This window comes from Calonectris borealis, chromosome 1 (assembly GCF_964195595.1).
Source record: "Calonectris borealis chromosome 1, bCalBor7.hap1.2, whole genome shotgun sequence".
In the NCBI taxonomy this organism is placed as follows: Eukaryota; Metazoa; Chordata; class Aves; order Procellariiformes; family Procellariidae; genus Calonectris; species Calonectris borealis.
Window position 1 is genome coordinate 27576085 of NC_134312.1, and position 144179 is coordinate 27720263.

The following is a 144179-nucleotide window of genomic DNA, read 5'->3' on the forward strand; positions in this document are numbered from 1 at the left end:
AGCGTCCCTGGGAACCCCCACAAGCCCTGCTCCGCACCTCTGGACGCCCTGCGGGGCCGCCCTCACACCCGCCCCCGCACCGCCCGCGCGGCCGCGTCGCCCCGCCCTTTGTGTCGCCCCCTTGTGACGCCCCCGAGCGCGCGCGCAGCCACCGTTGCGCAGGCACGGGGCTGGCGCGCCCTCTGCCGGCGCACGGAGCAGGCGCTCAGGGCTGTCGCTGCCGCTGTGGGAGCGGCAGCACGTCCCGGCCTGGGAGCGTCGGTGCGTCCCTGCCCCCGCCTCGGGGGCTGCAGGCCGCGGCCAGTGCTCGGAGCGAGCTCGTCTCCCTTGTGCCTCTCCTCCACCTCGTCCTCGCCCTCGTCCCTGTCCTTGTCCTTGCCCGGGGCCCGGCAGAGTCCGCCGGGTGTCTCCTGCTGCTGGTCGCTCCCAGCAGGGCCGTGGCCACGCCGCAGCATGCAGAGGGTCATGGGGCTCTTCAGCAAGAAGCAGCACCAGTCACCCTCCAGCAGCGCTTCTGGGCAGCCCTGCGCTGCTGCCACCGCCACCGGTGCCTACGAGCGCCTGGGCAGGCTGCACTGTGCGGCTGCCCACGGCAACCTGGCCTGGCTGAGGCAGTGGCGCTGGTGGCTGAAGAGAGTTGGCATCAACAGGTGAGACAAGGAGAAGCGGTGAGGGGCTGTGGGCCACTGATGGACACCTTGGCTGCTTCTGGCGCCTTGCTGCGGGAGATTCTGAGCCAAGCTCCGCTAGTCCTCGGCAGCCCTTTCTCAAGCACAAGGAGTGTGTTACAAAGCGTTGTCGGTGGTGCCCCCTCCCCACACAGACCCAGACCCAGACCCTGACCTGGCAGGAACCTTGTCATTAGCTCAGCAGCAGCACTGCTGCTCTGCAGGAGAGGGTTTTTTAAGTGGAGACCTAGTTGGTGCATAAGCGTTGTCAATGGAAGCGTTGGGAGAAAGAGAGGGAGCGTTGTCTGAGGGACAAGGGACATAAAGTGAAACACGAGGGGTTCCAACCGCACGTAAGGGGAAATCTTCTCAGCGTGAGGATGGTCAAGCAGTCAAACAGCTTGCCCCGGGAGCTTGTGCAGCCTCCACCCATGGGGGCTTTGAAGAGCAGAGTGGAAGGAGCTCTGAGCAGCGTGGTCTGACCTCATAGCTGAGTCTGTCGCTTTGGGGAGGCAGTTGGCCTGGAGACCTCCTGAGGTCCTTTCCAACCTGAATTCTCCAACGCTTCCGTGTATTTGGCTGTGCTTTCACTGTGTTTGTAGGAAAGGGGGAAAGAATTGTTTTGGGAGCAAGCAGGGATTAAAATGATGACAATGCAGTGCCTACAGAAGCAGATATGTTTCATGTCACCCTTTGGATGCTTTAGGACTGCTCTTACGGTTGCCACATTTGCAGGGAATATGAATGCAATCCAACTTCTTTGTCATGATGCTGATGTTCTTATAAAGATAACTCTGGCTTCATGGCCATGGATTATGCTCGCATGTCTAGACATGTTGGGTAAATGGTTTAAGTTGTAGTTAACACACGCAGTGCTCAGAATACAACCCCAGTCTTTTTTGGCCTCTTGATCACAGTTAGGAGGTGCCTAAACTCTCAAGTCAAAGATTCTGAAGTCCTTCCAAGTCAGGACTGCGTTTGAGGAGACCAAAAGCTGGCTTGACGTGAATAGTTGTAGCATTAATGTAGCATCCTGCGGACATAGCACCCTTGCAGTTAGATGTGAATCTGCCAGAGGGCTTGTTAATTTTTGTAGTGCTCCCTATGGAGAAGTTGTTTATCAGTTTAGATTGTAGCCATCAGGGCTGAAGTGCACAGGTACCAATATGCATCCAGAGAATGAACATGCCTGCAGCGAATATTTCATGATGTAATAGTAGCGCAAGAGTAAGGTGTGGGGGGTGTGTGTGTGGGGGGCTGTGTGTTACCGTTTCTCAGTTGGCAACAAAAATGGGGAGGCTGGGTAAGGAATGCCTGTTGCTCTCCTAGTCAAGTGTGCATGCAAAGATACGGTTGTTTTTACTGACTCCATTTCCTCTCTTTCTGTACATATCTTTAGTAAGCTACTGGTGGAAAATGTGGATGGTGAAAACACGGAAGAATCTCCTGCAGGTGGTGCAGCACACAAAGCCGTTCTCAGCAGCTCCTGCCCTGTGAGGACTGCTGACTTTACATGGGCTGCACTTGCTCAGGACAGAGGAGGTAAGATCCTGTGGAAGAGCTGATGAGGAAAATTGCTGTGGCCTGTAGTAGAACCGTTCCTCGTCTTTTGGATGCTAGGCTTGGATGATGGGTGTCCTGGTTCCGGCTGGGACAGAGTTAACTTTCTTCCCAGTAGCTTGGGGGGGGTGCTGTGTTTTGGGTTTGGTGTGAAAGGAGCGTTGATGGCCCATTGATGCTTTGGTTGTTGCTGGGCGGTGCTTGCACGGGGGGGGGGGGGGGGGGGGGGGCGGGGGCGGGGGGGGGAGGGGAGAGGGGAAGGGGGGCGCGGCGGGAAGCACAGCCGGGGCGGCTGACCCAGCTGGCCAATTCTATACCATGTGACATCATGCTCAGTATAAAAACTATAAAAACCAGGTGAGGGGGGAGGGGGGGCTCCCGCCCGTTATGTGACACGCAGTCGGCAGTCAGTGAGCAGTTGCATTGTGCATCGCCTGCTTTGTATATTCTGTTATTGTTGTTGTTCTCATTGTTATTATTACTGTTCTACTTCATTTTATTTCAATTATTAAACTGGTTTTATCTCAACCCGGGAGTTTTCCTACTTGTGGCCTCCTGATTCTCTCCCCCATCCCACCGGGGGGGGGGGGAGGGGTGAGCGAGCAGCTGCGTGGGATTTATTTGCTGGCTGGGGTTAAACCATAACAGTCCTTTTTCGCGCCCAACATGGGGCAGCGAAGGGTTGAAATAACAGCAGATTAATTAGAGCATATTAAGGAATTTATATGTTAACATATTAATTTATTCTGCACCATGCAGGTTATTTGGTATTTGGGATTTGTAATGAAGCCGTTACTGTATTTCGGGTACCACCTCATGGAGACCATTAGCAATTATACCTTTTCGTCTGAGAGATTTTTTTATGGAGGAAATAGAGAATGGCACCCTCGCTACCTTCCTCTATGATGTCGTCTCCTTTGTTAAAATAACTTGTCAATACCTTGAACATCCCTGGATAGTTAAGATACATCTATTGGCTCCTTGGGAATATTGTTGTGGTTTTATCCAAGGCTAGTAAGCAATTTAAGAATGTCATCCAGAGATCTGCGCCAAGGCTGGATAGTTATGAGTGGCAGGGCGAGTGGGATAGCATGGGCAAATGCCTAGGATGGTGGGCACCCCCAGTGTTGTGGAACTTCACCCCTGAACAAGTGCAGAATCCTGAAAAATTAGTAGAGTATTTGGAAAAAGTATGCTGTCACCCTGGCCATTCTAGGGAGACACAAATCACTACAATGTGCTGGGGCCTGGCCCACGCCTACCGAGCCCTGTTTAACACCACTCAGAACCCCCAAGGGGAAGGAAAGGTCTCTGCAGCTGATGACAAAGCAACAGGCCCTGCGGCTACCCTACCCCCCAGGGCAGGCACGGCAGCTGCTCCGCCCCCTGCAACAGGGAACCAACCCATGCCCGTGTCAGTCGCCCCTGTACAAAAAAGAAAATGCACCCGACCCACGTGTGGAAGTTTGTACGGAGCGCACCAGCGTCACATGCAAACTCATTGGCAATAATGACCTGGAAAGACGGAGAGGAATAAACAGTGGATGAACTGGCTGGCCAACTCCAGCAATATGAAAAATTCTTCCTCCCTACGGGCCTGTGTCTCTGCTGTGGAGAAACTGTCTTGGGAGGTCCAGCAACAAAAAGAGGATATGTCCTGCTCCCCACCTGCACGGGCCAGTGTCTCAGCCATTAGGAGCAAGCGTCCCTCTGCTCAAGAGAGGAGACATCGTGGGTACACACCCCGGGGCACCCTGTGGTTTTACCTGCGTGACCACGGGGAGGACATGAGGAAGTGGGATGGAAAATCTACCTCAGCCCTACAGGCACGGGTACATGAGTTGCAAGGAAAAACAACCACAAAAGGGGGTTCTTCCAGGAAAGCTGCTGCTCCAGTCTCCAGTGAGCAGTTCCCCAGACAGAGTAGAAGGGCTGATTCCACTTCCGACCTTAATAAAGGGACTTCTGGTTCATACTTACAAGAAGTGGATAGCGAATATGATGACCAGGACTAGAGGGGCCCTGCCTCCAGCCAGGTGGAGGAAAGGGACAGCCGGGTTTACTGGACTGTGTGGATTCGATGGCCTGGCACATCAGATCCACAGGAGTATAAGGCTCTAGTAGACACTGGTGCACAATGTACCCTGATGCCATCAAGTTATAAAGGGGCAGAACCCATCTGTATTTCTGGAGTGGCAGGGGGATCCCAAGAGTTAACTGTATTGGAGGCCGACGGGAATGAGTGGCAGAAGCACCCCATTGTGACTGGCCCGGAGGCTCCATGCATCCTTGGCATAGACTACCTCAGGAGAGGGTATTTCAAGGACCCAAAAGGGTACCGGCGGGCTTTTGGTATAGCTGCCCTGGAGGAAATTAAACAGCTGTCCACCTTGCCCGGTCTCTCAGAGGATCCTTCTGTTGTGGGGTTGTTGAAGGTCAAAAAACAACAGGTACCAATCGCTACCACAACAGTGCACCGGCGGCAATACCGCACCAATCGAGACTCCTTGATCCCCATCCATGAGCTGATTCGTCGACTGGAGAGCCAAGGAGTGATCAGCAAGACTCGCTCACCCTTTAACAGTCCCATATGGCCAGTGCGAAAGTCCAATGGAGAGTGGAGAGTAACAGTAGACTACCATGGCCTGAATGAAGTCACGCCGCCACTGAGTGCTGCTGTGCCGGACATGCTGGAACTCCAGTACGAACTGGAATCAAAGGCAGCCAAGTGGTATGCCACAACTGATATCGCCAATGCGTTCTTCTCAATCCCATTGGCGGCAGAGTGCAGGCCACAGTTTGCTTTCACTTGGAGGGGTGTCCAGTACACCTGGAATCGACTGTCTCAAAGGTGGAAACACAGCCCTACCATTTGCCATGGACTGATCCACACCGCACTGGAACAGGGTGAGGCTCCAAAACACCTGCAATACATTGATGACATCATTGTATGGGGCAACACAGCAGAAGAAGTTTTTGAGAAAGGGGAGAGAATAGTCCAAATCCTTCTGAAGGCCGACTTTGCAATAAAACGCAGTAAGGTCAAGGGACCTGCACAGGAGATGCAGTTTTTAGGAATAAAATGGCAAGATGGACGTCGTCAGATCCCAACAGATGTGATCAATAAAATAACAGCCATGTCCCCACCAACTAGCAAAAAGGAAACACAAGCTTTCTTAGGTGTTGTGGGTTTTTGGAGAATGCATATTCCAAATTACAGTCAAATCGTAAGCCCTCTCTATCACGTGACCAGGAAGAAGAACAAGTTCAAATGGAGCCCTGAGCAACGACAAGCCTTTGAACAACTTAAACAGGAGATAGTTCATGCAGTAGCCCTTGGGCCAGTCCGGGCAGGACAAGATGTGAAGAATGTGCTCTACACCGCAGCCGGGGAGAATGGCCCTACCTGGAGCCTCTGGCAGAAAGCACCAGGGGAGACTCGAGGTCGACCCTTAGGGTTCTGGAGTCGGGGATACAGAGGATCCGAGGCCCGCTACACTCCAACTGAGAAGGAGATACTGGCAGCATATGAAGGGGTTCAAGCTGCTTCGGAAGTGGTTGGCACTGAAGCACAGCTCCTCCTGGCACCCCGACTGCCGGTGCTGGGCTGGATGTTCAAAGGAAGGGTCCCCTCTACACATCATGCAACCAATGCTACATGGAGTAAGTGGTGTCACACTGATCACACAACGAGCCTGAATAGGAAACCCCAGTCGCCCAGGAATCTTGGAAGTGATCACGAACTGGCCAGAAGGCAAAGATTTGGAAAAATATCCCCAGAGGAGGAGGTGACACGTGCTGAAGAGGCCCCACTGTATAATAAACTACCAGAAAATGAGAAGCAGTATGCCCTGTTCACTGATGGGTCCTGTCACCTTGTGGGAAAGCATCAGAGGTGGAAAGCTGCGGTATGGAGTCCTATACGCCAAGTTGCAGAAACTGCTGAAGGAGAAGGTGAATCGAGTCAGTTTGCAGAGGTGAAAGCCATCCAGCTGGCCTTGGACGTTGCTGAATGAGAAAAATGGCCAGTACTTTATCGCTATACTGACTCATGGATGGTGGCAAATGCCCTGTGGGGGTGGTTGCAGCAGTGGAAGCAGAACAACTGGCAGCGCAGAGGTAAACCCATCTGGGCTGCCGCATTATGGCAAGATATTGCTGCCCGAGTAGAGAACCTGACTGTAAAAGTACGTCACGTAGATGCTCACGTACCCAAGAGTCGGGCCACTGAAGAACATCAGAACAACCAGCAGGTGGACCAGGCTGCTAAGATTGAAGTGGCTCAGGCAGATCTGGACTCGCAACGTAAGGGTGAATTATTTATAGCTCGGTGGGCCCATGACACTTCAGGCCATCAAGGAAGAGATGCAACATACAGATGGGCTCGTGATCGAGGGGTGGACTTGACCATGGACACTATTGCACAGGTTATCCATGAATGTGAAACATGCGCTGCAATCAAGCAAGCCAAGCGAGTAAAGCCTCTTGGTATGGAGGACGATGGTTGAAGTATAAATATGGGGAAGCTTGGCAGTTTGATTATATCACGCTCCCACAAACCCGACAAGGCAAGCGCTATGTGCTCACTATGGTGGAAACAACCACCGGATGGCTAGAAACATATCCTGTGCCCCATGCCACCACCCGGAACACCATCCTGGGCCTTGAAAAGCAAGTCCTGTGGTGACACGGCACCCCAGAAAGAATTGAGTCAGACAACGGGACTCACTTCCGAAACACCCTCATAGACACCTGGGCCAAAGAGCATGGCATTGAGTGCGTCTATCACATCCCCTACCATGCACCAGCCTCTGGGAAAATTGAACGATACAACGGGCTGTTAAAGACAACACTGAGGGCAATGGGTGGTGGGACATTCAAGCATTGGGACACACATTTAGCAAAGGCCACCTGCTTAGTCAACATTAGGGGATCTGTCACTCGAGCTGGCCCTGCCCAATCCAAACCCTTACATACTGTAGAGGGGGATAAAGTCCCTGTCGTGCATATAAGTAATATGCTGGGGAAGACGGTCTGGGTTACTCCTGCCTCTGGCAAGGGAAAACCCATCCGTGGGATTGCTTTTGCTCAAGGACCTGGGTGCACTTGGTGGGTAATGCGAAAGGATGGGTAAGTCCGGTGTGTACCTCAAGGGGATTTGATTTTGGGTGAAAATAGCCAATGAACTGGATTGTATGATGTTAATTACTATATAATACTGTATGTCATCACTTCTATGGTTACTATATGCCATATTAACAGTATTACAGTAAGAATCACCCAGATTAATGTAGAATGAACTCCAATGAAACCGAGCAAAGTGCAACGATGATAGAACCAGACGAGCGCCCAGAACTGGCCTCCGCATGCAATAGCCCAACACCACCCACCATCTCTCCTGCCCTGAAAGACTGTTACAACAGATGGAACCCGAAGTCATGGACTAAATGAACTCAACGGACATTTTAGAGGGATGGCCCATGGACTAAGGGAATGATATCTTTGTGTGTGTATATATCAAAAGGCAGGAAAAGTGGTGATGACTAATTGGAATGTATGGGAAAATGTGAGACCTGGGCATGATGTAGATGGTATAGAATAAGGGGTGGATATTGTCCTGGTTCCAGCTGGGACAGAGTTAACTTTCTTCCCAGTAGCTTGGGGGGTGTTTTGGGTTTGGTATGAAAGGAGCGTTGATGGCCCATTGATGCTTTGGTTGTTGCTGGGTGGTGCTTGCACCGGGGAGGGCGGAACACAGCCGCGGTGGCTGACCCAGCTGGCCAATTCTCAGTGACATCATGCTCAGTATAAAAACCAGGTGTGGGGGGGAGACTTGCCCCCTCGTTCTTGACACGTGGTCGGTGAGCAGTTGCATTGTGCATCGCCTGCTTTGTATATTCTGTTATTGTTGTTGTTCTCATTGTTATTATTACTGTTCTACTTCGTTTTATTTCAATTATTAAACTGTTTTTATCTCAACCCGGGAGTTTTCCTACTTGTGCCCTCCCGATTCTCTCCCCCATTCCACTGGAGGGGGGCAGGGGGTGAGCGAGCGGCTGCGTGGGGTTTATTTGCTGGCTGGGGTTAAACCACAACAATGGGAAAAAGCAGAGTGAGATAAACACTCACAGTGTGTTGCTTCCTACCTCCTTTGTAGGTGCCCTGCCAGCGGGAGGAGCAGAGCAAGAGGAAGATGCTGAATCTCCCGGGGATTTCAAGGTACTTTCTGTGAGGGATGCAGTGGGATCCCCCTTGGTTTGCTTGCTTTTGGGCTTATTTACCTCTGGGCTCATTGACCTCTCCTGCTGCTCCCGCCACACATTTGTAACTGGGAGCCCTTGAAATACTTGAAATGCACTCTGGGCTAGCTGTTCATTTAGGACTGGAACGAAGGCAGGTCAAGCTAATTACCTGGGTCTCATAGCAACTGGCCTTTGAGTTTCATTTCTGGTATAGTATAGAAGGAGTGACGTTTCCTCCTGCTTCCCCTGGTAGTGCGGAGGTGCTCAGCTGCGAAAGATGGAGAGAGGTCATCAGTTTTGCAGGTACCTGCTGGTGGCGAGCAAAATTTCTTGAATTCACTCTGAAGACTGACCTAATTATGTAACCTAAGAAGTAAAACCACACCTCATATTCTCATGTTCTTATCGAGTTCTTCGTGCTCATGTAACAACATTTCTTTAGGACTGGGTCACACAGCTGCAGCAGAAGCTTGCCAATGCTCTTAAAAAGCAATCTATGTCAGAAGCTTTACTGGAAGTTACTATGCGCTACCACAGTGACCTTGAGGAAGACAAGCTGCGCTTGCAAAAGGAATTGGACAGAATTGAAGCTGAGGTATGGAAAGCCTGTCACTATAGCAATAAACCTGTGGGTGGCTGTCCTCCCTCTACATCGTGAAAAAGGATAAAACAGTATTCTGGGAGCCAGTAGGAGAGACATCTAAGGAAGTTAACAATGATCCCTGGGCATAATTCATGAAGCCAGTGAAACCTTCAGCCAGGTGGCCCCCTCTTCCTCTTCCAAAGTGCAAGATAGTGTTACTTGAATCATCAAAAAGCCAACTGGTTTCTGTTGCAAGAGACAATCTTGCTTCTCAACCCCACAGCAGAAGCTCTTGTTCAGGCTCTGGGGTAGTATTGCAGTAATGTCCTTTCTCTTCCCTTTTTCCTCCCCTCTCCTGGTGATAAATGCAGCTGGCCCTTTGGAGAGCTCCTCACAAGCTGGAGGGGCTAGGCAGCGTGTCAGGAGCAGCCCTCAGGTGGCCAGGTAGAAACAGAGCAGTTTGTTCTCTCTCGAAACGCACCTCTGCTCTGAGGCACTATTTCCCTGTTCAGGATATCGCACTCTTTCTTTGTATTCTTCTGTTTGTATACAACTGAAGTTCCTTATTTGTAGCTTGCTAAATACGTGTGAAGGTTGTTGTCTTTGTTTTGGGTGCACCGTGTGTAAAACAATGTGAACCTTCTTCATGGTTGAAGGAACTTTTAAAGAGTTGTTAGGGTTTGGGCTTTTTATAATAGTGCAGGTGTCAGAACCATGTGGATTGAACTAAGCAAGAAGCAGAGCTTGTTTGTAGGTGGGGTGTTTGTACTCTATGTGCAAAGCAGCATCTCGGCATCTTTTTCCCCCACCTTCTTTGTCCCTGCTGTAATTTGCCATCCTTAAGTGGCCTTCTTGCAAGTGAATTGTAAGCTACTTTCTGAGGCGGGGACCACCCTTTGCAGCATTCTTTCTTACAAAAACTGAAGCATAGAAGCCTCGGAGTTCTGAAATAGAAATCATCTTAAATCTCCTTATGAGGGAGTTGTGAAGTCACTTTAGGAGAAGGATGAACTTTTTAATTTATATTTTCAATGGAGGAGCAAACAAGCGGATACGAAGAGTGTCACGAGTCACTGAAAGGGTGGAAGGAGCAGTGTCGGTGCTTAGAACCGTGCTATAGGAAATCAGCGTAGGGATGGGAGAGGCCAGTATAAAAGATGATGAAGTAACACAGTGTGTGTTCATTTGCTAGTAGAAGTGAAGGTTTGGATGTACTTGAAGCGATTACAGTTCTTTGAGTAGAGGGTACATGCAGATATATGCAGTACTTGAATTCTTCAGCAGCAGTTGACTCCTCTCTACAAAAGCTCACCTGATTACTGTGGATTCTTACTGTGATTTTACAGTTGCGGGAGTTGGAAAAACAGCATCTTCAGTCTGAGCATTGTGTTCATGACTTGAAGACTGCCTTGGATAATAAGGAAAGAGAAGTAACAGCTTCTTCACAGAAACTGCAGGACCTCCTGTTGGGATCTCCTGGGACTAATACTACTATAAAACAACTGGAAGAACACGTGCAACGGTAAGGGAATAACACAGTCAAGCAAGGTGCCTGTCGCTTTCTGGGATTGTGTGAAGACAACAGGATAGCCTTGTTGCATCACAGCAAGTTAATACACGATTTTGAAGGATGCTTTTGTTTTAGATTATGTTATTTCACGCTGTTCTTTCAGAATTGGTGCTCTGGTGGATTTCCATAATACGACCTGTATTTCTTTTTAAGCCTTGAAATTGAAAATGCCAGATTGGAAGCCACAGTCCAGCAACAAAGCAATAGGATTGAAGCGCTTCAGAGAGACCTGCAAGCCTCTGCCTCAGTAAGCTGATCATAAACTTCCCTTTTTGTGAGCTCCTGAGCCTAGTTACCTATTTCTGTGGGGAAATTTTAAGATGAGGTTTTCCTGGAGAGCCTAGGGGAACTCAGTTCCTGCGTTCTACTGAATACAGGCTGCTTGGAAAGCAGCCTGGTCCATTCTGCCGCTTTCTGGTTTCGAGAGTTTTCCCATGCTACTATAGCAAGTTCTAACTTAATGCTCTAAAAGGTAAGGATTTGACACTAGTTCATTTTCTTCATAGTAGCTTGACTGGTGCTATGTTTTGAATTTGTGATGAAAACAGTGTTAACAACACAGGGGTGATTTAGTTATTGCTGAACAGTGCTTGCACAGTGTCAAGGCCTTTTCTGTTTCTCATACTGCCCCGCCAGGCTGGGGGTGCACAAGAAGCTGAGGCGGCGGGGCACAGCCAGGACAGCTGACTCCAAATGACCAAAGGGATATTCCATCCCATATGATATCACGCTCAGCAATAAAAGCTGCGGGGAAGAAGGAGGAAGGGAGGGACGTTTAGAGATACAGCATTTGTCTTTCCAAGTAACCATTACGCGTGATGAAGCCCTGCTTTCTCGGAAATGGCTGAAAAACTGCTTGCGGATGGGAAGTAGTGAATGAATTCCTTATTTTGCTTTGCTTGTGCACGCAGCTTTAGCTTTACCTATGAAACTATCTTTATCTCAACCCACAAGTTTTCTCACTCTTACCCACCGATGCTCTCCCCCATCCCACCGGGGGGAGTGAAGTGGCTGTGTGGTGCTTAGCTGCCTACTAGGGTTAAACTACAACAGATGATGGATAGGATGGATGTTGTGGGCAGGGGGGAGATCTGTAGCTGAAAGCTGAGAGAGAAGGCTGGACTTGGGAGATCCGTGTTATCTTTGCAGCTTTGTCACAGCTTGCCCTTGAGACCATGTTAGCTTCCTTTCCACCTGTGAATAGGTGCTGGTTCTGTCCTGCCACGCAGGGTGCTGAGGTAAAGAATCATTAGGTTAGGTGATGCTGTACAGTAGCAGGCAGAGCATTTTCTTGCTCTCGGGAGATGTACAGTTGTTACAGAAGCAGTGAGGGTAGGGTATTTTCTGTGGTGGGCACTAGAGGAATTACTATATTATAAAGTTTGTATCATTATGACCTCTGGAGGACCTTCGGAAGAAAGTTGTAGGGTGATTTTGTGCGTGCCTCTGTGTGTGTCTTCTTATCCTCCAAAGTTGCAGCCTCATCTTGTCACTTCTAGAGTGTTCATGCTTTCCACCAGCTTCAATTGCTGTTCTTGGTTATGTCTCCTGAGGTGTGTTTTACACTCCGTATTAACCTTAAGCGAGATCTTGGGTGGGGAGAGGAGACCTTAGGCCTGATTCCATTTAAGTTACTGCTTTCTATTGCAGTGTTGTCTTTCCGGTCACCTTGTTTTTTTCTTTTGCCACTGTTGCTTTCACAAATGCAAAAGCAGAATGTGCTGGCTCTGACATCAAAGGATGCGCACAGCATGTGGGAGGAGGAACTGAAGTCAACATCCCACCTTGAAGAGCATGTTGGTCAGAGTGACAGAGAAAAGGCTGAACTCTTGGAACAGGTGAGCCCAGAAAATTCTCCAGACACCTACCCAGGAGAACCGTGTTCACCTTTTTATCGAGTTCTTACATACTTGACTTTTTCTGTTATCCCTGCCGTTCAGGCGCCAAGTATCTTGTCATTTGGGGGTCATGCAGGAAGCAACAGATAGAGATGTACTGCAACTTCTCTGTGGAGAACGCTAAATGCACATACTGCACATAGATATTGTTCCTATGTTGTGTGTTTCATGTATCTCTTCTATTTTGAAAGCATGACAGTAAAGGACAGCAAGTGAAGAAGCTGATAGAGGGGATACGCATAGACGAAGTGCATCTGTTCAAAGAACTGAGAATAAACTTCGAACTGCAGGAAGACTGTGAGAGGTATGGTTTTTTAGTATGGTGAAGGGTATCCCCAAGTAGAAGTCAGGCTTTATTGAACTTTAACGTAAAAATAGGTGTACGTAAGGGTTTGTGAGCAAATTCAAGCCTCAAGTTAGTTCTTGCAATGTGCTTCTGTGCAGGAGCCTATAGTTTTCAATAGCTTCCAAAAGAACTGCAGATGTAGGTTGCCCTGCAGTTCTCCTGGGAGGGAAGGAAGTCCTTTATTCCTCTTTGCAGGTGAAATTTGGACCCTCCAAGTGATTTGTGGCACAGGAATACTGTTTTTTCTCAGTAATTCCTGGTGTGTCAACCACGTTAAAGATGAAGCAAGCCATGTCTGCGCTCTTTAAGTGAGAGTATGTGAAAAAAGTCGGTTGTTCCTTTGCTTCATTGTTTTCTTGACTAATTTGCTGTGTAGGTTGAATGGGCTTCTGAGCAGAGCTATGAAGAAACTAAGCATGTATGAGGAGAGGGAGATGGACTCCCAGCTTAGTTTACAGGGAGAAATGAAGAACAACTGCTCGGAAATGATCAATGAAGGTGGTAGATACAGAACAAAGGTGAGCTCTAGTTTGTTTGGGGTTTTCTTGGTGATTTTCTTTTGGGTTTGGGTGGTTTGTTTTTTTTATTTTGAGACCTGTATTACCCTTTTCCTGTACTTTTTTGGTATAGTCAATTATCTGTTCTCTTCTTGATGCTCCTTCTGTTGTAGTAGCAGTAGATGATGATAAACACTGCTGTAGTTGTCATCATGGGTAAAAATGAATGTGCAGAGCAGTATCTGCAAAGGCACATCAAGGGCGAGCTGAGAGTCGCAGCAAGGCTGCCAGGGTCCGTGATCTCACGGGCCAGGGAACAGTCCCACAGGCTTTTACCAAGAAAAGCAGAACGGGTCTGGTGACAGTAAGCAGCATCAGCCAAGAGACCAAGCAGATCGCCAGGCCAGTCCATAGGGACGGGCAGGTCTGCAGTCCAACCAGGATGTCACGTCCATGAGTGAGGGTCAGGCCTGGCCGCAGCTTGAGGCTGTGGCAGCATCTTCTAGGTCTGACAGATTAATTCTTTCCCAGGAAGGGAGGGAAGTAACACCACCATAACTCGGAACAACTGTATGAAGTTGGCTTTGCCCAAGATCACCCTTGAACCCTGTCTTAATCATGTGTTAGCAGGAGGCAGTTCAGGTTTTGCTTTTCTAAACGGTGTTGTTGCTTCCCAGGGCACATTGTAACATTGCTCACTAGTAGCTGTCTCAGCCCATCTTTCCCTTGTCATGGGGACCCAGAAGTAGAGTTCCCAGAAGTGCTTTTGAGGTTGCTCTGGCTGTTCCCTTTTCCTCCAGGGAGGCTTGAATCACAGTTGTGTTAAGACCATGGACTCGAGTTGAGGTATGGCTAATAATCAGTTCCCAGACTCTTCCTGTATTTTTGAGCAATCCTCCTTGTGGTCTGGGCAGAAGGTAGTGGGTGAGCTTCTGGTAGCCCACACACAGCACCTCGTAACAGCAGAGCTGAGTCTAATGTACCACACTAAGACTGGCCAGACAAATTTGGATAAAATCTATTGTTAGCAGCTTTTTGCTCTTACAGCCAAAATAAAACAGGGGAAATGTCTCCAGTGATCCTAAACTTTCAAGTTGCAGGCCTGATTTTATTCAGGTACACCTCCTGCCCAATGTAATGAGCCTTTTGTGTGAGTCAGGCCTAATCTTAGCTTTAATTGTAGTCTTCATTTGACTACATGCAACAAACAAAAGAACTGCAGAATGTATTCGACATCTGCAAGCACAAAGGCACAAAGATGAGAGCAACCTTCTTAGACACAAAGTCATGTTGTGAGGAGTGATGCCGCCACTGAAGAATGGCCATAGATTTAGTAAAGGAAATCTTGATTTCTAACTCCAGGTCATGAGGAAAAAGCCTTTTGGAATTTCTCCACTTCCCCAATCATTTCTTCTTCATTTCATTTGTGCACCTTCTGAGCTGCTGAGATAGCACCCCAGAAGCACTGGTCAGTGAGAAACCTCTGGGTGGCAGTGCCAAAGTATCTGTCCTCATGCTAATACCCTTGCCACTATCACTTTATGACTTCTCTGCTGTGGACCAGTACAGGTGCCTGTGCTGCTACACACTGAACCAGGATTGTGGAAATGCTCCAGCAGAAAGAAATTATCTCTCAGCTGAATCAGTTTCCCACCATGCTTTTGTCAGGCCAATGTAACAGGCAGCATGAGGGATGCAGCTAGGAGCAGCAATTTCTCAAACTACTGCCAAAAATCATGCCACAGCCTCAGACAGAGTGAGTGGACCCCAGTGGACACTGGTTGCTCACCAGGTGACTTCAAATGTGTTATAACCCTTGAGTGTCAATTAGATGGAGTTGTTCTATTCTATCACAGTGTTTTCTGTTAAGAGCTGCATTGATCTGCTTTCAGATTCATTCAGCTTGCCACAATCTGACACACAGCCACATCTTTATATTTTTTGGACTTCTGTTTCCTACAGTGCTGTTCAAGACCTGGAAGTAGAGAAGAACCACCATGTTCCAGGGCTGGCTGGGAAGCAGCCAGCTATGGAAGTCCACCTAACCAGTCCTCATCTCCTCAAATGCATCAAGATAGGCATTACAACTTTGATAAATCACTCTTCACAAGTACACCAAAGCACACTTGGCAAAAACACATTGAAATAATATGTTCCACCTCCTCTCCATGCGATCACCCTTCACAGTCATGTGTATTAGTGAATGTCTGGGCTGTAAAACCAAAATGGTCTTTGGAAGATATCAAATTTATTCAAACAATAAATTGCACCTGTTCTTCACAAAATTGAGAATGAAAGCTCTGCTAAGGAGCAGCAGTACTATAAACTCCCAATAAAGGCAAATGACGTAAGAAGCAGCAGTAAGCTCTGTGAGTATGTGTAAGCTGATGATCAGGCTGCTTAACAGTCTGATCAAAGACTGTGATACCTGAACAAATCACTTGCATTTGTATTTTAATTTGGCATTGGTTTCTTTTTGTCTGATGCTGGTTTGATTTTAAACATCAAGTGTGCAAATTTATTTCAGAAAGTCTCAGCCTTTCAAGAAATCTAAGCTAGCTTGAACTTTAAAAAGAAAGCTAGCGATCAGTATGTGAGGCTCACAGAAAAACTATTTACCAGCTGAAGCTTTCAGAGCACTTTACTGGGAACAATCACAGTTCTCTCCCTCAATATCAATTGAAAACAATGCCTAAGCCTGTTCCAAATCCAAGTTTATCAACATCTGAAATACAGCTGGCACAAACTCTAAGCACAAACATTTCAGCCAACAAAGCAAATAATAAATACATCATTAACCTTCTGCCTACTCTGTTATTTGCTATAGTGGTCCACTGCTGGAATGAATAAAGTCACCATACCTCTCCAGCAGAACGTTTCTTGCAAATTCTCCATATTCATGAACGCTTCTGGGCAGGGCTATGAGCACGATAGACTCAGAATAACCAATGTGTTACATCAACTGTGTGGATGAACCAAACCCAACCATGTCCAACCATAGCTCTGACCCAACAAAACATTGTAGCTCAAATAATTTCACTAACATCACTGGAATCAGTGATACACTTGATATTGAACTGGTATGTAAAGTCTTCATGTGGTTGGATTCTGAACATCCAGAATTTTTCAGGATGATCAATAGACTGGAAAGAAAAATGAGTGAGACAGAGGCAATGAAACCATTCTTCTATTGCTTCTTGGTATGAGAACAGGAGAGGCCTCAAGGTAGTAAAGAGCTTTTTGTAATGAATTTCATTTGGGAAGGCTCAGGGGGAATCTTATCAACTGGGGAGGAAGGGGGCAGTAAAGCAGAGCAGCAGCCTTTTGGCATCCAGTGACAGGTTGAGAGGCAATGACCACAGACTGAAATCTGAAATACAGGAAATTCCATTTAAACATAAGAAAAAACATTTTTAGTAGCAGGTATGCACTCATAGGGCATGATTTTTAAATAATGTTGAGAATAACCACATTAGTAGGAATGCTACTATCTATTCCTTTTGGAATTGAAATCAATTCTCAATGCATTACAGTCCTACTTTTAGCAGACGTTTCTCGCTTTCTTATGGTTTATATTCTGTAAGTAGTTTAGTTAAAAGACAAATGTTTTATTTTGCTTTACCAACTAAAATGGAACTAAACCTAATAAATCCAATTACGACCTACCTGGCTCCACAATAACACACTCCAGAGTCCATTTCAATGATAACTGTATATAGTTACAACATGCATGTGCTTGCCCAAAAAGTGTGAGGCAGTGAACCTCTGCGGTTCTGAATATGCTAGTAAGTCTCTTCTGTTACACAGTAACTCTTTTACTGTATTGAAAAGAAACAACATTTCTCGTTCATCACTTAGAGGAAGCCAAAAGAAATCCATTCCACATTCTCAATGGAAAACTAGCTGTTAATCCTACTATGTGCACGTGTGCATGGGATATGGTGTGAGTCTCAGACTGGACTGGGAACAAGTAAAACTGCCACTCAGTCGAGTAAAACTCGACTCAGCATACCCACTGACTGTGCAAGGCTCCAGAGGTGGCACACCAGAAGCACCACCACAGCTCCAGCTCTCCACCTAGACACAGCAAAAGCTGTCACAGTCACTTCCTGCAGGATGCATGTAACAACCCAGTTCTCTTCAAAGCTTCAGAGCAGGTAATGCCAAGCAATGCAATCTTCCTAGACAGCTTTTCTGGGTTGTACCACCTATAAATACAGCAATTGCAAAGCAGGTGTACTAAACCAGATGATTAGCAGCATATGGTTATCAGCCTGACAAGCCTTTACTGAAATTTTTCCTTCTTGGTAAACAAAATACACAGAGTGATTTAATAGGGGGAAAATACAGATTGGAAAAAGGGAATTTTAGACTACCATTTTGTACCTCAGCGGTACAAAGATTGTGAGCTAAATTATCCAGCTACAGTGAATCACGTTGAAGGAAAGGTGTACCTTTAGCAGACTAACTCAAATACCAAGGCTTATGCAACACTTAAGCCACACTTAAGCCCTATTTGGAAATCTTCCTGTGGTACACAGGGTGCAGGGTATGAGAACAGGAATGAAACATTTCATGCAGACAGTAATAGAAATAACAGTTACTAGATGGTACTGAGAGAAAGCTACAGATAAGCTACATAGAACACATTGAAAGGACAAAGCAACACATTAGGAAATACCAACATCTTTAAAAAAACAAACAAAAAAAAAATAAAAAAGGAACTATTAAAAAAAATTAAAAATAGGAATGGATTAAAACTAAAACAAAAAATTTGGATATGTTCAACATCACCCATGAGCCAAACAGATTGAAGAAATAGTATGAACAAAGATCAAAAAGCTGGCAAAAATTAATATGAACAGCTGATAATTGGTTTAGTGATAGATTCTAGCTATTCATTTTGCATCTTTTTTGGCTAATAATGAATGAACAGTTCCTGTTGTGCCCATATGACTATAACCACAGGCCCCATCAGCACCCCCGTATCTTCAAAGCATGAAACTAAATTTCAGCCCCATCAGCTACCAAAGTCCCTACCAACTAAAGCTGACTCTCTAATCACAGGGCTTTTATTGATACCATTCTGAAATGTTTAACGTTTGACAGGGACTCTTGGTCTTGGTTGGGGAGTGACCTGTAAAAACCAGAAGTTTTTGTGGCTGAGTATGTATCCGCTTGAAAAAGGACTTGAGAAGAAATACTTCCTCCGGGAAAGAGCGTAGATATGGATTGTGTTTACTCTATATTGCCATCTTGTAAATAAAATCATGCCTTTCTTCTAAGATGTCTGGAAGAAAACAAATATACCCAATTAAAAAATGCATTTTGCTCTCCATTTCTCCATTAAATGGTCAGACTGATTACAGAGATACTCTCAAAATGGCTACTCATAGCCATTTCCCAATACTCATAGAATTTAAGTTTTGCAAACTGAATTTACTTAGCTGTGGTTTCAGCAAAAGAGTTTTTTCTGTCTTTTTTAAAATTATTATTATTATTTTAGCTCTTCTTTCTAGAAAGCAGGTCTGAAACAAGAGAACACTTCTAATACACTGAGAATCAACTAATGAAAGTGACTGTGCATCAGCCACTTTGGTACAAGAGAACACTGTCAGAAGCAAACAGGCTTGTTAAAGCTGTGAAGACTCATTCTGGAAACGAAAATGAAGGTTTTAATACGTATACCATTATTAGTGATGAAGGAGAAGAAAGTATTTCAAAGGGCTGAATCTCCTCCCCAAAAAGTGGCACTATATTCCTGTTCTATTGCAATAAATATTTTCACTCCTAATCATAGTGAAATGTGTCCCTCTGTTTTAATTAGGTTTTGTTTGCCATCTCTCCATTTTTTCACAAACTCATATGCAAGAAGCAGTTCCCAAAGATAGGAAGAAGTGTTCTGGCAAGGTGTTCATTAGCCAAATAATCTAGGGTATACTGTACGATGACATTACCCCAAAATCATATGGTATTTTATAGTATGGTTTCACCACTCTGAACTACCTAGCGGCATTACTGTCGCAGGACAATATTGAGAATGATTCCCGACTTATCTATACCAAAGGCGTGACCCATCTTTTGATTTCTGTACCACGTTTTCCTATAATCAGTGTGTGTGCATGTTTGTATTTTTTTGTGGCAGTGCCAACTCAGCCACATTTACTAGAAAGTAACTTTCCGATTCTGTCGTGGGTAAGGCATGTAACTAGACGATGTCTGATGTCCCCTCCATCACATTTCCTACTATATTAATCCTTGCTGTTTGTTCCTTTGCATCCATTCACCCAAGCCTGATAACAGCATTCAAGCAGTACTGCTAAATAAACGGGGACATGAGTTGTCAGAGAATTCTTTTGACTGTAACTCTTTTGAGATTTTCTTGTTCTGCACTAAATGTGCTTTCTCAGTTCATGCAATTTGCTTTTAAAGCAAACTAGGCCGAGCCGCCCCGTGCGCTCCCTGCAGCAGACCCCGCCAGGGGCCGGAGGGGAATTGCTGCTGCCAGGTACATCAACACCCCCACGAGCTTCACAGCGATCTCCGAGTACTCCGTGGGGTGCACAAGCCCCCCAGTTGCCCGCCGGGGCACGCCAGGCCTCTCACTGCCCCCACCGCCCTCGGCAGAGCCGCATCCAGCCGCCTCCTTCTCCGGACCCGTCGTCGCAGCCTGGCGCCTGAGGGGGAGAAAGCGACATCACTCACCGTTTGACACACCTGATAAACAACTCACACGGGCAGACCAGGAATGACCTTAAGGACATGTATGCCGCCATCCCCTTTGGCATTTAAGCGCCCCGCTAGCACTCCCGACCCTCCCGAGGCTGCGCATGCGCGGACCCGCCCGCGCTCCCCGCGCGACGGGCAGAGCGGGCCTTTACCCTCCCGTCGCCGTCCGACCGCGCCTGCGCGGGGCTCGCGGTCGTGTGGGAGGCGGTGGCCCGGGGGGCCGGCGCTATCACCGGGGGAGTGCGCCCCTGTCCTCGGGCTGCCGGCCCGCCAGCGGTTCGCTCCGCAGCAGCCGTACCGGGCCGAGGCCGCTGCTAGAGGCTCCGCTCCCCTGCCCAGGGCCCGACACAGCCCGCCGTGTGCCTCCCGCCGTCGCTCCCCTGAGGCGGGACCGTGCCCGCGTCCCCGCCGCGGGATGAAGAGGATCTTCGGGTTCGGGAGGAAGAGGAAGGGGCAGCCGGCGTCCGGCAGCGCCTCCCTGCCCTGCCCCGCCGGTGCCTACGAGCTCCGGCAGAAGGACCTGGGCAAGCTGCACCGCGCGGCCGCCAGCGGCGACCTGGCCCAGGTGCGGCAGGGGCTGAAGAAGTACGGCATCGACGGGCGGGACAAGGCGGAGCGGTAAGGGGGGGAGCAGCGCCGGGCCGGCGCGGAGGCGCGGTGGGGGGTCCCGGCAGCGCCAGGCAGCTCAGCGGCGCTGGGGGCACACGGCCGCGTGGCTGCAGGGAGCGGGAGGGCTGGCCCCGCAGCCGAGCTCAGCCCTCGGCCGGGTGTCAGGCCGGGGAGTCAGGCTTGTGCTGCCAGAAACCCTTGAATTCGGCCTAGCATCCAACTGTCGCCTTCCCCTTTTTGCCCCGGCCTCCTCAGGGCCCTCACTCCCGGAGTCATCTTTCCTTGCCTGGGGGCGCAGGAGTGGAGGGGAGCTGGCAGCAGCCTGGCGAAGGTGGCTTGCAGAAGGAGCCTCACGGCCATTCTCCAGCCAGGCTTTGAAGTCAAAATGCAATCGCATGCATCTCTGTGCATCTTTGAGGGCTCAGCGTGCAGGTTTAGTAGTTGACCCGAGAAAGCTGCACTGCCTTAACAGGGAGTAACTCAAGGAGAGGTAGGCACTGCAGTTAGGAAAGAGTTATAGCGCAGAATAAACGTGTTGTATATTGATGCTGCATGCACATCTAACTGGTGTGCCTTTTGTGACTGTGATTTGGCAGCGAAAGCAATAGTCTGATTTTAGGTGGCAGTTACTTAGTTCTTTGCTCTGAGGCTTTGGTATAGCTAATCAGTACCTTGGATTGGAAGATCCGGGCAGTGACTTGCAGGAGAAGCTGCTTCTTCTGGCAGGTGTTATTGTGTGCAGTTTTGAGTCAAGCACAGCAAGTACTTGGCAATTATATCTGAACGAGAAGCCCTGGGCTGCAGCGTAGCTCCTGGTGGTCGTAGTAAGCATAAGGAAATCAGCTGACATTTTTGGGTCTTGCAAGTGTCAACACTTTAATGCCTTTTCTGAAAAGACTCGGAGTCAAAATCTTCATGGTATTCTGAAGACATGCTGGTTTTATCAGAGTAGCTCAGCTTTGTAGGCTGTCTGTCCTGAAGACTGGACTTTTGCTAGCCAACTAGCTTATTGCCCTGAAAACACCTAAAAACACCTAGATTTGTAGGAGAAGCAAGGACGAGCACGGTAAGCATGCACTTCAGTAATGTGGGTTGTGTGCCTGAGTGTTGCCAGTCAGTGTTTATGTAGCTGGACATGGGGGATGCAGTTTAAGGTGGATTGAATGCGTTTTGTGCATACTCCAGGTCACGGTGCCTAATGACATTTATGGAAATAGCTTCTGAATGTTTCTCTTTTTTTTTTCTTCTAACTACCTGCTCTTTCACTGTGGCTGATTCAGTCACTCATCAAGTGTTAGCAGACCCTGGTAGGAAAATTGGCTAGTTTTTGCATTTTAAGTTCATCTTGACCAGAAAGCTTTGTTTCCTCTGGAAAGGTTTTCTTCTGTGTCTCATGCTATTATCAGTGTTATAACTGGGCAAATAAAGTAACACACTAAAAAAAAATTAGACAAGGCAGTGTACGTACAATAGAGCACTGCAATGGTTTTGGCATGATAATGCCCAGTGCTGAAAAGCTGCTGAAAAGCTTACCTGAGAGGAATTCGGTGGACAGAGTCTGCCTGGTTGCTGCAGCCCCTGTGCACTATACCAGCCATGAGGGTTGCAGGCCCACCTATGCCCTCTTAGTGTTTGTGGCTGTGATATGTGGTGCGTGACCACCACATGCAATTGTGTTTCAGAGCTTCATTGTGTCCTACAGGGACTGGAAGAGTTGACATCATTGGAAATAGATGTAAAGAATAGGAAATGTGGGTAGTAATGGCTAAAATGTGTGCATTATTCATATGAATATCTCAGTTCTGCTCCTCAGGATTTCCAGAAGCAAAATCCTGCACCAAGGACATGGCAAGTATCACACTTTCCATAAAGTGGGTCCTGTAGCCCACAGGACCTCCCAAAAAATGCGCTTGGAACAGCATCAGTTAGGAGCAGGCAGCTTTTCAGAGGTGGTCTAGCAAAGGCTTCAGCCTTGCTGAAAGAGATGGGCAAAACTCAGCACAGAGTTGGAAGCACTGTAGGCACGATGCCTGCTAGTTGTGAATCCTGGGTCAAAGCTAATTGCTAAGAGAGATTTACCCTGTCAGCTGCCTGTCAGAGTGAACTCTAGAGCTTTTCATTGCTTAGCTTGTAGCTGCTGGGTCATCGGCTCAAGTGCTGTTTCCCTGTGGTCTCCCAGTGGGGTTGTTTTGCAGCGTCTCAGGCATCAGCAGTTCTCTTCTACCCCATGGGTGATCAGCGTAGTATTGCAGCAGCAGGAGAAGCAGAATCTGGGCAGGGTCCCTAGGGCTGGGTGGCAGAACAGCTTTGGTGTTACTGGAGGCCTCTTGCGGGCAGGCAGCTGTGAATACTCTGATGTTCTCTGCCAGCCTGTTCCCTGATGTGGATCTTCTCTGGAGCTCAGCAGGCTTTGCTCCAAGCAGAGCCATCTCCTTTCCTATTGACAGACTTAGAGGCTTGGTTGAGGAGGGCAGCAATGAGTCTGCAGGTTTTCTGAAGGCATTTCTGTTTGCAAAGTTGATAGTGACTTTTTCAGGTTTGTCGTGTTTCCTAGTGCTTGGTAGTAGCAGCTTTGAGGTGATCGTGGACTCCTTCATAATCAGTTCTGGTTAGCTTTCAGATAATCTCAGTCAGTCATTTCTTCAGAGATGAAGGATCCTGCATACTTACATGGGAATCTCTCAAAAAGTGGTGGTAGTTGCTCTACTCTTTTGTTGATGCTTTAGTCTCTTGTTCCCTGTCTGTAGCAAGACATTACAAGTTCTTTGAAGTTTTATGTGTTTTTCTTGTCCTCATCCTTGTGCCATGGAAGAGGCTCATCAGCTGCCCTGTAACAAGAAGTATCTGCATTACAAATTGCTGTGTTTCTGCATCACATGCCACTGCATTGTGTACCCACCATTCCCACCTAGCCAGTGAACTGTTGTGCTCCAATCTCTCAGCGAGGTACCAAAACAATTGCAAGGTTAGTTGAGCTTTCCTAAATACAGAGAAGGACCTACCCAGAGTGATGCAGTTCAAAACTAGTGCTGGTATCCCCCTCAGTTCTTGAGGAACTGCAGGATTTTTATTGCATCACCTTCCTGGCTGTTTTCTAGCTCGTCTCCTGCTGTGTTGGGACAGGTGTCCTGCAGAGCAGCAGGCACTTTGCCTTCTGCACAGAGCAAATCTTGTGCTGCTTTGTGCGTGTGATTTAGGGGGAAACACATGCAAGGACTTTCTGGGTAATTGTGTCTTTGGGTACAAGTAGGCTGGTTAATTGACATCCGACCTAGGATGTTCTGTGGTTTGAAGGAGCCCTTTTCTTTCTGGCAAGGCTTTAACTTGAAGAAAAAAGTTTCATTTTCTTATGCTGGTCATGTATTGTGGAAACACAGTATTCCCTCCTTGGAGAGGACTTCCTCTATAGTAGGCTTTTTATGACTATGATACTTACACATGTCAGGAAGGTCAAATATTACTTTCCTGTAGTCAGGATTACAGTGTTCTGCTGTTTGGTTTGCTACAAGTTATCAGAGGCGCTTTGGTGCAAGTGTGGTGTTGTGCTTTCTGCCATAGTAAACAAGCTAGAGAAAAAGCAGAAATACTCAAAGTGCAGAGAAACACTAATATTCTTGCTATACAACCCATCTCCTACATCTCCGATACACTTCTGGCACGTGAATGATCATAGAAGAACTTAGAGGTTTACTTGCCATAGTCCTCAGATTCCCAAGCTTTGGTCTCTCTTGCTGTGGCATGTGTGTAGTCCTGCTGGAGGCAGTGACCAATGCCTGGGCACAGGAATCTGTGCAGATTCAGTTCTACAGTGAAGGAAATGTCACCTTACTAAGCGGACACGGCGGGGGGTTTTTGCTAGCGAGCCTCAGGCATTTGGTGTTCAACTGCTGTTACTGGTAATGGAATAAGAAATCTTTTCTTAAGCTTGCTTTTTGCAAAGTGAAACTTGTGGCCATATCCATTTATCTCAGCCTGAAATGATTTCTTTAGTTTCTGTTTGTGCTAATTTAATGTATTTAATTTTTAGGACACCTCTGCATCTCGCTTGCGCAAACGGCCATGTGGATGTCGTTACATATCTAGTAGAAAACAAGTGTAAGCTAAATCTTTTTGACAATGATAACAGATCGCCACTGATGAAGGTATGTGGAATATGTTATGTTCTTGCAAGTGGGGCTTATAGATTATGCACTAAATTATATGTATCTTGCAGGATTCTTTACATAGACTTGTGTAGAAACATGCATATTGTAATTAGCGTGGAATAGGCATATGTTAGCTAATCTTTGAAGGTGCTCTTATTTTCCAGCATTGGGAAGCTGGGGGAATTGTAACAGAGTGAAATGTAAATGCTGGAAGTTTTTCCTTTTTTGTGTGTTGTTCCCAGGCAGTACAGTGCCAGCAAGAAAAATGTGTGGCTATTTTGCTAGAGCATGGTGCTGACCCGAATCTGGCAGATGCTGACGGCAACACTGCCCTTCACCTTGCTGTTACATCTCCTAATACATCTGTAGCAGGGCTGTTACTTGAGCATAATGCCAATATTGATGTCCAGAATAAGGTAAATTTTTATATGTGTTGAGGAAGTTCTTTCAAAAAGTTGCATTAATATTTCTCTTGAAGGGTTTTTTGACTTTGATTTTTAACTTGACTTATTTATCTGTCCTTTCAGGAGGGATATACCCCACTTATTCTTGCTGTCACCGAACATCATGAAGAGATGGTAGAGTTTCTCCTTAAAAAAGGAGCTGACGTGCATGCTCGAGATCAGTGTGAAAGGTGAGGGGTTTGTCAAAACTCTGTGTGGGTGTCTCTAGTATTCTTTAGGTTGGATTGATGAGAGGCATGGGAATGAACTCTGAAAAAAAAAACAGGGAGCCACACAGAAGGAGCTATTTCTGTGTGACTTGTGAAAGCAGATCTGCACTTGGCTGCTGTCATACCTCAGTGGATGCTTTTCACATTGAGGATTACAAAAAGGCGTTGTCTGTGGTGGCCCTTCTGGCAGGAAACGTGCCATTAGCTCAGCAGCATTGCCTCAATTCAGAAAACCCCTCCTGCATGGCAGCATAGTTTGTATGTAAATGTTGTCTATGTGGAAGTTTTGTCTGAAGATTGAACACTTAATTGTTTTAACTCCCTGTCCCATTTTATTTTTTCTCCTAATACTTAACGAAAACTGCTTTTTCTTTTGTTCATTTTAAAGTAATGGGGAAAATACTTTTTTGGAGACCAAATAGGAATAAATATAATTACAGTGTCTGTGAAAGATGATCTATTTCATATCATATTTTGGATGTTTCAGAACCCCACTTATGACTGCTGCTTCTGGTGGGGAGCTTAATTTGATAAAAGTTCTTCTTCGATATGGTGCTGATGTTTCCCATAAAGACACTAATGGATGGACAGCTGAGGATTATGCTGTTATTCATGGATATTCTAGGTAAATTTTTAAGTTTATAATTAGAATAAGTTGTCAGTTATCAGTGTGGATTTTGAACATCTTTGGTAACAGCACCAAGGTTTAATGGTGTGTTGAGACCTGTTTTGGAGCTATGCTCAATGACATCTTCTGGTATGTATCATTCCTGTGTCTAGTGTTAATTTGGAAGTTGAGGAAAATTTCCACCCAGAATTCTGTTAGATTTCAAGTTTTGTTGCTAAGCTCACATCTGCCCAGTATAAACTCTAAAAAAGTGTCTGTAGCCTACAGTTACCCAGAGGTGGAAACTGCCAAACTGAAATGTGTGTAAACCCTCTCCCCAGACCAGCACGCTTGTCCTTACTGACTTCCACTACAATGACCAGGAACTACCAGCCTTTTGTTTCAGAGGAGATCTAACTGATACCCCTTTGGTTAAAATCTTAAGCAGTTCTACTCCTCTTATGCATAGCTTTGTATTTGTGGGTGTTCCTTCTCTAAGGTGGTTATGTGTACTTACAAGCTGGGCTGAAAAAAATGTACCAAGCAGGAGTTAATAACTTCGTAGGTATGAATATGAATCTATAGAAGCAATTTGACTGTAGTGAATATTAAAGTACGTAGTAGTCATGCAGTAAGTGCTGTGTGTGAATACATACAAGTATATGAATTCATATGGCTATGAATATATGTAGGACGGATAATAAGTGGCTGTTAGCTATTCTATTAAATGGTACATGCAAGTATGTAGTTATTTTTACAAAATATATTTCCTCCTTTTCTCTATATAGTCTTAGTAAACAACTGGCAGAATACGCAGACTGGGAGAACACAGGAGAAGCTTCTGCAAGTGGTGTACAGGGCATCATGGTACTTAGCACTCCTCACCAGGTGGGAGCTGCTGGCTTTACATTGGGCGCACCTGCTGTGGACAGAGGAGGTAGGATCCTTAACCATGGAGGAGCTCATGAAGAAAATCACTGTGGCCTTTTCTTTAGGTGGTTTGTATTGTTAAAGCTTATTGTTTTCAACATTGACTTTAGCAGTGGCATCAGATGGAGTAGCACAAGAAGTTTTGTGAATGTGCTGATTTGTTGCTAGTTGGAGTTGCTTCTTGTCAGGCTGTGACGGCAGTTGTGATTTGTGTGCTATGTGTCCACTTACAGGTTTGTTGCCTTCTGCCCATCAGATTGCCCATCTATGTAGGTTTTCCTATAGGGAGAGAGAAGGGGGGACAGGGAAGGAACTAGACCAGAGTGTTTTTGTTTTTCAGATGTGTACTTTTACCTATAGATGGCCATTCAGATTGTGAAAATCCAATTGCAAAAGCAGGTTCATCCTGAGTAGGTGTTCGTCTTTCTGTAGTTGGGAAGCAACAGATTAGTTAGCAGGAAGATATATGTCTTGTTGATTTCCAGTGAGTTCGTGTGCCTTTGTTTTAATATTAATACTTTCACCTGCACTAAGCTCGTTTTAGTGGGTCATCTTATTTCTCAACATCAGTTACAATTGTTTCCATTTAGAGACACATTTAGGAAAATTTGTTTTGGAAGAACAACAACAATACAATGTCTGTGTATACTGTATCTTCTTGGACATAGTTTGATTTACAATAAAAATAATGCTTTTCTTCCACTTTCAGTAATTTTATGAAATAAACTTTAAAAAATCTGTATTACCTTGTGATCCAGAAAAACAATTAAATTGCCTTGTGATCAAAAAATTAACTCCTTCAGTGAGTTTGTAAAATCCAATCTATGCTTATGAGCTCACATAGCCCTAGAGGAATCTTAGAAAATTAATATTTCAATAGAAATGAATTTGTTTTTCCTGTGCTTTACATCTCAGGCCCTACAGTGGGAGGTTTTATTCTTTCTGTTTTTTTAAGAGTGTTATATCAGAACCATGTGGCAAATAGGCAGCAGACAGTGTTCAAACACAGTTCATTACTCCTTCTTTAAATATGTCATGCAGTATGAGCAAAACATGTTTAATTTAGAGCCAAACTTTGTTCCTTTGACTTGGGAACAGTTGCTTTGATCTAGTCAGAGATTTGTAAAGTTTCTTGATAGATTGAAGGAAGATTTCTGTGGGTTTTTTTTGAAAGGGCTTGGTACAGGTGGTTTAATCAGTAAAATGTTGCTTGCACCCAAACAGCACTCTCTGTTACTGCCTCCTGTGCATGTAGATAATGTCTGTGGTACCACATAGTAATGGCTGACAGGCCTGAGTTATTTTAAAATATTTGGCTTGAATAATACTGTTGTGTGATTCCAAAACTGACATACCCTCAGGAAAATACGGGTTCTTGAAACAAATAATTTGCCCCATTCCTTGAAAATTATACTACTAATAATATAAGTTCCCAATATTATGGGAAATCTTTACTTCTTATCTTCATTTGAAGAGGCATAGTAAGTGTGAAGAGAATGTTAGGTGGGTTAAGGACTTGGGAGGAGAAAGAGTATGCTCTGTTCTCAGTCTGTTTCTAGTAGGACTTGCTTTTCTTCTGAGTAGTGTGAATCCTTTTCTCCTTGTGCTCAGTTTCTTAAAAGATGACCCCAGCGTGTTGAGCGAGAGAGATTAATAGCATATAGGGAACATTTATTGGCATTAATTCTGCAGTCCCTGGCTTGCACCAACAAAGCTCAGGTCCTGCATCGTGAGAGCCCCTTTGATATGCTGCAGTAACAGGCTTTGAAGCCTCTGTTACAGGAGAAGCTGGGGTGATCTTGAGAGACCAGAGAAGCACCCACTTTGGAATTCTTTTCTTTTCTTTTGCTCTTCTGTACTATTTTTCTGGGATCTTTAATGTTGTCCTTACTTCTTTTGCTGCTTTTGCACTTGTTGAACATTCTTCAAAATATTCTCCTCTAATGAATAAGTCAGCATATTTAAGAAGTTGGCTCATGCTTATTTGAATGTTTACTTTTTGTCAGAACATGAACTTTTTTATTAATCACAGACAGGTTTGCAAAAACCTCCAGATGAATGGCTTCCAGCCCTAGCATATTAAAAGACTTTTAGATTTAAAGTCCTTTTAGATTTGAGGATGGAATTTCTTTGGCAAAAAGTAATAATTATGCAATTTTTCTAAAGGCAAGGCCTCAGCTTTCTAGTATGTCTACAGTAGCAGCTTTTTTTTAGCTACTGCACTACATATTAATGTATTGTTCCTTCAGTGTTTCCCTGAGTCCCTACAGAAATGGTTGGCTTTTCATTGTAGAGCTCTTTGAAAAGAAATGAGTGCTTCAGTGTGATTTACATCTCCTGAGGTCAGGAAAAGTTGTTCTGTATCACCTTTTAAGAAAACTGAGAAATGGAGAAGAGATGAGAAACCATCTTGAGGTCCTTTCTTAACTCTTTATGTGTGTGCTTTTGATAGGAGTCCTTTTGCCACATCCATTCCATGTATTTGTGGTAAAATCAATATAAGCAGGACTCCCTTCTGTTCTGAGACAAATGTTGTGGCCTTGCCATGAAGAAATTCGGTGTCGGGTAGCTGCAATAACAGAACCACACCATTCGTTGACTTAAAATACAAAATTTTACTGAGTAGGATGGGTAGAGCAGGTGGATGGTGATTTATATTCTAAAACTTCTGTTCCACAACACACAGACATGCATACGCACATAAACACACATGCATGACACTCACCAGTCAACGTACCCGTTCTGGTCCAGTTGTGGCTCGTCCTATAGCGCTGGAGGAACAGAGTATTCATTCTGACTGTTTGTCATGTCTGTGTTCTGGCTGGTGGCATAGCTTCTGTATGTGAATAGTTTAGCATGGTCAAATCAATATAAGCAGGACTCTCTTCTCTTCAAATTGAGGTAGGAGAGGCCTATGTTTGCATCAGGCACCAACTGGCACAACTTTTAAGGTGAGCTGGTTTAAGGCAACAAGTTTCTGGGTTGCTTTTTTAGTGAGGGGTAACAAACATGCTAAAGCTGTAACTTGAGGTGAGTGAGTGTAAATAACATAATGGCTATAAGTTGCGTGGTCGTGGAGCCAAGATTTCCTTCAAACTTTCTGGATAGTGTATCTCCAAAGTTTAGTTGTTGGCACCTAAGGATTTTTGGGATGCTTAGAGGGAGGGATTTTAAGTGTGCTGTATGTATAAAGCACTCTACAAATATGAAGGAATTGCATTTGCAGTCTGCTAGATGAGGACTAGTCAAGTTGGCAATATAAAGTTGGCAGTAGAGTAAATTTCTGATAATCTGTTGCAATATTTCAAAATACTGGAATATGGGTATTTTACATGGAGCAAGTAAATTGAGTTACACTGTTTGACACTGTCCCTTGAGAGTAATGTAGATTGTGATTGTTTTTGTTTCTAGCACTTAAAACTGTAGAGTAGACTGATAGTCACAGTACATTCTTCCATTGCTATAGCTTTGTTGATGTGCTGCTTATGTTTTCCAAATTTCTGGGAATTCAAATTTATTCTGATGCCATTGTTTCGTCTGTCCTTTCCATGCCTTTTCCTAAATGGATATAGGAATGCAACAATCTCCTAACCAGACATCAAGAACAGGAAAATCAAGGAAAGGTATTCTGCACACTAGCATTTCAAATATGAAATATGTTGTATGACATATAAATAGTAATACATCTGTGATGTTTTTTATCCTGGAGGACCCTATTTTGACAGTTTTGGTTTTATAAATTAGATTTGAGAGCAGGCTTTGGGCACTTTTTATTTGTTTGAATGTTTTGCATGAGTCCTTTATTATTGAATTGAGTGTTTGCTTTGTGTCGTTAGTGATAGTAAATAATTTTTTTTAAAAAATGTTCTTCTGTTGCTCCAAAATGGAAATGGACTTCAATTAAAGTGGAAACAAGCAATCCCCAGAGACTGCTTTTCTAGATTGCATTTCTATGGTAGGGCATCAAGCCCTCTATTGCCTTTTAAAGGACAGTGTGACCTGGTTTTGATCATTGCTTAAAGTTACTATACATTGAAAGCAAAAGTTCAGATAGAATCATAGAATCATTAAGGTTGGAAAAGACCTCTAAGATCGAGTCCAACCATCAACCCAACACCACCATACCTACTATACCATGTCCCTAAGCGCCTCATCTATACGTCTTTTAAATACTTCCAGGGATGGTGACTCAACCACTTCCCTGGGCAGCCTGTTCCAAGGCCTGACCACTCTTTCAGTAAAGAAATTTCTCCTAATGTCCAGTCTAAACCTCCCTTGGTGCAACTTGAGGCCATTTCCTCTCATCCTATCGCTAGTTACTTGGGAGAAGAGACCAACGCCCACCTCGCTACAGCCTCCTTTCAGGTAGTTGTAGAGCGCGATGAGGTCTCCCCTCAGCCTCCTCTTCTCCAGACTAAACAGTCCCAGTTCCCTCAGCTGCTCCTCATAAGACTTGTGCTCCAGGCCCTTCACCAGCTTCGTTGCCCTTCTCTGGACACGCTCCAGCACCTCCATGTCTTTCTTGTAGTGAGGGGCCCAAAACTGAACACAGGATTCGAGGTGCGGCCTCACCAGTGCCGAGTACAGGGGCACGATCACCTCCTTACTCCTGCTGGCCACACTATTTCTGATACAGGCCAGGATGCCATTGGCCTTCTTGGCCACCTGAGCACACTGCCGGCTCATGTTCAGCCGGCTGTCAACCAGCACCCCCAGGTCCTTTTCCTCTGGGCAGCTTTGCAGCCACTCTTCCCCACGCCTGTAGCGTAGATATTGAACAGGACCGGCCCCAGTACTGAGCCCTGGGGAACACCGCTCGTGACTGGCCGCCAACTGGATTTAACTCCATTCACCACAATTCTCTGGGCCCGGCCGTCCAGCCAGTTTTTTACCCAGCGAAGAGTGCACCTGTCTCAGCCATGAGCTGCCAGCTTCTCTAGGAGAATGCCGTGGGATAACTTACTCGGCTGGTTTGATTAATTATAACTGAACTAATTTAAAATATAACTGAAGTCACCTATCAAGAGTTTATAACTGACTGCTTCACTCTATCTACCCAGCTCTAAGAGACAGGTTTTCATTCAGCTTGGGAGGTTAGCAGGTAGATTAGACTGTGGGTACTGAGTGAGTTAACAGAAGACTGTGGTGTGTAAAACTAATCAATATTTTTAAATGTTCTGTTGTATAGGAAATACAATGTTGTAATAGGAAACATTAAAAATCAGAGACTGTGTTGATATTTTAACTGTTTTAGCTTGTCCTCGGGCTGGAAGTTTCAGCCTCTAGGTTTTGTCTACATGACATGTCTAGACTGAACATGTATACTGTATTTCATTGTCTGAAAGCCCTATTCAGGTCAGGAGATGTAGTCATCAAAGTTCCCACATAAACCCTGTATTTTAGACAGACAAAATTTCCATGCTCATTTGTGGTTTACTGGTAGTAGACTAAGAGGTGTCTTCAGGCATGATATGCCTTTGTTTTCTTTTCCCTTTAATGATTTTGTCCAAGATGGTTGTCATCATGCAACGTTATGGAAGGTCACCTATCTCCTGTCTATAAGCAACTTCATTTTGTTATGATAGTTAACAAGAATTAGTTATCGAGAGCTTAAGGAATGCTGAAATAACTACTTTGTGGAGATTATATTTGTTTGGTTTTTCCCTTCTGTCTTGGGAATTGAAGAGCCCTTTTATTTCATCGTAGTTGTTGATAGTTGAGAGGTTTTAGCACTCTTCAGGCTGGATTTCTAGAGTTCAGATTTCACTAGTACATCAGTGATGTGCTAGAGTGCACTCTCATCGAGTTTGCAAATGGCCCCAAATTGGGGGGATCAGCAGATACACTTCAAGGCAGCGCTGCCATTCAGAGGGACCTTGACAAGCTGGGGAAATGGACTGTCAGGCCTGTCTTACGGAATTCAGCAAGGGCAAATGCCAAGTCCTGCACGTGGAAAGGAACAACCCCTTGCTACAAAACATGCTGGGACTGCTTGGCTGGAGAGCTGCTTTGCTAAGAAGGCCCAGAGCATCTTGGCAGAGAGTGAGCTGAGCATGAGCCAGCAGGGTGCCCTGGCAACTGAGAAGGTCAACAGTGTCCGGGGCTGTAGTAAGAGCAGCACAGCCAAGAGATTGAGTAAAGTGATTGTCCTGGCACTCACTGGATTGTGTCCGGCTGCCTGGGTATAATTTTGAGCCCCCAGTCCAAGAGAGATTGGTCTTTCAACAGTGAGCAAGTTCAGTGGAGGGCCATGAAATTCGTCAGGGGCAGGAGTACTTGCCCTTTGAGGAGACGCTGAGGAAACTGGACTTGTTCAGCCTAGAGGAGAGGCAACTTTGAAGGGGACATAGCAGCATCTTCCAGTACATATGAGGAGAAGACAAAGCAAGGTTCTTCCCAGTGGTTCATGACAGGAGGCAGAGATACAAGAGGCATAAATGCAAACAAGAGTTTCTAACTGGATGTGAAAAGCTTCACCATGATAAGGACAGTAAAACAGAGAGGTTGTACGGTCTCCCTCCTTGGAGGTGTTCAAGACCAGACTGGATAAAGCCATAAGCAACCTTATCCAACCTCATAGCTGAGCCTGCTTTGAGGAGGCGGTTGGCTAAGAGACTTCCTGAGGTCCCTTCTGACCTGATTTATCCTATGATCCTCCAATTTGCAAGTTGCCTTCATAACACTGATGAAAGCTTGGAGTGTAGTATAGAAGGCCCTGGTTATGCCCTTTTTGTCTGTTGAATACCCTTCTTGGTGCAGTGTGGAGAAATGCTGGTGATTCTTCTACCTGAGGGTAAACTTTAGGTCTTGATTACGCTTTTTGATTTTCTGTACCTTTTCAAAATAATCTGTAACTGGGTAGAGCAGCAGATAGTGTAGTATATAGCATGATGTTATACATAATGTTACATAAAATAGTAAAATCTTTGCATGTGATGTGTACTCATGTGTGTAATATGAGTGCTTCAGAGGTTCATTTACTTACTGTCTTGCTAAACCACCACCATTTTCTTAACTAACATAGCATATTCATGCTATGCTTTTTTTTTTCTAGTTTAGAGATGTTTCTTAAACTTCTAGGTATAAGAGTCCAAAGGAGAGATAACTCAGGTCTTTTTTGTTTTCTTTTTTTTTTTTTTAATTCCATTTGGCTTGAAAAAGCAGGTGTTTTGGAAACGCATTCATTCATGCTGTTTTGTGTTGAATTGACTACCTGAAGTTTCATTCTGTTACAACCTGTAAAGTTGTCCATGTTAAATGTTTATATGTACTGGTTAATTTTTAGCACATCAAATCTAATTTTAACGTGTCAATTAATATTTGAACAGCAGTAGATGACTTTTCCCAAGGAGACTCAATCAGGTGAGACTTTAAAAATAGTTAACACTTACCTGAGGAATTATTTGAGAGACACAGTACTCATTTTGCTTTGCTTTTTAAGAAGCTCTGAGAAAGAGGGGAGTGATGACAGTTGGCACACTTCTGAGGAAGAAGAACTCGATTTTACCCCCAAGGTATGGTGCCTTTACAGGAAAAATGTCCTGTAAAAATAAGTGATTTGAAGGCAAGTTTTCTCTGGATTGAAAGAAACTGCAGTTCCAGCCAATATTGTTTTCTCCTTAGAAGCAGTCTCTGGCCTGCCAGCCTTTCTTCTGCTGTGAGTTTTTTCTAAAAGAGTGGCAGCTGTGGCAGAGCATGCAGTGGATTTGTAGTTTGGGGCAAAAGAGCAATAGGTGACGAGATAAACAACCACATCGTTTTATTTGTTCTTGTTCATTTGAGTCAGATTTGCAGACCCTAAAGGTTTGTAAGTTATTATTATAACCTATTCTGTTCTTCTCCAAACATTATTTTTGTTTCCTGTAAATTTGGTGATAGAATCCTAACTGATAAAGAAAAAGGGCATTTATTTATCAAGATCTACTGAAATCCTTCATCACCTAGTTCTCCTTTCCTCCTCGTCAGGTTCCTCAAGAGCACTCAATGGATGAGTTACTTATATGGGTCGTCTTTTTTCTTCTATGAGATGGCATTCCATGCTTGCATGTAATCTCACACTGCATGTTTTCCCTCTTTTTTGAATGCTCGGGTAGTATTCTTTTTGACAGCTACAAGGTCTCGCACCTACTGTTTTTACTAATGTTCTGAAGGGTTATCAACTTCTCCAGTGATGTCTAGAGCATCTATTCTGTTGCACTGGGATTCTGCAGTGATGAGGAATCTGAGTGTGGTAGTTAAACCCACTCTGTAATGCTGGAGATGCAAACATGTTTAGTTTTAACATGATTTTGTTTTCTTGCACTGATTTAAATAGAAATGATGCATTTTTCTGGCATGATTTTGAAATTTAGGGATATTTTGGTAAGTGTACTTGCAGGGACTAATTTATGTATTAAGTCTAGGGATCTTAACAGCTACTTGCATTGTGCCCATTTGCAAGTAAGCATCCTGAAACTGCAATCTTAAATAACGGTGAATTTTACTTAAGTATTATAAATACTAAAAACAGTTTTTTAGAACTGTTATGCATGTGAACATAGTTTTGGAAATAATTTGCAGAACAATTTGGGGTGAAATACTCACTGAATTGCATATGTGAGGAGTGTTTGTGTAGTTAGAACCATAGGGTGGAGCCAGCACTATTAGAAGGACAACCTGATTATATTTATTGGTCAAGATTTGATGTGAACAAAGTTGTTGCTGTTTTTAAAAAAAATGCTTTTGCTTAAATAAATCTTTATTTACAGAAGCTGCAGAAGCCAAACTTGGCACTGTTAATGAATGCTTCCCAGCAGTTCAGGAAAAACAGTAAGCTATTGCAAAATGGTTGCATGATATACTGATATATAAAAGTAGACTTGCGAAGTATTTTTTTTATAAATTTTTTTTTTTGCTATAGTAAGTGAGAAAAGTAGCATTTTGAAGACACAGCACTTAGTCATTTCAGAAAAAAAAAAGTCATATTATTGAAATGAAGATATTAATCCCCTCCTAAGCCTTAGTCCCTAGTCAAGTCCTTCCTCCATCCTGCCCATCCCTTACCTGGCTCCTTTTCCAGACATTCCTAGATGACTGCTCTCCTGTGCATTAATCTGTTAACATGCCTATTGCTATTTACGTAACTCCTTTTGTTCACATGCATTTTTCCTTTTCTTGTGCTTTAAGATGATGGTGATGGTTCTAGAATTGAAAGTCCTAAGTCACCAAAGAAAAGCCTCAAACAAAGAACCCCATCAGATGCAAACCTGAACAAAGGAGAATGTGGAGAATTGTTGAATCAAGATGTCTCAGATGCAAGCAACCTGGAGGAAGAAGAATTGGAGGAGGAGGAGGAGGAGGAAGATGATGAAAATGACAATGGAGATGACGATGAAGATTATGAGGAGGAAGAAGAAGAGGAGGACGAAGATCTTACTCAGGATGAAAAGGAGGAGGAAGATCTGGAAGATGAAGAAACTCAGTCTAATGACATACTGGAGGAGGAGCAGGGGGAGAAAACAGAACCTAAAGGGGAAATTAATCAGAAATCGGAGTATTTTAGTAACATTAAGTATGAAGGGGAAGCTCAGTGTGGAACTGGAGATGTCTGTGATGATGATCATAAAATAAGTAAAGAACTTGATGAAAAGGTGGAGGAATCTGTTGATACTCCTGTGTCTTTTATAGCTGGGTGTTATGAAAGGTTGCAAGAAGAAATAACTGCCATGTCTCCAAAGGTAATGAATAATGAAGTATCTTGCAAGTCAGTACCAAAACAAGCTGTCTTTCAAAATCTAAATAATTTGCAAGATACACAAGAAAGCTGGAACAGGAAAAGCATGATTCAGGAGAAGTTTCACAGAAATGCTGACTCCTGTTTTGCAGACTCTGAAATGAAAAAAGAGATACCTCAGCCTCTCTCGGAGAGTTCCCTTAAGGAGAAAAAGTCAAGCTGTGGTGATGGCTTTGAAAGTGGTAATAATTCTTGGTCAGCAGCAAAAAACCCAAAGCTTGAAAGTCAAAGACCAAATTCTGTCATTTGTGAACATGGGGATGATGAAGGTACTGAAGAAGAGCAATATGAAGAAGTAGATGATAAAGTCTGTGGAGCACTGAAACAAGAAAGTGAAAACTTGCGCTTAAATAGGTGTGAAGAAAATTTAAGAGCAGCATTTCACTCAAGCACCAAAGTAAGTATATAGGAATGATTCAATTACAAGGGTATTTTCTAAGGGTAATATAGGTAAGAAACAAATGGTAAGCTGGATTTCTGTTAATACTTATTCTTCACATATATCCATCTTTTGATCATCCATTTTTGGTATTAGAAAATGTCTTACTCCTAGCCAAAGCAGTTTCTTAGGTATAAGAATAATACCAGGCAGTATTTTAAATAATTTTTTTTCCTATTGGTTACAGCAGTCTTGCAGGAAAAAGAATAGGTAGTAGACTTTTTCTGGACTCAATTACGTTTTTTTCAGTTGTATGTACAGATTTTATCTGTGAAGATTTACTGCCATTTAGTAAAATTCATGGTGTGATGGCTGAAAGTGAGGAAACAAAAAGAAGTTTGAGTAAGATTGAGAGCAGGAAGCTAGTGATTTTCCTTGGAGCGAAGTAGGGAAAAAGAAGGAATGTGTTCCGGAATGATGTCACTTAAATGAAGTTAGAGTTAGACTGACATGAGGAAGTGCTTCGCAGGGGCTTTGCAGAACCAGGGTTGAGACTTATGACATTAGGCATTGCTGTCTACTCATATAGATTCCCATGGAAAAACTGAAGGCCTTGTAAAACAAAGCTCAACAAAGTTTCCCTTTTGTTTTACATAAGAAAAGTATTTTTCAAGTTGTCGATGGATGGCAAAGAAGATGCTTGTTTCTGTTCTTTCCAGCTGTTTTGGTCCATCTTTTTTAGGAAGAATCACCTGAATGGGAAGAAGAGGAGGAGGAGCAGGAGAAGGAAGACAGTGGTGAAGAGCTACAAACTGCAGTTGTTGAGGGTGTGAAAAATTCTATTTGTAATGATAACCATCAAGTCCACAATGCTTCAAAAGACAATGCTGGTGAGAGAAATGATGATGCCAATTCTTCCTCTAGAAATATTAATGCACAGTAAATGAACTAAAACGGTGATTGACTTCTGAGATAGCAAATTTTTCCTTTGCCTGTGAATCCTAGTGGGCATTGACAGAGAAGGAAAGCAGCTTTTGCTCCTTTTCATTCATCCTTGAAGAACTGAAATTGTGGCATTGGATTCCAAACGATGCTGTATGAAGCAAGTGCCATTCTTGCTTTTGTTGCTGTGTTCTCCCTGAAGCGGTCTGAACAAAATGTGCGGATGAAAAAGAGAAGGAGGACTAGAGTGTCTTGGGTATGACAGTAGTATTCGCCTTTCTGGCTCGTACTGTCGGATTGAAAAGCTGTGATTGCTCTTGGCTGAAGCCTAGGAAAGATTTGAGTCAAGCTGAGAGAAAGCTGTTCTGTTGCAGTGCCTCACCTTGTCCAGTTTTAAAATGTAGAAGGTCTCTCCAGTGCCACGCTTGTGTGTGCTTGAAAGCATTGCCAGCTCAATCAGAATTGAGCACTTTGGTACTCACCTCAGGTCTCGGAGCAGGAGGAGAAGGCACCATTTCCATTGTCTCCAGAGAATAGTTTGGTGTGGTAGATGTTACCAGTGCATGTGTAGCTGCTGATCAAATGCTACACAGAGGGCCTGGCAGAATCTGCTGTATTCAAGTGTTGTGCCTATACATGCTCTTCTCTCCCTGTGCATTTTACTGTAAGCATGAGTTTGGCATAGTGTAAGTAGTCAGAGCCCAGGCTGGAACCAGCAGTTGCCCTCTTCTGGAGTGGGTGCCCTCACGGCTCTCCAACTCCTTCCCCCTTCTGCACATGAGTGAATCCTGAATCAGTTTTACCTAATGGAGTAGCTTAAAACAGAGAAATGAAAACAGTCTAATCTGGCCAGGAACCCACTGAAACTGAGCCTTATGTTCGTCTGGTAAGGAAGAGATTTGGATGTTAACCCCCTGAGATAGAAATGGCTTTTGTGTGTTTGGGGTGAGTGTTTGAGCCGTGACCTCTACTCTATTTTTAAATGGTAGTGCTTAGGTGTTTAGTTTCTGGGAAGGTGCAAGGTAACAACTCTGTCAAGGAAGATCTTTCCTGTAGCACTACAAAAGGAGCATCGTTTCTTGGTGATTTTAGTGATGTTAGTGTGAGGATGTTTTGGATAGAGTTTCTACAGTACCTCCTGTACAGTGGAAAGTGGTATTAAATGCCAAATTTTGGAGCTGTAGGCTGGAGAGCAGGTGACCTAAACTCTATACCACAGGACTGCAGCGTGCTGGAGTCTCTTCCTGAATGTTACCCAAATGTGTTGCGTGTTGCTTGTAGCGGTCTGCTGTTGTGCATAGTCATCTTCTGCTGGAAAGGAGGCAAGAGGAGGTGGCCATGTAAAGGAAATACCATGATGTGGCTGGGTGTGAAGAAACCCTTGAATAATACTCATTTCGTAGTTTGTCCTCAGCAATAGAACCACTGTGCATCTTTTGGATGCAGGGCTTGACTGATGGGGAAAAGCAGAGTGAAATATAAACACTCAGTGTCTCATTTCTTACCCCATTTGTAGGTGCCCTGCCAGCAGTGGGAGCAGAGGAAGAGGAAGATGATGAATCTCCCTGGGATTCCGAGGTACTTTCTATGAAGGACACGGGGTTTCCCACAGGGGGATGAGGAGGTAGGAGTAAGGTCCAGAAGCATTTGAGAGTTTGCTTTTGACTTGGGCCCTACCGTTGACGAAGCTTATTTCCTCTTTTCCTGTTTCTGCCATTTGTTTGTAACTGGGGGCCCTTGAAATACTTCTGCTGTACGCCAGCTGTTCAGTTAGGATTGGGATGAAGTTAAGTGAAGGTAACGACTTGGGTCTCATAGCAACTGGCCTTTGAGTTTGGTTTTTAGTATAGTATTGAAGCAGTGAAGTTTCTTGCTGCTTAAAATACTCTGAGCTTTTCACAGGGGCTGGCAGGATTCTTGCTCTATTCTGCTGACCTGGTCAGTGGTTGCCCTTAGGGTCTACAACCTAGATGATTAGCTGCTTCTGAATAAATCCTCTCTACCCTTTGTAGGTGTACTTCAGCCCTTTTGAAAGTCATGTTCAACAGAGATACCACACATCCTGGCTGTGTTTGCCCTTTTAGTTCTTTCTGTCCGTGGTAATGGGCTAGAAGATAATGAGCAGGGTCTGTAGCTAACACCCTCTGGCTTTTCTTGTGAGGAAAAATGAACTCTTCCTCACCCCCTCTTAAAAATACAAGACTAAAATTTTTTTTTTTAGGTACCCTAAGTTTCTGTAAGCTTTGCCTTGCTAGTCTTTGTTCAACCCAAATCGCCCTTGCAATTGGGAATAGCGATGTGTTTACTGACCACAGTTTAGATGAGTTGTGAGGTTTTTGCCTAAAATCTGAAAACACACACAACTGCTGTGATTTTTCCAATATACTATGTCCTGATGTGTCCTATCAAAGGGTTTTGTATCTCTGATATACTTGATACCATGCTATGCAAGTTGGCTTAGCAGGAGCTTTTTGCATAGAAATGAGTTGAAAATGCATTTGTATCAATTTTCATGCATGTGTTTTAGATTATACAGACGGATTCTGAAAGTCCAAGAAAAGTATCGTCCAGTGTGTTGCTCCCAGCTGCAGACACACATGGAGCCTGCTCACAGATTGTTTCAGGGAAACACAACAATGGTAACTTCATGGTGGACTAAATGTTTGTCTGTAAGCGTTTATAGGCTAAAGTGAACTTTTATCAGTGTCTGTCTGAGGAATGCTGTTATGATGTGGGTGTGCCCTATAGCAATTAAGTGCTTAGTATTTGTTAATTAACGCCAGTTATCATGGCGCTTGCTGGCCAGTTTGTAAAGGAAGTTGTCTTGTTTGCATTATGTGTGTTCTTTGGATGTGTTTGTATTTTTTTCAATTCATGTTCTTGTTGCATAGTGATGAAAGTATATGTGGTTTAGGACTGACATTTAAACATTCTTGGCTGATAATGCAGCAGAAGAAAACTGTGATCTGGCTATGCATTTTTTTTTTCCTAGCTTAATTTTTGATAGCTTTCTGTTGTGCTTTGCGTAGGAGCTAAAATGTGACTAAAAGTTCAGGTTTTGTTGCTAAGGGTTTCTGCCTGTAGTTTGTGACACTGCCTCTTGAGCATCTTGAGCATAGGATGGCAGGGAAGTTTTGCTGTTGGGGTAGAACTCTATTCTGAAGGATTTCTCCTTTAACAAATGGTATGTCAATCCTGCTTGTAGTATAGTACAATAGGATAGCTGAAGAAGCTAATCCAGTTTTCGTTTAGTAAGCTGGAAGCAAAGCTTTACAAGCTCCTGGGAGCTTGTAAGTCTACTTGTTGAATACTGGTCATGGAAGTCTGCTCTGTATGATTCTACTAAGACAAGCTTAAAATCAGTGTGAAAAGGGGGTCAAAGGTGATTACGGTAATCTTTCTAAGGTATTTCCATACTGCTAGACCACCAAGTTTACCAGAAATCAAATACTGTTTGTTTTTTGATATTTTTTTTTTTTAAATACAAAAATTTCGCTGTGGAGCCGTTCTTAGTAACATTTCATATACTTCTTTCATGAGAGGACTCAAACTGTAAGATGACTAAGGCAGAGAATTTGAGAAATATAGATGGGCCAATAGATTGTGTGGGTTTGGAAATGATTTAATGTTGGACAGAAATTAAAAAAAAAAAAAGTATTTGGAACAATGCTATAAGTGGAGATTACAACCAAACAACATTTGTTTATTTTGTTTCCTTGCAAGCTAAACCAGAACAATCTGTTGAGAACTAGCTTGATTTTACATCACTGATGACACGTGTATGAGGTTTCTGTGTCTGCATCCATGCTTTCTCTGTCCCGTCAATGGAAAGGAAAATAATCCTCAACATTAAACACTTGTAGGATAATCACAGTCATAGTGCTGTTAAACTGTTTTATGGTCATTCATTACAGCAGACCAGCTTTGGCTTTTGAAATAATCCTTTTAGAAAGCAGGATTCAGTGCCTCAAAAGGACTAAATATTTTGATCTTGTTCTGTTAAAAAGCATAACCTTATTGCTTTGCATGAATTGTCCTAGTTCTGTGATTATTATTTTTTAAATCCAAGGTGCACAATGGGAAGTATGCATTGTCCATTTCTTGTATGCTAATACAAATGCTGTATGATGAGGTAAATTGAATAGTAGGTGTCATACTCTCAGTGAAATAATGCTTGCAACTAATACGTAGTTGTAGAAACTACTTGTTGAACGAAGTAAAAGTTAAATGAAATAACACTTCTCAAAACATTTTTTACCTCTAGGCTTTTTGGAGAAACCCAACAATTCCCAGGTAAGTATTTGTTTGTGTCAGACTAACTACTTGTTCTACTCATTAAATAGTATGTAGTTACTTTTAATTTGTTTTTTTTATCATTGGATTATGTCTTTCATAGCTGAAGACTCCTGAATCCGTTGTGGAAATGAATGAAACATCTCCTAAAAGGCAGCAGAAATCAGGTAATGTTCACTTCATGTGGTTCTGGGTTTAGCTTCATAATCTTTCTGGATAGGAGTATTTAATAAAGCATATGACTTACTTGTTTTGCAGATCTATTGGAGGAATTTGGTTTAGGAGATGCAGAGGATATTGAAGGTATTCATAACAGTCTTTGTAGTGTTCTTTTATGGACAGACACATTTAACTTGCAAATTTTTTCCTGATATTAAATTAATGGTTTTAGCCAGGTGTTCTGGGAGCAGAAGGTCTACTGAAATATGCCTCTATGCATGTGTGTGCTCCCTCCTCTAGTCTGCCATTCAATACTGTAAATACCCTTCCATGTTGTAGGCTTCCTCCACCATACTTGCTGTCATCTCCCGTTTTCAGGCAGTCCTCAAGTTTGCTTTCCTTCCAATTTCTCAAAAAAACCCTTCCTGATATTCCTGGTTCTCTGAGCATGTGCTGTGGCTGATTCCAGGCTAGGGATCTGGAAGCTAAGCTGTCCAGGAGCTGCAGGTGAGACAGAAAGGGTAATTATTGCACTCATGCTGTAGCTGCACTTAGCAGGAATTATTACTTGCCTGGCTTTTCTCTGTGTCTGGCAGTTGTTTTGAAACATGTAGCAAATACATTCCTCTGAGGCCTCCCCCTCTTGTTTCATGGAAACTGACCGGCAGGTTCAGAGGGGAAGGAAGTGGAGAAGAGAGACAACGTGGGAGGAAATGACAGTGTCAGCGTTTTGTTAGGAATTCTCTTTTCTTTGGAAACAAGGCTAAAAGTAAAGCAGCTAGCTGGTTGAGAGGATATATGACCATAATAGTTATTTAGTTTCTTCTAACATTTATCGATTTGCATATTTGTTAATGAGATGAGAAACAATTCCCCATTCAGGTTTTAGAGTTTCTAGAATCAGTTATTGAAAATATAAACCAGAGAGAGGTGAACAGATATGTAGGCAAGTAAAGTAGGTAACCAGAAATAATTTTTTAAATTACTGTAACTTCTAAGTATGGAATACAAATAGTTTCAAGTTCTTTGGCATCCTTGTTTTAGGGGGAAAAAAAAAAGTAACATTGTTCTTTTGACAATAATAGAAATTAAACTTCTCTTTAGGAAAAATATCTCTCTCTTTCTCCTCTCGCCCTTCTCTCTCTCATGTATTCACAATGGTAAGCAACAACAGGTCCTCTTTTGCCCTTTATTTTGCAGTGATAGTGTTTTTGTAACATGCATAGAGGATTATTAAAAGTTGTTCAGCTAAAACATGAATTTTGGTTTTGTCTGTATTACACAGTAATGTGAAATGTAGCCCCATAGTGAACCAGTATGTTAGAAAATTACAAATGCAGAAAGGAAAGACTGCCTTTCCATAGCACAAATATTTCTAATTCTAAAAGGGTTGAATGCCACCCTTCACAAGTTTATTTCGTAAATCTGGAAAACAGATACAGTATCTTGCATAATTAAATGTTGAATGAGGGATTAAATTTCCCATTCTATTTACTTTTTTACTGACTCATAGTAATAACTTCTTAAAATCTATTTTTGGGTCAAAATTAAGTAGTGATGTTCTCATGTTTTCTGTACAGAAGAGTAGCTGCTTTGCACTGTAATCTGCAAAAAGTCATTATGTAAGACAATTTATGAGGAGGGAAATCTCAGAAGAGAGAGGAGAGGTAAAGGCTAGTTGGAAAGAACACTAAAAGTCATCTGCTAGCTAGAGAACAGGCAGAGTAAAAGGTGGGGGATTTGCATCTTTTGTATGCACAGGGATTTCTGTGTATTTATATGTTAGGCACGAAGCCAGATTCATCTAACCCCACTGCAGGTATCCGTTAATAAAAATATAAGCTAGTAATAAATGATTGTCAAAAATACTGGAATTTAATTTACTTTGTGAATTTTTGATATACACTTTTTTAAATGACGGGCTCTTCAGAAGCTTCAGGGTAGGGTTCTACCAGTGTTCTAACTAAAAATTTCTCCCTGTGCTAAAAGTAAAGAAGTCTTGACAATGAGGAGTCATCCCTCTTTCACAACGTTGACAGAAGACAATAATACAGAAAATAGACTCATGAATTACTGCTCCAAGAAGAGAAGACATTTTACTTGCAACAACTAATGGGAGAAGTCCTTATCTTTTTTTTTTTAGTTTGTTTTTGAATTATTTTTCCAGTGGCTTAGAGATTATAACATGAGAACTGGAGTTTTGCAGATGGAAGAACATTGTTGCCTTTCATCTTTCCTGCCTTTTTCCTTGTTCTGTGCCCATCGTACAGAAATTTCAAGATTGATTAAACCCTGTGGAAAAGAAATCTTATGGGCTCCAAAGATCCTAAAATCTTATCTAAAGACTAAGACTTCAGACTCAAATAGCGCTGCTGAAAACTTTACTGTTGACCATGACGGGCAAGACTGAACAGGAGTTCAGGTTGCTTTTGATTATAGCAGTATGGCACCTAATTTTCAAGTGTCTGGACTCTGAAACAGAATCCAAAACATTAAGACACCTACATACTCTGAACAGAGAATGTGAATTGCATGTTTAGAAGGCCAGTACAAAACTGTGGGTGCTGACAGGTCTGCTTTTGTCCAGCTTTCAGATACAGTTGACCAGAAAAGCTTGTTCAGTCCGTGTTGTGCAGTATTCTTCGGGAAAGGTGTCACAGCACTCCTGCATCCACAAAATACTTAGTCTATCTTTTAAGCAAAATTGTGCTTTCTCTTTAGGAGCTCACAAATTTGAGGGGATGTGTTATTTCGTGTTAGAATTTTTCTCACAAATATGACTCAAGATGCACTCTAGGTGTAAATAAGTAGTATGAAGTCATGCTGGTTATAAAAATACTTGTTTTTCACTGTAGGTGAGTACTCAGGATCTACCTTTCATATGTCGTCATCATCTGAAAAAGAAAACATCAAGGATGCCATTGAAAACTATGGGATGCGGGTATGTAAAACCAAGTATTTTGAATTAGAGTCTGAATTGGTAAATTGTATTATACACTAAGGTAAAGAAAACTTACCAGTCAGTGAATAATGCTGAAGGGAGAGTCCTGTAGATGAAGGTTGTGTTATAGCTTGACGTAAAGTTAGATACAATTTTCTTCTGGTGGGGTGAGATCCTTGTCACTATGTTGGATACTTGCTGTTATACTGATTTGTTTACAGCTGGTTTGCTTAAATTTTGACCAGTGTTTTTCTTTTTGTGCGGTGCTGAGAAACAGTGCAGTCAAATGCTTTTTTTTTTTCCCTATGCAAAATGCACATTCAAGTAAAGAGGGAGATTTGTCTATAATCTGCCGATGTGTTTGATTAAACGCATCCAGTCATCCCCTTTGTAAGAGAAAGGTCAAACAAAAAACCTTGAAATTTGGTGACCTTCCTGATGCTTTCCCTGCCTCTGCAAAATATACCCTTGTTTGGCCATGTTAATAAGTGTTTGAAAAGGGATTTTTTTTCAGAGGGCATTCTAGAGGGGAATAAGGCAGGCATCCTGTTTATGTTGGGCATACAGGGCTGGATAAAGGGATCTGGAGTCTTCTGTAACACCTCAGGCAAGTTATTTCCACTGCACACCCAGGCACTGTGAAAGAGCGACATGCTTAATTTTAACAGGCAGGGCACAGAACGTAAGCCTATTGGAAGGTGGTAGTAGTTGGGCAATGAACCTGGAAATGGAGAGGCTGAGACAGATGATGGCTGGCTGAGGTGCTCCTTCCCTGTTCTGAAAGGAGGAATTTTTGCAGAGGGAGAAAAGGGCCTGGCTAACAAGAAAAGAGAGCGAGGAGTTGGACAGTATTAGCCCATTGGGATACTAAGGCTGCAGGCCCTGTTTAGAAGGGACCACGAGCTAAGGAGGCATGTGGGGCGGGAGCATGTTGGGAGGAGTTTGGCACATAACAGGAGCAGTCAGAACTGTTGAGGAACAGAGCATGGGGTCAGGGACGTGAGGAGACTGGATGGGGTTGAGGCATGGTATGTTTTTCATACAAGCTTGGGTTCCTGATTTTTGGGATAAGGGAAGGGATAGACAGGTTTCCCTAATAAATGCTTTTCTTTGGAGCTTGGAATGTAATTTAGTATTTCTGAGTCTTGGGTGAAGAAATAGTCCTAACTTAGCCAATTCTCCTTGTGGTGGATAGTAAAAGCTTGTCATGTTCATTCACATTGTATTAGCTCAGATGGCAGGCGACTGTAAATGCCAGACAGAGAATGATGGAGGAAGGAGAGTAGGAAAATGTAGGCAGTTGTAATGAAAAATGGTATTAAAGCAATAGAACGTGAAAAAATAAATTGCTTTGTGACAAACGCCACCAGTTACAGAAAGCAGGCAGGCTAAAAGGTAAAAGCAACCTTAGTGTCCAGACAAATCTAATCCAAGAAAAACTGTTGTCTCTAAAGGAAGTCCTTCTAATTTTAAGAAAATGATGATTCAGTGATCCTTTAATTTGGTATCCCTTGATTTTTATTGTAAACAATTGCTTTCAAAATGTCTTATTTCTATTATTTCTGCTATATGATAGGATGAGTTTGCAACAGAAATTACCTAGATTAACTGTAACTTCCTTTTTCTTGGTAATCTTTCTGTCTGTACCTGTTTACTTAAGGATAAATATATTTTAGAAACTACCAACTTGATAGAAAAAACAGCACATGAAAATCAGACTGACAAAGCAGAAATTTCACATCAGGAAGCCCTAGCAGAAAATGAGGAATCGCACAGTGCTGACAAGCAGTTAAGTCCAAAACCTTGGGAAGAAAGATATGAAAGAATGTGGGTTGAAAATGAGAAAAGGGAATTGAAAACAAATTTCAAAAACATTACAGCAGAGCTGAAACAGCTGTTTGGTGAAATTAATGAAACTGGGAAAACTACTTCTCTTGTGGAAGAAATGTCAGCAGATGGCTTCAGTGAAGAATTGAAGAGTTCTCATGTTGTTTCATCCCATGCGACAGAAGCAAGTAATAAGCTAGAAAGTAAAGGTGAATTTGGAGGTATTAAACTTACGCTAGTTGGAAAAGAACCCAAAATGGAAATTGTAATTCCTAGTCTTGGTGTCCTTTCTGATCAAAATAACTTAAATGCAAATGTGGAAGATACCTGGAGTACAGATGAAGAAGATAGCACAAAGGATACAGATAATGCAAAGATACCTCTAGCAAAAGGAGAGGAAAAAAAAATGCCTATTATGGAAATGGAAGAGAATGAAAATGAAAGTAGTAGAAATGTAGAGGGAAATCCTGAATACTCCCTGAGACGTAGCTTAAAAGCAAGTATTTTGGATGACGTTTCTAATATTCTTCCTAAAATAAGACCTCTTTCTACAAGTGATGAAAATGCACTTCTTGTAACAGAAAGGAAACTTGGAAAAGACTCTGGATTTAATGATGATGTTCCCAGGGACTGCCTTATTGACAATAATAAAATAGGAGAATCGGAAATTGACAGTCTTTTTGCAAATGCTCAGCAATCGTGTGGCATGCTGAAAGGGAATCTTGATGAAGAACTAAAACAAGATATGGAAAGATTTAAAAGTAAGGTAGGAATGCTGCAGATAGTATTCCTGGCTTTGGAGAAAGAGAAGGTACAGCTGCAAAAAGAGGTAGAAGTTCACCTGCTACTCCTTATTCTTTAGTCTTTCTCCATATCAATGGTCCTGTTCACTTTAGCTATTCATCATTAAGGGAAGATGCTTTGTGCAAATTGGTTTTTGTTTTAATGGAAATACATATGAATAAATAGACCAGTGGAGAGTTGTCCTTTTCCCCATTATGTAATTAGAAGGTTTTTGGAAATCACAGAATGCATTATTGTTCCAGTTTAACAATAGGTGGCACTCAGTTCCAGTGTAAGTAGTTATCACTTCATTGCCATAAAAAGAAATGCACACAATTACATCAGTTCTGATTCTGAATCAAAGAATGAAAATAGCTTCTGAACAGGGTCTTGACTAATCTATTCATTTGCTGTGATTTCTGCATGGTGTGTCTTCATTGCCCTTCAATAAAATTCCTGTTTGCTGTGAAACCATTTCTGCTTGTGGGTTTGGGATCTCTTCCCCCGCCCCATATTAAGGAAACAATAGCCCAGCACACTTCCACTTGACTTTTTTCTGTGTTTTTACAACCAACATTGTGCAGCCCTTCTAACTCTTTGTCCATCAGTAATGCTTTCACTTTTTTGTTGTTCATGTTTTAAGATACACTATTGTTTTTTTTCCAAGGGCTGTGTTTTTGTTATATCTTTAATCATGAGTGAATTCAAAGTACTTTCAATGACTTGATACACTTTGTAGTGTAATTTTGTGAAAATGCTTCTCTATATGAATTAATTTTTTTTTTTTTTTAATTTTACATGATTTCAGAGGTAAACCCTGAATTATTCAGTCTTGGATATGGCATTTCTCTCTTCTAGAAATACTGAGAAATATATGAAACTTAACTTTCTTTTTGTAGGTTGAGAAGGAAAAAAGCAAACAAAGATGTTTCAAAACAGAGGCGGAGACAAAACAGGAAGATCTTGATAAATTAAATACACCGGCAAGCAATGTTACTAATCAGCAAATGAAACAAAAGCTTACTCTAAGGAAGAATGACTGTTTGAAAATGGAGAATGAAAATACTATGGAAAAAAAAGACAAAAATAATTTTTCATCTGAGGAGAGATCAAAATTGATTAAAATGCCGATGAAAGGGTAAACTAAGGAAATAATTTCTAATTCTTATTTGTAGTACTACTTAAGTATCTTTTAGGTTTTCTAATATTGTAGTAGTTGAAGTAGTTTCCTCAATGCTGAAAGCCATACTGAGTAGTCCACTGCTTCTCAAACATTTATGAAAAAAAAAAATTTTTTAGAAAAAACTAAGCTCATAATGGAGGTTCAAATTTATTTCCTGCTTTAAAAAAAGAAAAAAAAAAAGAAAAAAAAAGAGAAACCAAATTCCTGTGGATTTCCTTGTCAATACTGAGGCAAAACGTGTCTTCAAAACCAGAGTTGAAGACTAGAAAAAACATTTATTTTCGTAGGAGATGGCCATCCAGAAAAGAAAAGTAGGAACTTGCAGTTTACTTTGCTTTCTCCCTTTTCTAGGTGATTTTAGTAATCTCCATGCAGTTGGTGTTCTCATTAAGTTCAGATGCCCTTTGTCAGGAAAAGGGAGAAGATATTACCAAACCAATTTCAAAAGTTTGAAGAAGGCACAGATATTTTTATGTAACCCTAAGCAGGAGTTTTTTCCTGTCTGTCCTTCAGAGGAATCTCTGCTCTAGATACTTCCTCTAATGGGGACATTATGTATGTTCCAGCTTACAGAGCTCAGATTCCATGTTTCACCCTTATTCCTAGGGGAAGGTTTTTTAAATACTTGGGTATCTTCCATGATCTTTGGAGTCAAGTCTGTGTTTTATCATCTCAGTTGTTTCTGGACATCATCTTAAGTATGTCTGTTTCATAGAAATATTTTATGTAAAGCTACCTCAATTGGTGATTTTGATTTTTTTTTTCCTTCCTTTCTGTTTAACGTAGTAAATTTGCCCTGAATGCCAAAGTTGCAAAGAAAAATAAAAGACGTACTTCAAAGCAGAAGGCTAATCAGCAGATGAGCTCTTCCAGTGGGAATAATTTTCAAGTACTGGATGATAGCACTTTCAGTGAAACATCTCAGGATGAAGGAAGGTACTGAATATAAGGAATGTTATAAATAAAACTTACTTAATGGTAAAAATTGACCTGAAAGCTAAAGGTAAGTTTTGTAAACCTGATGTGTACAATGATTCTTTTTCTTTCATGTGACAACACTACCTGATGGCCTTTGTGTTCAAAAACTCTTCCATTTTGCTTAGAGTGCTTTGAACAGACTAGCCAAGTTAATGATAAGGTCAGGTGTGCACAAATTCTGAACTACCTGAGTGTTTGCACGTGCGTAAATATTTTATATTTTTAAATATTTTATATTTTTAAAAAGTGAGAGGAAAGACTTATTAAAGAGCAAAATTACTCTTTCACTGCAGGCATCTCAGTTTTTTCTGCCTTCTTTTTTTCCCAGCTGTGTCCCCTCCCAACTTCTTGCCCACCCGGAACTTACTTGTGTGGGAGGCAAAGTGAGAAACAGAAGGTGTTGACACTGTACAAGCACTGTTCAGCAACAGCTAAAACATTGGTGTGTTATCAACACTGTTTTGGTCAGAAAACTAACACACAGCACTGTGTGGGCTGCTATGAAGAAAATTAACTCCATCCTAGCCAGACCCAGTACACTAGAGAATCCAAAATTATGGTTCTTTGACCTGTAAGAGAAGGATTCTCAATATTGAAGAGAGCTAAACCTCTAGTATTAAACAGGGAATGCACATAACTGTATATCTGCATATCTGTAGCTGTAAGGTTCGTATCATTTTGAGAGGAACAGTTGTTTCAACTATTTGCTTAATACCTTGTGGAAAAAATAGCCTTCCAATAGACATAATGGTACACAATTTTTTTTCAGTCTTCAACTACATCTAACAAAATTCTTATATTAAATTTTAGTTTAATTCAGTTCTGAAATTAAGTTTTCAGAGCAACTGTAGATATTGTTTATAATGCAATATAAGCATTCCCGTACTGAAATATATTTCTGTTTTCCAGACCTGCAGGAAAAACAGGGAGTGAACAGAACAAGGTACTGTAAAATTAGTTTCTTGATAAATAGTTTATATCAGCTTTTAATCACTTAGATGGGAACAGCATTTATGTAGTGATCAACCAGATGCACAAATTGCTGCTAGTATGCAATTTTATCATATTTGAGCCAAATCTATGAGCTGTGAATGAGAGAATGAATCATTCATGCATTTGTAATGATCTATAATACTATATAGTTCTATACAGAAAATATTGTATTGTTCGTAGGTCAGCATACAAATGGATGTAACTGATGACCTTGATTTAAGTCACTCATCTGACACAACTTCAGAGGATGTCGAATTACCAACTTCAACCTACAAAGAGGCTATGTTGCTGTTAGAACAGCTTAGTGTGGATCATACGGGTATGTTTTCAAGTGGCTTTGTCTTCAGCTTTTGCAAGTTCCTCTTTTAAAACATGATTTCTTTATATGCACTGCTAGGTATTTTAGTTTTATATTTTGATCTAATATTTCTTCTGATTAGAGATCCCCCTCAAAAGATGGGTAATTATCTCACCTAACCTTAGATGTCTGACTGTATTGTCAGCAAACATGCCTTACTTTATCGTTGGTTTTCTGTCTAATCAGAGCTGGAGAAGCAGGTTAGATCAACTGTCATAAGATGCTTGCATATATACACATAGCATTATATAAACATAAGCGTCACTTACTATGTTTATTAAACTATGCTAAAATTCCATTAGGCAAGGGTTAGCCTTGGCTAAAGGCCAAACTCCAACCCAGCTGCTCTCTCACTGCCCCTCCTCAACAGGACAAAAGAGGATAAAAAAGCTTGAGTACAGAGGATCAATATAAAGGCAGGGCTATCATTTACCAGTTACTGTCACAGGCAAAACAGACTCTACTTCAGGGAACTTAACTTAATTTGTTAGCAATTAAAATAGATTTGGATAGTGAGAAACAAAGACAAAAAAATTGAAAGAACACCACCCCCTTCTGAAGGTCAATATAATTCCTTCACTCCTGACTCCCCTACCCCTCCCCAGGCAGCGCAGGGAGGCTGGGATCTGCAGTCAGGACATAGCAGTTTCCCTCTGCCACTCCTTCTTCCTCACACTTTCCCCCTGCTCCAGTGTGAGTCCTTCTATGGGCTGCAGTCCTTCAGGGAAAATCTGATTCAGATTGGGCTCTCCACTGGCCGCAGGTCCTTCAGGAAATATCCACCTCCTCTGGCATGGGGTCCTCCACAGCGCTCCATTGTAGATATCTGCTCCAGCATGGTCCTCTCCAGGGGCCGCAGGGAAATACCTGTGCCACCATGGTGACTTCATGGGCTGCAGGGGAATCTCTGCTCTGGCACCTGGAGCACCTTCTCCCCCTCCTTCTTCACTGACCTGGGTGTTCACAGGTCTGTTTTTCGCATTCTTTTCCCCTTCTCCTCTGCCTGTGTGGCATTTTTGCCCTTTCCTAAATACATTTTCCCTGAGGTACTGAGGTACCACCAGCATGGCTGAGGGGCTTAGCTGTGCCCTGCAGTGGGTCTGTTGGAACTGTGTCCGGCACGGGGCAGCCCCTGGCCTCGTCTCACAGAGACCTCCCCACTATCTGCAGTCTTCCCACTACCAAAACTGTGCCACCTATACCCAATACAGTAAAGTATTAAATAATTTATACCTTGGAAAGTATTTGTGCATATGTGCAGCTTTGCATCTTTTCTATCTCTAAATAGGTTCTGCTATTTTGTTGAAAATTCAAAACATACTTCTTGAATATGAACAGATAATAGAACGTGAAAAAAATCGATATACAGCTATCTGGAGAGAAGTAAGGAAATTGGAAAGTGAAAAGGAGGAGTCACAATTAATAGCAGAAGAGACTCAAGATTTGAAATCCATATTGGCTCACCAAGAAGTGGAATGGAAAAGTGATATCCAAAGCCTTAAGTATGTAAGCTTGTGTTCTGATAATGTGTTATCCTGTCAGTGTTCATGTTCCAGAAGATGCTGATGGTACAGGCAATAGGATGAGAAGTTTCTCATCCTAGAAACTTCCCTAGAAGTTTCTCAAGCTGAGGGAACTGAGAAAGTTTGGGTTTTTTGAATCCCATGGGCAAGTTATGTTAAAAAGGACATAATGTCAGGGGGGGGGAAATGCCTGGATATTAGCTCCGTGTAAAATCTTCTGGATGTTGTTTTAACTTTTTTTTAATAGCAAGAGAAGAGAACAAGAGTGTACGTATGGGGAAAATGAGATTTGTAAGAGATTTATGAGATACGTATTTTTTCAATTTTGTCTATGCAGCTTCTATTGGTATATAATATTAGGAATTCTGGTAACTCCACAGAATGCAACTCAGAAGAGAGCTTAGAGCATTTGTGTGCTTGCTTGTCAAATTTGGGATTGCCCCTTTCCCCATACTCCTGAGCTAGACCTGGATGGTGTGAGGTTTTTAATCACTGTTAACATCACTTCAGACAGGAGTGGCCAGCAGGCACCATATGAAATTCAGCAAAGATGAATGCCAAGCCCTGCACTTGGGAAGGAAGATCCCCTTGTGATGATGTACCACGGGATGGCCTGGCCGGGGAGCTTGCGGAGGCGGCCCTGGCTGTCTTGGCAGAGAGCAGGGTCAACACGAGCCAGCATGAGCTGGCAGCTGAGAAGGCCAATGGCACCCTGGGCTGTATGAAGAGCAGCAGAGCCAGGAGATTGATGGGAGTGATTGTCCGCCCCTACTTAGCACTTGCTGAACTGTGTCTAGAGCACTGGGTCCAAATTTTGGCCTCCCAGTACAAGAGAGAGCTTAACCAGTATGTGTGAGTTCAACAGAGAGCTACCAAGCTGGTCAGGGAACAGGAGCGCCAGCCCTGTGAGCAGAAGCTGAGGGAACTGAGCTTCGAGGAGTTGTGCCTCCCAGTATGTGGAAGAGGATTATGAGGAAGACAAAGTCAGTCACAATCTGGCCTGGATTTTAGTCCAACCATTTTTCAAAATTCTCAAATATATATCGTTTACAAAGAATTAAGATTTTCGTTGTACATAAATTCTCAAAGCAATGTTAACTTTACACTTATAAAAGCTATACTTTTTGTGGAATTACACTAAAAATTATATGCAAAGCTTTTTCCTTGCAGTATAAACTATTCAAATACAAATGTTACTGTCAATCTTTCAAATAATTTATTAGTGGTTGCTGATACTTGTTTTGCAGAATTTCTAAAGCAGATTTTCAATTGGCAGCTCTTTCCTTATGTTAATACTTGATTTTTTTCTTGTTGACCATTGCAAGGATATCAGAAAAAATACTCAAAATAATTATCAAACTTAAAACTGCTTTCTTGTTTGGGTACCATGGACACCCCATGGACCTTTTTTTACCATGTTGGTGCTTATTGCTGATTATAAAGATAGTAAAGATGTTGACACTCCCTAAAGCTTTCATTATAAATTAGCTTCAAAATTAAATTGCTATTGTTTCTCCCAGATGTAGATCCATTGAGGTTTAAAATTATTTTGAATCATATTAAGCTTAAACCCTATGCATTTTTAAATCTATTTTTGACCACTGACCTCATTCTTGAGTAAACAGAAACTGCTTGCTCTTCCTGTCGTCAGCAGTTCTTTAGACTTACAGAAGGCTTGCTAAAAAATTGTTGGGTCTGTCATACATAAGTGGTGTGCTGCTTGCAATCACTGAATCTGTAGTCAATGCTCAGCAAATCAAGAAAATGTATATTAATCATAGTAAATGTTTATGATGCTTTGATCTGATACGACAACGAACTCCTTTTGAATGAAGTTTCTGTAACATGAAGATGATTTTTTTAAGAATTATAGAAATGTGCATACTACTGTATATTTACCTATGTAAACTTACTTACAAATAAGTGATAAATCACTCAATGGTTTATTTCCATATCTTGTATAACTGATACCATGGATAATGGAATGAAGTTAGACTTCTTTAAAAAGTTAAAAATTACAGTAAAAGTATAAAATCTGAAAAGATTTAACATTTTATGGCTTAAGTTGTCTCTGCAAGTTCTGAATGTGGAGTATCTACTTTTTGTATCGGTGCTTAGTTTCTCAACTATTCTGTTAAATTCCAGATTTACTTTGAAACAAGAAGAGGAAAAGAGGCTCAGAGTAGAAACGCTATATGAGAAAACAAGAGAAAAACTTAGAAGGAAAGATGATCAATATTGTAAAGAGATAGAGGAGAAACAGCAGCTTGAGTTACACTCAAGGAATTTAGAAATGGAGTTAATAACGCTGAGAAAGCTCTTGAAACAGGTATATTAAATAGTGAGTTAAACACTTGTCTTATTTTTTGCTTCTTTTTAACTGACATTGTGTTACAGTATGCCTTAAGAAGGAGGTATGTTGTTCATGGAAGAAACATTGGATAACTATTGCAAATTTTGAGGACAGTTGAGAACAGTTGGTTCACAAGTAGACTGTTCTGGGGTTTTTTTTTTTGGTGGTTTGGTGTTTTTTTTTTCCTTTGCAAGTTCATTATTTCTTTTCTCCTTTTTCAAAATTTAGGTTTCATTTGTATTTCAGGCAAAGCCTGACTTTGAGTTATTTTTCTAAATTACTACAAAACATTCTGTATTTCTTCTTAATTTTTCTGAAGAAAATTAAAATTTATTATTTATAGATGGATTATCATACCTATGGGGAAGCAAAAATATTTGAAAGAAAACAAAGGAGAATGGGAAAATATTGCTAGCTCTGATTTTTTTCAAGATGCAAGTAGTTTAATTGTATTGCTGTAGGTTGAAGAAGAGCGTGATGAAACACAGAGACAGCTCTCTCAGGAAAAGAGTGCCAGAGCCCTGCAAGAAGGAATTTTGAACAACCACCTTTGGAGACAGAAAGAACTAGAAGAAGAGACAAGAAGAACTATAGGGAAAAATTCAGAGGTAAGCAGATTTTTTTTCTAATTAATTAAATTTCACCATGCTCATTCTAAAGTCATAATGAATCTTATATAATTTTTTCTGCTTCTTGATGGATTATTTACAGCTTACCAATGTAACTTAACTGGGTAAATACTTTTCCTGTTTTAACTTATGTCTTTAAAAGTTCTGGAAAGCAGCATCAGTCCTGTACATACCTGAATTGCATGTGCAGGTAGGAAACTAATAGAAGACACTATTTACCCCGTTTCTTAAGCTGTTATTTTTCATTTCATACACATTTTATCATCACTTCTTAAGGTTTCTAGCAGTGAAACACCTAGCTAACGACGTCAAGGTTGACCAGAAAGTTGTTTCATGCTCACTCTTTGTGTTCTCATTAGTTGGGGTTTTTTAATTACTTATTCCCTTATCAAACTTACTTACTTCAAGTATGCCTTTCTTTTCCACTGCCACATACTAAAATTTTATGAAGGAATATCATCAATGAGTTAAACTCTCTGTAGGAGTTAGAATAATTGGAGGAGAAAAAGCAATCATAAAACACTGTATTAAAAAAAAAAAACAACTTGATGAGAGTTTACTGAATTTAGTAAGAATGTGCAGTGCTTGGAAGAATTATTTGTTCTTGGATGTGCTGCCCAATAAATGTAGGGTGAATATGTTTATATGGAAAAAAGTTATATATATAATAAACAGGAAATAACAAGACTATTGCATTCCAGGGATGACTGAGTTGTATAGCTAACTTTCAGTAATACAAAAGATAAGTGTTAAAAAGACATTTAACAACCGATACAAGATGAAAGGTAGCATTTATATTTATTGCAATTTTGCTAAATGTCCCAGAAGGAAAATACCCTTTTTAGCCTTGTTTTTACCAGATTTGTAACACAGCTAAATTAACCTTAAAGGAAGTATTTTAAAGGCATGCACATACAAGAAAGCACTTTCATTTTTAAAAGCTTTATACTTGAGATATTTTAAATAATTTTATTATTTGGTTGCTGGTTTAAGGAAAAAAAAAAAAGGCATTGTATATTTGGGATGTTCATTTAGGTTTTAAAAGGTATGTTACGCTTCCAGTGTGTGCATACATTGTACATGTGCATGGGTTCATAGAGTAACTTATGTATTACCTGAAATTTCACTCTCATCTTCGAAGTCATGCTTCAGTATTAGAAATGTTAAAAAGCAGTTTGATGATGAAGTGGTTTTGTAGATTCATTTCCCAACTGCTATTTTTTTCATGTTCCCCGCCATTCAGGAATCCGACACTGAGAGAGAAAAGGATCTGTTGTTCAAAAATCAGTTACTACAAGATGAGATTGCTATGCTAAGGCTAGAACTTGATCAAGTAAGACTTAGGCACCAGGAGGAAGAAGGAAAATATTTAGAGGAGAATGAGACCTTGAAAGAAAAAAACGAAGATCTCAAAAAGGAACTTAAACTGAACGAGGAAGCCTTAACACAAACAGTTTTTCAGTACAATGGACAGCTGAACTTATTAAAGACAGAATCTGCAGTGCTAACTTCCAAACTTGAGCAGACAAAAGAAAGCAAAGACAGACTAGAGACAGAAATTGAATCATTTCGTTCCCGCCTGAACACCACTGTTCAAGAACTTGAACGTCATCAGTCATCAAAAAGTGATGTCGAACGAACGTTTCAGAGAGAACGTGATGAATGGCTTCGCTTGCAAGACAAGCTCCATCACGACCTCTCTGATGTGCGAGAAACCAACAAGAGCTTGTCTCAGCAGCTGAGTAAAGCTGAAAGCAAAGCTAATAGTCTAGAAAATGAGCTTCACCAGTTGAAACAAATGCTCAGAGAAAAAACATTGCTTTTAGAAATGACACAGAAAGAATTAAGTCAAGCCCAGTGTCAGGCAAAGGAATGCGATCATGCTCGACAACTTGAGAAAGATCAAGTAAGCAAATTTATAATAAAGCAGGAATCCATGCAGGAGCGATTGGCCCAGCTCCAGAGTGAAAACATTTTACTCCGTCAGCAACTGGAAGACATGCAGAACAAGGGCATCATCAAGGAAAAAGTAGTGAATGATGTGCAGGACCGGTTTAATGATATTTTCAACAAACTCAGAGCTGATACTGAAAAGCAAGTTTACCTAGTGGAAGAGAGAAACAAGGAATTAAATGCCAAGTGTACTGATTTAAGAGAACAAGTCTTTAAATATGAGACTGACAAAGTAGAAAGAGAGGTAAAGTATACACTTAGAAAGAACAATTTAAAGTTTGTCAGTTCTTGAAGTTATTTTATGTTTCTAAAATCTACCAGGTGTAAGTTTTACGCATGGGACCAAATAATGCTGATTTGTTCCAATTTGTCGTATTTCTGTTGGAATTGTGGAAGTTTTTGGCAAACAGGATGTTACTGCTCAAATCTGAGCAGAGAACAGAAAAAAGGTATCCAAGTCTAAGCTTTGATCAAGAAAGGTGATTCTTCTCTAGATGTTTTTTCATCTCTTTTCCTTTGTCCATTTTATGCCCTATAGAATGGTTTTATGTATTTGATGGGTTTTATATATGTATTGCACTGATGACATAAATAAGAGTGATATAAAAGGAAGAACTATCCAATATGCAAGGGTTGAGAAATGAAGATGCAGACAAGTGAAGAGATGGGGGATGAACTTATATTAAGCTTCTATAGAGAAAAAAAATCGCTTCTTCATAAGTTGTTATCAAAATTGAAGAGTATTAATAGTGTCTAGGTGTTAATTTATGCATGTGTTTTGGGGGCTCCAAGGGGCCTGCCTGTTCCTCGACAAGTTCATTTCAGACACTGGCCTAAGCTTTTTCTTCTCTATTTTTATGATGTGTAGCCATATTTAAATGTGTTCTTTCTTTCTGGCTCTGTGAAACACTAATTAACTGGCCAGGAGACTAATTAGGAAATCAGTTAAACTGTCTTTCTGCAAATTGACATAGTACATGAGTATGAAACATGCTCCTATGCAGAGCACTAGCATAATTTTTTGTCGCTGAAACATGCGTGAACCAAGTGTTGCTCCCATTTCTGCATGTAGGTGGTTTTTGTCAAGAAAAAGGGTGGAAGAAAGTAAAGGTGGGGATAGGAGTGAGGTGTAGGTAGACAGTTGAAAAAGCTATAGGTAATGGGATAATGCATCATTATATATGTTCCTAGGAGTAGGTAGGGTCTTCTCCATTGATAGAGTATTCTACCAATTCCAGGTGGAGCAATGATTTAAAAGCTGCCTTACCCATTTTGTTTAATCTTTCTTTACTTTCTGGAAAATAGGAACTAATCACATTCAGTATTTAGACACTCTGGTGTAAGGTTTGTCTCCCTTAATGATTTAAATAGTGATTTAAAATTACATTTCCTTCTTCATAACAAATCCAGAATCTTTGAGTAAGGTAAATATCTGCATGTGTCAGATAACCACCTTATTCTTCATTTGTCAGTTACTTTACGGCGAGGGGCAGGGGAGGAGGAAAGAACTCCATCAGTGCTGTCAATCATTTTAATCTGCGAATTGCTTTGTATTCTTACTACCAAAATAACATGTTCCTTTTGAAGATACTAGAGAGAGAGAGATACATATATATGAACTATCCAGATTTTTGTAAACCTAATCTGTCAGTATAAAGGCAGCTGTTATTCTAAAATGAGCTCGGAAAGAAGAATGCAAGACGATGTGATTCAACATACACTTAAAGTGTATCTCAAAGGAGCTTTCAGATATATGTATTCATTTAATTATATTTGTATAATGGAGGAATAGCAAAAAGAACAATCTAATACAAAGTCCTGCCTTTGGCATCAGAGTAATATCTGCAGTCAGATTATAGCTCATATATCGCAATGGATTTCTTTGGGTTTTGTTATAAAAAAATACATGATTGCAGCGTGTGCTTCTGTATTGTCCCAAGAAGAATAATACTTGGGCCTTTTTCCTATATTAGGAAACAGAAATCCTCATGAACAGCTGCTGATAGTTTGGAGGTGCTCAGCTGAGAAAGAGGAAAAGAGGTCATAATCGGTGCAGATGCCTGCTGGTAGCAGGCAACATTTCATACCTTCGAGTTCAATCTGAAGACAGGTCTAATTGTATAATCAAATAAGTTAAAGTAAAGGCATATTTCATGTTCTTACAATTTTCTTCATGCTCATTTAACTGTTTCATTAGAGTGTGCTCAGACAGCTGCAGCAGGAGCTTGCTGATGCTCTTAAAAAGCAATCTATGTCAGAAGCTTCACTTGAAGTTACTACACGCTACCGCAGTGACCTGGAGGAAGACAAATTGCGCTTGCAAAAGGAATTGGAAAAGGTTAAAACCAAGGTACGTAATGTCTGTAGCTATATGAAAAAACCTGAGAGTGGCTGTTGAAAGTAGGTGCGAATGTTGTTCTAAAACCTAGGAAAAAACTTCAATTGGATAGATTTAATGATGTGTGAATGAATTGCACTGTTTTATAAACTTGGTGACCGTGATTGGAAGGTCTTTGACATGAGGACACTATATCCTTGCTTGGACAAAGGTTTGTATTTGCTAAGGTGCTTTGCAAAATAAACTGACCTGTTTATAGCTTATTGCATTTGGCTTGGCCAAGCAGGTTGTCTAATTTCTGAAGAATAGTAGAAATAGTGGACTGCATTTGGGCTTTTTTATGCTGTCAATGCTTCTCCTGCCACCAGGTAACATGTCAATTCTGAATGCTTTTGTAACTTATTCTGCATCTCTCTCTTTTTTTTTTTTTCTTTTTCTTCTTCCCCCCCTTCTTTGCCCCTGCTATAATTTACTATCCTTAAGTGGCCTTCTTGCAAGTGAATTGTAAGCTACTTTCTGAGGCAGGGACCACCCTTTGCAGCGTTCTTTCTTACAAAAACTGAAGCATAGAAGCCTCGGAGTTCTGAAATAGAAATCATCTTAAATCTCCTTATGAGGGAGTTGTGAAGTCACTTTAGGAGAAGGATGAACTTTTTAATTCATATTTTCAATGGAGGAGCAAACAAGCGGATACGAAGAGTGTCACGAGTCACTGAAAGGGTGGAAGGAGCAGTGTCGGTGCTTAGAACTGTGCTATAGGAAATCAGCGTAGGGATGGGAGAGGCCAGTATAAAAGATGATGAAGTAACACAGTGTGTGTTCATTTGCTAGTAGAAGTGAAGGTTTGGATGTACTTGAAGCAATTACAGTTCTTTGAGTAGAGGGTACATGCAGATATATGCAGTACTTGAATTCTTCAGCAGCAGTTGACTCCTCTCTACAAAAGCTCACCTGATTACTGTGGATTCTTACTGTGATTTTACAGTTGCGGGAGTTGGAAAAACAGCATCTTCAGTCTGAGCATTGTGTTCATGACTTGAAGACTGCCTTGGATAATAAGGAAAGAGAAGTAACAGCTTCTTCACAGAAACTGCAGGACCTCCTGTTGGCATCTTCTGGGACTAATACTACTATAAAACAACTGGAAGAACACGTGCAACGGTAAGGGAATAACACAGTCAAGCAAGGTGCCTGTCGCTTTCTGGGATTGTGTGAAGACAACAGGATAGCCTTGTTGCATCACAGCAAGTTAATACACGATTTTGAAGGATGCTTTTGTTTTAGATTATGTTATTTCACGCTGTTCTTTCAGAATTGGTGCTCTGGTGGATTTCCATAATACGACCTGTATTTCTTTTTAAGCCTTGAAATTGAAAATGCCAGATTGGAAGCCACAGTCCAGCAACAAAGCAATAGGATTGAAGCGCTTCAGAGAGACCTGCAAGCCTCTGCCTCAGTAAGCTGATCATAAACTTCCCTTTTTGTGAGCTCCTGAGCCTAGTTACCTATTTCTGTGGGGAAATTTTAAGATGAGGTTTTCGTGGAGAGCCTAGGGGAACTCAGTTCCTGCGTTCTACTGAATACAGGCTGCTTGGAAAGCAGCCTGGTCCATTCTGCGGCTTTCTGGTTTCGAGAGTTTTCCCATGCTACTATAGTAAGTTCTAACTTAACGCTCTAAAAGGTAAGGACTTGATATTAATACGCTGGTATAACTATTGTATGCTTTAGACCCACTTTGACATCAGACGCTTGTTGCAATGTGTGTCATTAAAGGTATTCATCAACTTAACTTGTGGAAATTCCACAGGGGATATTGATGCCAAGTGCTTCGTGCCAGAGGCCTGACTGACATCATCAGACTAGAACAAAAATTATACTCCCCAGAGCTTTTGCTGTGCAGAAGTGCTTTTCCTTTGGCCACTCGGTGTTTGTTTTCATGAAACAGTGAAGAGGAATGCCTGTGGCATCATTTGCAGAACTCAGTGCAAGCCTTGGAATTTCCCAGTGCCCCTATGCAGTGGTTGATTTTTAGCTCAGATAAGGTGCTTTCATCTGTTGCCTGTATGAAGCAAATTACTTTTATATTGTAACCAGTGAACTAGGGTTCTTCTTGTGACTCTAGTTGTGCCGAAGAGATTTTGAAAATAACGTGATAAAACGTGAAAGTTTTACAGTGGCATCAAACTAAGGCCATTTTGATCATTGGTGCCGAGTGTAAATACTATAGGAATGAAGAAGTGAAGAGGTGTACGTAATATTTATTTTTGGTAATGAGGTGTAAACTTCAGTCTGGAAAGTCATAGTGTGTCTCCTTGCTTCTTTCAATGCTTTTGTAGGTTCATAACCGCCTGGAAGACTTGATAACTGGCTTACAGACAACACAGGCAGCTGCAGAGGACCACCACCATCAGCAGGTGCATGACTGGCTTCTGTGAATGACTGTTTTAGTTTTGGAATTTTTTGCATGCAGGTAATTGATGGAAAGATCAGGTGGGCTGTGTAGGCGCAGTTCAGCTGACAAAAATACCCTTCTGGTTTTAGCACAAGGCATCCTCAAGGGAAAAGGCTGTAAATTTCCTCATTCCCCTGCTGCTCTGTTTTGTATCTGTGTGGTGGTGTGCAAGATACTTGTGTTCATCAGCATGATTCCTTTGATGAATTCTCTCCCCCATCCCACCACGGGGGAGTGAGCAAGTGGCTGTGTGGTGCTTAGCTGCCTTCTTGGTTTTTTCTTTTGCCACTGTTGCTTTCACAGATGCAAAAGCAGAATGTGCTGGCTCTGACATCAAAGGACTCTCACAGCATGTGGGAAGAGCAATTGAAGTCAAGATCCCACCTTGAAGAGCGTGTTGCTCAGCTTGACAGGGAAAAGGCTGAACTCGTGGAACAGGTGAGCCCAGAAAATTCTCCAGACACCTAGCCAATGCCCAGAAGAACCATGTTCACCTTTTCGTCGAGTTCTTACATACTCGACTTTTTCTGTTGTTCCTGCCATTCAGGCTTTTGTGATTTGGGGATCATCCAGGAAGCGAATAAAAGCTAGCTGGGTATTTTTGTGTAAATTCTGGAATGGTTCTATTCGGAAGAGTTCCCAGTGTGGTTTGCTATTAGTTGAGCACATGGAGCAAGGCTGCAGTTCCCCAGTTCTTTCCTTGGATTCCTTCTGGTCATCTTCTGTGGTTTCTGGGCAGGGTTAAAATGCTTCATGTTTCCAGTGCAATGTATGGAGGAGCTGCTGCATGTTTTCAGGGTAGCAGGAGCTTAAAAGTCTTGCAGAAAAACGTACTGAAGGAATTCTGGCCAAATGAACTAGCGCTTGGGAAACAAGAAATAGCTGCCAGTTTCCAAGGGGAAGTCTTTCCCTTTTCTCGTTTTCCATAGAGGAAAAATGGAAGTACAAAGTCAAAACAGCCACTAGCTCTCCTCTAGTTTGGCTGAGAAAACACCAAGAGGAAGAACAACATGTGAATAAGTAAATACCCACAAAGAAGAGATGGAGGTAATGGCAGAGGGGAATAAAACATTGAAGATTTCCAGAAGATCAAATTCCTCTTCAAGCCCCTGTCTGCTAGTCGTTGAAGAGGCCATGGAAGCATTAGATTGACCTATGCTCTCCCATGATGCACATACCTACATAATCCCTGCTATGAGCAGAGGAACTGCCGAAAGTGTTCTCCAGCATCTTTTCCACTCTTTTGCCTTGAAGCATTAGAAGAGGGTGGTCTTTGCTTCAGTGGGGGCATCTGTTTCTGTTGTTAGGTTGGCCTAAAAATTGGCCTGTTTGATGTGAAACCTGAAGTGATTAAGTGTTCTCATGAGTTCTGTCTCTTGGTGTTCTGTGGAACTTGGCTAACAGATAGAGACGTACTGCAGCTTCTCTGTGGAGAACGCTAGATGCACATACTGCATGTAGATACTGTTCCTATGCTCTGTGTGTCATGTATCTTTTCTATTTTGAAAGTGTGAGAGTGAAAGAAAGAAAGTGAAAAAGCTGGTAGAGTTGAAACGCCCAGTCGAACTGCGTCTGGACCAAGAAATGAAAAGAAACATTGAACTGCAGAAAGACTGTAAGAGGTATGGCTTTTTAGTGTGGTGAAGAGGTATCCCTCAGTAGAAGTCAAGCTTTACTGAACTTTAACGTAAAAATAGGTGTACATAACTGTGAGCAAATTGAAGCCCCATGTTAGTTCCTGCAAGGTCCTTCTGTGCGTGAATCTGTATTTTTCAATAGTTGCCAAAAGAACTGCAAATGTAGGTTTCCCTGTGGTTTTCCTGGGAGGGAAGGAAAACCTTTGCGGGTGACATTTGGACCCTCCAAGTGATATGTGGCACAGGAATACTGGTTTTTCTCAGTAATTCCTGGTATGTCAAGCACATTAGCGGTGAAGCAAGCCATGTCTGCGCTCTTTACATGAGAGTATGTGAAAAAGGCCAGTTGTTGCTTTGCTTCATTGTTTTCTTGACTAATTTGCTGTGCAGATTGAAGAGGCTTCTGAACAGAGCTATGAAGAAACTCAGGATGTATGAGGGGAGAGAGAGAGAGTCCCAGCTTAATTTGCAGGGAGAAATGAAGAACAGGTATTCTGAAATGGTCAATGAAGTTGGTAGATTAAGAACAAAGGTGAGTTCTGGTTGTTTTGGGTTTTTTGGTGGTGGTGTTTTTTTTATTTTGAAACCTGTGTTATTCTTTCCCAATACTTCTTTTCATGTTGTTGTTTTTTTTTCTTGGCTGTATTTTGGAATTGATTGACTTTTCTTCATGCTCCTCCTACTGTTACAATAGTAGATGACTATAGCTAATACTAATGTAGTTATCATCATGGGTAAAGATGAAAACATTATGTGCAAATCGGTATCTGCAAGGGCACATGAAGGGCAAGCTGTCCTGTGGAGGAAGGGCGAGCTGAGAGTTGCAGCAGGGTCCGTGACCTCACGGGCCAGGGAACAGTCCCACAGGCCTTCACCAAAAAGAGCAGAACAGGTCCAGTGAGAGTAAGCAGCGTCAGCCAAGAGTGCAGATCACCAGGCCAGTCCATAGTGAACGCGCAGGTCTGCAGTCCAACCAGGACGTCACATCCATGGGTGAGGGCCAGGGCTGAGAGCAACATGGCCCAGCACAGGCCTGGCTGCAGCTTGAAACTGTGGCAGCATCTTCTAGGTCTGACAGATTAATTCCTTCCCAGGAAGAGAGGGGAGTAACACCGCCATAACTTGAACAACTGTATGAAGTTGGTTTTGCCCAAGATCATCCCCTGAGCCGTGTCTTAGGCATGAGTTGAGGAGGAGGCAGTTCAGGTTTTGCTTTTCTAAATGGTGTCATTGCTTCTCAGGGCTCGATGCAGTGAGGTGATGCAGAAAAAGTTCTGTAACTTATTGCTCACTAGTAGCTGTCTCAGCCCATCTTCTCCTTGTCATGGGCACCCAGAAGTAGAGTTCCCAGAAGTGCTTTTGAGGTTGCTCTGGCTGTTCAGTAGCATTTAACTTTTTATCTACTTCTCTGCTCGTTACTCAGATTTGTTGCTAAAGCAGACATGTTTCAGAGCTACGTTCATGTTTAGAAGGTATTGTAGAATGAGTCAACTGCCTTTGCAGTGGCTCATTTTCAGTCCAAAAGTTAGCATTTTTGTGTTTCTGTTGGAAGAGTTATTTTGAGTGACGGGGAAGGACATTACATTTAGGCAGTTTTAAAAAAGTCTAAAATTTCTACTTTCTGTTAGAGACTCTTTCAAGTGTTTACTATGCTAGTTTCCTCTACTTCTTTTTAATAAAAGACAGGACATCATGTTTTATGTTCAATAGGTATAGAAAAGGAATGTTTCTGGAGGGGGGAAGAGGAGGAAGGAGCTGTAGTTGACCATTGGGACCTATTGAAAGTCTGATATTTCCTGCAAATTTTTGAAAATAACTGCAGCTTTGACCTAGAGAGAATACGTCTTCCTCCACCACTGCTGTAAAAACTGTGTTCTGAACCATTATTTACAAACCTCTCAGTGTAATGGAAAAAAGAGTATCTGTTTCTTGTCTTGTCAGTTCTGTAATGAAGCTTTGACTGTGGTAACAGCATGTAAAAATTCCTCTAAAGCATGATACATCTTGTTTCTGATGAAACCAGAAAGTGGCTAGGTATGGGTATGTTTGGTTTCCTGTGAGCATATGAGCATCTCACGGAAGAATAGCCCTAGTGCTTTTCAACCTAGCCCTATGGGTGAAATGCTGCTAGTTTGGTACCTCTTGATCTGTGACCTAGTGCAGAAGACCTGAGAAAGGATGGAAACCCGAGGGGTCCTATCAGAAATTATGTGAAAGCTGTTCTTGTCTTAAAAGAAGAGCCTGGTTTCACTTTGGTTTTAATACTGAGTCAGCAGATGACAAATATAGTCTCAACGTCCAACCCCTTCACGGATTTTCACAGAATTGACTAATTTTAGATCCCTCTGAGTACCTGGGGTTTTTTTTGCTTTCTACAGGTTGGTGAACTTTCCCAGCAGCTGGAGATAGAGTCTAAAAAATGCATGCAGCTAGAAGCACAAAATCAGGATTTGCGAGAAGAGCTATCCACCATGCGTGGGAACCATGAAAAACTGGAGAAGAGCAAATGCCAGCTGAAAGAAGAGGTGGCTAACCTCAAACATCATTTGGAGACTAACATGGTGGATCACAGCCAAATAGAACAATATAAAAGAGAGATGGAAGAACGAGCCGGACAAGAAATAAGACAAAAACTACAAGAAGTCAATCTATTTTTGCAGGTATGTGAATTTCTTTCTTGTGTCTGTAGTCTCTATTATATACTTTTGTTGTGGTCGTCATTTTTTAGTATTTTATTTTTGGTGCCTGATTCTGTGTGTTAGTGCTGTCCTTCTGTCTTTCCTGAAGGGCAGTGGGAGAAGGGAATATGGTTGGGCAAGAGTGCTTTCGTGTGTGTAATGTGCCTGCAGGTCCCTGAATCAAAAGCTTGCCCAAGGTAGATTTCCATTTTCCAGTTCTTGGGCGGGGCGGGGGCAGTATCACTGTCTGTGGGTCTTGTTCTTGCTGTTCATCCTTGAATGGGTGTTGCAACTTACAGTTGTCATGGCCAGACATACAGGTCCTGCTTTGTCATTGTGTAGGAGAAAGTGCTCAGAAAAGAAGTCACCGAAGTTGGGGGAGAGTAAGGGGGGTGTGGATGTGAGGAAGCCTCATAATTTCTTTGAGGAATCCTTTTCTATATGCCCTGTCCTACAGAGATAGTGTTCTTTCATTAGTAGCTTTGATGAATAATAGTGGGGGGTTCTTTCTGAATGAAAAGAATTATTTAAGGTCGTAGTTCCAGGGTTCTGCCTTGGTTGCTGATGGTAGTGAGGAGGCACAGTTGCCTCACTGTGTAAAGCTGGGCTCTTGAAATGGAGTACGTGCAATTGGCTGGTGGGGAGAGTTCTCTTTTTTTTCTTTGCAGTGGTTGAAAGTGCATTATCTGCTTCAGACGCAGGCAGCCTCACAGGACAGATTAGAACAAATCAGAGCCAGTCATCATGCTTCACTGAGAAACCAGCTAAAACACAGAATTAGAGATCTCGAATGTGAATTGGACAGGATAAAAAATACCCAACAAGACAGTATTTTTCAAAAAGAATCCACACAGGCAGAAGTGGAAAGGTACAAAGAGCTGTATCTGGAGGAAGTAAAAATTAGAAGATGCCTAGCAAATAAACTGGAAAGGTAAGTCCATGCTTTTTTGGAATGGTAATAAGATACTACTTTTTCCTCATGCATTTTCTGTCTAAAATCCCTCTTCTGCATCTGGTCAGTATTATGTATGTATGCATATTTGTGAGGAAAGTACCTTAAGACCCTTGCCCTTCATTAGAACTGTCTTCATTTCTCTTTGGTATTCCAGCAGTAACACCACTGATCATGGCATTAATAGTGTATTTTTTAACTTGGTTGTGTTTTAACAGGCAGCCTTTTTGCCAATCTCTAATAATCTCCTCCTCTTATTCTGTGTATGGCAGAAAAGGTAAATTTCATGTACTTTACTGCTTGAATAAGGATAGGCCCTTCAGAGAACCGAATTTGATTCTGTGAAGCAAAAAAAAAAAAAAATCTTTTTTGGCTTCCATTTTAGCAGCATGTTTGAGGTTTGAGCTTTCCTTGGGAAAGGGAGGATAGCCCAGAGTTCTTATGCAGGTGGTGTACCTTTCAGAAGAAGCTATGTAAACACATGGCATTCACAGATTGCCATTTGAAGCCCTAATGCTGAGAAGTCCTAAATGTTGGTAACTCTTGCTGGTCCTTGCAGGTAGTGTGACTTCTTAGAAACAGGTTCTCCAAAAAACCTCAGATCAAATGCTGTTCTTGTTTTGGATGCTCTTAATCCCTTCCACTTCTAGAAGTTGAATAATAATCAAAGACCTGGAGGGTAACTTTGCGAACGTGTTACTACCAAAGATAATTCTTTGTATACTTTTGAATGTTTCAGAGCTAATGAGAGACTAGCAGAAGCCAATGCTAAGCTCCTTCAGGAGCGCCATAGAAGCAAATCTTTAATTGCAAGTAGCATTGTCAGTGGAGGTCTGGCTGCAAGTCCAGTTCTGTATTCAACTGAACTGGGACATCTTGGCAACAATTTGGCACTGAACAGAAGTCTAAGTCTAGGAGGAAGCTTTCTAAGCCCAACTGGGAACGCATTATCATCAAGAAACAGGGTTGAAGCCTATGTGGCTAAGGTAAGCATTTTGAAATACTGTTCTTAACTACTGCTAAAGAGTATCAATAAGCAAGGTTATGCTTTTTAGCCTAAAGTTAGAATCCATTTGTAGTTCCAAACTGTATGGTCTAATATGCCAAAACAACTGCTAATCATCAAAACAGTGCACAACTATATGTGGTAGGGATGAAGACTTTTGGTCCTCAGGGTTGTACAAATTTCCAAGAGTGCTCAAAGACCAAAAAATACTAAATAATGAACTGTGTAACTACATTCTTTTACACGAGAAACTGTGATAAAGAATACTGTGGCATAGGAAGTTCCCAGCTAAGCTCTTCATTAAATTTTAATGTATCGTATGTATGATCTATTTAAAACGGCTAACTTTATGATGAGTGTAAAATCCCATCAGACATCTTTGTTTGAGACACCTTTTCCGTCTTCACTGATCTTCATTCTAGCAGTTTCTTCACTGGAACTTGTTTTAGTACATTAATACCAAGAACAAAGGGATGCTTCAGAAATAGGATGATATAAACGGGATCATATAACTTCTCGCTTTGTACTTCAGTGCAGGACGTATACTATGTGTAGGAGGCATTTGTTTTTGTAGTTTCTGCTACGTGTTATTACATGAAAAGGTAAAGTTAACTACGCCTCAGGAAGTCTTCACAGCTTTCTAATTTTGCAGCAATGCTGCAACCTCTGCAATACCTCTGGTCAAAGTATGCCCTGTAATTAGCAGTAAGTGTGATAGCACATCCCTCACAGAATGGTGAACATTTTATCATGAGATTTGGAAACCAGATGTCAATAGCTGTAATTGGTTTCCCACCTAGCATAGGATTGAAGCACGGGCAAGCTTCTCTATTCAGTCAGTGTTCTATCCCTCACATACTTCTCACATTCATTCAACAACACAGTATTCGTTCATCTCAGTTCAGTGGTCCCACCCACATCGGAAAGAACCCATTTAAACAATGTGTCTACATACTGCACCTGGTTTAAAAAAAACAAAACAAACAAAAAAAACCCACGGAGAAAGCAGTGTAGGTAATGCGTAGTAGTGCCAGTTACAGAGATGAACTTTTCTGTATCACTATGAATGTGTTTTTCAGGTCAGAGGACATACATTACAGAAAGAACTCAGGAGGCAATTAGTACTGTACCATCTGCAGGGCTGTTCTGCATGCAAGCAGCAGAAAGGAGGCAAAATTCAGGGACCCACTGCAAAAGTGAAATAAGGAGAAGGCTAGGACAAGGGAACAAAGAGGCGTAGGGAGCAGGGAACAAGTGAGGAAAAGAAAGGTCAGAGAGATGGGGGGCGAGATGTTGAAAGAAGAAAAAGGCAAAGGAGGAAACCATCCCACTTCTAGGAAAAAAGCTGCCCTAGTTTAAAAGAAAAGGGTTAACAGTTGTGCCTTTTTTGAAGAAGAAGAAACAGGGAAAAAAGACAGTGAAGGGAAAGAAAGTGGGAGTACTTAGTGCTTCTTAACTGAATTACAGCAACGTTCTTCAGGTAGTCCTTTCCATTTTAATGTTCCAGAAGAAACTGGAACTCTCTGGGCATCTCAAAGTTTTGTCAATCTCAGGATAGATACTTTTACTGGTTTACTAGCTTTCCTTAAGTATATTACAGAAATTAAATATTTTAAAAGACTGTTTCATAGCTCGTTGTTTTTATCCAGTTGCTAATATATGCAGATATATATTTCAAATAGTTACATAGGCTGCTTCAATGTTTTGTGAAAAATGGTTCCCAAATCTACTTGTGAAAAACATTTGAGCTGATTCCAAGAAAGTGTTCATTAGATCTGAGAATGGTGATACTGTTCTCACTCGGTATCCTGAATTCAACAACAACCATAAGGTTACTTTTCAGAGCATGTCTCCCGCATTTTGTGATGGATTGCAATGCTGGGGAATGCTTTTAGGTTTTGGTACTGTTTTTTGAAGCTTCACTTAGAAGGTTTAACAAAAGAGAACCAAAAAAACCCCGTCAGCCTTGAGCAGACTCTCAAGGAAATTGAACAATTATGTATGACATTTTCCCAGTCTCCAATTACTGATGTCAGGTGGGGTTTTCTGTTTGTTAGCTTGGAGGCTTTCTTATATACGTAAATTTCTCCTTCCTAGTGCAGTTTTATTAGTAGGACTTAGTCCCCTGAAGTTCTCTCTGATCTTGTTTACAACCTATAGAGACTTCTACTTTGTTGTCAACAGAGGAGCTGAGGATAATTGGCTGTATATATACACAGTTTGTCTTCTCAGGATTAGCTTTTAATTCTAATGTAGTATTAAATTCTAAAGTTTTCTTCCCTGAATGAAGGTGAGTAAAACCATTGCTAAATCCTCAGAGAACTTACCAATTTCTTACCATTTCTGCTAGGTTCTCTTAAGAAAAAACTGGAAATATTAGCATGCCTGTTTTCCCTCAATCAAAGCATAAGGCTGGTCTCTGGGACTTAGAATTACCGGTGTGAATTTATCCTCCCTGTTACTAAATCCAGCTGCACATCCTTTCGTGATATTTCTTCCTGTAATCGCAGTTAGGGAATGACTGAGACCAATTGTAATGGCACTGTCTGTAGCCTCAAGTCACTTAATGTTCAATGTATTCAGGAAAGTCTTAAGACCTGATCGTCTCTTTTAGAGTCCTTCAAAAAAAAGGAACAGGGTTCTCAGAGGTGCAGTAGTTGCTAGAGAACATGCATCTAAGTGGGTATTTCACATAGAACTTCTGGCTTAAGTTTCCTCAGCTGGGTGCAGTATGTCATTAACAGTGTTTGAAGCCATACCATATCTCTGAGGAACTGAAAGTACTGAAATCCTGACATGTGCATCTAAAAAAAGAGGATTGAATTGGAAAATAAGCCTTTAAGTCAGGAAGTAACGAAAGGAAAAAACTGCATGTATCCCTCTGCATACAATAATGGGTGGTGAATCTCGATCAGTTTCTAAATGCAAAATTACCAGATGCACAGTCTGTGCTGTCATTTCTGCGGGAGTCCTGTGTCATTCAGTAAACAAGTTGGAGTCTGAGGAAAGAATTCAGAGATGACAGTTCTGGTCTTTGCCAGTTGTACTGCTTAGTACTCTGCCTGTTCATCAGATTATTTGAAGACAGAAGAGTTTCTCTGACTCTAAGCCTTTTCTTCACTTCACTGTTTGCTTCAATTATGCCTCAGATTTTTTCCAGTAACCTGGTTCCCTTCTACAGAATTTGTCTCGCCTTTAAATTCAAGCTGAGCGGTGCCTTCTTGGCTGGAGATTACGAGTGCTCCTGCCACTAAAGCTCATAATGACACGGAGTTAAGGAGCTTACATTGCAGTGTGCCTCAGGTAGTCATCTTGCACTTCTTTTTTTAGTCAAAGCTCTCTGTGCAGATTTGGTGTTTCTTGGAGTCGCTTCCTCAAGGTGAGAAAGGCTATTTGAAGTAGAGGACATGCCATTCTTAAGAGGAGGATGTTTATGTAAATTTGGTTTGTGCAAAAGCTTTTAAATAGCTTCAGGGGCAAGGAGGTGAAAATACTTCACGCTGCTGTTATTCAGAATGCTGGTATTAATTCTTTGTCCGTGCAACTATTGGAAAAAACATTGGTAAATGGTGCTGATTGCAAACAAGAGGAAGAAGTGCTCCTCTGGCAAGTGACACAGTTACTTCTTTTAGATATAATTAAGAAATTTGGAGTTTAAAGGCTTGAAAGATTTCACAGTTTTCCTAAACCACTACTTAACATGAGAGATGAATGTCAGTGATTATGCATATAGCTTTACATTTTGAAGATAGTCACGCTGCAAGCTCAGCAAAAAATGAGCATTTTATTCTTAAAAAAACACAAAGAAATGTGTTCCATTACAGTATAGCCCCTTTCCCCTCACCAAATATATATGCTACAGAAATTAATAACCTTGAGATGGAAGTGCAAAAGTATCTTGAAAAATATAAAATGGTTCATACTGACACAAGTAATTAACCAGTAAAATGCCAATCACATGCAAATGTCTCTGGGGTTTTTTGGTTGTTTTTATTTTTATTAGAGCTCCAGTAATGAGGAACAAATTACAAGTACTTGAAAAATTCTGTGCATGTAATTACAAACAGTAACTAGCAACTAGCAATTCATTATGTTCTGGAAGGAGGTTGGCTGAAATTTGTTTCATAGTAGGACTTGTGTCATAAGAAGGATGTGCGTGTGTCTTGCCTGTCCTTTACAGGAGTAAAGAGATCTTTGACAGGGTCTTTCTGCCTTTTTACGATCTGGTCAGTAGACTCCCAAACTGCTCATGAATTGGCATGTCACCATCCAGAACTAAATTGAATCAAGCAGATGAAACACAAATGTGAGGTACAGCTAGTGGTCTGTGTACCATAATTTGGGAATGGCTGCCTTAGTCCATAGACTAAGGCAAGGAATGTCTGCTGCAAGGAGTTTTTGGGACTGGAGTCCTGTCGTTAGGTTTAACAAATGTCAAGCTTAAATCCCAGCAGTTGGATGAAAGGCCGGTCAAAATGAATGTGGATGATCTGACATAGGAAAAGAATAGTGAACCTCCTAGCTGCAACCAGTGTGAATTAGTGGATTTATGAAACCAGTTTTCCTACATAATGTGAGAAAGGGAATGTCTGCTTCCTTCTCTCTCTCTCTCTCTCTCTCTCTCCCCCCCCCCCCCCCCTTTTCTGATTTTGTTTTCCCTCTGCACTCCTGTATTGTATCAGTCTCTGTATTGTTAGCTTTTTTACTTGCTTCATTTACATGTAGGCCATGTTCTTATTTGTCACTGAAGACCTCTGAACTTAAGGCCGTTTTTCTTTCTTCTTCAGCTCCTTAATCAAAAATCTGTTCTTCTCTCTCTTCTCTGCAGCCAGATACATGACAAGGTTTGTAGCCAGTGTTTAATGTTGGGTGGTATTTTATACTGGAAATGTTTTGTCTATTTATGCTGTTAGGTTTTGATTAAAACTTACTGATGCATTCACATTTTTCCTAATACTGCAAATATTTTGAACTTGTTAGTTTGTCCAAGTGAAAGAATGACTGCTGCAGAGTACTGTCATGCTTTATGTATTTGTAATGTTATGGCTTCTGTGATAGTTAACCATCTGTAAGATGACAGTGTGGATTTCATCTGTTATAATGGAACTGCCTTACTGCTCAGGAGGTTTGGGATAGTCAGCTGTGATGCCTTTTCCAGGGGGTTGGGGGAAGGTGAGCAGTGGAGGCAAGTTATAGTCCTCAAGGGTGTATTTTGCCTGGCTTTTCATTCCCTTTTCAGAAATCAGTGTGTTGGCTTTATTTCCACCTATTCCTCTTTCCTCAGGCATGGATGAGAATCACAAATATGTTAATGGAACCAATAAGAGGAAAACAAGATCTTTTTCTTCTGTTGATTCATCTGCACATGTTGCAGAGGGTCCTGTGGGCCTTCTGGTCATTCTGAAGGCTCCAGAAACCAGTGAAAGTAGTTTCTTCTAACACCTCAACTAGTACTGCTTTGCTTAGGATTGGTCCTGGTTTTGGGTCGTCTTTTGGTCTAGGCATTAGTTTTCCTGATCTTTTTCTGTTACCTATGCCTCACTTCATGTGTTAGGGGGTCCCTTCTTCCCAGGATTTTGATGATGCTTGTACCTGCTTGAAAACAATTGGAGGTTTGGGGATTTGAGGGGTCCTTTTCCATTGTTCTTTCAGCTCTGTGCTCCCCTTTTCTAGCTGTGAAGGCACAGGCTATTCCAACGGAGTACCGGTGGGTGGTTCTTCCCCTGCAGGAGCTGGTGAATTTGGTCACAGCTATCCCTGTAGTCCTGGAGAGAGGACCCTTCCCTTCGCTTTGCTGGTTTACAGCCCCGCTTCTTTGGCCCTTGGAGTTACTGCCTGTTACTGCTCCTCTTGAAAGGGTTTGCAGAGTGCTTCCCTTACTGAGGCTTTTGCTCTCTATGGCCTGTTGAGTACATTGTACAGTGTTTCGGTTCTTCTCTTCGTTGGTGTGTTGCTAGGTGAGCCTGCTCATTTCATAAAATAAGTACTTATTCCCTCAGGGATTTGGTACTAAAATCAGAGAATCACAGAATGGGTGAGGGTAGAAGGGGCCTCTGGAGATCACCTAGTCCAACTCCACTCCTGCTCAAAGCAGGGTCAGCCATAGCAGGTTGCTCACGGTTATGTCCAGCCAGGTTTTAATACATCTCCAAGGATGGACACTCCGCAACCTTTTCTAGGCAACTTGTTCCAGTGTTTGACCATGCTTAAAATTTAAAAAAAAAAAAAAAAAAAATCCTTGTGTTAAGATGAAATTTCCTCTATTTCAATTTGTGCCTGTTCCTCTTGTTCTTTTACTTGGCACCACTGAGAAGAGTCTGGTTCTGTCGTCTTTACTGTCCCCACCAGGTATTTGTACACATAGATAAGCTTCCCCTGAACTTTCTGTACTCCAGTAAAGAAAGAGTCACAGCTTTCTCAGCCTCTCCACATAGCTCACGTGGTCCAAGCCCTTCAGCATCTTCGTGGCCATCATAGGCCTGGAAGTTGTATGGTATCTATTTTGAAAATCACTTCTATATGTCACAGACTTGATGGAAAAAATGTAGGAGTCACAAGTATCAAATGTAAACAACAGCATATAGCGCTTGGGCTATGACTCTTCAAAAGATCTGATTTCATCTTATGAAGACTTTGAAGTCAATCATAAGTGAGAATAACTTAATTGGTAGCAATAACCACCTTCTAGGGGACAAAGGGGTAAGTACTCCTTTGTAGTGATCCAAGCTGATTTTGGTAACATAATAAAATCCACAGCACTTCCTGTGTAGAAGCTGTAGCTGTTGCTATCTTTTCTTAGTACAAAGTTTGCAAGAAAAGATTATGTGTGTTTTTACATTTTTATGTATGTGTCATGGTATTTGCAATAACAATAAAGAAAAATCTTGGCATGATCTGTAGGAGCTCTTTCAATTTTCCATCTTAAGGTGGAGGGAAGAAGAATACTGGTGCATGTTTTTTTTTTACACAATGGAATATGTTAATCCTGCAGCAGCTGCTGTTGCACCTCTTCTTCTACGAAGTCGCGGACGCCAGCCTCAACTGAATTTGTCCCTATGGATGGCATTTGTGCATATCTCAGCATTTAGCTGACATTCTACTCATGGATTTGATGATAGGCTTTAGCCATACCTTCATTGTAATAACTCCACTGTGCTTTCTTCCTGTGTATTTTTTAAATGCCCAGTTATAATCCAGCTGGGGAGTTACAGATTGTTTTGTGCTACAGTTAATGTTGCTCAGCAATGAGAATGCTACAGTCTGGCTGACCAAGAGTTTCTTTTCATTAAAAATCAAACCCCAAACCAAGATGTCTCTATTTGGGGTGATATTTTTAGGTTTTATCACATTATGTGTGGGTTTCAAGAATGTTTTAGAAGTTTAATATTACAAAAATATAACTGTTAAACATTAACTGTATATTTTCTGTATAATTCTAGGTACGGCGGGAACTGGATGAAAAAATCACTAAAGAACTTGAACAGGGTAATATGACATTATGTTAGGAGTGTTTTTAAGGAAGAAGATGACTGTTCCTAACTCTTGAAAAAATAATAGCTTGAAAGTTGTCAAGTTCCTGTGCTAAGCACAGGTTTTTTTCTGCTAGCTTTCCAGTTTAGACTTGAATGTGAAAACTTCCTACTTACCAGAATATTGTATGGAATGTTATGGAGTTGCCTGAAAAAAAACAAGTGCAAAGAAAACTAACTCATTTCCCCCACACAGATACACATGGATTAAGCTGAAGTCACCTTTCACGACAGTTAATCCTCAAGCACAAACATCAAACATAAAAGAAGCCCTGAGATAAGATTTTTATAGACTTTAGCCATCACTTCTCCTTCTATGTACATCAACTGCATTCAGCACTAAACCATACCATACACATTCTCTGCTGTTGGTTCTTGATTTTTGCTATGTCTCCTATTCATCGCTTGTATTTGTAGCTTATGTGTTGCAGTCTTTTTTGAATAAGCAAGAAGAGTATAATCAATGACAAAATATATCCCTTCTTTAGGAAAAGATCATTCACTAGTGTTTAGGCAAACATAAGATGAGTTGATTGCTTGCAATACATAGCATAAAACATGCTCTATAACATGAGGCCAGGTGTCCAAATTGGAATTCCATCTATTTCATGACAATTGTTCCTCCAGAGTCACTGCTTTGCAGTGACTAGTGCTATTTCAAAGCAGGTGGCCCCTGAGAGCATTTCCTTCTGTTCCGGTATGCTTTTAATCATATAGAGAGTGTTCAGCTGTTGCTTCATGGCTTTTCCCGTGTGTCTGAACAGACACAAAGCCATTGCATTGCATCCGTGTGCATTTTGAATGTAATTGCACATCTGCTAGGAGTCATAGAGTGTGTTTGTCTGAAAAAGGTGACTGGAGAAAGATGGCAAAGGCGGGTTTGCTTTCATTGAGCATGCGGTTTCATGGGGGGAAGAGGGGTTTGCCAGGGCGAGTTACAAAGATGCTCCTCAGAGAAGGTGCCAGGCTGGGAGACTTGTCCTGGCCTGACTGCAGTGCAAAGGGGCTTGCGTTTGCACAGGCAGATTCTTTTAAAGTTTGTCACAGCGAATGCAGAAGCTGGGTTTTAGGAGTAATATTCTAATAAATCACTGGTTTGAACATTTAAGGAAAAGAGACACTTGAGGTTCAAGAGGTCTGCAGGGGGCTAAATTTAGCACTAGTGTAAGCAGGAGTCATTTGTGGATTCCCTGAAGATGTTCATCGTGTAGCCTCTGGAATTTCTTTCACTAGCTTTAGAAATACCATTGACTGAGCAAATGTGGAAAAAATGTGTTTCTTCCTTTGTGCCTAGCCCTTTCATTGTTATGTTCCCTTGGAAGTTTTTAAATCTCTTTCTGGATTGTAGACTCTCCAGTTACCCATAATGCTTTTACAGTGACTTATTTGGCTCTGTCTACTGTAAAAGTAATACAAGGAATTTTGCCTCTTTTCTCCCTAGCCACTGCTGAACTTGAAACTGGATCTGCTGGAGCTTCTCCCATGGTATCCACTGATGGTTCTTCAAAAAATTTCCATGTTGACCAGGATCCCCTTTGCAGGGCAATACAGGAGTACCGTGATGTTTTAACCAAAAATTATCTGATTTGAACAAAATGCTAGGGAAAGGCTCTGGAAATCATTTTGTTTACATAATGTATCTATGGTTTCCCATTCCACAGTTCAGATGTGAAAACATGTTTATTGCAGTCTGAATATAAATTCTAAGTCTATTAAATGGATGTCAAGCACATTGCACTTACCTGTTGGTTTAATGATTGTTGTTTTATTTTGCACTCACGATAAGAACCATATCTATTTTTTATGACTAGCAGATTGACTGATCTTGATTCTTGAGCTTGACAGAACTGTCAAAATGTTTCTTATTAAGGTAGATGCGTTATTTTGCTCCACTCATGTTCTGTGTTTAACAAAAGCATTCCCTTTGTTCTGTTTAATCCTTTCACTTTGTGTTTTTAATGTTTCCAGTGTTTATTTTAATGCTTAGGACATTATTTTATGTGCTTTGAGCCTGCTGCTTCGGTCCTGATGTAGTGAATATTTCTGCTGATAAAATAAAAGTTTTACCAGTGTTCAAGCTGGAGAATAGGGCACTTTACATTGCTGTCACTTTATGCGTCTTAGGTTTAAAAATACTGTGTGTGTATAGTAGTGCCAAGACAGTTGTTATGTGGTCTTTTTGGTATATTTGTTTTATATCACAGAACCTCAGAACGGGTGAGGTTGGAAAGGACCTCTGGAGGTCATCTGGTTCAACCCCCCTGCTCAAGGAGGACCACCTAGAGCTGGTTGCCCAGAACCATGTTGGCTTTTGAGTATCTCCCAAGGGTGGAGACTCCATAGCCTCCATGGGCAACCTGTGCTAGTGCTCAGTCACCCTCACAGTAAAGAAGTGTTTCCTGATGTTCAGACGGAACCTTCTGTGTTTCAGTTTGTGCCCATTGCCTCTCATGGTATTCATGTTGATTTTTGTATTAAAAATTGCTGCAGCTTTAGACATTTGCAGTTCCTATGTCAACACCTGTGGTGCACCTGGAACACTTCATATGGGAAAAAAGGAATGTTAATATATCAACCTTCAGTCTCCTCAGTACTTTCCAAAACCTGTGTGATAGGGATAGCCAATCTTTTTGTTGCTGCTAGCAGCTGATGGTAGGTGGCTGTAGCCCAGATGTTGGCCAGTGTTGTGGGACGTTTGTGTCAATAAAACAAGCAGTTTTACTTATTTCAGGGAGTTGCCCGTTGTTACTGAAGATCTGCAGTTGTCTTTTCTGTCTGCAAAAGTCACTAGCGATCAGAAGATTATAGAACAAAGTCCCAATTCTGGAAAAGTAAGAATGGTTGTACTGAGATGAATTAAGACTGGAAAAATTTGGGGGGTTTACCCACTAATTCAAGGGCTTGAGTTAACAGTTAGTGAGGAAAGTAATGAATTGCTGCTGTGACACTCTGTTCCTTTTTGTATTAATACATTTTTGTGAAGCTAATACACTGTTTTTAATTCTAGATATTCCGTTCCAACTTGATATTTAATAAACTTTGTAATCTAGTACATGTCTTTGTTTTATTGTTCCCCTTCTTGACTTTGCTTTCCACCCCCTTCCCTGCCCATAGAACTCTCCAGAGCTTTCCTCTGCTCACTTCAGCTCTGTTCACAGCTGCATCTTCAGCTTGTCCTGGAGGCCAGGCAAAAGGCCAGCATGCGTCTGTGTCCTTTTCCTCCAGGGAGGCTTGAATCGCAGTTGTGTTAAGACCATGGACTCGAGTTGAGGTATGGCTAATAATCAGCTCCCAGACTCTTCCTGTATTTTTGAGCAATCCTTCTTGTGGTCTGGCCAGAAGGTAGTGGGTGAGCTTCTGGTAGCCATGAAACGCTGGCAAATCCCACAAGTTTTGATCCCATGGGGAGCTGGCCAGTTTGTAGCCTGCAAAGTGTGAAGAAATTTCTCCGGCCCACACCAGAGCAGTCAAAGAGACTTTCTATAAAACAGGGAATCGATCTTCTCTGCAGGGGTCTATCTTTCATAATTTCTGTCTAAGCCTTTGGTCCAGTTCCCTGGTGTCTTAGTGCTTGATCACGTACTACTGGGGCATAGTGGGTGCATGTTGAGGTTTTGGGTTTTTTTCATTTTATTTGTACGATGCAAGCAATACAGGCAAATTGCACGTGAACAAGGGAATTTCAGCTTGTTCCTGCACCCCACTGCCATTGTTCTTTGCACTCTTTGCACAAAGAATGCCTTTCTTAAGCAAAGCTGAAATGTATGAGACTTTGAACAAGCAAACGCAGCACGTGAAGAGATGTTTCCCACCACCAAACCACATCTCTTCAACGTTGCCTATTTAGGGAGCTCTTTCTGTAACATAAGCTTTGGTTTTTTCCATATCCATCACACATTCAGCTCCGGAGCATAGTGTCAGGCAGTCCTCCTACAGACAAGGTGCAGTTTCATTTTCCATATTTTGGGAAATAATATCCAGCCTAGTTGTTTATGGTATGCCAGTCTACCTGTGCATTGGCAGTGCCTTTTCCTTTCAGCGTTCTCCTTTGCAATGCAACACAGTGTCTCCGGTCTTTTCTCTCCTACTCTTTCAGCTCCAGCCATTGTCTGCTTTTCAGCATATTATATAATTTTACTCATATTATAGTTCTTGTGTTCCCATCCTTTCAAATAAAGCAATTTCTTTCACATGCCTGATGTCTTACATGGTATTAGTAAGAAGAAAGATGAACAGTCTTGGTTCAGTCCTGAAAGGTCAAATTAGATTGTGGGAGAAATTGGAGTCTGAGGCTGTTCCAGATAGACAGGGCAAAAACCTTTTCCTTTCTGAGTCTGCCATCACCAGAGAAAGCCTCGATGCTGGACAGTTATGGCTTATATACTGGAATTGCAGCATGAGGTTTCCTAACCAGAGTGAATCCTGGTTCTGTAGTTTATACCACTCCAGCTGCTCTGGAGCATCACAGCTACAAAAAAAGGGAAAGACCATGTGAGAAGTGCATTCTGTAAAGCCCTGAATGCACCAATACATGTCTATGTGTAGCCTTTGGTGCCCTCCAATGATATTGCAACTAGAGATCTTGTTTCAGTAACACATAATAGGGTTTGATTTTTTATAGCAAGCTATTTTTCATACCATGTTCTTCAGTTTATACAGAGGCAGAATGATACTTGCATGTCTTGCAGCCAGCCAGCCACTGGTACGGTCTCAACAGCTTTGGTGTCCATGATACTTGGAAACCAGAGGGGAGAGTTGTGATTTTAATGGGCGTGCTGAACTGCTCACTGGTCTTCAGTAGTGATACACTATCAGTAGGAAGCCAAGGGCAAGGTCTCCATTGAAAACCTAGCCACACAAGGGGATCTTTGGGGTACTTTCCTACAGAAGGCTGGCCGTCCTTCCATGAGGCAACCTCTGTCTGCTGAAAGGGTCTGTGCAGACATCATCTATTTTGCACAAAAAGCTGAAACGCAGGTCTGCATATCTGTCTCCTTGGCAAAGATGCCAATTCCTTTGAACATGCGAAGCAAAAGAAACCCTGCTGAGACCATGGCTTTAGCTCCTGAGGCCTGGAAGAGGCTGTGCCTGACGGCTGCTGCTGGTACTGGGACCACCCAGGTCTGGCCTGGGGGTACCTCCCAGCACTGAGCTGTAGCTCCAGCTGTGAGCAGTGAAAGAGCTGTGGGAGCAGGGGCACTGCCAGCTGGAGCCCAGTCCCACCGCTCCGGAGCAAAGCAAGCAGGGTGGACCTGAAGATTGTGGCCAGGTCCAACCAGGAGTGCAGATTACCAGGCAAGTTCCTGGTAACGAGTCAACTGGGAAGTCTGTCCCCAGGTCAGGATCAGTGTCAGGATGAGGCCTTGTGAGGGTGACCAGGGTCAGACACAGCCCCAGAATGGCTGGGCAGGGCCAAGGGGATGAGCCAGGCCAGGACATCAGCCCACAGGCTTGATACAGTGCCGAACCAACAGTGAGTCCATCAGCTTTTCTCCTCAGCGGCACCAACTCATCCAGTTGCCCAGGACTCCTGTCACAAACCTCATTTCTTATTGCCATAAACTCTCTGATTTAGGTGTACTGTCCCACAAGAGGATCAAGCACATCTTCAGCCCCGTTATGGGCTCTTCTTTTGTCTGGAAGATCATTGACTTGTTTACAGTTCATCCTAACAGGGCAATCCAGCTACTCAGTATTCACTGTGAGCAAGCTGCCAAATCCAGTAGCCTGATGGGGATGGTACAAAGATATGTATAGCTACAGATACAAAGATACATACATACATATAGATATGTCTGTAGGCATAGATATCTAGATATAGGTACGTACAACGTGGATCCCTCCAGCAGCCGAGCACACTCAGTCTGCCCTGTAGCTGAGCTGTTGTCTCATCTTGATGGTTTCACACCTGGCCCACGGGGCTGAGGCTCTCCTGGGAGCAGCCCTAATTTGGGTTCCTGCCCCACCCTTGGGCTTTACTGCTCCCCTGGGCTGGTGTAGACGGGCCTTTGGTGGGCTGATGACTCCTGTGCTGGGCCTGGGCACAGCTGGAGCAGGGTTTTATTCCAGTGTCCCTTCCTCCCCACCATCACCATCCTCAAGCAGAGGAGTTTTTATCACATAACCCAACACAACTCCTCAGCGCCTCAACGCCTTCCAGCCTGCACTGGGGTCAGGTTTCTCACTGCTGTGTCACTTGTACCCATTATTTACCCATAAACTCCCAAATAATTGGCAACAAGACCTTTGGCCGGTGTCAACTTACACCCTTTGCGGCTGTCCCAATCTTTCTTCATCCCAGTGTCTGTTAACTTAATGTTGCTGTTTGCTCACTGATTTCTTTTAATTTCTGAAACAGATTAACAATGCAGAATGCTTAAAGAAATAGCAGTGTGAAAGACTGCTGCTTAATCTGCTTATAATTATCCAAATCTTTTTCACTTAGGGGTGAATAAACCGGGGGGGTAGGGGGGGGCGTATAAAAAAAAGAATACGAATACCCTGTGGCTTACAGACAGCACCAGGATCAAATTTCCAGTTTCATCAGGGATGGTGAGACATTCCCATCAGAGCCTGCAGACACAGCGATGCCCCTGGGCAGTGCCTTGCTGCCAGGAGGTGTCTGCAGGGCAGAGCTGAGCACACAGCGGGTGAGATGGGATCTGTGAGCAATGACAGGGAGGAGACGTGGGGACAGAGAAGCAGGTCCCAGCAGGGATGGCTCCAGGCAGCAGAGACATGGGCAGGGAGTGAGAGGGAACTGCGAACAAGCTGAGGGAGGCTGCTTTCAGGCAGCTCTCTTTTGGTCCTTCGATGTAGATGTCCAGAGAAGGGCAACAAAGCTGGTGAAGGGTCTAGAGCACAAGTCCTATGAGGAGCAGGTGAAGGAACTGGGACTGTTTTGTCTGGAGAAAAGGAGGCTGAGGTGAGACCTTATCGCTCTCTAGGACTACCTGAAAGGAGGTTGTAGCGAGGTGGGTGTTGGTCTCTTCTCCCAAGTAACTAGCGATAGGACGAGAGGAAATGGCCTCAAGTTGCACCAGGGGAAGTTTAGATCGGACATTAGGAAAAATTTCTTCACTGATGGGTTGTCAAGCATTGGAACAGGCTGCCCAAGGAAGTGGTTGAGTCGCCATCCCTGGAGGTATTAAAAAGACAGGTAGATGTGGTGCTTAGGGACATGGTTTAGTGGTGGACTTGGCAGTGCTAGGTTAACGGTTGGACTCGATGATCTTAAAGGTCTTTTCCAACCTAAATGATTCTATGATTCTATAATGTCTTTGCATGCCTTTTCCTAGTACAGCTATTTTGAGAAGACTATGAAAATCATCGTTACAATAGACCTCTTCTAAATGACAGCCAGAAGCACACCAGCACAATCTGCAGGTGGTGGGAGGTATCGCATGATATCTAGAAATAGCCTCTAGGACAAGGGGTTGACAACCATTTATTCAGCCTTTACTGTACCATCAGTTTGACTTATGCCTCCTCTCGCCCTTTGGTTACATATTGCCAGTAGCAGATGGTGTTCACTGTTTGCACTTGCAAATCAAGTTGATGATAATTATATTTCCTGACACTGTCAACCTTGAATATGCAAATTGCTTTTCATTGCAAGCACCACCTTTCCCTAAGCTTAAGCACTATTTTAGCTGAGGTTACTGTAATAGCTGACCATTCTACTACTTATTAACTACGATGAATTATTAATCATTAATTATTGCTATTAATTTAATCACTGCTATAACCACAACAAGGACAGTGACTGTTACACAGGCAAGCAGCACACTCATCTTTTATTCAGGATAATTTGGACCGCATACTAGTCAGGCCTTATGAGCACAGCTGTGTATCGCAAATGACAAAGACAATTTTAACTTTTTATCTTCTCTTGCCATTTTTGTTTTAACTGTAGAAACAGAGTACCAGTTCTGCTCCCACCTCATAGGCCCATCCCCAGACATCTGTAGCAGTGCCTCTATGTAGAATGGAGCTCTAGGCATCTTTGTAAACAACAAAAAAAAAAGCCTCCTTCACATTTATAAACACTCGTGGCATCTACATGGACACTACTGCCAGTCACCTTCTTGCTGATGAACTGCCGCTTGCCATAGCCTTAGAGAAAAATCTCTTTTTGTCTTCAGTTGTATTATCAAAATACATACGTGCATACAACTACATTCCCTGTTGCAAGAATGAATAGACAGTTACTATCCAACTCAAATGCTCCTCTTCAATGGCTTTTCATGAAGCAGGATCATGCTTACACATTCCTAGAGCGTCAAGGGAAAAATAACCCAGTACAAAGCTAACAGTCCTTCCACAGCAGCTAGGCAGCCCCAGCAGAAATTATTTACCAAGGAATCCTGAATCACACAGGCCCATTCCAGCTCCCTTTTCCATACAATTCTTCAGACCAACCTGATCATCAATGTGTCTTTGTATTTACTGTTAATAAACTTGAATTGTTTCATGCTGTCCTCTAATGTTCAGGAGTTGCAGGGCTGTATCCTGGAAATGCACCAGTATTTCAGAGAAGCTGGGCTTTAAAACCTGCCTTGTTTCTTGGCCTTCTTCAATCAAGAAACGGATGTATTTGGGATTTTTTCTTTACCCATCTATTTTGGGGCAAGGAAGAAGTTACTTTGAACATAGGCTGAATTTAATCTCCTCTCTATAAATGATTGGCTATATTACTTTTCAACTTTATTCCTGAAACAAAATCCTGCACCTGCATTTTGCCATCTGTCACATGGGGGCCCAAGTGAGAAAAATTAGCTTTCATTTTGGACATGGAAGACAAGATGTGTAGATGTTCTGGGCATGCAGACTGGAGTAAAGACAGAAAAATATGTACCAGAAGTGCAGGGAAAAATGATGGATCTCCGGCTTTTGCAACTGATCTATACTTCTTTATGTTCAGATTATCTTCACTGATTAAGCCTGTCTTGGTGCTGTATTAGAACATTTGTCATCTTAGAAGTTTCTCGCTTCATAAAGTTACTAAGGCTCAGGTGGCCCACGGCAGAGCGCGTGGAAACTTCAGTGATTTCATAAATAATGCTCAGCTGCTTAAAGGCCCAAGATGATGAAGGGCCAGCCAGGAAGGACTGAGGCTCTCGACATTGCTCTGGGTACATCTGTGCGTTGAAGCGTGGCATTAGGAGTAGGGTAGCCTGGCAATTCCCTTTCAGCTAATGGCAATTCTGCTAGCATCTGCGTTTTGCTGTCGATACTCAGAAAAAGCATAATTAGAACCAAACCCAAAACTACTGACATACATACACAATGTGGTTGTAGAGCATCATACATGTCATATCCACAAATGAAATGGTATGACTCCCAGATTGAAGTTTGTCTTTCTTACTGTTTTCTGCACTGGCTGGACTTTTGAAAAATGGTGGAATCAGAAGGTAGAGCATACCTCTCAAAATTACTTGATGGATGTTATAAACTATGCAAGATGTTAAACTAGTCTCTAAATAAAACGAGAAGCTGTCCCCTTCACCCACATAACAATCATCACTTAAATTATAACAATAGCTAACTCTTACCAAATATTTGAATTGTGTTCCATTTCTCTTCAGAGACTGTTTCCACTGGGATCCTGACAATTTTAATTGAATGTGAGCTGACGACCTTTCAGGGAAGCAGTCTTGAAAATCAGAAGTGCAATTCAATCAGAGAGCATTCCTACCCCATTATAGTTACATAAAAGAATCTTAAGCCTGCCTTTTCAAAGACCTTGAGCATTTGCACTTCCTAGATTTAAGCTGCACTTACGCCCGACTCTTGTATCCAGGATGAGTTAGGACAAGCAGTAGAAGAAACACGGCAAAACGCAAGAAGGCTGTTTCCGTTCGGCGTTGATGAGCATGCACTTTCACGCATTTTGCACTTGCAATTTAATCATGGAAATCATTCTGCACGCTCCTACTGCTAATGATCTGATTGTTAGGAGAAAGGCGGGCCCCCGTCCTATTGACTGTTTACATCTTAATGTGCCCTGTTTTTGAAATCTATTTCCAAACTAACTGAGGTTCTATTGTGTGATATTTCCTCCGCAGCATCACACATTTTCAATCAGCATCAGCTCCTTCGCCATAATCACTTCCTGCCTTGGCTTCTGTTCAGCACTGCAACTCGCTGCAAAACAGAACTCCTGTAAATCGGGTCTGTATACATGGAATGGTATAGATGCGGCGGTACTTAGGTGGCAGTTGGCAAGAACTGGTTTTATTCATTGGAAATGCCATAAACTGAGCTTGAAATGGTTGTAAAGAGCTAGGGTTTTTATTGCTGTGTGTTTTTTCCTGGTCTTTTGCATGCGTGTTGCCTTGAACACAATTTTAGCAATCTATCCCCTGTATCTGAGGACACTTTGTCACCTGCATGTCCCATCAGTGCAAAACACTGCAGATCCTTGCCACATGCCACCAGCAATTCTGGTCAGACAGTTTGCAGAAGCATCACAGCTTTCATCTGCGTACAGGTGTCCATCTGCAGCACAAGCAGAATTGAAGTCTGAAATTATACAAGTGAGAATTCCCAAAGATTTAAGCACAAAAATCCAAAGCAAGAACCATAATTAAAAAATAGTATTTTAGGATAGAAGCTTCCATATGAAATTCTAGTGCAATATTTCTGAGAGAGAATGTTTTCTCACAATTTCTCAGTATTTCTCATAATATGAATGACATGGACAATAATTATATCTGTGTTAAAGAGAACTTTGCTATAATGAACACTACTGTAAAACCTAACTTTGTCCACGTTCAACAGGTTTCTATCCTGCTTGGTTCTATTTTTTACAGATTTCACGACTTCAAATCCAGCTTCTTCGATTTCTCCACCTGTATAACTTCCACTGCAGTTTCTATGCAGAGCACTGTAATCATCACTGCTGGAAAAATTGACACTGAATCAAAGATAAGATAAATCTAGAGTATAAAACAAAAAGAGGATGGCAGGACAGCCATTAAAGATGTTTTAATGGACAAAACCCGTACATGCACATGCCCTTGTGCTCCCTGCAGTAACAAACACCTTTTATCTAAAAGTGCAAGTAGCAGGCAAAAAGCTTAGCATGAAGTGAAATTTCTTGGCACTCAATGGCACCGTTACTGATGTAAGGCTCAACGGCAGCAGCACATTGTCCAACGCAAGTTCCAGAGTTCCTGGAACGTGCTGCAAGGCTCCAGGAAGGAAGATATTACCGCCTAGATAAGGTCAAGCTTTTCGTGTTAGCAAGTAGTTCTTGGCGAAAGTCTGAATGCTATTTTGTTTTCAGCTTTGATTTCTACCTTCGTCAGTGGAACTTTTATTTTCTTCAGGGAAAATGCTGCTACTGGAAGAAATGTCAGCATTTCTGCCATTACTGTAAAAATTACTGTAAAAACCAGGCCCCTGAAAAGGACCCTGAGACAGAATATAGCACTCTGGAAGAGGCTATCAGGAACAGGATTTCCAGGACAAATGCCTGGCTCTTTACTATCTTCTGTCCTATGTTTTTAAACTAAGCCTGGTACCAATTTTCCCTCCCTCATCTCAAGGCTTGGTCTGTACAGATACCACCTTCTGGCACATCTGGGCTTCGTGGGTTTTTGTCTGTGAATACCTGATACATGAAGTATGCCTTATTATTTAAGCAACAGGGAAGCTGAGACCGATTGATATGACACAGCTTTTCTGGATCTTTACTGTGACTGAGGAACTCTCTTCCACTTCAAAAAAAAAAAAATCCACAGACTTATTTTCATGGTTCTAATCACTAAAGTGCAGTTTCCCCAACTGGAAAGCAGAAATAAGAACACAATTAGTAAAAATTAGTAGAGTTGCACACACAGGTGCCAAGAATTGAGACAGAGTTAGTATTGTCCATTTCCTTGCCTTGTGCTTTCTTCGGTTGGCATTGTGACTCCTTGAACCTGCAACTTCAAGATGCAAGAGAGACAGACATTTTCAGAAGTACCATAGACCAAATTTAACAAGCAAGCACAAACCACCTTGATGCTTCACTGATGTGGATCACATTTGTAGTTTCTGAGTCTCTCCAACTGGGGTTTCTATCTTCTTGAGAAGTGCCTTCATGGTCATTGTCATTTAATTCCTAAAGGAACAACAGCTCACGGCTTGGTATTTGTCATGTTAACTGTGGAATAAATTAAATCCTCTCTTACTAGTGCGCTGAGAATACAACCTGGTATTTAGGATCATTTCTGTAGGAATCTGCAGAATAAAATTCTCAGCAGAGCGCAGCTTCAAGCAGCAGAGGCGAAGAGGTGAAATTATGTTACCACAGGTACAAAGCACCTACTCAAGCATACAGATCTGGTACATTTGCTATGACAGTAGCATGGCAATGGCCATGAGATACATCTGTCGAACAAACCACCCATGTTTTATCTTCAGCTCTAGCACAGTGTGTTCGATATGTCTCTCTGTTACTTTACTTATAAAATGGGTTGGAGTATAAACACTAACTCCAGGGACTAAGGATAACAGGCTATAGTTGATAGTGAAGGTCGAGTCATACAGAAATTCTCCACTATCAGAGTAAGTCCTCAAAACAGAATCCATGTTCTTTCAATCCAGTAACCTGCCTGTAGGCCATGTAGTATTTTAAGAACTTTGATTGCAAACATGTGAAGTAGACATGGAGGCACTTCACGTGGATGGCAATTAGGGACGTTGCTCTTGGACCACAGAAGATGGCTTCTGCATTACTTCATGCATACCAAATGATTTTAATTAATCTCTTTATAAGCCAGCTCAGTCATTTCACTGGAGGCATCCTTTTCCAGTACTAGTCAAGACTTGTCCTTTCACTCCAAGATCTCTATTAAAAAAACAAAAGGAGGAAGTGACCAATCTAGGGCAACGCAGGAAACTTAATGGAATATGACGATTACCTCCAATTCAGCATTACTTCCTTTTGTCCTTAGCATCACCTTTCTCTCATTTTTGTAAAATTGGTTTATTACTCTGCAAGGACACATTGGATTTTACTGAACATCACCTGTTATTCATTGGATCTTTAATCTAGGTTCTTTGCAGGAAAAGACAGTTTCCAAGAACACTATGGACTACAACCCCTTTTTCCTATCTCAGCAGGGTTCTTCATGTACCCTGAGGAACCAGCTGACAGTCATATGGCCCCAATGGTGAGAACTCACTGGGAGTGCCTTCAAGTCTGAAAAGGGAGTTATTCTTTTTTTGTCAAGAGTACTTTTCCCTCCAGCAAGAATAAAGCAAAGGCTTTTTGCAGACAATATTACTCCTCGTCTCCTAGGAGACATTTGCTTTGCTACATCTGTATGATTAGTGGGAAACAGCAAGGAGAACCTTTGCCCCAGCCAGCTGGCACACACTGACTGGCATACCGCTGCTCAACACAGTAATGATCTGTGGTGCTTTTTCCATCCCAGTCTTCTTTCATACCTCCTCAGCATCTGAGGAGATAACTTCTCCTCTCAAAAATTCAGCTCTACATCTTCATTTCCTCTATGTTTTACCTCTTCAATACTTTCAACACTTTTGCTACACTAGCTGCAGTGTGAGTTCACTTAGAGTCAAGACACATACACAGCCTTCCCACTTGCTGAGCTTCCACCCTAGACGACTCCTCCTCTGGGGACTGATACTCTCTAGCTTTCTTTTTTAGAATGACTAATACAAGGCCATCACTCTATGTCCACTTTCTGGTTTCAGTCCCATTTATTTTTCCTATTTTGATTCATTTTATGAAAGTAAATTAATGATACAAAGAAATTATTAACTTTCATTGGTGTCCTATTTTTAGCTGGACTGCACAACAAGGTTTGATTCAATAAAAATACTGTTTCAGACTGGTTATAATTCAACTTCCTGCAACAAATTGTTTTCCTGTGTGCTTCCTCTCCACCATGTACTTACAGGGAGGTAATTATCCACTATAGATTAGAGCTCCTATAAGTTCACAAGGCTACAATTTCATCTTATAATTTTCAGAAGCATATCGGGCCCTAGATTCAATTTCAAGAAACCCCTTCTGACTGGGTCTCCTGGCTTTGATCCCTTCACCAGTACCTCCAGAAGAGGCTTTGGTCAAATCCAAACCAAAACCCATAGCATCAAATTGAAGCAAAATTTGGTGCAGAAATTGAAACAGAATTTGAGTGTAAGCCAAAAATCACAACTCTGAAAGTCTTACATTGCTGCTGTCTAAGCATGAAGGTAAACAAACTCCACAGCTGCCAGTTTTAAGGTTTTAGACAGAACTTTGCTTCTGAACAGGCTCCGTCTTGGCAGGGCTGAGTTACTGCCCACAATCCCAACCAGACCTGTGAGCTGGCCATCCTGTGCTTATCTCATTGCAGAAGAATCAATTTGACAATGCACTGCATATCAACCCATTTGGGCTATGTGCAGCCAGTTTTTGTTAGGATGCTTTTCTGAAAGGGAATTTAAACTTATCTTTCTCAATCCCTTGGAGAATGCCCTAAGTTTAGGTCGGCCTGTGAGTGGCGACACCATCTTAACTTCTTTAAGCTGTAAGCCCCCCCACACAATTTCACACGTTCAGAAAGAGTGATGCAAGAGCTGAGGGGAAAAACACAGGGTTTGCAATCTGTGTTTTAAACACCTAACTGTGCAAAACTTATTTTCCAGATCATGTTTTTCCTGCTTCACCAATTCCTGAACTTCTCGGAATTCTCATCTGGTCACTCCCTGGATTTTACTGATCAGCTTCACCACCTTAGTTCCACAGCTTTGCAGCTGAAATCATCACTTTAAGGATATAGAAAATAGTTTCAACTAAAATCAGCAGCTCATAATATTTTAAGTCCTCAACCAAACACAGGATCAAGGAATTGCATTGCAAATTATGTGCTCGAGGCAGATGGTCTCCATATGCATTAACATTCCATAACTCAGCCTCAAACATAATTCCTCAGCTGTAAAGCAACTCATTTCCTCAGTCATTCCAGTGCTTCTACAAGTATGCAACCTATGTATTTCAACTGTAACTCTCCTAATACATCCAAGGCTAAGTAGTGCTTTTAAAATCAGCTCATCCTGATTCTACTCTCTTTGCCTCTGCATTTTTTTCTGCTGAGTCCTAAAGTAGCTAATTTACATTATCTGCGCTTTATTTATCCTTTATCAATACAACTCACTTTCTATACTTTCTTTTCTCTTGTGCCGATATCACTGTTTCAGTAGCAAAAGGGCTTTTCATCATACACGATTTTGTTGACTGTTTAATGAAACTGGTCGATTCTTTTGACATAATGAATTACAGCCAGACTTTACTGACTTTCAGTAATCACAGAAAAACCCTGATTTGCCTTATTCGATGTCTGTTCAGCAATTCCCTGCAGAAATGTGGACAGAAAACTACAAGACATTACTTTACTAGGTCACAAGATGGATAAAGGAGAAAAAGCTTTGCTGGGCTTCACATGCCTCACCAGGAACAACCTCAGAAAACAAGCTGGAAGCTGCAAAATTGAGAGCCAGATTTCATGGAGAAAAATATATTCAGTTCAAGGTATTTGGTTTCCAAACAGTGAACTTGCAATGAAAAGTACCAAATCCCACTTAATATTAAAATCAATATAAAAACCAAATATGCACATTAAAATAACTTTTTTTTTCCGACAGCACATTCATAGATGGCGGAAAAAAATATTGGACCTGTTAGCACACCAGACAACAAGGAAAACAACTTTGTCCAATAGTACTGACTTCCTCTCACTGCCACCATACCAGTATTTCTGCTGGGTAGTGAATAGGATGTGGCCTAAAACACAATATACTGCACAGAGCTTGTCCCACTTAACTTGGCTGTTGCTGATGTATAAGAGGAGGTCTATTATGGTTACATGTCATCCTTATATTCAATATTATGGCAAATTTAGTTCAAAAGAAATAATTTCTCTATCTAAAGTACTCCCGTGTCTTCTAAACTACACTCTAGCATGACAATGATTACACATTAGCAAACACACAATTCTTTCGATAGATCTTACCCAAGTTTTGAGCAACACAACAGCTGCTGAGAGGAGAAGATAGAAAATTAGTTGGTCTGGAATTTAATGGACTTCAAGTAAATGTCTATAGTTGGTTTAGGTTCTGTGTTCCTGCTCAAAAGTCTTTTTTTCTCCAATTTAATTTGTCTGCAAGCATTAAGGCACTAAGAACTCCTGCACCTCTAGTATAGTCTTGGGGACTAGAGAACAATGATAAACAACAAAAAAACCTATTACATCCATAAGTCATTAATTTGACTGTGAAAGCTTTTAACATCCTTGCTTTCCACACTACACACACACTAAAAAAAAAAAAAAAATCACAAAAAACAGTTTTCTACTTACAGCCAGAACTACATTTAGAGATGGTTAAATTGACTGTTACACAATCTACCTCCAAATAATCCTAAGTTAACACAAAAAGCCTTGCTTTACCTTTAGGAATGAGATCTTATTTAAGAATAAGGTATATACACACAATATCAGGACTATCACTGATATTGCTTGCATTTCCCAGTATGTATTTTACAGTGAAATTATGCAACATGAAACCCCAAAAGAAATTCAATTAAAGCACCTTTAGTAAAATGTAGAAACTTTAATTTACATGCAAAACTACAACATATTCATAATAAAAAACTGGTAACTAAACAAATTAAACACAATTTGTAAAAATCGTCCACACTGTTAAATAGGTCTGTACAACCAAAGATTTACAAAGTCCCTGTGCATTTTCATCTTTTCAATGCACAACTGAGTTTAAAGGTTCTGCTCGAATATTCCCCAAGTCAAGAGCTGAATCTGTCTCTTCATCAATTTCACCAATGACAGCACTGCAATAAAAAACAGGTTATCATTTGAAATCCTCTGGTGCAAATCTGGAAAGCCACAAAATTAACTTGCTAGTGAAGACACCCTTTTTTTTTTTTTAAATTGTAGAGCTCTATCCTTTGAACTTCAAATTTTGATGGCTGTAGGTAGAGTCTGAAGGAACTTTTTTTGGGTTTGGGGGGTTTTTTTAAAGATACAGGTTACAAGAACCAAATACTACCGGTTTGTTTTAGGCAGGTTAGCCTCTGAAACAAGAACTGGAAACCTTTTAGAGAGAGAATACCTTTTCAAAAGTAATGTCTAACTGTAGCAATTTTTAAGTGCATACGGCATCAAATAAGCAACGCAATTTCCTTCAACAGAGCCCAGTGAAATGTTATTAATTTATCCAAGGGAGAATATATAGTGTTTCACCTATGTTAAGACTTAGCTGGATTAAAACACTAGAGGACTCAGTAAAACCGCCTTAAAGAGAAAAGAAGGTGAAGGTAATAGAAGACATACTAGCTCAGGATGAGAACCCAGAAGGAATATAAGAACAGAGAGTCTGATCTTTCTGGCATATCCTTCTATTCATATGTTCAGAGACATATGAACTAGTGGCTGTATCCACAAAATGACTTAACAGCCACCCGAAACTATGTTATATTAATCCATCCAATAGCTTTCTGAACAAATTTATATTTTTGGTCTTTGCTACATTCTGCAGCAATGAGTTCCACAATTGAGTTTTACAGTGTGCAATGAAATACCTTTACATATAACTTGTCGTCAGATTATCTTCCTTTTTCAAGAACAGAAAAAGCTAGATGAAATTAAATGAAGCAATTATCTCCTCATCTCTTTATACCACTCCTGATTTCACAGCAACCTATTACCTCTACAGTGGTACTCAAAACATTCTTTTATAGAAAGTATTCTATTTTTTTGTAAACCTGACAAACTCGGAAACGTATTCATTAGAAGGAATAATTCTGTATTCATGCAACTTTTAACATACTGAAATTCAGCACCCTTACAGGAAGAGGAGTATTAAACAGTTATTTGGCTTTTTACACACATTTATACTATTTGAATGAAAAGTTTCTGTTAGAGTAGCATGCTTAGCCCTACATTTGTACGTTTGTCAATTTATTTATTTATGCTGAAAAGCTTAAATCAAGTGATGAAAGCCTTCCAAAATGATCCAGCTTCTCAATGATGTTAGATAAACATACCTAGATATAAATCTAAGTCTTGACATTTCTTTGTACAGAGATATCTGTTAGAATTAGAAGATTAAAATTCCTATCCAGGCTCACATGTTGGTCACTATGACATACGCTTTTTCTGGTTGCGATAAAAGATAATCTCATTTTTTGCCATCAGTTTCAGAATGCTGCTGCAAAAACTGTCTTCCTAGCAGGCCTACTCACCAGGCCTTCTTTCCAATTCTCTTGTAACCCTCCCATCTGTTTAGCGCATCAGCTACTTTTCTCTGCATTTAATGATTTTACTATCATTTTGTCATGGCATTTTACATCAGATATCAGCTCACACCTTTGACCTGTCACTACATTGGCTTCGACTGTCCAGTTGTTACACTGTCAAGCCAGAATCTTCATGCATTTTCCAGATTATAAAGTGTTCTCTGTGAAAATCTCATCTAAAAAAACCCTGTTAAAAGTTAACTTTGTATACCAGATTGCTGACTTGTTGCACACAAGTTCTGTCTCATCTTTTGTTCATTCTTCTATCTTTTCCTCCGTCGATGGATCCTGCCATTCACAGATTGGAATAAAGAACATCTACACAATGTCTAGACTCAAGAAAGGAAACTGCTGAGCTTTATACTGACCCTTCCTAGATTGCTCTCAGTACATGAGCTCATTAATTTATAGCTCAGTAAATCTAGACCAACAATATCTTAACAGTACAATGCAGTCACTTCTGTCACAGAAGCATAGATACTTGCTATTTAATATGCCTCAGCTTTGATAGTACAATCAGTGCTACCCACAGATACAAATATGTAAGCTGTTTGGGGCTATCAAGATGTATACAGATATATGATATATATATACACACACTAAATTTTTATTAATTGGTTTAAACAAGAATATGCTATACTTACACATTATCACCTCTTACGATGTATAATCCCAGCACTACTTGCTCAACTCCTTGTGAAGAACTAAACACTCGTTCATGGCTTTCATCCAAAATCAAGTTAATGGTCTGATCAAAACCTTTGAGGGTTCCCTGAAAAAACACACAAAAATAAAAGCCCTCCAATTACCTTTTAAAGTTATCTTTCCTCTCAAAGGTATCTTAAACAAGGTGGCAATACTAAGGTACTAGAGAACAGATGCTCTATTTATGTTTTATTGTTAGGCTTAAACACAAACAGCTGAGAATGGAACTTTAAAAGCAATTAATTGATTTTTTAAAAGTATCTACATTTACTACGAAGTATTCATGCTAACAGCTGCAGTAATCTTTAGCACTGAAAGAAGTAAAGTTCCCCTTGTACCAATGACGGCCTTCTAGACAACTAATTTTACTATTCCTACACTATTTTAGTCTTCCTTGTATGGAAGTTTCCAGAAATCAAATAAGTAAATAAATCAAAGAACAGAAAAATTAGATTCTTTCGGTCGACAGTATGGAAACCATTCTTAACATGTGATTTTAAGTGGCGTCTCTTTGAAGGAGATAACTTGGTTCTACAGAATTACTCAGTAACACCTCCAAAACATACAAAAGGAAGATTTTCTGTGAACTTCAATATGCATTTGGAAAAATGATAACATAATTGTTTTGTGTAATTTACCAACAGTAATTGATTAAGGAATTTAAACTCATGTAAGACACCATCACTCAAACAGTAATAATACCCGTCTATACCATCTAACCATATAACGACGAGTCACATATACCAATTCCATTCAAATCTTTTTGGTAGGAAATATCTTGTATCACAACACAAAGTTTACCAGACTGACTCCAACCAGACAGAAGATTCGGCAAACCTAGTATTTTTCCGCTAGAAGTACCATTTTCTCTTTCCAGTGGCCACACATAGCCAAGTACAGACAGACAGGAAGATATAATCCTCATGCAAAGATCATACTGTTAAGTTGAACTCAAAACACAAGAGAATAAAAGTTAGGGGAAAAAAAAAAGAAAAAGGAATACAAGGAAAAAAAAAAACACAAACCACAAACACAGAAGCAATAAACCCAAAACATTATACAGTCTAATATGTAATAGTTTGCCAGTCCTCAGCTTTTCAGGCTTAAACAGAATCCCACAAAAATTCTTCAGCAATTATCAGCTGATGGTTTTCTATAATCATATGGAAGAAATGGTTTTAGCATTAAGGTTGAAGAGCGTATTGAAGAAAGAGGACATTTTAGATGGAAACCAAATTGCTGAACAGAAAAAGAAATGCATTTTCTTGCGCATTCCTATAGAAAAGGACATTTGACAAAAAGTCAAAGCATTTGCATGCACAAGTTTATCAAAGGACAAAGCTGACAGGCAACAACCAGTAACTGTTTAAATCATACAATATAAAACAATGGCCATAAAGCTTTAAAAAAAACAATTGCAAACGTGTGGACATATAAGTGATAATATCCTAGCATGGTTTCTTTATTACCATGATGGAAAGTTTTTATGGGGGCAAAATAAGATGTGAAAAAATACAAGTCTCACCACAATCATTCTTCCATCAGAAGTAATTACTGCAACAGTACCTAATAGTTCATTAGGGAAAGGTTTAGAGATATCTGAAATAGAACCATTAGCATTTTCTGAAACATTCACACATAATGTAAGTTTTAAGAGACTATCAGCACTTCAATTTTTAAAAAAAAGCAGCATGGCTGACAGTAACATTTGACAACACAGCATTTTTTATGACAATCTGTTTTAAAGTTTCACTTTACCCAACTATGGAGAGTCATACACAAACATGAACATCATTAAAAGCAGACTAAAGATTTGAGTTCACCTCTCTTCACATTACTAACTGCACTGCCCCAAAACTGAAACAACAGTTTTACAAACACTTCAGGCTAAGTCCTGAAAAACAGCTTAGCAGTGGGCACCCAACTCTAGCACTGTACCTTCACTCATTCTGAAGGTCTTGCTATCAATTTCATGTGACATCAATTTGATGATCACATATCCATCATCCTGAATAATTTTGGGTTAGTACCTTACTGTTTGTGAATAAAACTGAAAATGCCTGTAGGTTATCAGCAGTACTAAAAAATAGTAAGAAAAGGGTTCCAAGAACACCAACTCACACCTTTTGAGCAAATGATGTAAAGCTCATAATTAAACACGTTAAGAGCCTTTTAAGGGGCCAGGCCCATTGTGAATCTCGTTCATCACAAATCAGGTTCGCAGCACTAGAGGCTATAGCGGACCCTATTCTCTGGGTCTCCTGTAACCTCCATTCTAACCGCTAAGCCAGTCTCACGTAAAGAGAAACGGAGCGGGCCAACCAGGAAGGACCAAAGCAACGCAATGGCCCGCGGGAGCGGGTTGCAGGAGGACAGAGGCCCCTGCCGATATGCTTTTCACAGGCCCTTCAGCAGCCTCCCTAGGGCTGGGGACCTCCTCGCAGCTCACACCTTGCCGGGCCCGGAGGTACCCGACGCCCGCAGGAGCTCTGGCACCCAACCCCGCGCCATGCTGCAGCCACCAGCCCCCGGGGCCGAGCGCCGCACCCGGCCTCCCCTCATCCCCGCGGGCGCGAAGGAGAGAGAAGGCCCGCTCCCGCCGCCCCCAGAGCTGCCCCGGGACATTTCCGCCCGCCGGAAGGATACGGTTGATGTAATTCTCCAAGGCAGAGGTCATGGCGACGTCTCCCGCGCTTCACCTCACACCGGCGCCGGCAACCACCTCCCGCGAGACGGCAGCGGCGAGACTCCCGACGCCAGCTCCGGCGCGCGCCGCTGACGCGCGACCGGAAGCGCAGGCGCACAACCCCGTGGAGAGGCGGGGAAGCGCTGCTCCAACGGCTGCGCACGCGCGGCGCCGCGGCGGGACCGGGTTTCAAACGGCGCGAGATCGGCAGCGCGAAGACGGACCCTTGCGGGTGCGCATGCGCGGAGAGGCAGGCGGTGGCAAGGAGGTGCGAGTGGGCTGTACCAAGTAGCGATCGCCGGGGGCCGAGCGGGGGGGGTTACACTGCCCCCTCCGCGGCACATGGCACCATCCGTAGGGACGCTGCTGGGTGGGCGGGGGCAGGAGGCGCAGGCGCAGTATGACCCGTCGTCATCTCTCACAGGCTGCTGTCGGGCGCAATTGCTGCGGACGGGCTCGGGTGGGCGGCGAGCGTTTGGCGGGGGTGGGAGGCCTAGTCTAAGGGCTGACCTTCAGGGCCTCGCTGCCTGGGTGTAGCGTTTCTCTTGCTAACACGGGAGCCACATACCCCTCCCTTGGTTTCCTGCGGGATGCCGGTGTGAGGTGGGCAGGAAGGAGGCCTGGCTGCTGCCCCTCTGCACTGACTCGGAGAGCCTCGCAGCAGGGCTGTGGCTGGGTGCCCGGGGCCGGCCTTGCAGTGCTGTTTATTGAAGTCCCATGTAGAGATGTTTTCTGTAGGAAATGGTGGATGGCTGGGAGTGGGGAAGACGAGGCTTGGGGAAGGTGGTTTTGTTGTGCCCAGTTCCCATGCTCTAATGGGTGTTGCCCCAAGCCACCTGCTTGGGCCCAGGCTGTGGTCTACAAGTGGAGAGTTGTGCCGCTTCTTTAAAGAGAAATGCAGTGGTCAAGCTCTGCCATCCAAGCAGAACTATGCATCTTTTTAAAAAGCAGTACCGAGTAAGTGGTGATCCTTATGAAGAAGTTTGGATTTTATGCTTACAGGAATCTCCTTCTGCCATAATCTGTAAGCGTGGGAATGGCAAATAAGGATGTCCTGAAGGACTTGCGCTTTTTCATTTTTGTAGAACTTTACGTGTCTCTAGCATTCTTACCTCTCCATTCTGGTGGCCCATTATTTCGTCTGATGCGTCCCTGAATTACTGCCTTCCGTACTTTCTGGTCAGTCTACATGATGGACACAGTGTTTCCTTAGTCTCCTCAGAGTCCTGTGAGATAGAGGAGTGTATGAAATCTGCTGGATTCAATGGTGGCACTGGCAGACAATTTTCAAGAATGTAGGAAGCCGGACTGGTACTTCACACAAGAAGTAGTACCTTGTGGAAATTAAGTTCAGACATTCAGTTATAGAACCAAGTTAAGCTACAAAACTAATCCTGGTGCTTTAGCCATCTTTGCTTGTGGGAGGGGATGTAGTCGTTGGTATGCAACAGGCTTTCAGAAGTATGCATGTACTGCAGTATGTTGCACATACAGACATCCTCTGCATTGCAATATATTCAAAGTCATGAATGCATCCCTCTAATGTAATAATATAGCAGTCTGTTGGTCTTACACAGGTATGACCTCTTCTAACGGTCTATCTACCAAGCTTCTCAAAGCATGAAGTCAATGCTGTTGTTTCAGCACCACTGCTCAAATAGTCTTCATGGAGTCACATCAAAATAAATTTTCTTCCACCTGCTTTTTTGACAGTATTGGCTATTTATTGCACTGAATGCCAGCCTTTTCAGATGTAAAACTGTGCAGGAAATACTCTCTCAAAGTATAAAAACAGTGGGCCATTTCCAGTCCAGCATATTGTGAAATGAAATGTTACATAAATTCTGGATTAAAAAAATATTTACTGTAAATTCATGACCTTCAGTAGACAGAAAATTAGGTTGGGCCTTAGAATATGGAATTCCCCTTTTTGTCAGTTTTTGGATGACACTGAGAAAATTTAATCTCTAAATTTAGTTTTCCAGTCTGTCAGTGAAGATGGTGATTGTGATGGGCTTCATAAAATGATCTAAAATAACATTAGATCTGTGTATAGTCAGGAGATTAGATTTGTGAAGCACTGTGTAGACATTCATAGGAGAAAGCTCTCAGAAATACTACTTCGAAAAAAATGGGAGGAAATTAACTTTCAGAATTTTATTTTTTTATTATCTTGATTTCCGGGGCTTTCACCTGTAAATTTCATAAATCTTCATACATTGAAATACTGAGAATGCTTTTTTTAATAACTGGAAGGTACAATCGGGTGTTTCAGACAAACTGAAAATTCAAAGTTGTCTTCTCCCAGTTTTGTAGAAGAAACACTGAATAACTTGACACGGATAAGGTACCAGCCTTTGTTCTCTTTAACTGATGGAATCCTATAAAAAGAAGTCTCAGATCATGTAGCAAGAAATGCAGACACAAATGAGGCCAAACTGATGTTGCTTAAAACATCTCAGTTCTGCATCCCCTGACTTCCGTGTGTCTGCCTTTCAACTGTAAAAATATTTTGTGGTCTTTATTTTACTGTATAGATGCTACTTAGAGTTTAGATCGTCCCTGTCAGTACTAGTCCAACTTCCTTTTATTTCAGTAAAGACTCCAGGGACAAATTGGCAAGAGGTGCAAGCTGGAGCTCCGTGTCCAGCCTATGGTTTAATTCCCACGGGAAATAGCATTTATGGACAGCAGAATGCTATTGTTTCATCCCCTTCTGATGTGCCAATTTTTTCCTTTCAGTAGCCACCACAACTACAGAGAAAGCAAAATGAAGTTTTTTAAGGCAAATTAGCCAGAAAAAATGGATGGACATTTCCTGGCACCTCTGAAGGTAGCTACACCAAAGTAGTCTCTCAGGAATTTGCCTAATGGCTCAGCCTTTATCAAAAACATGACAAGAGATGTCAGAGAACATAAAATACTTTTGGAATTGGGCATTACGTAATGCCCATCCTCTTAAGCTCTTATTATAAAAAGTTTAACAACTGCCACTAACCCTTATACCAGGATTGGAAGTAATTATTGTATTGTAAGAGGCCGAAGATTTTTTTGTGTGTGTGGTTTGACATTTTCCTTTTCATACTCTTCCTTCTCCCTATAAAGATAGACAATTTCAAAGGCCAAGAATGAGAGATCATTAGGATACAAGTATGTAGGGTAAAATCTTAAAATACTTGCACCGTGACATTACCTCAATATCTGATCCCCTGAGAATCTCTGATCTGTTTATTTCAACAGTGTCCCTGCAAAGCAGAGAAGGACTTTTCTCTTATTTTATAAAGGAGGTCTAAAACCCGGAGTAAGGCTTAGGTCGGGGCTCCTGAAGTCAGGTGCCCAGGCTTTGCCAAACTAGGAGCTTAACAGCAGTTAGCACTCTCAGTATAAAGGAACTCTGAAAAGAGAATTGCTGGCTTCATCTGCTTAGGTACTCTGTGCCTTTTCCTGAAGGCAAGCAGCTGTGCCCTTCTTCTCACAGTCCTAATTGAGGTTCAGTCTTCTGTTTGAAGCCACCACTATTATTATTCTCCTCTTACGAAATATACGTCCACATAGGAATTGGAAATCTCCCTGCATCTTTTTGAGGAGAAGAAAAAAAAAAAAAAGAAAAAAAGGTATTGCCTGTCTCTCCCCCTCAGTAGCAAGGTTTGGTAGACTAAGTTACAACCTGGGGCTGTAATTTGCCCTTGTGTTGAAGCTGTGCCACACGCAGAGAAAACATGGATTCTTTAGGCTAGAGAGTCTAAAACTGTGGTTAAGCTACTTGTCCAGTAGAGGGAAATCTTAGCTTCTGTTTGCTATTATATTCTGTCTTTCGGTACAGAAATCCAGTGGCATTTTAGATGAAATGAATAAGCAGCCTTGAGCATCGGTTCTCTGTAGCTGGTCAAGATCACTTGAGTCCTAACTTTAGATGCAGAAATTCAGTATCTTAAGTCTGAGCATGTCACCCTGGTCTTCTTTACAGAGAAAAATAATCCATTTTCTACCATAGGATGAGATGCATTTCCCACTAAAGATGTCCGTGTTTCTCCAGTACTTACAAAGTGAGCCTAGGGTGACTAACTTGTCAAAGACATTTCACAGGTTCACACTTAATATTAGGCCAGACAAATTTTATAACCATTTATAACAAATATTACAACCATAGTTGCCAATATAACATTGGTTTTAGGATCAGAAAGCTGCAGCTAGCAACCCTTTGCCTGTTTCTTCTCTTCAGTTGCTGCAGAGCTGCCTATGAGGACACACTAAATAATTGAATATGAGCATACGCTAAATAACTGAATATAAGCATGATGCTCATTAAGCTCTCAATTAACTGAAGAAACAAAACACCTTTGTAAAAAGGCTTTCCCTTTCTTTTACATTGTCTAGGTATAGCTTACTTGCTAATTACATTTACTCCTGTAATTAAAATCAGTTTATTTCTGCAATTGATTCTCCATACATTAAGGTTGCTGTGGCAAGTGATTGCTGTATGTTATGCTTTCCGCAGAATATACAACCTACTAATCATGCCCCGGAGCAGTTACTCTGTGTAAACTTGTTATCTAGCCTAGGGCTGGTGGAATGGATGAATGAATGTTTTGTTGCTGCTGTCACTGTATATTGCATATCAGTTTTACGTCTCCCAAAACACGCTAACTTTTGGTAGCTTTGCTTTCCTTGGTAATTAAGAAGTAGCCAGGTTTTATAGACCCAGCCATGCTGAAGGCATGGCTTTGTGGAGTTCTCGCAAGAGGAGACCAGTACCACTGTGCCATGACATGTCAAGCCATGTCCCTGTCAGATCTGATGGAGAAATGTGTAAGACCTACTCCTCAGGCTTCCTTGAAAGCTGAAACTCTAATATAATCACCTGACTGTTGGAAGAGGAGCTTTAAGAAATTTCTTGTAACAAAACCTCCAAAATTGGTAACATCTGTCAGCCTGCTCAACAACAATTGCATCCCCTGGTTGGTGCTGAAGAAAAAATAGCATCTGAGGTAGGGAATAATGGAGGGGTACATACTGAAGAAGAAGAATCAGACAGTACATACTCCAGAAGAGATCTAAACACGCCCAAATCCCACACATTTAATTTACTTAATCCTTTTAATCAGCCTTTCTCATACTTTCTGGGACTCAAAGGTTTAAATCTCTCCGATTTTCACCTACATGCCCAGAATGTCACTCCATAAAAGAGCCTAGCCCTTCAGCTCGTCTTTAGTTTATACACACCCAAGCTGGCTAAACATGATTGGTTTCTCTTTATGTGTTCAGGAAAAACAGAAACGTCCCTTCACCTCTGCTTTGTTCCTCTGAGTCTGCAGAGATTCTAGGGTCCATTGTCAGCGATGCAAAGACACAGATTTTATCTGGTAGAAGGATCTTGCTCACCTCATGCATGACTAGCTGCAATCTAACTTGAGATGTGTTTCATGTATATTATTATATCAAATGAAATGTTTGCAATGAAATGACTGGAAGATATTTTAAAAGGTTAGCAGTCTGAAAGTTGCTGAATATAAGACTCTGAATATAAGTTACAATGCATTAGAAATAAAACTGTATCATGAGTAGTCCCAAAGTGCTTTTTATTTATCTTTAGAAACTCGGTGTTAACAAACACCTGATCTAAATTTTGTTTGTTATGATAGCTGCTATCATGGGAAACATTACAAAAAAACTAATTTTACTCAAAGAGCTCATTTATATGAGAAAGTGTATATTTTTCCAGCAATTTTTGCTAAAATATGCAAAATACAATAACAATCTTAATGACTACATTCCTACTTAATGTGTTAGCATAAAAAATAACTTTGCGTGTTTCTGTTTGCAGGAAAACAAACTTTTCCATTTTCCCCTTTTTTTTTTTTTTAACAGAAGAAACTGAAAACAGCTGTAGAAGTTCAGTACCATTATCCTTTTAGATAATAATTCTAGGGGATGTTATGAACTGTTGGTAAGAAAGCGCCATTGCTAATGGGTCATGTACTTACAACCTCAGAATTACAAAGCAAACGGATTCTTGTTTTCAGCTGCTCTAAGCAGAGTATTAAGACAATTCTGTTGTACATAAAATGAATAATAAGCTTCAGGTAACTGACATTTACTAGCATGTCAGGTTCATCATTTTTTACAGTCATAGCTGAAATTGCATTTGCTAAATTGCTCTCATGAAGCAGGCTTTTCGTTCTGATAGATTCCCTACTTCTGAAAGTGTAATTCATCTTCCTGTAAAAGCACTGATCCTAATCTTTAGCCTGTGTTAAGATGACTAGATTCTCCAGTTTTAAATATAAGGTCCTTTATCTTAATACTCTGCAGCGATGCCCATTTGACCCCATGCCACTTCTTGTTTCATTTGCTCTGCGACACATTATCACCATGTAAAAGGAATAGCACATGGTCAAAGGGCTCTGTTCAGAGGTGACTTACACACTGCCTGCTGCCAGATATAATGTAGATGGCACTAAAAAATCAATATAATTCTGCTTTGTAACTTATATGGCATCATTATTTTGTGAAGTAGGTTATTCATTGTATCGCAGAGTAGTCTTTTGGCACCAGGACCTTTAAACCAATTACAGAAGTGGAGAAAGAATATACTGTGGATCTGGTCCTGCCCAGAAGAGGTGCCGAAATCCTTCTTGTTAGAAACATGTCAGTGAAAAATGATCAAGAGGAGAGGAAGATAAATAGGAGAACCTGCCTTTCTTTTAACAGGCACTCAACTGTGCTTTGCCTAATAAAAGGCATAAGACCAAAGGGCAGGGAGGAGGCCTTTTTTTTTATCAGTAGGCTATGCTGTGAAAGGCAAAACTTGAAGCACAGGCAAACAGAATTGCACCAACAGCAATGAAGAGAGGTGGCACATGACGATGGCAGATGCTGTGCTTTCTTCACAGCCTTGAAGAGGGCTGTCTAGCCTAGGATTTTGCAAGTTACTGCTCCAACCAGATATTTTCTCTTACAGCTCCCAGAATCTCCTTGGTAATCGCAACTGGCATCCTTGTTCACTGCCAGGGTACATGCTAGCTCTTTCACTTGGAATTTCCAGGTACTCTCTTCACATCCTCTGGTTAATGTTTCTGCTGGCACTTGAGATTCCTTCTAGTGAGGTGTCCTTTTAGTTGTTAGTGTTCAGATACTGAGGTCAGTTAACTTATGAGGTAAAGAAATAGCTTCAGTGAGCTTGCTTGTCCCAGGTGTGGTAGCTCATGATTCACTCAGGCAGGCAGCTGGCACCAATGCTGGGGTCAGTGTTGAGGCCTTTGGTGTGAAGAAGATAACTGTGTATGCTGCACCCTGGAATCTGGGCTGCAGCCAGCGCAATTTGAATATTGGTATTACAATGCATCCGGAGGGGAAGGAGGGATCGCAATTACAGAGATTAATAGGGGTAAGAACGATTGGCAGCAGAAGAAAGTCTTTCTGTTGACTTACTGTTTGCACTGTTGGTCTAAATTGGGGAACACCTCTGTAAACAAAAAAACCCGGGCTTTGGGTCATGACAAGATTTATTCCTTTCTTGAAGAGGTATCCTCATGGGTAAAGCTTTTTGTTTGAGGCAGATCTACTTCACAGCAAAAAGTTGCACTGTGCTCAGGTTTGTTTTCCTTTTAATCTCAGACAAAATTTGTTCTCCTTAGATTAACATGATCGCGTGTCCAAGGCCTAATTGCCACTCTGGAGTGGCACAGATAAACTCATGCCCTGAAATTTCTGGGCTATTTGGATGGGTACATCTAATGCCTGAAAGTGCAAGTTAGTTTTGCAACTCTATAGTGCTCTAGTAGTTGGGAGGGAAATGATAAAAGGCCTTGAGAAATGTCCTACTATTGGAGTGCATGCTTACCTGGCTACGAAGGGTTACCATCACTCCACAATATCTCACGAGAGAAGAGCAGTGCTAACCCTTAGTAACTGCTGCCTTTTCATTATCAACCACTGTGCTATTGCATTATTGATTAATGCTGTTGAAAGCCATTCCTGCTGGTCCCTTATGCTCTTATTGAAAACCACTTAACATATCAGCCACATCTAATTGAATAGCAAGAGGAATGAGTGAAATGTCATTCGTAAGCACTCCCTCCCTTTATGGTCATTGGCCAAAGTATGTATGTCACTGAATATTGAAACCATCCTGAAGGCATCAAATTTCCAAATATGATGCTTTTTTTTTAATATTTTACTCAACTTGAGCTAGATATGCTGCTGCTGCTACTAATGTTCTAGAGACTCGCGTGCTTCACATATTGTAGGGACTGAAAGTATTTTGTACATCTTAGTTAAGCATTACCATATCTCAGAATGATTGGTAAATATTATTCTAATTATTTACTAAATCTGTAAGTTGAATCACATAGACATTCACTGAAATAGCAGAATTTCTTTTGAAGTCAGTGGTGGAACTGTAAATGGAAGTTAGCTAATTTTTAGATATTGGTATTATAATGACACCAGAAGGGATCAGTCAATGTTAGGGACTCATTATGCTAAACTCTCTACATCAGCATGTGAAGAGAGACAAAAAGTCTTGGCTACAAGGAATTTGCACAGTGAATAGCCAAAAGAAGGTGCAGAAGGAAGAAGGTATTAGTGTCTCCATTTTAATGACCTTAATAACATGCTTTAACTTTTAGTCAGCAGTGGGTCAGGCAGTTGGACTAGATGATCATTGTACGTCCCTTCCAACTGAAAATATTCTATTCTATTTTATTCTATTTTATTTTACAGACAGAATGCAAAGAAAAGTGATTTGGCTAAGGCTGCTGTGTACCACCAGTAGAAACCAAATGCGGGTTTCTGAACTATATTGTAGGCAATTTCTCATAGTTTATTTTACAACACTGTCGTGGTTTAATCCCCGCTGGCAACTAAGCCCCACACAGCCGCTTGCTCTGTAGGTAGGATGGGGGAGAGAATCGGAAGAGTAAAAATGAGAAAACTCATGGATTGAGTTTAATAGGTAAAGCAAAAGCCATGCACGCAAGCAAAGCAAAATAAGGAATTCATTCACTACTTCTCTTTGGCAGGCAGGCATTCAGCCATCTCCAGGAAAGCAGGGCTCCATCTCATGTAACGGTTACTTGGGAAGACAAACGCCATCACCCCGAATGTGCCCCTTTCCTTCTTCTTCTCCCAGCTTTATATGCTGAACATGACGTCATATGGTATGGAATATCCCTTTGGCCAGTTGGGGTCAGCTGTCCCAGCTGTGTCCCCTCCCAACTTCTTGTGCACCCCCAGCCTACTCGCTGGTGGGGTGGGGTGAGAAGCAGAAAAGGCCTTGACTCTGTGTCAGCACTGCTCAGCAATCATGAAAACATCCCTGTGTTATCAACACTGTTTTCTGCACAAATCCAAAACATAGCCCCATACTAGCTACTGTGAAGAAAATTAACTCTATCCCAGCCAAAACCAGCACAAACACCCTTTTGGTCCTTGAGGAAGGTTCCCCTGCTTCCCCCTCAGCATGTAATTTGACACAGAGCATGTATGAGCATTCCCCATCTTGCCCCTTCTCTTCCACTTTCCAGAGACTCCAGTACTTTGCTAATCACCTTCGTTCTCTTTCAGCCTCAGGAGGAGAAGTTCCAGAGTGGGATATGGACCGCAGTACGCCACATGTGAGGTAAAGCACTATTATCGTCTGCCTCACCTGCTTGTCTGTCTTGTAATTTAACAAAAAAAGAAAAAAAAAAAGAGAGAAAAATAGAGAATTAAATACATCTGAAAAAAGATCATTAAAATGGAAATAATATTCATTGCCATTCCTGATGACACTGACATGATATATTAGGGTGTTTATATATCTTTCAAAAAATGGTCTGTCTTCTTTTATGTCAGATAAATGATGAGGCAGGTGTGTCTCCTAGGCAAAACAGACCACTGCAAATTGAAGCACAATATCAAGATAAGACTGTCATTGTGCAAGTCTCTGCTGCCCTGAAGCTAGTGAGCACAATCTGTTTTCGCAAGTGCTTTCATATTTTTGCTCTTTATTATGAACATATACAGCACATAAGTGTTTTTAGTATTGGCTGACTGGTATTTTGTAGTCACGATTATGGTATTTAAACAGGAGGTGATCTGTTCTGCACATGGAAAAGGGGCTGTGTTATAAGGAAATAATTAAAAAAAAGTTTTGCTATTTTTTGGCAAGAGGGTGTTATGATTATTTTTCACAGAATATACCCAGTGTTCATTATGTTCATGTACAAACCCATGGTGATTTGAATCTGATTTCTAGTCTGTACCTAGGGAGCATTATCATTGTGTTAGAAATGCAAGTATGATATTAAATTGAAAAGCTCTTACATATATGTAGTCTCATCTATTTCTTTTTTAGCTGCTGTATAATATTGCTTCCCAATTTCAGCCTAAGAGCTGAAAATGAGCAATGTCACTTGAATAGCAACTATTGTAAATAATGGAGATCTTTTTACAAAACTTCATCGTATTGTTAATATCCAAAATGCATTTGGTATGATAAAGCAGCACATTGCCCTTGGTTAAGAAAAATCCTTCAAGAAGTTTGCCTGGCAGTGATTTTTAAAACGCATTTCAAGACTTTCTGAAAATCTTGAAATACAAGCATGACATGACTGTATTATGAAAATATGTTTGGTGAGGGACACAGAATAATCTTCAGTTTCCAGATGAAGCAGAGCTGCTAACTTATCTATAGTCACTGCTAGCAAATTTGTTTAGACACTTATTGAATGCAGTTGGTTTTTTTTTTTCCTGCTGCACCACTCTTGTACAGAGAAAAGTTATTTTTACAGGAGGCATTGTGTCCAGGATATACATATCTAGCTGAAAGTTGTCTCAAGGTAGGCAAAACTCATGAAACATGCATCTTTCCAGGAAAATGCTCAGCTTTAGAAACTGTATGTCACCGCACCATGTGTGTATATATTGGAACACACAATTCCAAGTATAATGCCAGGTTTTCTGAAGCAGGTCTATTTTTCAGTTTAAAGCATTGTTGTGCTGAATTGGTGATTAATCAGTAATGTTCCGGCTGAACAAAGCCTCAGTTCAGAAGGGTACAATTGGTGCTCTGGGTTTAGACATTGTCCAGCAAGGGGCCTCTATGCAGTGCGAGGATTCCAAAGGCAAATGTTTGAACATAGAAATAAAAAGAGTGTGGAGGAGGCTGGCAACAAGATTATGCCAGCCAATGCTCTTATAAACAGATTTTGAACAATGCTAATGCATTAGATTTAGGGGATGGGTGGGTTACAGCCCTGGTGTATTGTTTCATATTGGAAACTGGAGTGTGACCAGCAACTGGAGTGTGACCACGGGATCACAGGGGCCCCTGTCTGTGGTGTTAGCAACTGGAGTGGGTAAGGGTATGTAAGTCAGTGTGTGATCGCTCCTGAATATCAACCTGGGCTTGCAAAGTAATTGAAGTGACCTGGGAGCCAGGTGTGCGCATGTGTCTCTGGGAGTGAGACAACTGGAGGAGCTGGCTGGGGCTGGCTGCGGGAGGGAGTGGGGGTCCCAGCCATGTGGCAGAGAGACTGCAGGGTCTGGCGTTGACTGAGAGATCAGATGTGTGTTTGTGTGTGCGTGTGTCTCTACGCATGAGGCAACTGAGGACCCAGGGCCAGCTACTGGAGAGACTGAGTGTCTAAGCCCAGGCACTGGAGGCAGCGAAAGCCAATTCTTCGCATTTTTCTTGGCGATTTGCATCTATGGCAATTAATTTATATCTTGGCAATTTACATCTATAGGTAGGCCTCATTCTGATCCTATAAAATCGAAGTGTTTCAATTTACCCCTCCTTTCCTCTCAGCCTCCATAGAGACATGTTTCTGTGCTGATATTTGTAGTGATGGTGTAGAGAGCAAGATGCAGAGATTGCACATGTTGTGCAAGTAGATAGAGGATTTTGATCTTCCTGCTTTTTACAGACATTTGTTCTCACTCTACACAGGTACAGAGTAGTAGAAAACCAGACCCTTTGTATCTGGAATGCTTAGCACCCCTTTTCTATATCTTTTCTATAAAATAGACCTCCGTTCTGCATCCAGTTCACTTGGCGTTGTTGTTTACCCAGGAAATCTCTGGACTGAGAGTGTCTGTAATGCACTGGGTTAGGCAGTCAGGTGTGTGAATTGTAACTAAGCAGTCCAGATGAGGAGAGGAAGTACTGACTGGTTTCTTCCCCATGCTCCTGAGGAAAACCCCCTTCATAAAGAGTTGTATGAAATACGCGCTACCTGTTGACATGTCTCGCAAATAATGTCTGTCACAGTGTCCCTCAAAGATTGCTTCAGGCTTCTGTCACACCAAACCTCACCACTTCCACATGATTAATTACTGCCAAGTCCAGTCTCAAGCAAGAGCCAGTAATGCATGTATATATTTATGTAAGGTGTTGCAAAGCATATAGGCAGATGTATATGCTTGTATATAATACAAGTTTCAATATACGGTAAGGCTTCATGATGAGATTTGAACAGTTCCTTACCAAGTGAGAGATTTTGCCTTAGTGTGGGTTAATGATTTTTTTGGCATTTAGTGAAGTCTGGGGAGTGACCCTCATTAACGGGCACTGTTTGCAGGAAGGAGAGGGATGCCTGCACCTGGCCTCAACAGGCGTACTGGCTGTTTGAGGAGGTGAAAGTAGTGAAGATTTTGGGCCTCTCAGACCTCCATATACACAGAAGAAAGCCCTCCACCCAGGAAAATAAAAATGGAGTTTAATGAGAAGACAGGACAGACTGTGCTGATCAAGTGCAGGGCATGGCCAGACAAGCCTACTGTCCAGGCACCTGTTTACATGCAGCTCCCCCCTTTTAGCCCCTTATCCCTCTGTTTTCCCAAGATTTTTCCTCCCCAAACCACCTCTATCCCTCCCTTTCCCCGCTTGTGGTTCCTCCCCTAAACATCCTATGATAAATTAAGAATAGATAAGAATAAATTAAGAATAAATTAAGAATCAATAAGTCTCTTGATGGGGAGTAGGAGTCAGGATGGAGGTGAGAAGGACAAAGCAAAAGAGGCTGTAGAGGTGAGAATTAATCCAAATAGATGCTAACGGAGGGAGGAAGCATGCATTGCCTGATTGAGGTCGTCTTTAGGTTTGCTTCCACAGGATATCATGGACATGCGTAAGGACTGCATTCTAAACTCCATGGTCAAGGCACTGGTTTGACATAATAGAGTATAGGAAGCTTTCTGTATGTGCTCTAAAGATAGGTAAATACAAACATAGTAATCTTTTATTTCTGTTCAGCCATTTTGCGAACTTCTGTTTCTATTCAGGAACTTTAAGTGAGAAATACAGTGCCCTAGGCACCATTTCCTACCAGCAGATGGGTCCTACCAGGGGGTGGTATGGATCTTAGGAGCTATGAAAAATTAGGTGGGATGATTGGACCCTGAAGGAATCTAACACTCCCTCTCACTTCCCTCTCCCCACCAAGTTCAATAAATCAGTGCACAAAAGCTGTTTGGAAAACAACCAATTCAAAACAAAACTTCATTTGTGTTGTAATTATATGAATGCTAAGCAACACCTACAAAGAAGCAAACTGTGTGGTGGTGGAGCTGTTGTGTCCTTTCAGAAACATTTAATAGAGTTCCATTTAAAAAAGAGAAAAAGAAGTCTTTGATAACAAGTCTAGTCTAGAAACTTTCCACGGCAGATTTCCATGATGGTTTCGGAGTCATTTATAATGACAAATTCTTCATTATCACCAGAAACTGTTCCTGCCCGAGGTATAAAGTTATTCAGTGTTATATCATGGTGAAAAACCACACAGGAACCTCTGTTACACTCGTGTGAGTAGGTGTGCAGAACCAAAAACCCACTGAACTTCAAAGACATGATTCTGTCATAGGTATTAACCCATTTGGCTGGAGATGATGACATAAAATTGTGTCGTGTCTTCTGATTTAGTATGCCTTTGACAGTTTGTGCTTTCTGAAGCTGTGTGCCAACAAGAATATCTCCATCTTTCAGTTCATTTAAGCGGGAGATGGGTAAGATCCATCGCCCTTCCCATGTATTCTGGCCCAAGCCTGTCCTGGAGAAGACAGTGAATTGTGTGGACCTTGACTAGCACGTCACCCCAGCAGGCACAGCTCCAGTGCTAGACTATAATCCTTATCACATGTACATCGGTAATTCCTTTCTCTCCAGTGGAGTTTCACTGCTGCTGTGAGGAACATCGGCTACGATTCCTAAGTGTTGGAAAGCAACCAGAAATTTGGTTTCTGTCGACAAAACAATACTTTAAAACAGCAGTGGTCTATCGCAGATTCACTAAGTCTTTGAATATCAACAGGAAGCTTGCTATATAAACCTAAGTTTTATTGCTTTAATCTTTATAATTTTAATATAGCCTTATTTATAAAATGGGTTTAATTCATGTAACCACTATGTAGGAATGTTTTACAGGCACCCTTAATTCCTTATCCAGGATTACAAATATGCCTAAGAATAAAATGCAAGTAGATGTTATGGTATTAATTTATGCATTTTTGGAAAACATCAAAGTCACATAACCTTATGTCTAATGATTTCATTTAATTATACAGTTCTACATTTTCATCTTCAAAGAAATTTACAAACAATGGCTAATTAATCCTTGCAGCAGCCCTTTGAAATAGGTAGATAGATATAATTAATCTCATCTAACTGATTCCTTGCCCAAGGCAATATTTTGAATCAATATTTAAGCCAAGATTAGAGCTCAGTCTTACTCTGTGGTCATTTCACTAAATTAGCAGTTCCCAAGTTTCCTTATATTGGGCTCGCTTCTACCTTGCTGTGATAGTTTATGCCTTGGCCTGCACCAAGCCTTCATTCTCTGTCATCTTCCACCTCTCTGCCAAAATGCTTCCTCTCCCTCTTCCCTCAAAAATTACTTCCACTCCAGTCAATCCAGGTGTGGAAGGTCTAACTTTTCCCCTCCAAAATCCTGTACCGGCTTTCACTTACCTGTCTTGACTGTCTTGACCTGACTGACCGACTGTTTGCACCCGCAGTCCTCCTCCCACAAGTTCCCTGTCCTCCAGGTGCCGTTGCCCTCCCTGCGGAGCCCTGCTTCTGTGCTTGGTGTGCGCATTGGCATCCCCCAGGAGAACTGCCTCTCTCTTCCCCTGCTCCTGGCTCGCCCCAGCAACTGAGAAGAAGCTCTGTTGGCGGGGCTGGTGTAAGCTGCTTTGTATCTTCTAGTTGACTCGCTCTTGTATGGTGAGCAAGGAGAAGATTGAAAGTAAGCTTTGCACCATTAAATAGCAGACACTGTTCTCATAGACCATGGCCCATACCAAGGTGCAGCCTACAGTCCATGCGTCTGTTATTGTAGGTGGAGATTCATGAAAGGTTTTGCAGCACATTGTGAGTTACAAAAGCACTTTATAGGATCAAGGGCAGGCATTGTTGTTCAGGTAATGTTGAAAGCTAAGGAAGTTCATGAGTGTGGAACCAAAGAGAAGCTGATGTTGTAACAAAGAATATTACTTGCCTTGAAAATGGTCTGGTGATAATATAGACTGGAGTGAGGCAGCTCTGAACACCATAGTGAGCAGCAGGGATTGCAAAGCGACAACAGTTGCCTGTGGCAGACTGTGATAAAGTCCTGATTTGACAGAAGTAACTAATTCTGCATAGCATATAGTGATGGATGGGGTACAAGAAAAGAGAGAAAAAAACAATGGGAAAGGAGATTCCCACCTCATGTCATCAAAGAACAGCACCAGAACCTGAGAAATAGTGCCAGAACCTGGACTTCCCACCATTGTGGTGTCTAAGATCTGGTCAAATCTTACTTGGCTATAGGTTTTATTATCTGCTAAGAAATAGAGTTAATGTGATGTATCCTTTAGTTGTTGATAACAAAGTCACATTTGTATTTGTGCTTTGATGTAATATGTCAAACCATAAGAGGTATTCGCCCTGACTGTAGGGATTCGCTCCCCAACAAATTAGTGAATGGACCAGAAATATTCCTGCAGGCAGCGGATCTGACTGCCCTCAGTTGCCATGCCACACTAGTTGACATGCCACTCTTTCCTTGTACTCATCATTTCCTTTACTTTATAGAAAATGTTATGTCTTCGTGTGACTGCAGGAGAGAGAAAAGAGGATACACAGAGGACCTGAAATTCTCCAGCAATGTTGCACAGTATCTAAGGATATACTCCAAACTTGGTGCACCGCTGCAAAAACTCTGATTTATCTCAGCATTCCCAGAAGTGTAATTTTCTATGGGTAAGATTGCATAGGTATGTCGGCTACTTGATTCCATTTTCTTTAGAAAAATGTTTGATGCTCTGTGCTATACTTTCAGGCTCTCTGCAGCTGACTAACATGGTGGATATCTTCCTAAAATAGATAGCCTGCTTCAACCACAAATTGATTGGGCTTTGACTAGATAGAATTATATGTGGTGCAGAAGGTCAGATGGATGATCATAATTGTCCTGCTTGGCTTTAGATCATTGGATTTACCTGGGTACTAAATCTCTCCATTCAGCATGATTCTAGAGAGTAAAATCCAGAGCTCTGTAAAATAGGCATTGTACATTCAACCAAATGGAGAATGGCTGAGTATAGACATATGGCAGATTCATTTTTTCAGGCTGTTGATAATCCCAAAGAACATGTAGTAACAGAACAATTCGGCATGTTGGTGGAGGTTCCCCCGCCACCCACAGTGGATGATATTTTGGGGTATATAAATAGGAGTCAATTACAATAACACATCCCTTTCAATCTGACTAATTTCTACTGAAATCCAAGATGACTACTGTCAAAAGGAGATGTACAAAGGCATAGCATTCTTTCTGCTTTAAAATAATTATATACTGCAAATACTTGCAAGAGAAGGCAAAGGACTCTCTTGGAAGAAGTAACTTAGTGGAAATATGAGTGTCTGTCAGTTTCCTGACAGTTTAAATGTTAAATGACACATAACCTAGGATCACCTGAATTAGATGGCAAAGATTTATTGTATGATACTATCTGACAATGAAATCCTGCATCTTGACAATTGAATTAAAACATTTCTTTCACAGCCACGTTGAAGGTCTCTGTTCTGATATTTTCTCTTGCACTTACATGACTCTACAAGTGTTTAACTTATGTAGAGCCAATGTAGCAGTGAAGATTTGCTGCATAAAATCTTGAAGGAATTTTTCTTCTAGTCTAGGAATATATTTTTTTGATCTCTGGAATTAAGAGCCTGGGGGCAGCTGATGAGCACAAGGCAAAAGCCTATCCCCACTGAAGTGTGTTACCAGGTACTTCCCCTGTAGTGAACAGAATCCTCTTAAGATGATGACTACTGAGATACATTTAGTGGTCTTTGTCTCTCTCAAACAGAGAGGGAAAAATGAAATGCCCTCTTTCCACTATGCAAATTTTGCAGGCAGTTTACTGCATTTAATGAACTGTTATAGCATATGCAGATGAACACTTCCCACCCGCTCTCCACAGATCTGGCACACAGTAATCACTTGTCCTATATTTCTGTGCTATATAGTGGCTTCCTTTGCTCATAGAAACACAGCCCACAAAATTGAATCAAAGGTCCCTAAAGGCTTCAGTTTGCCAAAGGTTATATCTGTCTCCTCCTCTCAGGCCAGGACATGAGACACTGACGGGTGGTATCTTCTCAGCTTTAAACAAAGCCAAAGGCTAGGTGGTAAGCAAGAAAGTCTGCTGCCCTTTCTGTCCTACAGCTCAGACCAAGCAAGACCATTACTTCCTTTTTGTGTAGGCTTTTTTTCTCAGCTTTAGAGCCACAAAACTGACCATGGAGCTTTGAGCTCCATCTGACTGCAGCGACTTTGCCAGGGTCATACTGGAATTGAGGTAGTCCTACAGAACCAGTGCAGGTAAAAGGAAACATGTTAAGCACTTTCAGTGAAATTCAGCTCATTACAGAGCCTTCAGAAGACACATCCATCAGTAAGATGCCTCTTAGGTCAATTATGCATAACTACAGCCTTTTGTAGATCTCCTTTTTGCCTCTCCCATGTTAGGCATAACACTCCCATTCCTTTCTTTTCTCTCTTTGTTAATATAAAATTGTGTCCACACTTATTTGTCCAAGAATATTTATTATCCGGAGCCTATGGATAACTGCATGATAGCTTCCTGTCTCTTAGCATAATTAGTACTAGTGTTGCATAGGTTATATCAGAGTATGAGCAAGAAACTTTGTGATCAAGTCAATGGCTAGAGTGCTAGGGGTCAAATGCTTATGCTGGGGACTATTTTTCTCCATTTATACTACTAGTCCCAACTTCACTGCAGGAGTGGTGAAGACAGGTCTTTGAAAATGTTCTGACTATCCTACCATTACTTGGAAACGAAAGGTGGACCTGAACCTTCTCACAATTCATTTGTCTTGCACCTGGAGAAATTCTTCATTTATATATAAAAAAGATCATACATAATATGTACATATATAACTTATATGTAAAATAAGTATATATACACATACACATATATAAACTGCATACACCGACATTACCTCCAACAGAAATGTAGTACAATTTGCACTTGTACCCTCAAAGCAAAAGGGTGCTTGCCAGAGTCAAGAGTGATTAAGTACCAACTAAGAACTTCAGGATTAGGCCCAGAGGAAAATTTAGAAATATATTTATCATGATCTGGTAACTTCTCCAGAGTGAAATAGAAACTATCTTGCAACAATACAAAGGAAAGCCTTTTTGAAAAGGTACTTCTGTTTGTTGCTTTTAGAAAATGTTTGCAAACGGGCTTTACCAGTGGTCTTTAAGATGAGAGCCAATGTAACTTCCTCCCAGGGCATAATAGTGATAGCATGAATTGTCTTTATGAATTTTCCTAAGTATGAATATGGCAGTCCTGATTGTGCTGTTTAGATGTGAAAAACTTTGGGACAAATGCAGCCCCAAGTCTGATATCTTTTACTTTGCCAGGGAAGCAGTGGCTGTTCCCCGTCATACGGTTTCAGTGAGGTACCTCTGACAGAGTCTTCTTCCATGGACTACTTAAAAATGCTGAAACATAAAAACCAGAGCCTCAGACTTCCTCTTCTATGGAAATAAAAATGGATGGAAAACTGGTGGAGGTTACATCTTAAATTGTCTCCTGAACAGAAATGATTCCATCAAGAAAGCAGGTTTTGACTCTGAGAGATTAGGCAATTCTTCCCCTTGAATCTCTAGGATACCTAAAAGGCGTGGATGACCCATACAGAGGTCCTGTACAGCAGTGCTTTTGTGCATTCTCCTTGTTTCTACCCCAAATCTCTGCCAGATTTCTCAGTCAGCACCTTTGCAGATGAAGCTGATCAAAGTCCAGGTTTCCTGGGAAGCTCTTCTGTCTCCTGATCCAGTCTTAGGATTTACCTGGTGAACTGGATGGGAGAGCTGATCTAGCTGAAAAGAAATCGCCTCCTCTTGTGCTGGATTGGGTTTCAGCTAGATCAGCTGCTCTGAGTGACTAGCTCCACTGGTGCTAGTCCAGTGTAAAATCAGGTAGAAACATGTGACAAGGCTTAAGAAAGATATTTAAGTCCTAGGTTGCTATAGGACTTTACCCTTAGTTTTCAGTGTCTTTTCTGCCTAAGAAGAACAACTTGTCTTCCTCCAGACTTGCCCCCAGCCTCTTTTGTTTTTACCCACAGAACAGTGCAAGTAGATACCAAAATATTTTGCAAGATAAGGAGCATGTAACATACTGTGGGTCACGTGAAATAGACGAGATCAATGCAGCATCCCTTTACTCTGCTAGGAATCAGCTTCAGCACAGCCTCCCTAGAAGTGCTTTGGCAGTATCTGGCCTTCTTTCCCCTATGAGCACGAGAAGACCTCTGTCTTCTTCACTCTACTGGAAGTTTTTAATCTCAGCATTATCTCTCTGCATCCTATAAACAAGCCAGAGACACACCTGCAGAAAATCATAGGCAGCAATTCCTGCAGTCATGATGGTTTTTTAACCTTTGCTCCCAGTCCTTGCAAAACTGGGTGATATTTAGTGATACAAGTCTGACATCATAGCCCCTGTACGGGAAATAAAATGTCAAAACATTAGTATGTTCTTATCAGGGATGAAGGACATTGAAATACTGGAGAAGTTGTTGAAAAAAAATGAGGGTATTGTTTACCAACAAAACAAATCAAGCTACCTGAGTTGCCTGACCTTCAATTGCAAACCTTCCTGTGAAGTTTTCTGAGCTTTTGTAATAGCCTTATCTTGCCTGCTGTGCTAGGAGAAATTAGAATAGTTAGGCATTTTTTATACCTATTTGCTTCTCCAGCTGCAACATAAGTCAATTTATATTTTTCATAAATTTAAAATACTCTGGTCCATCTGTTTTTTGTTCAGTGGTGGCTTAAAAGAAATACCACTAGAGGGCAAGATGACAGCTGTAAGCCATTTGAATTTTTGGACTTCAGTCCTGCAGATGTTGAGGTTGATGAGAAATTATTGACTTCACTGGTGCTGAAACAAGCCTTAAAAATCCATTCTCTCCCACAAATACTTAAAAATTCTCCCAAAATCCTTAAATATGAAAAAGAAGCTATTTAATTTAAGCTAACATGCTATAAATAACTGTTAAATGTAATTAACAAAAATTATATATGTTGTCAATCATCAGTTTTATAGAACAAGAAGATAGAAGTATCACATCAGATGTCCTTCTGAAATTGTCTGGAGTTCCCCAATATAAACAGCAGATCTTACTAATTCTGTGATAGTTAAATAAAATATTTATACACATATATGTCCATGCCTACACATGCAGACAAATTTACCTCTACATTAACAATATAGATGAACTGCTGAGCAAACATGGAAGAGCTGAATTTGCTTCCTAATACTGTTTTATGTTCCCTAGAGCTTCAAAAAACGCTTTAAAAAATACCTAATGCAGTCCTACAGCCAGAGGTTTTGAGCTTGTCAGATGCCATAAACAAAGCCACAGTGGTCCTGGTCAGTGCTTGAATGAGAGGCCTCAGAGGCAAGAAAGGAGTCTGTGGGATGCATGTATTTTCTGCTTTTAATCCTGCTGCTATTTCAGTCTCCCACAGAAGTTCTTGTATTTCAGTTTGTTCTTATCGTGAAACCTTTGTTTCCTTTTCTCCTTATATTTTAAAAAGAAAATTGTATACAAACAGTGGGAAAAATCCTAAATTACCAGCTCATTTTTTATTCTAAACATTACTTGCATAAGGCTTCAAAGGAAATAATAAGCAGTGTTTGAAATAAGGTCTTTAGCATTTGGCTCATTGTTTAAAGGATGCTGTGGATAACATTTCAATTACCAAGTTACTGTGGCCTCAACCTGGAACTGTTTCCCTTTAATTTTGTCCCACAAGTGCCCATAGCTGTGATAGCACTTTTTGTTACATTTGTACAGTATTCTTTGCTTTACAAGTCCCTAAACACACTTCATTAGGCATAAAGCATGTTGATACATTAAAGGGGTTTCCTCCTGCAAGAAGTGGGCATTAAGCCTTGGAAAAGTAAGACTCTTTTAACAGAGTGAAGAGGAAAGGCCCCAGTATGTTGGCTGTTGAAATCAATCTGAACTTCTCCAGCCTGTTGAGAGTCCAAATTTGCCATGTCTTCACATGATTGTGCCTCAGGGTTGACCCAGGAACCAGGATGAGGGGGAGCCAACTCTTGGGCTTGGAGGAAAAATCAGCTCAATTTGCACCTCGAAGCAAGGTCAAGCATGTACTTTCCAAGGGTGGTGAGGTCCTGGTCCTTACTAAAGATGTCCATGGAGAGGAAATCTGAATTTCAACACAAGTTTTGGAGACTTCATCTCAATGAAACATCCTAAAGCTTCGAGCTCTTCCTGCATGGCAGGGCAGGCTTGTAAGTCATGCCTGTCCGTACACCAACACCCTTTAAATCCCCAGCCTGGTGTGTCAGGCCCAAAAGCTGTAGACTTTTGTGTCTGACAGGTCCTTGAAGGCAGATCCTGTTGACCACAAACCCAGCTGAGAGGACTGTCCCTCCTCTGTACGACTTAGGTCTCAGAGGAGCTTCAGGGCCAGCCAGCTCCTGCACAGCACAGATGTAGCCACACCACCTCCCACAGAGGTTGCGTGAGGCCCCATTCATATCGAAGTGACATCCCTGGGGCTTGGGAAAATGTAATGATGGGCTGTTTAAGTGGGGGTGAAAAGTCAGACACTTTCTTTTAGGACAAGGAGGGGCTGTGGAGATGTTATTTGTCCCATTTGTCTTTTCTCTTGCTGTCGATCCCTGAGCTAATCTGGCTGCTGGTAACAGTGGAGCCATCAGAGGCACAGGCAAGGGTGCAGAGGGGAGCATCATGCTTGTGATCCATGACGGGGAAGGGGGATCCCACTCAAGAGACTCCTGTTTGTTAAATTCTGAGAGACCCTCAGTTACTGATGAAATCCTGCATGTGGTGATTGCAGTGCCCCATGAGGTAATGCTGGCATTTGAGACCAGACAGTTCTTAGAAGCTAGCACAAACCACAGATGAGCCCATTGTATTTGGTAGGCTTCTGCAGGACTGAGTCATTTATTTGATGGGCAGTTGCACAGCTAATATTTTCCTAAGGAGCTAGATCTTTAATGGGCAGGGTACGGCACAGTTATATGGCTGACCAAGGGAGATGTGCTCAGGAGAGCAACCCAAGAAGATGATAGAGATGGGGAGATAATGAAACTCAGAGGACACCTGCTTGCATTTCCAAAGATAAAATTTTGAAATTCAGAGAAAATGTTTTGTCTTTCAGGTTTTCATATTTCATAGAAAAATCAAATGGAGCATGAAAAGCAGACCTGGAAAATTAACCAAAGCCCTAATTTTCTGCAAAAAGACTACTTCAGTAGGAATATTTTTATCAAGCTCTTAAAAGCATAAACCGCCCTGCTGATTGAATATAGTGCTCTGCTCTGAATTGTAAAAACAAGTATGGATTCTTAGACATTTGCATATATACTAAAGATACAAGTCAGGGTCCAGCAGAAGTTTGTCTTTATGCAAGACGTCAGTCCCTTGAACTCCACTGAAAGCTCTTCCTCCCAGGCCCTGCCTGGGAGATCTGCTTCTAGCTCTTAATCTTCCTTTTGGCTAATCTCTCTGTTAGTTAATAAGAAGCTATTTACACTTCATTACTAAGATACTACTGTCAATATTAAAATATAATTGATCGTTAAATTCACCATTTACATCTGCTACAAAGTAAAGTGTACATTATCTTTTTGTAACGCTTGCTTCAATTGGGAAGTGTTTTGCATGATGTACTTTACATTTTCTTACGCTATTGATATTCCTGCAATTCGCTTCATAATGTAAAATAGTTAATTATCAATCATGACAATCTTGCTATGGGTTTGGATAGAATATTTCATGCCTCCATTTATTAATCCTGTTGTCAAACAGCGAATAAAAACCATAACTGGTTTCTCTTAGTTACTGTTGCTTTGGAAACTCGTTACATGTCTTGATTTGTAAATGACTATTCTTTCAAAAAAGAATCTGAGGGTTTTTTCTTTCTTTGTTTCTTTCTTTCTTTCTCTATTACGATTAATATGCTATGTCTAAGAGCTCTATTTCAAATTCGTGGGCTACAGCTTTTGAGCCTTCTGAGTCAGCCTTCTGAAAGCTGATTAACTCATAATTCAATTTAGAGCAGGCATTTATCAGCAGAAACTTATAATCAGAGAGGAAGGATGGTGTAACAACTAATGAAGTCTTGTTCTAAGTTCTTTACCAGCCTTCCTCAGTGACCTTAGCAAATCTCTGTGTAAATACTGTTACCCTCTTCTTCCGCGTCTGGTTTATCTAGAGGAGAAGTATTCTGAGCAAGGACTGTCACTGTACGTGAGAATGACTTTAAATACTCCTGACAGTATTCTTCAAAGATACTTCTTGTTGCCTTTGAGTCAGTAATGGGTCTCCAGCGTTTTCCCCAACATAACCAGGGTGGAAGGGTCCACTGTTGCTTACGCTCTTGCAAGTAAGAAGGCATGGAAAAATCTTTCAGATTCAAAGATAATACAGTCCCCACTATAAATCTTAATGCAATATGTTTGTGATTGTTTAATTGTAGATTTTAAATGGCAGTTTTGTTTGTTTGTTTGTTTTAAGATGTATCTAATTCATGAGAGTGAGAAGGAACTTACATGGATATCAATTAAGTCCATGTAATTTTTAAAAATAGTTGTTGTGAAACAGAAAATGTAGAACACATCCATCCCATGACTTATCCTTTAAATACGCTGTTAGAAACACATCTTTATCTAGCATCCAGTACTTGCCTTGTTAACTCTAAAAAATGGTTAGGGTGCTTTGACTTCTGTAGCATACCCAGAAGTACTGAGTTATTTTTACATTGGAAGGCAGCAGGGAGTCTGATTTTAGTCCTACCTGTTCACCGCAGTGCAAGATTTCTGGCATCAACCTGAAGAATGCTGTTTTATTGGAATTTTTGTCAGGGATTGAAATGCTTTTGAAAGTTACCGAGCTGACAAATCTGGAGACTGTCATCCTATATTTATCTGTTGGATGCAACACTGGCAGTGACTGCTCAAGCTGTCCTGTATTGTTCCTTTGCCATCTACTCCAGGCGGGTGTAGAAGGTCCACCCTTAAAAAAGAGAGAGGCAGCCTTCATGACTTCATACTGAAAAGCAGTAACAATTCTGCAGTGCTTCTAAATGCTAAAATCCTCTAGTGGAATGACACTCAAATTGCCACATTTATTTTCATCTAAGCCTTGACTGGTACCAGTTGAGCTGGTAACTAAGTCCGCTAAAATAAGAGATTTTCTCCCTACTCTTTATATAGTGAATAGACAGAGGTCAGTTCTGCCAGAGGAAAATTTAGAGCAGGAGCCTAAAGTTAGGTGCTGCAAATCTCTAATGTCACTCCCCACTCCCCATCAAATTGCCAAAGGTTGAGTATCCCTACAACAGACTTGCAGCTCATCCCACCAGTCTCCCTACAAGCCCTGGAAGTGCATCGCTCTTTGGCATTCTCCTAAACTACCTGAAAGGAGGTTGTAGCGAGGTGGGTGTTGGCCTCTTTTCCCAAGAAACAAGCAATAGGACAAGATGAAATAGCCTCAAATTGCGCCAGGGGAGGTTTAGATTAGGTATTAGGAAAAATGTTTTCACTGAAAGGGTTGTGTCGTGAATGAGTGGTTTTGAGGCCACTTAAAGAATCACTGGCAAAGGTATCAGCAAAAAGTGATTTTAACAGAAATTTATAAAAGCGCGACTTAACAAAATTCGATGTCAAGGTTCACTCTATTACCCATTACATGGATTAAGTATACACAGGAAAAATCGTGTCAGAATTGTGTTGGAATGATTTATAGAAAGACCAAGAACAAAAAGGGTAAGGAAGACCCTCCCACTGAGTCACGAGGTTCAGAGTAGACCTCCCTTGCTTTCTAAACTCCTCCTCAGAGAGGAGTCTAGGTGCAGCTGGATTTACCCCTAGTCTCAGACCTAGTCAGTGGTTTATGTCTAAGGGTTATATGTGTTTAGCAGCGATTTAAAGTTCATTTACAGTTTTAAGATAGATCATAAGATTTTGACAGTACTTAATCATTGACTAATTTAACAGTTACAAAGTGAGGTAATCAAGTTTCTTACATCTACTAAAGTGGCTTGATTACAGATTATGCTTATTACTGGTTATCTAAATCAATACATACAAGCACACAGACACAAAAAATCAATTCACACATAAGGGATCAATTCACACATAAGGGCCCAAAGCTAAATAACTTTAAAGGATAAAGGCCTAAAGCTAGGTAAAAGTACCTGTTAAAAATTCCCCTGGAGTCTGTGAAATACTCACTTTAAATGTCTTGGCATTTCTCAGTGGGCGAAGGGTTGAGCCCCGAGGAGTGTCTCGGCCGAGGAGTGTTTCAGCCCAGGTCCCGACAGTACTCCGAATATCGCAAACTCTGAGAGGCGTCCCACTCAGAGGGAGACTCTGGGCGCAGCCTGCTGTGGTCCAGGAGAGCTCAAAGGGTCTCACTTGGGACTGCTGTTTATAGGTTTGCAAGATGATTGGCTTTAATCATCAGTAAACTTCCATCCTGGCCACTATCTGGGGTGGTCCAGGATAGTAATTATGGTATTGTTCCATGGTAACAATGGTATTGTTTCACTTGAGCTATGACCCAGGTAGGGAATGCTTCAGGGCTGTCAGAGATGACAAATTACCCCCTGCTCTTGTTCCCTACCTTAATCAGGTAGCTGGTGTTCCTGGTACAATCAGTGTTACTCCCCACCTTAGCCATGCAAGAATACCTGGTACGGTCAAGGGACGCTCAGCCGCCCAACTCATTACACAATGGCTAAGGCCCGACAGGAGTTCCTGAGATCATGGAGTGGCCCAGGGGAAGGGGGGAAATGCACCACCACAGGTTGTCAAGCCTTGGAACAGGCTGCCCAGGGAAGTGGTTGAGTCACCATCCCTGGAGGTATTAAAAAGACGTGTAGATGTGGTGCTTTGGGACATAGTTTTAGTGGTGGACTTGGCAGTGTTAGGTTAACAGTTGGACTTGATGATCTTAAAGGTCTTTTCCAACCTAAATGATTCTATGATTCTAAACCCGCAAGGCTCCAGTCTTCTCCCCAGGAAACATCTGTACAAGAGAAAAGTTATATGGCTAATGCCGGTCTTGAGAATACACTTTTCCATTTCCAATTTCCAAAACACTTCAGCAAAGGAACACCTTGGTATTTTTTTAATATTCTGGAGCAAAGTATTTGCATTTCTCTGGTTATTGCCCAGGACACTGATACCAATGAGTAGTACATCCTTATCGGATTGGTATATTTTAATTTTACCCAGCTATTATGAATCTGTAATACAAGAAACAGCAAACAAAATTACTCATTTAAAAAATGCCCAATAAGACTATTGTAAATATTTAATTTTGCCTGCCAACAAAAGTTAAAGAAAACCATCAATTGATCCTAAGCTTATATCTGAAAGTCATTTAGCTAACAAGCTGTAGACACTAACAGTTACCTAGTAATCCATATGATCAGGGACGCAGAATTTGCACATAATATCTGCAAACAGGATGCATTCATGGTAGATGGGATACTAATGATGGACTGGGGAAGAGTGAATGCATTTCTCTTTAATCCCTTCTTTGAGATCCCCTGGAAGGGAGCAGGAAGGGACTGGGACTGGGGTTTCCATTGAGACTTCTACCTCCTTTGTGACTACCGATCCCAAATTTATTCAAGACGAAGGTTGATCCTCATAGACTGCTTTCCCTTGTATGGAAATGTTAATGCCTCTTTTACAGTCATCTTCTCCCTCAGTGGTAAACATGGCTTGTTTATCATGGCTTGTCTAAACTACTAGCAAATCTTTACTGTAATGAGAGGTAAAATGCTCTTTCTACCCTGGCAATTTGTAGAATTCATCCTGAAGCCTTTCTACACAGGGCACCTTATGTTTACTGCAAATGTGTACAAACATGGGATTAAAGCTGCATCTCATTACTAGCTCTCTTTTGGGACTAGAGGGTTTGATAGTTGGTTTGGGATGGCTAATTCCCAAACCTTGTCCTTAAACAGTACAATGATACTACTGCATTTGCATACACATGCTCATTCTCTCCCCAGCAAATAGCCCATTCAGTGCCTGCCACACTTCTTTGATAATTGGCCTCAGCTTTCTTAAGAACCCCTTTCAATTTACTACTACAAGATACAGGCAACCAAGATTATGAATCAAGCTTTCAGAAGTCTGGCTATTAGGTTGCAGCATGTGACATATAAGCATCAGGCACTGAAGACAACAGCTTAAAGCTGTAACAATCATAATTACTGTTCTTTTCTCAAATAATAATTCTTAATTTCTGTTTAGGATCTATATACCCACATATTTCACAGAAAATGTGGGTTAGTCTTTGAACTGCAAACTCCTCAGGTCTCCAGAGGAACATACATTAAAGGATGAAACTAGATGTTCTTGTGAAAGCTGAAATCTGCAGTATTTTAAAGATTTCCTTCCCTAAAAATATGCCTCTTGATCTATTGTGAATCAGATATCTCTGTCTATCCACTTCACACTTATTGCACTAATAAAAAATAAAAATAAAATAAAAATAAAGAATACATTGCGAATGTATTAGTGACTTCTTCAAAGCACAACAGAGTAGACAGCATTAAGTTATTCTTTTATTAGCATTAGCTACAGAAACTTCAAAATTAAGAAAAAAAGTGACCTTCAGCTTAATATTCCCAGCAAAGGTAATGAACAGCATCCTGGGGCTAAGACTGTATTGACCTCATCCACATTTAAGGCCCCTTTTCACCTCAATCAGCTTGGCAGATAGTCAAGGTTTTTGTATAAATTATCTCTTTTTGTTCCTCTTCCAAGGATAGCACTTACTGTTCTGGGCCTAAATTCTGACTTCCTCAGAAGAAAGGTAATTATAAAGTGTTTGGAAAGTATTTAGCACATTATGCTTGTTGCTACAAATGAAAAACGTGCCTGAATACACCTAATCAGGTGAAACATGCAGTTATACACAAAATGGTTTTGCATGCTGATATTGAGGGAGCTGTAACATGTTGAATGTCAGACAAAAGAAAAAAAAAAGTGCTGCCCCAGAATAATTTTCATCAAATGACAGGGAACGAAGTACGTGTCTCAGATTTTCTCTTTTGGCCTGTGTTTGACCAGAAGTCACTGGGTAGCAGAAGATGCTGAGTGACACAGAATCTTAAGGAAAAAGCCCAAATGCTGAGAAGAGGAAGCAGAGAAGCCTTCACTTCCATCATATTCTGGAGCTTGTAAAACATGCAATCAGAGCCTTTTTTTGGTGTGGATAAAAAGACCTTTGAGAAATGTCTACTCTGGTTATATTTTGCCTCTTAACAATGCACCAGGACTACTTATTTGCACCAGCTGCCTAAAAATATTCCGCCTCCGCAGCACAACATAAATATCACAGTGCTCTCCCTAAAACAAAAGGCCTAACAGTTTTAGAAAATACTAACTTTTTACATATCTTTTGATTATTTCTAGCTAGAGGTGAAAAAAAAAAAAAAAGCCACATCTGTGTAAAGAGCTGTGATCTCTGTTAAGATCCCTATCAAGAAGCTGTGTACTTATTTAATGCCTAAAGCCGATTGCTATCTCACAAGATCATTATCAGAGCCATAGACAAGACATCATATATCACTTCCTTGGAAAGCTTTCTGAAACAGCATCATACATTTGGAATTGGAAATAAAGATATAAACAAACTGTGCAAATAAATAAAAAAGATCATTAATTTACATATCTGATAGAACATATTTTTTCATTTCCAAGTACTAGGTAGTGAGGTTCAACTCCCAGTGAGTGGAGACCAAGGCAACACAAAGGACTGAGACGAGAACCTTAGAAATATCCAGAGTTTCTCATGCTAGCGTTTTTTAATACAACAATACACTTTCCTGACATTTAATGGCTTGCTTTTGTAACTGTAACTCCTACTTCCAGCTTTACCTCCTGGAACATATTTTGTGTCTACTAGATTGCAACAATATTGCTTCAAATTAAAAGGTGCTGCTTTAACCTAAAATCAAAACAGAGTTTTGCTTGTGGTGATGTATTTCCCTCAGGTTTAATTGTACCACATTTAGTTTGGTGTTTTGAGATATGATTCACATCACCTTGGTACAGTTAATCTAAGACAGGTTGATAGTTCATCAGCAACTAGAAAACAGAAGGGCATAGGCCTATATTAAACAAGTAAGTGATGCAAGTATGAAGCGATGTCACCATAGCAACTCGGCTTGCACACAGGATGCTGTATTTAACCTTGGGGAGCTCTTAAAACTCTTCATTCCTGAAACAGCTAAACACTGTGTGGTAATGGGGTTGTGCCTTCAGTGCTGTAGCAGTAGATTTGTCTTAGAAATGTGCAAATGCTTTGGCCCAATATAACTTCTAAGAAACCAATAGCGTATGAGCATTCAAACTGACGTGCCTCATGGAAATCATGACTCGCTGTTATAAAGGTGCAAGATTGCTTGCTCTTTTTGGAAGTGGGAGAGAGTTGTCTGTAGAGCTTATTGCAGTAAGCATCTGAGCAAGAAAATATTTCCAGGGATTACTGTTAGAGTTTTATTCCATTTTCCTCTTGCTAGTCCACACACACCCTTCTGTCTGCACAGTTACTGTGAGCTTTGTCAGGAAGAGGAGGAAGAACACATATGCTTCTGTGTTTGTCTTGCAGGTTTGAATTTTCCAGCTCCTGGTAAACTAGCCATGTGAATGATATTAATTAGAAATGTGAATCTATATGCCCTCAAGTCAGATAGAAGTCATGTGAATTAGCCTTACTAGAGGGTCATGCTGCTAGGAAAAAAGCTCTAGACAGCCAATTTTTGCTAAAACCAACATTTCAATAACCTTTGGTAAGGAAACACAGGAGTTTTAGAGGTGTAAGATCATAAGATCTTCCTTAGAAGAAATAGACAGCGGTAGGTTTGGATACTGCGTGGTTACTACCTCCCCTCAGTGGTCAGGCTAATGCTTCATCATTTAGCTTAAGATCGACCAGTATGATAAAATACCTAGGACAAGAGGCCAGATTCACTGCAGGACTTGTTACCTAACTACCTTTCAGGGTGCCTAAATCATATATCATTAAGGGTTTCACAAAACCCTCCTGAGCTACTTTAGGTGTCTACAACCCTTTGGCAACTCAGTTTCCAGCGGTAACGTGCCCCAAGTTCTTACTTTTCTGCAGAAACAATTGATACTCAACTGTCCGGTGTCTGCCTCATACCTACGCTCTGGCAAGACTTGCAAACGAGGCCTTCCCATCTGTATGTCACCTGTAGGACAGAAGTGCTGATGTCTTTATATAAAATGATCTTCTGGGGAGAATCACTCATTTGGGACAAGGAAATGTGAAGGTCTGTCAATAGGAGAGACATATTTACGGATACCTAAATTCCAAGGGAAGATTTAACAGAAAAGTCCCATTTAGCCTTTTAAGGCTAAATTATTAGGCAGTGTTCATAACATAGGAGAGAAAAAGAAAAGGCACTGTTACAGAATTATATCATAGCTGACCTAGTGTGGATTTCAACTATATAACTAAGAGAAATATAGAGAGGGAGTTGTGTTAAATGCTGTTTTTCCACACCCTGCTATTGCACTGCTGTTCAAGAACATGTGCTTGAATTACATTTTAGTAACCTGTCTGAACAGATAATTTAAAACTCTCCATTATAGTTAAGTGGGTTTTACAGAATTTCACAACCAGAAATTCTGGCGTGAAAGCAGAAAAATGCTGAAAAACAATCTGGTAAATAAGAGAGGAGAAAGAAGCATGAATACTTTTAAAATCTCAGCCAAGTATCAAAATCAGGTTACAAGACTAGTTGAAAGTATTTTGGCCAGTCCATCAGTTTCCAAGTCAGTAATCTGTAAAAGCTGCGGGTTCATTTAAGAGTCAGGTCCTGTGCCTAGTGAAGTCAGAAGCCAGAGGTTCCCCACTGACTTCAGCAAGGAAGAAAGGTAAACCTCTTTTAGGAGGGTTAAATGTTGAAAATTTCCAGCTTCCAGACAAATACATTTTGGCCCAGCTCTTCAGTAAGGTACAATCCTGTTATTTGCTGTGCTGCTCCAGTGACAAACTTCTCAGTGGATGGCTGCGATTAGAGACTCTCTTGTAATGGGGCCAGAGACGCCCATCTGCCAGTCTGACCGCCCTGCTGGGACATGGGCTTCTTGACTAATCCAAAAACCTTAGGCACAGTGGAAGGACTGTTGAGGCATATCCAGTCCCTGACTGTGACTCATGCTATTCACGTTACTCATCCATGTGGGCACTAATGAAGTGACTGTGAGGTTCTGGGAACACAGGGGATGGAGTCCAGGTCACAAGTGATGCTTGCCAATACTCCCATCTGACTGCAGAGGCATACCCTGGGTCATATGAGTCATGAATTTGAATGTAGATCTTTACTAATGGTGTTAGCATTGGGCTTCAGCTTCCTTAAAAATAACATGCTGCTTTTTAAAGGTGGAATGGTGGGAAGAGGGAGGCTGTAACAGGGAAACTGTCTGATACCAGTGCTCAAACTTTGGGAGAAAGACTTTGATCTAGGGTTAAAAAGACGTGCAGAGAAGTCAATTACAGAGTTTCAAATGCTGTTTGAAATGTTATGTGTCATTCACAGTGTTGCAGAGACTGGCAAAATGTCTAATCTAATCCCCAGACTGACCTTCTGTTTTTTTTTCAGTAGAACGACTGAAGATCAGACCATGACTTCAGGCTATTTGAAATTATTATTCTAAAAAGTTAAAACTGCTTGCAAAACACTGTCTGAATTCAAGCAAGGATGTATAAAATAAATGACATCATTGTCTCATAAATTCATAGAATCACAGTATGGTTGAGGCTGGAAGAGACCTCAGGAGGTCTTTATTCCAAGCCCCCTGCTCAAGCAGCGTCAGCTAGAGCAGGTTGTGCAGGACTGTGTCCATTCATGTTTTGAGTGTCGCCAAGATGGAGACGCCACAGCCTTTCTGGGAAACTTCTTACAGTGTTTGGCCACCCCCACAGGGGAAAAAAAAGTTTTCTCTTGTGTTTAAATGTGATTTCCTATATTTCATCTTTTGACCATCGCCTCTCAGCCTGTCACTGGATACCACTGAGAAGAGGCTGGCTCCATCTTCTTTACTCCCTTCCATTGCATAACTTTTCTGGAAAGGTGGATGTTGGGAAAAGGAGTCATAGACTATAATGCTAAGGAAAATCTCATTTCCCTGGGTAGGAGCTAGGCACTGCCATAGCCAGTGGGGTGGTTTACCCACACCCAAGTGAAGTAAGTGCTGAACCCCCTTCTCTGCATGTCATTTTTATCGAGTGACTTCCAAGAATAATTTTCAGTGATTCACATTAAGCTGGAGGGACACCTCACATGGAGTCCCATTTCTTCTAAGTATTTTTATTAATGATTGAATGATAAAATTCAATTAATTTGTTTAGAAAATCTACAGACAATATGAAGGGAGAAGTTGCTCGTACTTTTGTGACAGGATCAGAACTGGAAATGAAATGAGTCTGAAAAATCAGACATCATCTGAAATTAAAAGCAGATGAAATTTGACAAAGACAAATGCAAATAGACAAATGTAACGGGAGTGACTTTACACAGAAAAGGATCTGGAGGTTGTAGTGAATCACAAACTGGCTATGAGTAACAACATGATATTTTTACAAAAAAAAATGTCTTGGTCAAAGATACATTCATAGGAATATTGTACGCAACCCTTGGGAAGTAATTATTCTGCTCTACTGGGGAACCAACTGGATCTCAGACCACTGTGTCCACTTTTAGACACCACATTTTAAAAAAGATGATGACTTGGAGAAAATCCAGAGGAGGGTACAAAGAATGCTAAAGGGTTTAGAAAATACAACCCATAAAGAAAGGTAAGGCCCTTCCTTTAGGCTACAAAAGGGAAGATTAAAAGGGGACAGGATAAGTCTTCTCGTGTGAAAAAAGATCATTATAAAAAGAATAATGATCAGTTGTTTTTTAAGACCAGCGAGGAAGGACAAGAAGAAATTATTGCAACTAAATATTGTTTGCTTTAAATTGCACTATTAGTGCAATCTTTTAAGAAGGAACATTTTGGCTGTTGAAGTACTGGAGTAGCTCTCAAGAATACATCTGAATGTCTTTTATTGGATGTGTTTAAGGACAGTTTGTACCAACACCTGTTGGGGACAGTGCAGGGGAGGGACAGGGCAGGCTCCTGTTGTCCTTCCCAAATCTGTGCCTGTGTGGTTTTAAGAGTCTCAAAGCAAATTAAGTGCATCCTTTTTCGTAGCGTAGACAAATGTAAATTCTGGTTCCTATACAGAACACATGGGTGTCTTTGGAGAGGGAAGGTTCACGTTTACGTTGACATTCATGTCGAGATGGGATAAGGATCTATAAGCAGGAACAACAGAAATATTTCCTAGTGTGTAATTGCGGTTTATAAAATCTACTAATGCTGTGCTGAAGGCAGTCCTAGAGGGCTCCTGAGGTAGACTAGACTTCTGCTAGCAAACCAAAAGCTTGGGATGATCTCCCTCCTCTGATGAAATCCTCTCTCTCTGCCTCTTCTTAAATAATTCTTGCTAGAGGTGTTTTCTCCCTGGGCACTCAGAAACCTTTCTTTTGGAATATGAGAGCATGCCAAGCCCTAGATATTTTTTCTCAAGTGTCCTGAAAAAATATAACCTAAATTCTTCCTACACAGTCCCCAGATCATCAGCTAGCATAAATCAGCACGTCGCCGTCAGCTAGAAGGTGCACTTCGTGGAAGATGAATGGCATAAAAGTTCTGTAGGTAAATTAAAAGTATCAAAGCAGTGGTCTGAATCTAGCAACATTTCTTAGAGAGACAGAAACCCAAGTCCAATTTACTAATCTGCAATGTAAAGAAGAGGTTATTAATCTGGTGCACCCAGTCTTTATTAGTAAAACTTAATTATACAACAAAGCTCATGTAAAGGCAGTGGCTGCTGCTACTTTTCCACATAAAATGAAGTTGCAGTGTTTACATAGGTGCAAACAGAAGCAAACCTGCTGGTTTTTGGCAGCCAGAAGATCTGAAATGAACTTTGACTAAACTGAAAAGGCACAGGCACCCCTGGTGTTCCTTAGTTAAAACCTTGCTCTCTTTCTAATCGAATGGGCCGCATTCAGAGCAGGCAGATCCTTCTCCTTAGTGGACCTGTCACTCATCTCAGTCAACGTGAACTGGCCACTCATTCTTGTGGATGCTGTGTGGTTCCCCACTAGAAGTAAAATCATCTAGGAATATAATGTTTTCTTTATTTTTTAAAATATAATTCCAAATGATCTAATAGATAATGCATCCAGATCCCATAAAGTGTTTTTGTTGCTAAATCTTAAAACAGTGTTGTTCCCTCTTGTTAAATGCTATAGATTTTGTCCATAAAAGAAGCCATGCCCAATACCCTTCTCCATAGCAAGGTCATTTCAGGGCAATATACAGAAGTTTATTTCTTTACCTGGACAGTCTAACTTTGTCAACATCTCTCTAAATAATTTCACAATAAACTTTGTGGGACAGATTAATTCCTGAGGAAAGCCAGCAGAAGTCAGTATAAACAGACTGAAATGAACACCTTTTCACTAGAGATGAATTTATCACCCACTTCACGATTGAAAACTTTGATCCAATAATAAGGCATCAGAGAGTGAAAATAAAGTTACGATAAGACAAAAGATACTGCCACTGCCTGATAAAACCCATGTTAAAAATGCTCGTGTTCCTTCAAACCCGATTCATTCCAATAATTACACAGTCATTAAAGCAACAGTCTAAAGGGAAAAATACCTTCATGAAAGAGTTCATGTGAACAGTTATTTAATCTGCTTTTTAGTATATCTAGATGAAGGGCTTTTTGCTGAATTTAGGACAATCTATTATCAGCTCTTTGCAGTCATTCTACTTAATTACTTTTCTGTCAGGATCATTTTTACTCCTAGATCTATATATAAGGGTAGTTTAGAGGGAGAAATTTTATTCTTGCAGCCGTAAGAGAGTCATTCTCATAATTCTGTGAGTGGTTTCACATTGTTATCCAGCACTAAATAGGCAACTATTAATTTCCAGGTAGCCTCTTCAGTACTGTGTCTGAGGGCTGCTGCCACAATCAGATTTAAGCATTCAAATTCTGTCTTACCACCAGTGTGAGCACCTCAGTCCCAAACACAGATCATCAGCACCCTTGCTCTGCTACTGCTTAGCCAGGTATGCTCTCGTATTCCAAAAGAATATGTTCCTCTCAGTCACCTTCCCCGCTGAGCACCCTAACAACCCAGTTAGAGACACATTTTTGCACTTTCATTCTCTCAGGAGCCCAATGAATATTCATTCCATGCAAAGTGGAACAGTTTTAACAGAAATAATGGGATGCCTCACCCTTGTGCCTTAAAATAGCCAACCTTTTGTGATCAGCATATTCACCTCGAGGTGGGAGATGTCAGGTCAGATTCCCTCAGGCAGCAAAAGGAATTTAACCCAAGCCTCCCACAGTCTTGCTGGGATGATACGTAGATTTTATGATACGAGCTTGTTCTTTGTTGTATCTTTCTGGCTAGCTTAGCTTGTACCTACATGTAACTGTTGATCCCTTAAATAATATTGGTCATTTATGAAAAATTAGTATGATTGCCTCTGCGATACTCAGCTGTGCTTCCTTTCAATGGAACCCGGGGTGCACAGAGCTGAGCCCCGCAGCCTTGCCTGAGTAGGGTACAGATATGTACTCAGACCCAGAAACGTGAAAGCGGTCACTCTTTGCATGGTCTGGATGCTAGAGTTAGGTAACCCGACATGCTGGATACGCTGGGAGATGCCTCTCTTTCCTCACGTTGTGTGGAAGGCAGAGCTTCACAGGCTTTTTAACCTGGAGAAACACCTAACTTTTTGGAAAGAGGTCTGCCTTGCAGTGTTGCCACAACTGTTTTCATTTACAAATACTTACAAGTAGTTTAGCTTGGAATGTTTGTTTATTCCTCTCGCTTTCCTCAACTCTCCTTGTTTGTTTGCTTATGTCTATAACATTATATATACATATGGTGGGAGAAGGGGTTCAGTTCTTGCACTGGTTTTATGCGAAACCTTTTGATGTCTTGCAGACTACTAATTCAGAGTTGTGGATCCTATACTATGGTAGGGCACCTGAAAGCTATCTGTTCCACTACCAACATCTCTGCAGATTTGCTCTGATTCACAAATGTTAGTGAACTTGTCTTCACTGCATTCCTGTAGAAATGGTTTGTGCTAATATCCCACTGTCAGAAATGTCCGCTGCTTTTAGATAGCCAGCTTGGAATTCATGTTCCAGAGCACGTAACCTTTTTATAAAGTTTTATGCAGTGGGAACCAGCTCCAGCTGGAGTTGTGAGTACTCACTATGCCTGCAATGCATCCCCAGCTGTTTCGTATTAGATACTCAGAAAATGAGGACTGCATAACTTGTGGCCACTGTTTGAAAACTGTGGTTTGGGTGATGTTCTCAGCATCATGCAAGACTTGAGGAGAGATGCAGGGAAACAATCCCAGCTACGCACGGCAGCATTCAGATTTGGGATGAAAGAGGCAGGTGTTCAGGGGGCAATATTGCACAACCTTCATTTGACATAGGACAACACTGACGGCATGCACTGAACGTGTCAGAATTCCTGTGGAATAAATAGTATTTGATCATCAAAATAAAGACTCCATTGTAACACCTGTTTATAACATCAAAATACTCTTTAAAAGCAGTAGTAGTCCAGGAGCAGCCCATCTTGTTCCTTCTGAGTGCTGGGGTTTCTGGTCAGAGTGGGTGAAAGGAGCTGTGGTCACACAACCAAATGTTGGCTTATCAGCTGATCTGGTAATTGAGTTTGGTTTATAGCAGTTCAGGGGATGTGAAGATGAGCCTGGCCTGAGGCTGGTTTATGTAGCCTAAACCTTGGGAAGTGAAGCAATTACAATTACAATTACATGAATTTGAACTTTTTTCCTTTATTGGGAGGTGTTACAGGTTAACTTACAGGAGATTTTAATAGAAAAATAATGCCAAGAATCACTCTAAAGCTTACTTCAGGCTCAACAAAAAGAGCAAGTAGATGTTGCTAGACAGTAGGGACAGATAAGAACTGTGACTTACCACCTGCAGTAGTGGTCTCGCGGTACCCTGGGGCTTAACTTAATGGTACCAGGGTGGTTTGTCCAGGAGCAGGCTCTGTGTGTACATACACGTGCATACAAGTGCACGTCAGTTGAAGGCAATGTCTGGGAAGTACCCATAAACATGATCCAGAGAAGCAAAGCGTGAGACCTTCTGAGGCACAGAGGCAGGAGAACTTCCACATTTGTTTATTCTGTGTCTAGCAAAGCAAAATTCCCTTATTTTCTTCTTCTTTTTTTCTTTTGTTAAATAAAATTGCAAAGCAAATTTCCCTTTTTTCCTTCTTTTTTTTCTTTTGTTAAATAAGATTGACTTATATTTGAATGCTATCTAGTTACTCTGACCAAAGAAGCAATAATGGTAAAACAGACTTCAGGCCTGGGACAGTATTGTGAAGAACAACTTCTTGGAAAGAAGTCACACTGAAGCAGTAGGGGAAGCAAAGGTCACATCAGATAAGCCTCTGAATTAAGGTCATATGTTTTTTTCTGTGATTCTGACTGTTTCTGTTCATTTTTGTTTCTATTTTTTTTTTGTTTCTTTTTTCTCCCCTCTTTTAGGAAGTGCACAACAATATTCATCTAAATTTGTTATCAAAATATACAAATTTGATTTGATTTGATTTTACATTCTTCTTCACCTTCATGACTTTTAAGAGATAGTGTAAAGTATGTAAATTTAAATAAAGTAGTGAAGTTGGTAGAAGATTTAGAAAAGAATCAATTTATTGGAGCTGTTGAGATTATTAGATATGCCTAGACTTAACAAAACTTGATTATAGGTCTTTGTTTGTGAGACAATATGATTTAACTGGCAACTTGACTAAGTCAAACCTTGACCAAGGAAAATTAATGTTGGAAAAAACCACCCTTACAGATACTACTCAATAAATAGGAGAATCCTGTGGTGATTTTATATATTACAGGCTGGTCCTCAGTCTACCAGAATAGAAGTGGCAGAAAATGGTTTCAGTGGAGGTACTGAAAACAACTTTTGAGACTTGGTTCTGCTGGTTGTTCTAGTTCAATGACATCCCTTGAAAACAGTGATCCCTGCAACACAAACTGAAGTCCAAAGAAGCCTCATGTCCTTGTTTCTAGTGCAAGTAACCCAGCAATGCAGAGTAAGAAGATGCTGCTGGTACAGTAGCTAAATGAAAATGCAGATATTGTTCCAAAAGTGATGACTTCCGATGACTATGCTAGATTATGCAGAGAGAAGTCATGATACAATGCTGTATGCATAAAAACAGTAACTCATTTGCCACTTCCGTGTCTTTTTATAGAAAAGAAGTATACAGCAAACGTGATTAGGAATAGTGTTTCTTATAATCTGTGGCCCACAAAAATGCTGTAGTAATTTATTGTGGATGTTTGTATAGCATTCATAAATAATTTTGTGTTGCTTCTCTTGACATATAGATGAATGGGATACCTCATATTTGAGGACTATCTAGTTGGCACCTTTCACAATATGACTTTAAAAAAGGGAGGCTAGGCTTCTGCTGCAGCAATATCAGCTACGAATATCAGCCCAGCAAATCTCTTTAGAAGAGGTAGTTTGTTCTTCATACCTGATTCGACTCACCTCAGCCAAATAAAACAAGAAATGTAGTTAAATCTATAATAAAATAATAGCAAAAATCAGACATGGAATACTTGATGTTGTTATAGACTGGCTAAAACGCAGCAAGTACACTACACTACAACCAATACATTTCTTGAGAATTCCTACTCAAAGCTTGATCTTTAATGCTATTAAGATGAAGGCTTGAGAAATCAGGGAGTAAGAATTACAGTTGGGAAACCTGAAAAAAAAAATCAAAGATGTCATTTACGCAACCAACGAGAAGGTCACTAGTGCAAATAATTATAAAGATAGGACTGTAAAACATGAAAAAGGGATGTGGTGTTCACCATCAGACCATGTGCATTGCCTTGTTTTGCCATAGGGCATTACATACAGACTAAAAAAACATGGGGCAGCACTTTCAGTAGCAAAGTGTATCCTTTAGATCCTGTACATAGCACAGAGAACATCCTTGCGCTGACAACACTTGTTAAAGGTACATAAGATGACTTGTGGTCCTTCTTCAAGAATAGCTTTTATTTACCCACACAGAAGAGACGACTTGCTTCTATTTTTTTCAGTGTTGATTTCTATTGGTGAAGAAGCAGCAGACAATGAATTGGCTACAAAAGCTAAAATGATCAGGAGAAGGTCTAGGATGCTTTTTTTTGTTTGCTCCATATAGAAACAGACTGGCATAGAGCTCCATAGAAGATGGGGGATGAGTATTTGATTAAAAGAAAGATGTCTAATGCTAAGTTAGCACAAATATTAATCGGGTGGAAGATAAATTTTATTTTTACTTTGCCTTTTATGTAGTAAATAAATTATTTTCTTAAATTACTTCCCATGGATAATCCCCAGCAGACATTGGTGAAGTGATTTGAAGAAAAACAGAGCAGGACTGAGCTTTCATCTTCCTTCTGGGAGTTCCCAAGCAGTACTCATAAGAGATATGGACAAACTGGCAGGGCAAGAGATACTGGGAAAACTAAGCATAAAAGGATATGAAAGGTATGGCAGGAGAGAGAGAGTTTTTAAGTGGAATGCAAAATTATGCAGAAATCGTGGGTTAAATTCTCTCAAAGCTGAAAATTACTCATCCCTTTCAAATGCAAATGATGTAAAGATGTCTTGTATCTAAAAAGGTAAGAGTGCTCACTTACTAATGACACATAATATCAAACATATTTTAATTTAGGCTATCTGGAGTGTGCTAGTCAGGAAATTGGTCTAGGCAGCAACAAAAGTCATTAGAGATATTTACAGAGGTTTCAAAAATAGGCTATACATTTTTTACCAGAAGTCTGTTTCTGAGAAGGTGGTAGCTAGAATTAACTTCAATTTCTGTGGTGACAGTAATGGCTGAATGAAAGTTTTCCTGTAGTGTGGTGAAGCTGGTGCTATGGAGTCGTCCCTCCTAAAAGTTATTCCTTTTAACCCAGTGCTCAAGAGACCTTAGATTTTAAACGAAACAAAGTTTCAGTATGAGGCATTGCAATTTCTTATGCTGAAATGTTAAGTGAGGGGTTTGGGGGTTTTTTTTTTGCGTGTAAAATGGTTGACTTGCACGTGAAGAGGAGAGGGGCAATTAGGGTAACAGTCTAATTAAAAGATCATTTATAAAAAGCAAAAGTTTAAAAATTCAGTGGCTGACTTGTTTTGGCACATTCTCCAATGAATCACAAGTTTAATTCTCTCTGGCTAGAAAATTAATAAACCCCTCAAGTTCCTGTTGGGATACATTCAGCAGGGTGTTTAAATAGCTAGTTAACAGAATTGTTTGCAATTGTCAAAATGTTCAAGTGAGCTATAAATAGCCAGAAATAAAGTAAAACAGCTTGCTTCCTCCACGAAGTTTTTTTATTGTTGCCTATGGTACTTCATGCATATCAGAAGATTCTTTTGTTATAATAGGGTCTCTGCTCCTCAGCAGTCAAAAATAACTGGGAAGAATTGAGTCTGAAGACTATGCTGTGCAAACATGTCCCTGCCATGTCATGGCTGCACTGCTTCCACCGAGCCGGTCCGCCACCTCCGCCCTCTGCTGTCACCTGCAGCATAAATGTCCTCAACTTTGGCAGAACTCATGTTGGCAAACAGGTACGTGTATGTCAGGTTTTTCCATGGTCTGTCTTCTCAAAGATTTCATTCATGCGTGCCAAAATTGCTCCAAGTTGACAAAATTTCAGTGACTTAAAAAAACTGTTGGCAGTTGTAAGATATCAGTGTTAAGACCACGGATGTGTGGATCTTGTCCTCTGTAATGGATCTGACCACTTAAAATTGTCTTCTATATTTGTTAGGATATGAACATTCATAACAGGTTTTGGTAATAACACAAAGGTACCTGCTGCTGCATCCATTTTCCACGGGACCACTGGCTGGAGGGAGGGGTGGGGGAACAGGACACTTTTCCAGGAGCAGCGACGTGCTGCCCAGCACTATTCCTCTCTGTCTGCCTGGCTCCCGTTGGCCACAAATCCCCCAGCTCAGCAATTTTAGAGTCTGATCCAAAACCTGCTGAGGTCAGAGGTAGTTCTTTCACTTTGAGAGGCTGAGTGACATCTTTTAGCATACCGGTAATATTTTTGTGCACTTAAAATTATCAGGTATTTTGCTGAATTGAGGCCACGCAGAGGTTTCGGAGGCAGGTCATCAGCTTTTGAATCTATAACCAAGACGAGTTCATTGTTAATAACACTATGATAAATCTATTTCCTTTTATGCTTTTTGGGGGGTTCCTAATATTTATGTATTATGCAGCAAGTCAATGTCATTCAGTGCAAGTGTGTAGGATTTTAATACAGACTGTTTGCCTCCGTCAGTGAGACTGAGTCATGGAAGGAAAGGTTCCCTACCGATCTTGCAATATCATTCATCGTTTAACTCAATTCCATATTTCGTTTTGTAACAAAAAGATTTTTAAACGCTTTAAGTAAAGGTGATCTCTGTTTGTGTATGGAAAGGTGTGGAAAACCGTTTGGCAGACTGTGACTAATGCTGAGAGAAGCTGTTTTTGTTATTGTGTTTAAAGAGGATTATATAGTACAATTCTTTGATTTTAGCAATCAGGAAATTTTAAAAGAAGCCGTCTGGTCATGGCAGCTCTGTGTCTCTCTGGAGTTATGATATTCGACAGTAAGACGGGCGTTGCTATGGTAATTAAGCATTTTTCAAGGTTTTGGGTTTTTTTCAGGTTTCTTCAGTTATTAATAATTTTCCTAAAACAGTTTGGAAAAATACTGGTACATTAAAATATCACTTGTTCCTCATAAATGAGCTATTTAGAGTCTAATCCTTGTCTTTTAAAAGTCTGTGGCAAATCTCCCACTGACTTTTATGGAAACATGACTCGGCCTTAAATATTTGGCAATTTCTGTATTATTTGCTCCAAGTGTATTTTTTTTAATCAGAAATATTGAAAATGCCACGGGTTCTGACACACTAATTCCACCAGGGCTTTCGCAGGCGTGTTGTTTCTGGCAGCGCGGTTCAGCTAACTCGAGAAACCCCAAGGCTCCTTTCATATCTCCTGCTGCTGCAGAATTGTCCTCCGTGGTACCGCAGCAGCCGGGCACGGCCGCTCTCAGCACACCATATCTGAGAGGCTGAGAAACCACAAGTTCTCATAGTGATCGTAAGAAGAAAAAAAGGAGAGGTTATAGGTTAAAAGATGCTGTAGTCTGACAGCTGTCCCCAGCGGCCTTCCCCCCTGAGCCGCCTCTGCCCCAGGGTGCCATCCCCCAGTAACTCACTGGCAGGATGCGATGGAGCGGTCCCTCTGCAAGGAGATCCTGGAGGCAGCTCGCAGACTAGAGCTGAAGGCTATGTCACCCATCGCTGCAGCACCCAAAGCGAAGGTTCCCTGCTCCTGGGGGAGCCCAGACACCCCAGAGCCTGGCTGGGCACCGCCAGGCACCTCGGAACAAGAATGGCAGTAGCCAGGCACTGGGTGAGGGGGTGCCTGCCTGCCTGTGCTTAGGTCAGGCTGTCCTTTTGGACGTCCACTCTTTCAGATACACCGAGTGGTTCAATCCTTCAAAAAGACAAACCGGGCTGTCTTCCGTCTCTTTGATAATAGCTGCGTGGTTAAAAGCAGGCTGGGAGGTGGAAAATGCAGAGCTGTGTCTTCAGCCTCCTCTTTACTTGGCAGCTGCCCTAATAGCTAAGGTATTGTATAAACAGTGATCAGTTATTGTTGCCACTGCCATTAACGGCAATTACTGCTGCCATTTCATTAAATTCATTGTGTGCGCAATATTTGTAGATCAGGCCTCCAGATGGGCCTCCTAAGAGGCAGGCCTCTTTTGTGAGTCCCAGGGAATCTTAGATGGGACATGGGACATATCAGATGTTCAGGTCAAGCAAGAAAGTAATATCTCTGGCCATTTGTGACAGCACAGCATTTGGCACCCAAATAAATTTTTTGGACAAGGCTTAGGTGCAGACAGATTCTCAGGCATCAGGGGCAGGCAGCAAGAATTTTTCTTTTTGAATCACTGTCTTGGACCTTCACATCTTCTGCTTGAACAGTGGTTTAGACTCCTAAATGGTTTTTCTGGAACTTGTCCTTAAGCAATTGTGAGACAGATTGTCATCTCAATTTGCCAGATACATAGTGTCTATGTCTTGTGTACAGTACTGGAATCTTTGTGAAACTTCTGCAATAGGGTGAGACAAATATAGACAAAGATTTCAGTCTTATTTTTACTAATTGAAAGTTCCACCTCTTAATAAAGAGATCAAAGAAAGAAAACAGATGGTTTGGTGTAAGATCATTCCTCAAGTTGAAAGAAACCCCTTCTCTTTTTCTGTGATAGAATCACAAGATCTGGAACACATCATCCTTGAAGAGACTTCAGCCCAACATGATCTTTCCAGGCTGTCTTATATAACCAAGGGCAAAAATGGTTCCCCAACACAATATTCCTTCTAGTCTTGCGTTTGCAGCTCCTTGGGTTTTAACACAGGGTTCCTGCAATATTTCCCTCCTTTTTGCTGAGATAACCTGTGCAGGTAAGGTGGGTAAGTACCAGCATAGGTCTTCTCATCTTCTCCTCTCTTCTCCCAGACCTTGATTCAGTGTGCCTTACAGTATATCTCCTCATTAGCTTACTCAAGAGTTAAGGGTCTACATCTTTAATTGCCTACAACTTGAAGGTAATTAATTATAGCCTTCAAGATTCAGTCCCCCAAATGATCACTCTTAGTTCAGCTTATAACAGGCGAAGCATAAACAAACATTTTTCACTGAAGTGCTGTGGGAAAAGCTGGCTCCAGAGCTCAAACAAGGAGCTGGCCTCAATATATCGCTGGATTTGTCCTCAGCACTTTGGATTGTCCCCTCAGCTGATTGATGAAATGCATGGTAACCCAAGGTTTCTATGGAGAATATGGTAAGTCAGCAGAAGACGGTCTCAGATTTAAGAGCATCTCATTGACCAGTCCATGAGTACATGTCAGTGACGCAGACTGACTGGCTCAGAGTTCAGGAATTTCTTGCATTTTTCTTTTTTGGTCTCAATGGTTTCCTTCCTTTTCTTGGAAAGTGTGGCTATTGAAAGGGTAGTCTTACTAGAAATGGTCTTACTAGAGCTGTTGTTCACAGGCTCCAGTACTTTAGGTAGGCTGAAACCATTACAAGAAATGTAGCACAGTTTGCCAACAATGCCAGGTCAACAGTCCTTTGTCTTGTTCGTCTTCCACTGCATTTTCAGGGAAGTCATTGATCTCTGGTTAGATGGAGCTCCACAAGACACGCCTAAAACAACCCAAATAATCAGAAAAAACTCAAAAAGGTTAGTATGCATTCTTGTGGTTTATCTTATCCTGAAAATATTTCATGTGGTTGATAAGCATTCACAAAAGTTCACTTGTGGTCTTCTGGGCTAGCCACAATTGAAAAGTGGCCAGACACTAGTGATAACATTGACCAATTCAGTTAAAATAAATCAGTTCCTGCCAAGGACATTCACTGAAGGTCTTCATTGCAATCAGTTAAGGTTTGCAAGAATGGAGCAATGGATATAGTATGTGATGGTGAACAAAAGATCTAGGACAAAATGTCTGGTTACTTGCCCGCTTAGACTTGATGGTAGCCTCTGGAGATTTTTAAATTTACTTTTTTAAAGTAAATTGTAATTCTCAAGGTAGCTTCCTGAATTGTACAAAGGATGTGATAAGATGGTTTCTGAATGAGAAGGATTTGCCAAAACCCTGAACTGGCAGTAATATTTTTTCAAGATTTCAGTTTCTAGACCAGGAATGGCTCAGAGTTTTGACAAATCCTCCTCCTTCAGGAATCATGCAAAGGGTACACACTCAAATTCAGAATTCTTGAGTCCTGAAAGGACTCAGCGAGTTAGATGTATATCTCTGCAGAAAGGCTTTGCCACAGTGACCATGGATTAGCACCACTTGGCAGGTTGTAAAAAGTAATTTTTGATAGTATTCGTGAAAGCAAATTGAGCTCAGTGAGCAGAAGGAACCCAC

At 41.3% G+C, this 144179-nt stretch overlaps 2 protein-coding genes and 1 long non-coding RNA gene across 14 annotated transcripts; 2 read left to right on the forward strand and 1 right to left on the reverse strand.

Annotated features, from left to right (window-relative positions):
• Nucleotides 1–20273: 20273 nt before the first annotated feature.
• Nucleotides 20274–79764, forward strand: ANKRD26 (ankyrin repeat domain containing 26). 10 transcript variants are annotated; one of them, XM_075147054.1, is made up of 39 exons: nucleotides 20274–20711; nucleotides 24730–24844; nucleotides 25090–25263; nucleotides 25375–25481; nucleotides 26008–26145; nucleotides 26916–27064; nucleotides 30630–30680; nucleotides 34386–34419; nucleotides 34499–34571; nucleotides 35805–35865; nucleotides 36223–37226; nucleotides 37951–38098; nucleotides 39667–39728; nucleotides 40678–40789; nucleotides 42415–42443; nucleotides 42547–42610; nucleotides 42702–42746; nucleotides 45458–45543; nucleotides 47204–48199; nucleotides 49053–49291; nucleotides 50123–50272; nucleotides 51224–51257; nucleotides 51488–51626; nucleotides 52954–53167; nucleotides 55334–55517; nucleotides 56003–56149; nucleotides 57414–58367; nucleotides 60321–60473; nucleotides 61447–61622; nucleotides 61824–61917; nucleotides 62798–62875; nucleotides 63217–63351; nucleotides 64423–64535; nucleotides 64941–65082; nucleotides 66929–67210; nucleotides 67897–68159; nucleotides 68920–69166; nucleotides 76626–76671; nucleotides 78157–79764. In XM_075147054.1, the coding sequence occupies exons 1-39, from the start codon at nucleotides 20509–20511 to the stop codon at nucleotides 78303–78305; spliced, it is 7590 nt and encodes a 2529-aa protein (XP_075003155.1). In that variant the 5' UTR covers nucleotides 20274–20508; the 3' UTR covers nucleotides 78306–79764. The 10 variants fall into 10 exon arrangements, with proteins under 10 accessions (XP_075003155.1, XP_075003173.1, XP_075003200.1 ...); XM_075147072.1 differs by having other exon boundaries at nucleotides 67924–68159; XM_075147099.1 differs by having other exon boundaries at nucleotides 47204–48136.
• A 9650-nt stretch (nucleotides 79765–89414) lies between these two features.
• LSM8 (LSM8 homolog, U6 small nuclear RNA associated) lies at nucleotides 89415–98531 on the reverse strand. 2 transcript variants are annotated; one of them, XM_075147176.1, is made up of 4 exons: nucleotides 98380–98531; nucleotides 97259–97299; nucleotides 95673–95800; nucleotides 89415–89553 (listed from the first exon to the last, which is right to left on the reverse strand). In XM_075147176.1, exons 1-4 carry the CDS (start codon nucleotides 98408–98410, stop codon nucleotides 89496–89498), a joined length of 258 nt encoding a protein of 85 aa, XP_075003277.1. In that variant the 5' UTR covers nucleotides 98411–98531; the 3' UTR covers nucleotides 89415–89495. The 2 variants fall into 2 exon arrangements, with proteins under 2 accessions (XP_075003277.1, XP_075003266.1); XM_075147165.1 differs by lacking the exon at nucleotides 89415–89553 and adding an exon at nucleotides 93307–93561 and having other exon boundaries at nucleotides 98380–98529.
• A 90-nt stretch (nucleotides 98532–98621) lies between these two features.
• On the forward strand, nucleotides 98622–114557 carry LOC142080918 (uncharacterized). 2 transcript variants are annotated; one of them, XR_012673163.1, is made up of 3 exons: nucleotides 98622–98687; nucleotides 107987–108041; nucleotides 114477–114557. It is a non-coding gene; the product is annotated as an uncharacterized LOC142080918 (long non-coding RNA). The 2 variants fall into 2 exon arrangements; XR_012673165.1 differs by lacking the exon at nucleotides 98622–98687 and adding an exon at nucleotides 107506–107580.
• Nucleotides 114558–144179: the final 29622 nt, after the last annotated feature.

Bases quoted from the DNA above. Each gene is read 5' to 3' on its own strand.
- ANKRD26 (XM_075147054.1), top strand. From the start codon at position 20,509: ATGAAGAGGATCTTCGGGTTCGGGAGGAAGAGGAAGGGGCAGCCGGCG. The intron at 26,146-26,915 runs GTAAATTTTTAA...TTCTCTATATAG, and splicing joins GTTATTCATGGATATTCTAG to TCTTAGTAAACAACTGGCAG. The intron at 58,368-60,320 runs GTAAAGTATACA...CTGTTTCATTAG, and splicing joins CTGACAAAGTAGAAAGAGAG to AGTGTGCTCAGACAGCTGCA.
- LSM8 (XM_075147165.1), bottom strand. From the start codon at position 98,410: ATGACCTCTGCCTTGGAGAATTACATCAACC. The intron at 95,801-97,258 runs GTGAGACTTGTA...GTGTTTTTTCAG, and splicing joins CTGATGGAAGAATGATTGTG to GGAACCCTCAAAGGTTTTGA. The intron at 93,562-95,672 runs GTAAGTATAGCA...TTTTTATTGCAG, and splicing joins ATCGTAAGAGGTGATAATGT to TGCTGTCATTGGTGAAATTG.